The following is a 143,037-nucleotide window of genomic DNA, read 5'->3' as shown; positions in this document are numbered from 1 at the left end:
AAATGATTTTTAGCCTTAATGATTTTTATTCCTATTTCTGTGTGTAAAAAATTAATAAAAATTTGTAAAATTTAGAAACATTCACAACCTTAATTTTGCTTATATAATGAATTTCCTCTTCAAATGATTTATAGCCTTTTATAACCTTAATTTTGCTTATATAATGAATTAGCTCTTCAAATGATTTATAACCTTTTATAGCCTTAATGATTTATAGTCTTAAAGTTAAGTATTAATTTTTTTTTTTCATACACAAGACAGGACTCAAACTCGACACTTTACTTATGCTAGTTGATATAATTTTTTCAGTTCTGGTCCTAGTAACTGGAGTAATTCCAGTAATTTTAACCTGACCCATAAAACAGTTAATAATCAATTAAATTGAAATGTTTTATTTAGCATAACTGTTTGAAAAATTTAGACCGATAAGAACTCTTTTGTTTTCTTTCTATCCTTGTTTCTCAAATTCTTTCATACGTCTCGTTTCAGAAAGTTTGAGATCTTTCTAACCAAGAAGCTGAAAGAAATGGATTCCTTTCTTCTCAGCATGCGGTGAAGGTTAATGTTCATAATTCAGCGTTGAATAGAACAAATTCCTCCCTATAGGGGTCTAATTAGGACCTTATTACCTCTTTTAGTTTACAATTAATTAAGACTAAAAGCCATGTAAATATTACTATAAAATGTAATTCTTGGAAAGCTTTACAGTTAGTTTTAGATAATATAGTTAATAATGCCTCTTGTTCCTTATTGTCCTTATTGCATGCTTAACAAGTTTTATTGAAAATAAAAATTCTAAATTAAGCACTAATAAATCAAGTAAAAACTAAAAAAACTTTATAAAATCAATAAAAACGAAAAATTATGATATATATATATATATATATATATATAATTTGCATAGATATAATTGTCAAATATATATTTTATAAGTCAAATTAACAGCGTGATTTAAAATAAATAAATAAATGAAAATGATATACTATAGTTTTTAACAGAAAATATTTTATAAATATGAACACAAAATTTAAAACCAATTTCAGATAAAATAGTATAATTCACACCATTGTCCTAATTGGAAAATACTCCTTAGTATAACCGAGTCGTTCATAATATGAATAAGGAACAGATCTCGATATTAAATGAACACCAACAACGTTGTAAATTGTATTCCTATTCCTCCTCTCAGATGCATCCATGATTAATCCTTTATAATATCACTAAGTTCCAATTAGATTTAGAACCGAATTCCGAATAACGACGCAGTTCGTGCAAAAATATTCGTACCATAAAGCAGTAGAGTACACTTGTTTATAGAAGTTGATACATTCTCGATCGTCTTTATCATATTCTTTTACATATATTACTAAAAAACACACATTCAAAAGTGGACACCGTAACACATTTACACAACGTAACACCCTACTGCTCGTGTCCCATATACTCCCTCGTATCGATCCTGAATGTCACTAAATAACGCTTCAACCATTCACAACGGTCCCACCTGAAAAGACATGCCCATGTTAATTAGTGAGTTAAAAACATCTAAAAAAGAAGACAAGAGGAGTATATATATTACCATTGGGGTGAAGAACTTGTCCGGTAATATAAGAGGAGCATTGGTTGCAGGCAAGAAAGACAAAAGAGGGAGCAACCTCAATAGGTTGGCCAGCTCTCTTCATTGGAACCTCGCCACCAAATTGTGCAGTTTCTTCCTCCTTGAAAGAAGAGGGTATTAATGGGGTCCATATGGGTCCAGGTGCCACCCCATTCACCCTTATTCCCTTGCTCACTAGCTGAAGCGCAAGACCCCTTGTAAAGGCCACAATTGCTCCCTTCGTCGACGTGTAGTCCAATAGTTTAGCGTTTCCTTTATAAGCATTCACCGATGTCGTGTTGATTATGCTGCTTCCTTCCTTCAAGTACTTTAGGGCATGCCTATATATATAATATATCACTTTCAAGCATGCATATATAACCCATTAATTGTTTAAGTCTATAACCAAAGACTAAATCCGTTGTTGTTGCACTCACCTAGTTAGGAAGAAATATGAGAAGATGTTTGTTCGAAACACCCTCTCAAGCCTTGGCTCATCAATCTCTTCCACGGTTGCACACTCGTATTGTTCGGCTGCATTGTTGATGAGAACGTCGATGTGGCCATAAGCGTTGACGACCTCATCCACCACTCTCTTGCAATTCTCATCAAAACCCAAATCAGCTGGAATGGCCATTGGATCCTTAGCATCCGTAGTCTTGACCTTCTTGATCATTTCGAGTGTGTCTCTTGCGTCCTTGTCCTCATGCCCCTTCACATATGTGAATGCCACTGTAGCACCTTCTAAGGCAAATAAGTTGCACACTGCACGTCCAATCCCAGAGTCACCCCCGCTGATTAATGCTATCTTTCCCTGAAAATAAATTCACCCACACATGCACCACCATAAGTTAAAATATATTTTTAATCTCCATATATTACTTACTTCATTTGAGACCAATATCTAGTATTCTAAACAAAATTAAAACCTAATAGAATAATATTAAAAGAACCAAAAACTGTATCAAGTCGAAAACTTAAATTTATGAAAGTATACAAGCACCATTAAAGACCCAACTTAAATTTACTTAAATTATAAAAACTTAAGAATGTATTTAAATTCCTATGTAAATATGAAAAAAAATAACTATGGGTATAGGAAAATAAACGGGGGTGTATAAATGAATGTATATACTTGAAGTTTATTGGAAGGCTTGTAGTCAGGACTGGTGAATTGGGGTGTTGGGTCCATAGCATGCTCCTTCCCAGGCTGTATCTTTTGTTGTTGTGGAGGAAATTTCTGTTCAGCCGAAGCCATTCTTACAAACAAGCTTTTGGGATCTTTTGAGTTGATGGAAATGTTGTGGGTTTTGGAAGGAAAGCACAATGTATTAGATATATATATATATATATATATATATATATATATATATATATATATGCTTGTTAGAGATCTTGACGATGAACGAAGTGCGAGGCTAAAAATACAGTGGTTAGTGGGGCACCTGAACTTGGCTGCACGTGGAGGATGGTGATGACATCGAGATCAAGGTGTTGTTTCTAAAGCATTTGAATATGCCACGCGGTGCAGAGTGGCAGAAGAAGGTGTTGACGTGTTCTACGGCTCGCATGCAGTGGACCCCTTTGCACAAACTCGTCTTCCCCACCAACGTAGGATTTGGTTTTGAGTGCATCTTCTTTGTATGTTTTTAATCAAATCACTGACGTTATTTCTGTTTCCTTTTTCAATTAAAAATATTATAACTTTAACAAAACAAAATTTAAGAAATAAAATATTAATATTTTTAAAATATAAAATTAATATTTAACCTTATGACCTGAATAAAAAAACATTTTTCCCAAAGCTGTGAAGACTCAAATCTTAACTGAATTAACTCAAATTAGACTCAGTAATTCTTTTTTTCTGCCAATAATTCACTGTATGGTACGAATATTTGGTTGTGCTCATTCTTCCGACCAACACCTCTTGTCGGGTGTGTTTTACACGGAGTATTTGGTGATTTCTTGGCGATTCTTACCCATTCATAATGCCCACCTAAAAACAAAAATTAAATAGTACAAAATGAAAGCATATGAAAATAAAAAATATATATAAATATATATAATTTAATAATTATTTATATTATATAATAAAAAATTTAATAATAATTTTTAAAAAATATATTTTAATTTAATAACCAAATAATTTAATAATGTAAGACGTAGAAATTGAATATTTTACATTATTATAAATTCAACCAAATATAAGATATTAACAAACAATAAACAAATTTATTGTGGTGTATATTTTAGATGAAAGTGTAATTTATATATAAAATATCACGTTAAAAATGTAAATATAAAAAAACACATTATATATATATATATATATATATATATATAATAAATAGAGAATGATAAAAGACATATTAACAATAAAAATAATTTTATTATAATTAATTAAAGAAAAATCCAAGATATAAATATTTTAGAGCAATGTAAATTGTGAAAATAAATCAACTTTTATATTATAAATACAAGTTTACTATTTAAAAATTAAAATATTATCATTAAAATTAGTTAAAAATAATGAGTGTATTGTATTTTCTCTTATTATACTAAATTTACTTTTTACTTGCTTCTTTATTAAATTTATTTTAAGATTTTGAAATCAAAGTTAGTTTTAAATTTTTATTATTATTTTATATAAATTTTTAAATTATTTATAAATATTTATTTTTATATTTATTAAAAACCTTATTACCTTATATAATTTTTCTATAATTATCTATTTTTCTAATTATAAAATATCTTTATTATCTTATATATAACTTTAAATTTCTTATAAATAATTATATATGTATATATATTTATAAAATTTATAATACTTAATTTATTATTTGTAAAATTTATTCAAAATTCATTATTTTCATTTTTTTTATTTTTATTGTTTTCAAATGTTATATTTTATGATTTCTTAGTTAATAATAATTAATTTATTTTTAACATTAATGTATCTTTTATTCTTCTTTAGCTATCATAATATTATATATATATATATATAAAATAAAATAAAATAAAATAAAATAAAACAAATGTGCATGGTACGAATTATTAAATTAATATAAATGAAAGTGATATACTTTATAATTTTAAAAAAAATATTTTTTATATGAAACTAAATATATTTAATTATTAAAAATTTTAACTAAAAATTATTTAATAGATTGTATTATAAATTTTATAAATATAAATATAAATATTTATACAAAGTTTTGAAAGTTTATATGAAATAATAAGTTCTTTATAAATATAAATATTTACATAAAATTTTAAAAGTTTATATAAGATAATAAAAAATAAGTAATATTTTTTTTTATCTTAATTATGTTTTTGGTTCCTATAAAAGTAGTATTTTTATAGAATTAGTCTTTTAAAAAAAAAAGTTGTTCAGATTTAGTCAATGAAATTTTTAAAATATTTGAAATTAATTTTTACTATTAACTATTCCATGTCTTTTATTAAGTGATGAGTTAGATAATAGAGTTTCAACTCATTATCATGTTATTTAATTATTTTTAATATTTATTATTGAAATATCAAACTTTACCAAAGAGTCCTAGAACAAAAAATCATTTTCTCCTTTTCTCTTTCTCTCACTTACCTCAACCTCACACTTAAGTTGAAAGTGTCCTACTGGAGAATAATGCATGGTTGTGTCTAGAGCATATCACACCTCTTATATTTATAGTATATAGAATAATTATAACTAGGAAATACATTAATAGTTAATCAATCTTAATGATAGAGCTAATCAATCTATGATATACCTTAATTAATGCTAATTTACTAAATATAAATATGACATTTCTAGCACTCCTCCTTAAGTTGGAGCATACAAATCATATGCAACAAACTTGTTACAAATGTATTCAATCCTCGACCTTTTGAGGGATTTGGTGAGCGTGTCACCAAGCTGACCATTGGAACAAACAAAGTTAGTTGAAATTTTGCCTACAAGTAGGGATAAAAATAGGTAAGGTTGTCCAACAGAAGCCTATGATCTAGCCTTTTTAAAGCTTAACTTGTCTTAGCCTATTTAAATAATAGACTTAATTTAAACTTTTTAAAAAGTTTAATTAATTAAATAGGTTATGCTTGAGCTTAAAAAAAAAAGCCTATAAAGCCTGTTAGAATGACCTATTTGGTGAAAATGTCTGTTGTTTGATTTGAACTTCAGACTAGCTATAAGTAAGTGATTTCATGTTGCATTTTTTTCTCGAACCACGTGGCAATCGATCTCGATATCTTTTGTGTGTTTGTGAAAAACAGGATTCGCAATTATGTAAAGGGCTGATTGATTATCACAGTAGATCGGGGTGGGTGAAGAAGGTGGAACAGAAAGATCAGCAAGCAGATAATACAACCACTGAACCTCACATGTTGTGGCTGCCAAAGCACAATATTCAGCTTTTGAGCAGGATTTGGCTATAGTGGTTTGCTTCTTGCATTTCCATTAAATGAGAGCTTCTCCACGGAATGTGCAATAACCAGTAATGAATTTTCTGGAGTCAGAGCATCCAGCCCAATCTAATTTAAAAATGCTAATAGTTTCATATTGCTTTTGGGTCGAAAAAGGAGACCTTGAGCGAAAGCATTCTTTACGTACCTTAGAACTTTGAGACCAGCTTCATAGTGAACAGTCATAGGTTTTGACACAAACTGGTTGAGTTTTTGCACATGAAATGCAATATCTACTCTTGAAGTTGTGAGGTAAACAGTCTGTCAACAAGTCTTTGATATGTAGTACGATCATTGAATTCATTTTCCTGTTGTTGTGACAGTCTATAGTAGGATTCATTGGAATGGCTAAAGGTTTGCAAACTAGTAATCCAGAATCACTAAGTAACTCCAATACATATTTGTGCTTGGACAAGTGAATTCCTTCTGAAGATTTGGCAATTTTCATACCGAAGAAGTACTTTAATGTTAGATATTTCTTGCAAATCAGTACCAAATAAAAGAATGACATCCACATAAACTAAAATGATATTAAAAGGTGTACCATTTTGTTTAGTAAGAGAGAATGGTCTGCTGAGTATATCCAAATGAGATGAGAGATGAGGACATCTTGGAGTACCACTGCTTATTGGCCTATTTGAGTCCATAGAGTGATTTAGTGAGCTTACAAACCATGTCTGGAGGTGCTTAGTCTATAGGGAATCTCCATATACACTTCTTCATGAAGATCACCATGTAAGAAGGTTGTTTTTACATTCAATTGGTGGAGATGCCAATTGGATGCAACTGCTATGGTCAATAAAGTTCAAACTGTTGTTATCTTCGCGACAGGGGAAAAGGTGTCCATATAATAAACACCTTCTTATTGAGTGTATCCTTTTACTATCAAACGAGCTTTGTATCTCTCGATTGACCTATCAACTTTGTGTTTAATTCGGTAAACCCACTTGCTTCTTATTGGAGACTTTCCAATAGGTAGTGGAGTGAGAATCCATGTTTTAGTGTCTACAAGAGCTTGTAACTCAGAATTCATGGCTTTAATCAAACATTCTTGAGAGGCAGCTTGATGATAAGTTTTTGGCTCATAGGTGGTTGAGATGGAAAGGGAAAAATGTTTGTGAGCAGAACTGAATTTGTCATAGGACATATAGTTAGATATAGGGTAAAGAACACTTGAAGTGGAGGGACCTATTGAAGTGCTCATGAGAGTACAGTGGTAGTCCTGTAAATATTTAGGCCTTGTTTTATTTTTGGATGATTTTCTTAAAATTGGTGTTGGCTCAATTGAATTTTGGGATTGTTGTGAGTTATGTGGTAATAATTTTTTTATCAATGTGAGACTCAAATGTGGGTTTATGATGAAATGCTAAATCAGAAGTTTGTGAGGATGCAAGAGTAGGAACAAAATCGTGTTTTGAAACATGTGTAGTTGGATGAAAAAGAGAATGCTTAGGAACAGATTTGATAAATACAAAATCAGGTGTTGTGCATTGATAACACAAAGGAACATCATATTCTGTATAAGGCATGACTTGAACAAGTGGTGTTGAAGAGTCATTTGCGGTATTTGTGAAAAATAAAAAGAAATTTATTTTCATAAAAGTGAACATTTCTTGAGAGAAATAACTCTTTGTTATATAAATCAAATAGAAGAAACCCTTTGGTGCCAAGGCTGAAACTTAAGAAAATAGATTTTCGAGCTTTATGATCAAATTTAAGGCTATGAGCTTGAAGTGTGGTTGCATATCATAAGCATCCAAATACTTTCAAGTTTAAGAAATCTGATTATTTTTCAAAAAGAATTTCAAATGGACTTTTGTAGTTTAGTACTTTTGGTGGAAGTCTATTTATCAAATGCACATGCTATGGCAAATGACCAAAAAAGTTTTGGAAGATTTTCTTGAAAAAGAATGGCTCTTGCCACATTCAAAATATGTTGGTGTTTTCTCTCCACAAAGTCATTTTGTTGTGGTGTTTCAACATAACTCGTTTGGTGAATAACTCCTTTTGAATTATAGAAGTCATTGAAATGTAATTTTAAGTCATTATTAGACCTGATGCTTTTGATTTTAATTTTGAATTGAGTTTCAACAAAATTGAAAAATGAAACAATATAATTTCTAGTGTCAGTTTTGTTTTTGAGCAAGTAAATCTATGTATGCCTTGTGAAATCATCAACTATTGTTAAAACATATTTATAACCTTGTAAAGAAGTTACACTAAATGGACCCTAGATATTTACATGTATTAGATCAAAAGGTTGAGGAGTTTTGCCAACATTGTTAGGGAAAGGCAATATTTTCTGTTTTGCAAAATGGCATACATTGCATGCTTTAGTTTTATTGAATAAAATTAAAAAAATTTGCCAATGTAAAAGGCATTGTACATCAGTGGGAATATGTCCTAACCTATGATGCCATAGGTTACAAACAGTGATAGTGTTGTGATTGGCTATGTTATTACAAGAAACTTTAGGCCAAGAAACTGTAGGAGATACCAGGAAATACAGTTCACCAAGCACTTCAGCTTATCCAATCGTCTTCAATGAGTTCTTATCCTAAATTAAACATATATTGTCCTAAAAAATTAGTTTGCAGCATAAGGTTTTGACTAATTTGATAATAGAGATTAAATTGGAACGAAAATTAGGAACATAAAGAATATCAGTTAATATGAATGATGGAGAAAAGTGGATGTTACCTGATTGATTTGAAAAACTAGTGGTGTTATTTGGCATATTAATGGAAACAGGTTCAATTGATTTTAATATGGAAAAGGGGTTTTTGGTCCTGCAAACATGATCAGTGGCTCATGTGTCCAAGATTCACTATTCATTACTTATGCTAAAATTAAGATGATACCTTATTGTTGTTTGGAAGTGGAGATGTAGTTGGTGTGGAATTTAGACAATTGAAGTAAAGCTATTAATTCTTTGTATTACTCTTAAGTGATGATATTTTCTGAGTTCTTACCCATATCCTAAGGTGGTTCCTCTTGAATGCAAGTGGAGTCATACTTAGATTGCATACAATAAGCTGCAACAGCTTTAGGATTCTTGAACTTGAATCCAGGAGAAAAATCATGCTTCTTGTAACACACATCCACTGTGTGGCCCTTCTTGCCACAGTGTATACAAAATTTTCCAGAATTTGAAACTTTGGTGAATCTTTGATCACTTGTTGAGCTTGCAGTTGCCGCCACCTTCTCTTCTTGATTTTTTTGCTGAGCAAGTGCTATTAACTTGAAACTAGCATTAATAGCAATTATTTTTCTTGTTCAATGATCAAAGAAAAGACCTCATTCAGATTGGGAAAAGGTTTCAACATGCAAATATTGATTTCATGTTAAAGAATTGCTCTGTAAAACCTTTCAGGAAACAAAGAATCTTACTCAGCTCGCTTTGTTTCTTAATTGTAGTATAGGTTTTGCAATTGCAAGAAGCTCCAGATGAGCAAGGACAAAGGGGATTGTGTTAATCAAACCCATCCCATAGAACCTTGAATTTATTGAAATACAATATTACCGTGAGATCAACTTGCTTGAGTGAATGGATCTTTTTTTGATATTAAGCAATTCAAAGAACTTCATGTTGAGAAAAGCGGACCTTCAAGTCATTCCACACATCCACAACATGATTTGACATGATCATAATTTCAGCGACATTGCCCTGAAATCCATGAAAAAAGCATGGTGTTGTGTTGTTCTTAGGCCTCATGTGTTGGATCATCTTCGTCAGTCACTAGAATTGTGCCATCAAGAAACTTCATCTTCTTCTTTGAAACAAGTACATTTTGCATTTATCTATTCCATGAATGGTAGTTGTTCTCTGTAAGAAGAGAGAAAACAAGAATCATTGCTGGATTTTCATTAGGGTGGAGGTAGTAGGGGCTTGAGGGATCATTGTTAAGATCCATGAAGAAAGTGCCCCTTGGATCACCTATGGAAGATTCATTACTGGAGTTAATGATTGTGCAGTAGAGCCCTCTAAGAGGACTCTGATGCCATCACAAAGTGATGGTTGAGAGCAAGGAATGGAGCTCAAAACCAAAGAGTGAAAAGTAAGAGAGAAAAAAAAGAGAATTAAAGTAAATTGAATTACTTGTAAAAAAAAAAAAAAGTGGAATAAACAAGCTTAGTTCCTATAAAGAATTTAGAATTGATTATATATAAATAGAAAAAGTGCTATGAAAGCTAATCTATCTAATAAATTGACTAACAAATTAATTGAGCTAACTAACTTTTACAACTAACAATAACTAATAACTGACAGTTATTAATTCATAACTTATATACTTAATACCACCCAAGAAATTATGATCAATGGCACCATTGGAATCCACAACATGTGCAAAGTAAATGAGTTTCAAATCTCTTAAGAAACAATATTTCGACATCTGCGAAGAGATTAAGGAGAGACTTGTGATTGTGTTGTGAGTGTGTGAGGGAGTCCTTGAGTCTAGAGATTCAAAAACCAAAAAGAAGGAAGAAGGAGGTTCGAGAACCAATCTTAATATCGACAACAAAGGTCCAATGTAGTTTGAAAGAAAGTCTTAGAGAATGACAATAACGATAGGACTTTTTAAAAATAAATTAAATATTTTATAAATATTAATTTTTAAATAATAAAATATTATAATTAAATATAACATAAGAGTACTGAGTTACAATTCTCCCGTTTACTTGTCATTTAATACTCCTAAATATTTTAAAATATTAGAAATTAAAATTTAATAAAAAATTTAAAGATTAAATTAAAAATACTATTTTTACATAGACTTAAAAATATTATTGAGCTTAATTTTTACCACTCCTATTATACAACTGATCGCGAGTGTCGCGCTCGGACAAATTAATAAAAACTGAATTACATAAAAATTATGTAGTAAGAGGTGCAATCCGAGTCGTCTCCCAACGATAATAACATTATACGATTATAAAATTAAAGGGGGTTTGATTTATGGAATAACACTAATTAGAATCAAAAGTTAACAAGAATTAAAACTCTAATCCAAGAATTTAGAAGAGCTACGACCACTCTATCACTAGATTCCAAGGAGATGCATTAACTAACAAATTAGTGATTAATATTAAATTCGAATGAAATCTCAATTCAAATTAAGCATTTACACGAGAACCCTCAAGCATTCGATTAACACACAATTCGCTCAAAGTTCAGAAACCTCTAGAACCTAATCGATTTGTGTTAATTTAATTCACCAATGCCATTAATCATAGATCTCAAATCTGAAAATCTAATTCACACTCTTTCAAGAATTAATTACATACATCAATCGAATAATATGTAATCAAACAACTGCACAACTATCAATCCAAACGAAGAACTTCAATTCGAAATCATAATTAGCAAGAGGAGAAAGAAAGAATGGATGAAACCGAATTTGTTGTTGAATAAATTGCAAAACCAATCCTCAAGAGTGTCACGTCCCTTTTAATCCTTGAATTATATGGAAATCTAAGCCTCCATGGATGGAGGGAAACAATTCGTAAAGGGGAGAGAGAGCGAGAGAGAGAAGAGAAGAGAAGAGCCAAAAAATTAAATTCCAAATTCAAAATTCAAAATTCTATTCGTCACTTTGTTCCATTTTTTCATCTATGAAAACGGCCTTTTTTTGGTTTGTGGCTTGAAGGAGAATTGTAGCCTTGGATGTCAGCTTCAAAACGCCACTGGAATGGGCTTAATCAGATGTCTGTGGACTGAGATATGGGCCAAATATTGCACCTTGCTTAGGATCCGTGACTGCAGCGTTCTGACTTTTTCCAGACCCAGTTTCAGCTTCTTATCATTAGAATTGGTTTCTGACCTCTCATAGGAATTGTGCACCTTTCTCTTAGCTTTCCTACAAATCAAGAATCACAATAAAAGGAGTTCTACAACTCAAGATATGGTCCAGAAACCAAAACAGTATCAAAATTTACCAAATACTGGAAAAATTAAATAAAGCCCAAATAAAATTCAAACATCATAAAATGATCCAATTCAACCAATTAGGCACAAAAGAGGATTAATGAGTTAGGAATTAGAGAAAATAATATTATAAAAATCCAATTGATCAACAACGATCTCTCTCTCTCTCTCTAAGTCCACGTGAGTCTCTCTCAAGTCTAGATTGATACCCATCTTTATTTGTTTTACCTTTGGCCCATGGCCCCAACTTTTATTTGGGTTGTGCCATCTAATCTTGAGTTCCTCAAGATTTATAGACTGGAAAACTGACAAGCACGTTCTGGAGAGACGGTACATACAGTTGCCTCTGTCTATAACAAAGCCACAAACTCTTATTTTAACTCAGAGCCTGAAGTCTCTGTTGAAAAGGAGAATAAATGTGATAGTCATCATAAATAAAGTAAGTAAGATTTACCAAATTATGAATACTACCACTATAACCGCCAATTAGTCCTCTACTGAACTTTCTCTCATTTTTCTGAACTCACCCATGTTGTTATCAAAAAACTGTATCATAACAGTTGTAGAAAAGATTGAAAATTTGATTGAATACCTATGTTCCAAAAGATGCCAAAGTAACTGAATCTATAGTTCCTTTGTTGAGCCCTTGTAATGTTTTTAGAAGGAAGAAGTCACTTGCCAATAAGGTGAATATGCTTATACTGAAGAAGCAGTCACCTATTAAAGAGTACGTCCAGTCTTTAAGGATGGACCATTGTGAGCTAAGAGCCACATCCCAAGAACAATACGTTGATCTTGAAATCCCAAAAATGTTTATTGATACATGGAAATAAAAGCGATACACATCCCTACATTTTAGAGCAATAAGGTTAGTTCTATCTCTACATGGTAGAAAAACCTCCCTGTCACTGCCAGAATAGCCTTTTTGGACACTTCATATCTTCATTATGAACATGTTGTGATCGTTACTCTTCTGACCACTTTACATTTTTCTCAACTACAATGTTGCTCTTAAAGACAAAAATCTCTTTACGAGAATGAAACTCCAAATTCAGATTATAGGAGCAGAACAAGTTGAAGAAGCTTTATCTACTACTCTCTACCTCTAGATGATTTATCGATTACAAAATCATGCACATGACCTTCTTATGCAAGGAGCAACACATGATAACATGTTTGTCATAGCCAATAGGATGAAGATAACGTCTCTTCAATTATTCAAATAAATTCCTAGAGAAGAACTCATCAAAATAATTCCTCTAGAATGGACAACCAATTATGAAAATATTTGGCTGAACAACAAGCCTATCCAATCTTCTGAAGTCACTTTTAGAAGATCAGTGGATAGAGCTGTCAAATCAATTTTTAAAAGGCTTAATGCAGAATGCAGCCAATTCACCAATTGTTTCTAGTTGATGATGATCTCACCCGTTAAAGAAGAAGACATGATTCCTATCTATAGCTTCAAAGAGGATGGCACAGTTATCTATTTAGATAAATTTAATGGCCATTTCATATGGCATATAAATCCTTTTATGTGTGATCCTAACTGTAATTATTGGATGCATATTGGAGATACTTCAGAAGAAGAATTTGATTATGATACTGAGGCCAACTCCAAAAATAAGAAAAAGAAGCCTTCAAACCTTCTCCTCAACCAAGAAGGAGAGATCCTTGATTCACTCCCTCGGTAGGGATCAGAGAAAAAAGAGAACCTCTACCCATCTATCATAGGGCTCTTAGAATTTAAAAAAGGAGGGACTTTTATCAGAACCTCTAAATAATCCAGATCTAATCACACCAGATCTAATCATATGACCTCCACCTCTAGAACTTTGTAACGCATTTTCTACTCCACAAACAATTGTCCTTGAATCAACTCCTTGCATGATGTTCTCTAAGTATGATGAAAATTTTCCTTTTCTAGAAAGGAAAGTTAACCTTGTTACTAAAGTCAATACTAGACCTCTAGTGATTCTCACAGAAATTCAACCTGATTGAAAACTGAAATCTTTATCACAAGCTGAAGAAGTTCTTAACTAGAAAACTGAGAACTCTTTAACCCAGAATAAATTGTTACAAACGATCAATGGAAAGATTGATCAAATTACTAATTTTGTCAACAAAATTGATCAAAGACTTCAATATTTATCAGAGAAATTAAGAAAGCATTATAAAGAGTCTCAACAACAGATCTCAAAGCTTGAACTTGATATCTCCAAATTGACAAAAGAAAAAGCAGTTTTTATAAGAGAATACCACAAAAAGGATAAAGAAATTAGAATGCTGAAAGATCAAATCCAAGAGATGGATGAGATAATTGCTGCAAAACAGCAAAATAGAGAGCCTGATACCAACCCTTTCGTTAATTCACTTCTAGTGCCTTCTAATTACTATTCTCCTTTTAACTCATCTCCTTTTTATTTAAGGGAAATCTATGTAGCTCTTTGATACTTCCTTCCTTTCATATATAGGCCTAAACCACAGGCCAAACCAAAAGATTCAAAAGGAAAAGGGAATATGAGCATTTTTTTCTTCTGATACTACCCTTAAAACCAAGCAATTGGGTTCATCCTTAGATGATTCTCCTTCACCTCCAGAAAAAAAAATACCTTTTAAAGGTATTATCACCAAGAAAAGCAAAGCATTAAGTGAATCTGAATACTCTTCAGACTCCCAAGAGGAGTATTCTTCAAATGAAAAACAAGTTGAATCATTTGACATTTCAAAAAAAAAAATGATTATCTAAATCTAGCCAACCTTGTCTCTAATAATACTCTCAGTGAATCAAACTTTTTTAAAAATTCTCTAGAGACAATATCAACAAAAATATCATAGCAGAATTTTGTTGATATTAATAGAATGAGGATGGTTAATACTGCTAAATCAAGTAATTTCAGAGGCTTATTTTATGATTCTTCAGAGGAAGATGATGAAAAAGAAAAGACGGAAAAGAAAGGAACCAAATTAAATGGAGGTCCTTACTTTACCCTTGATGATGTATCTCCTTAACATTGGAGAAAAAAATCACTTGATTTTAGAGCATGGCTAAATACAAAATTCATGAAAGCAAATGCATATCCATATAAAGTTGTCAAAGAGTTTCACTGTCATATGACAGAAACTCTCAAAGAATGGTATCACAATATTAGAGGAGTAAAACAAGATCAATTTCATCAATTATCCAATACTTGTTCTGTCCTTGAAGCAATCCACCAAGAATTTGTTGGAGATATGGATCTTTAAGACAAGAAAGTGAGACAAGATTACTTTGAGATGAGATGTTACTCATTGAAGAAAAGTCATTTAAACAAACATCATAAAAGGATGGTAGAAAGCTTTTATCTCCTTAATGGTTACAATGACACTAGTCTCAAGAATACCTATGTTGCTTCACTTCCTTAAGAACTACAGCCAGAATTCATAAAATGATAACTGCTCAAGGAAAAGGCATAACTGAGATGAGTTTAGGACTAATTCATCAAATAACTCTTGAAGCTCTAGATAAACTTTGCAGACAACATTTATTTTTTATTGATGTGATGAATCAAAGATCTGAGTTTTCTAAGGCTTGTAAGTGTAACACCTTATATTTAATTTTAATAAATCATAATTTCGCAAATTCGGAATAAAATAAATTTCATTTCAAATAAAGTTCTCAACTCTTGGTTTCATCAAATATTTTAAAATAAGGGAAGGGGTTACAATTTCTATCAAGTCACTACTACAGGACCCATTCAAATACATTAGTTTCAAATTAAAATCTTAGTCCTATAGCAGTTTCATCCGCCCCTTTCACTGAGTTCGGTGCTGATCGTCTTGATTACCTGAAAAATGAATGTAAGGGTGAGTACTCTACACTACCCAAAACACACAATTAGCATAGAGTCTCACTTCCAACACATTTCCAATACATTTATACAGATATAACACAAACAACATCATTCATCAGAATATCTCAATACATTAAACAAATACAATCACAGGCAGCATCATCATATCCATAAGCACAATTCATGAACCCGTGCCTACACACACCAGCCACACTCACATTGACAATATGATCACAGATTTACATCATGAATGGTCGCCGGTTACCCTCACCTCACGGATACCACATGGGCAGTCACGGGTCGCTCAACAAAGGTAATGGTCAGAGGTCTAGTCAGGAAGAGAGTGTGTGGCATGTGGTGCACCCGTTCCACAGTCGGTGTCACCACCACTCCTTCTTCCCCAAGGTATTTCTACCGTCCTTATCTCACACACCCTCAGTGTATCGCTGAACCATTCACAGCACATTACAACGGCGTTACACGCCTCAATCACACACATTTCAGTATACGGCACATAGCCCACATTTAACAGTACACGGCACTAGGCCCATATTTGTTCAACTTTACAGCACTAGGCCCACATTTCATTCAAGACACACGACCCCTAGCCTATTTCCATTCATATTACACAGCCCTCGGGCCCACATTTTCACAATGTTCATTCAGATATACACACATGTATAAATGGCACAAGTGTCCACATCACATATCTCAACAATTTCCTACCCTCTACTCAGCCACATCACAATATCATAAAATATCAACAAATCACGCATAAAGAAGTAGGGTAGAGTCCCTCCTTACCATGGATTGAAGACCCACGCCTAAACTCAACCATGGAAATGCTCCCCACACAGCTTTTGGCCTCAACACATGGAAAAATTCCATGAGAACCCCAAAAATTACCAAGAACAGAGAAAGGCAAGAAAAAACCAAAACACTAACCATTTAAAACTCACTTCCAAGCGTTACCCACACAAATCTGAGCTCCAAACTCGCTCCCAAACGGCTTTGGAGGTAATTAATCAGTGGAATAGGGTTTGGGAGTGAGAGAATCGAAGGGATTTCGAAGGGAGAGGGAGAAATTACTCTCCCCGAACCCTAACCCCCTTTAAATCCTTTTCTAGTCGTGACACTCTCGCTACAGTGACACGCCATCTCGCTACAGCAAAAAAACCAAAGAAAACTGCACTCTGGTTTCTGCAGAATCTCGCTACAGCGAGACCCTCTTGCTACAGCAAGACTACACCTAGAAATGCACCTCAAACTTTTGCTACAGTGAGACGTCTCTCGCTACAGTGAGAAGGCGACAGTTCTGGTCCTTCCTCCAAAGGCTCTCTCGCCACAACAAGAATTCTCTCGCTACAGCGAGAATAGCCTAGAATTACTCCCTATACTTAGGCACTTAGCTCATTTTTAGCCTATCCAGTCATACATACACGTATATACACACATCCATGTACTTAATACACATAAAACATCATTTTCAAATAAATCAACACACATATGAATATATATATATATATATATATATATATATATGAATAATAATAATTAATATTACCAAAATTCGGGACGTTACAGTAAGAAAGCCTACTTGGAGATTGGATGCAAAGACAAAAAATGTGTCTATTCATCCAAGAAGAAGGGAAAAATAAAGAGATTCTCCAAGAAGAAAAAGAAGAAGTTGAAGTTCTTTAAGAAGAAGTAGAAGAAGGGAAAGAATAAAAGCATAAGATGTTTCATTTGTGGAAAAAAAGGCCATTTTGCAAAGAAATGTCTGAACAAAAATATCAAAGCCCAGAATCTGATCAGTTCTCTAGATCCAATTGAAGGAGATATTGAATCAGAATACTCAGAACAAGAAAAAGCATATCAGAATCCAGTCTTTGCAATTCAAGACTCTTCTAATGAAGTATCTAACAATGGTGACAAAGAGAATGATTATATTCCTCTTTATTCAGCTCAAGAAATCCAAGGTGTGTATCAAACTCCTTCTCAACCTTGCGTTGAAGTTTAAGTTTTCTCATCAAAATTTGCAACTCCAATAAAAACCATCGCCTATATGAACACTAGAACTCAAAGAATAATGATGAATCCATACATTCTTCCCAAAGAAGTTTAGAAAAAAGATACCTCATTTTTGTAGCTACAGATGGAAAAGTCTTTAAGACTTATTTAATCTCAAAGATGCTCATTGGGATCAAATTCTTCCTAAACTGCACAGTCTGGATGAAAGTTATAGGAAGTTATAAGCATCAAATTCTCATAGGCATTGATGCTTATTGTATTGTTGAAAAACTTCAAATTTTTCCAAAAGGAATCAAATTCAAAAGAGATTTCAAGGCATACATTGATGTTCTAAAACTCTATTCTCTAGATCAATGCTCAAAAGAATACATTCAGATAAAGGAGAAGCTCAAGCAACTATGTGCTAAAGGACACAAAAACTTTACTCATCCTAATCCTCTATGGAAAAATACTGAATTCTTCATCCAACTCTCTTTCAAGCTAAATGAACATATCAATCCAACTAAAGCAACTCACCCAGGAATGAGTTCTAGTGATCTTTAATTAGCTAGACAAGAATGTGCAAAAGTAAAGCAAAACTACTTAAACAAGGATTAATCAAGCCAACCAAGTATGAATGGGCTTGCTAAGTATTTTACGTGGAAAAAAGATCAGAGAAGTTAAGAGAAAAAAAGAGGTTAGTAATTGAAAATTCTTAGAGAAGGACAAAGGATTCTATAGACTAATACCAATGATCATTATTGGGAAGTTGTCTTATTAGAAGAAGTTAATGGAAAAAAGGCCTATTGTAGACATGCAAGTGGATAATTTAAGGAATCTAAGAAGTATTATCATACAACTTATAAGGAAGTTCTAGCAGTTAAAAGTGGAATCCAAAAATTTGATTTTCATTTAAGAGGACATAATTCTGAAGTATGAATGGATAATTCCTCTTTTCTTGGTCTCCTAGAGTTCAAAAATAAAATGTCTCCTAATCCTCAAGTTCTCAGGCTCAAAAACTGGTTCTCCAAGTATGATTTTACTGTTAAGCATATTAAACAAGAAAAAATATTATCCCTGACCTATTATCTAGACCAAAAAAGCCTATTTCCATTATTACCTCCGCCCAAACATATCCATTGATATTTTCTTTTCATCAAGCATAAGCCAGTACTAGCAATCCTTACTACCTCATGTTTCCTCCTGAACTTACTGAATGTAACACCTAGATTTAATTTTTCAAATAAATGAATTTTACAAAATTGAGAATAATAAAATTTTTCATTTAAATGGTTCTCAAATCATAGTTCACAAAAACATTTCAAAATAGAGATAGATTACAATTTGTATCAATCCTTGCTATAAGACTAAAGAATACATCAAATTTTCAAAATAAATTTTTAAGTCATATAGCAGTTTCATCCATCTTTCACTAAGTCTGGTACTGATCGTCTTGGTCACCTGAAAAATAAATATAAGAGTGGGTACTTTACACTATCCAACACACAGAAACATAGAGACTCACCTCGGTCACCCTTCACATAGTTTCTAACACAGTCACACAAGTATAATTAATCACAAGCAACATTTTTAAGGATTTCATTTCAATTCGTGACCAATGCACTCACGGCACCAAAACATTTTACTCGCGTGCACTCACTGCATGCAGTCACGCTCACTATGGTACTGTGATCATAGATTCACACCATGGATGGTCGCCAGTTATCCCTGCCTCAGGGATAGCACGTGGACAATCACAAGTTGCTTGGCAAAAGTAGTGGTCAGAGGTCTAGTCAGAAGGAAAGTGTGTAGCCTGTGGTGCACCCACACTCACTGTTGGTATCACCACCACTCTCTCTTCCCCAAGGTATTTCTACCATCCTCATCTTCCACACCTCCAGTGTATCGCTGAATCATTCATAGCATCATTACAAGGGCATTCAACATGCTTCACTTACACGCATTTCCCTTGCATACAACATTTATTCACAGTACACGGCACAATGTCCATGGTCATTCACATTACACAGCACATAAGCCCACATTCATTTACAACACTCGACACATATGCCCTTATTCCATCAGACATCATTTTCAACAAAATTCACATTTACATTCAACATGTCATCTACACCCATTTCTAACCATTTACGTTATTCAATCATCAATCATTGACATGCTCACACACATTCACTCACATTCTCAATCAAGGGTATGTCAACCCCACAATCAAACCACATTGTATTCAAACACAATAATTTCCATCAATCACACACTTCCTTTCCTCTATCTCAGCCACATTGCAATATTTAGCAAGATAAATGGTAAACAAAATACAATGAGATTGGGTAGAGTCTCCCCTTACCTCCAATCGAAGACCCAACACAAAATAATGGTAGAAAACGTTCTCCACACAAATTTTGTCCCTAAAACACATGGAAAACTCCCTCAGAACTCAAAGAGAACTCAGAAAACAGAAAAGAGGGACAAAAATCGAAACCCTAACCATTAAAACTCACCTCCAAGCGTTTCCAACACGAATCCAACCTTCAATCTAGCTCACGAACGGCTTTGGAGGCAATTTAGTCGGTGCAATAGGGTTTAGGGTCAAGAGAATCGAATGGATTTTGAAGAAAAGAATGGAAAATGAATTTTTCAAGCCCTAACCCACTTCAAATACCCCTCCGATCGCAAGAGACAGCAAGATATTCTTGCTGCAGCGACACCCTCTTTCGCTACAGCAAAAATCTCAGAAGGAATTGCATTTTGGTTTTTGTAAAATCTCGCTATAGCGAGACTGCACCCAGAAATGCACCCCAAACTGTCGCTCTGTCGTTGTAGCAAGAGGACTCTCACTACAACGAGAAAGCAACAGTTTCACCCCTCTATCCTAATGCCTTCTCGTTACAGTGAGAATGACATAGTTTCATGCCTTACGCCTAAGGCTTTCTTGTTACAGCGAGAATGCCCTGCAGCAGCATCCACACTTAGCCTGTACACACACACACACACACACACACACATATATATATATATATATATATATATTCAATCTATTCCAGTCTAGTCACAATTCACATTACATTCCAACCACACTATACAGACTTCTCACAATCATATTCACACATTTATACATGTCTACATCATTACACACATATACACATCATCCTCATGTCAATCAACACACCCCATAGGGCAATCCACACACACACACACACACATATATATATATATATACACATTAATAATTAAACAATATTACAAAATTCGGAGTGTTACACTGAAGAACCAATTACTCCTGCTTTTATCAAAGACTTCACCAGGAATCACATGTTCCAACCTTGGCTCTCTCCTTACACAACCATAATATTAGACTAAAACCAACTGGGTTTCATCCGAATGCACCTTTCTTGAATATTTTTTCCTTACTTATGGAAATTTCCTTCATTGAGGAAGACCTTTAGTACTTATGGTGTGTCTCATTATTGTTTTATTATCCTTTAAACTTCTCCACTTTCAAAATGTTTGAGTTTCTTAATAATTCTCAAAAGGAGTCATCTTTGTTATGGAAATTATTAACTTGGTATCAACCACTATCCACTTGGAAGAAATATCTTCAAACTGAAATGGAAAGAGTTGTTATATGGAAGGAAATAGAAGAAAACCAGCCACCTTCAAAATTCCCAAAAAATATGATTATTGCAATAATCCACAGACCATATTTCCAGCACCAAACATCAAGGTTATTGTACACTCAAAATCAAGTAATGATATGGAATAAATATTCATATTTGAGAATTTTCTCCCAAGATGATGAACCTCCTTTTCATTAATATGATTTGATCATACATCTCCACACAATCAATGGCACAAGAGATGAAATGATTAAAGTAAATTTCACCTACACTAATCTAAAACCATTAGATATCATCTATCCTCTAGTTCTTGATGAAAAATACACATAGAACAAGATTCATAAAGTGATACCACTTGTAACTGCTTTTTCTGACAAAGAAAAAATTCAATGGGATTTACAAGGGCACGTTCTCATGAGTCATCAAGCTAAGTCATCAAGAATAGATGCAACTGATATGATGATAGATTCTCAAGATCCAGACAAATCAGTTTTAGATAATATCGATTGGCAATCAGACGAAGATCCTAATCTCTCTCTTAGTCATGAACCCATCATAAAAAATTGAAAGATTCCTGAAGAATACCTTTATGTATTGTCAATATGCTTTCGGTGTGTTTTCATCACTATATTGTACTAAAAGTTGTTATGGTTTGTTGGTTTGTTTAAAGCACCTTCAGAAAAGTATTAGGTTCTTATCCGATATTGTCTACTTGTAATTATGCTGCTTTCCATCCTCTATATAAGGAGAAATGTTTGCTTGTAATGGACGGATTGAACTGAAATAAAAACCTTATTTCTGTAATATCATGTGTTCTTTCTAGGTTTCTTCTTTGAAAGCTTTATTTATGATAACTATCCTCTAGTCTCTGACTAGAAGTAAGTATGTTCTACACTTGTCTCTTTATGAGGATCATGTGTATTAGAAAATTTCTAGATAATGATTTAGTTGTTACGGTCCTTCTTATTATAACTATGGTAGATTGTATAAGCAAATATACAAGACAAAATGCATAGAGGTTGCTCAAAGTATTAGAGATTGCTTATAATATATATTAAATAAATGAATTTGATACTTCATCTATGCATATTAAAATTAGTATAATAATATATATGATATGAAAAAAAAAATTAAATATGATTATAATTCGATATATAGACACATATTAATTTTAAATTAGAAAAAAAATTGATCTCTAATACTTATTAAATTAAGTAATTTATTTTTAAATTTTTTTAATTATTAATTAATTTGATCTTTAAGTGACGTGCTCCAAAATTAAAGATCAGATTAATTAATAATTTTCAAAATCAAAGATTAATTAATTTATAATTATATAAAATATTTGATTGACTAATAATTATCAAAATTAAAATCTAGATTTTATTTTTCTTGATATTAAAAACAAACTAACCAATAATGAAATCAATTTTATAAATTAAAAAAAAAAGTTTTTCTCTTCCTTATTTGTGAAAAAAATGATTTTTTCTCTAGTCGAATATTCTTACAAATGAATTATAGTTTTACTCTAGAAACTAGAGAAATAATTGAATAAAGTTAGAAAAAGTCCTCCAAACAACCCTAAAAATAAAAGCAAAACATTGGCCAAATAAATCAGGAAAACGGAAACACATAAGATGTTTATTTGTATGAAATGAAACAACTATTCAAATTCACGATGCCTATCTTGTTTATACCACTTTTCCTTAGAAACAAAAAGAATAATGGCGTGGAAGCCCCTCTCTTTACAAGCAAGGTACCAATAAAAGTGAGGAGTATCTCCCTCCCAAGAAAAGCATAAGGAAATAACCAAGAAGGACGCGCGCACCCTTACAAGAGGTATTCACAATATCATTTATATAATACATTTTGACATATTGAAACTGTTTTAAAGATACAATAATTAAAAATCTATGCTTGAGAATTTTTTTCCCAGTAATTTTCAAATTTTAAAAAATATTCATTATTGTTCAGAACAGAAATGTATTATCCTTTTTGCTAGTCATTTTTACTCTTATTCCATTCTCCAAATTCTTTTTAATCCTACAGTTACTGCTTATTTCTCCCACTCTCCCCTCCCCTTGGGGTCTTATATATATCTGTGGCCACGCTCTATCATAACCATATAACATATAGTTTTAAGTACTCCTCTTCCTCTAATTAGTGCTTTCCCCGTTGCAATTCAATAACAAGTTGTGTTTTTTTTACTCTTGTTGAACTCTTTAATTTAAGCATGGCCTCCTTCAAATTGGGTCCCTATCTTCTTATTGTATCTGTCTTTGCCTTCCACCTGCTTCCTAGTCCAGTGGTCTGCGATGGTAATTATCTCTCTTTCCCTGACTCTCATTAAGTCCCAACATTATAAACACCTTTTCTGTGCATTTTTAAATTCAAATATACTTTTGAAGTACTAAAACTTAATACTGTAGGTAATAATTAATGTATATTATTAAGTTTTATCTTTCTTTTTTTGTGTATACATGTTTCTTAAAGACACACTTTTAAATTAAAGACATGTTCAAGTAGTGTCCAAAAAATGTTTTTCTTTAAAATTGTTCGACAATTTATACAGTTTTGTTTATACTTTTTTCTCCCTCGTCATGTAAGACTCTTTTCTTCTAACATTTTTGGTTCTTCACTTCCTTGCTCTCTCTTTAAAAAAAATTGCCTAATTTATTGTATAAATGTAAGCATCATAGCTTAGCAAAGCACTAACATATACATTTTAACGCTGATGTCCTTTAATTGCGTGGTTTTCTTTGTGATGACTTTCTCAGCAGCCGAGAAGAAGAAGAATCTACTTCATGACATAAACGTTTATAGAAAAATTCTGAACCTTCCAGATCTTGAGAAAAGTAGCAAGGCTTCTTGCGTAGCAAGCAAGATCGCAGATGATTTAGAGGACAAGCACTGCGAAGATTTTCGTGACTACTACCCTGCGCCAGGGACCAACCCCAAAATCCCAACCTTCCAAGACAGCGTAAGGAAATGCATGATCAACATCAACACCACAAAAGATGGGGTCGTCATGCCTGTTTGTGTGCCCAATTTGGAACCCGATGCTTTGTTTTCCAATTATACCAAACCTAATCGCTACACTAAGTATCTCAACAATTCCAAGTATACGATAGCTGGGATTGCTTCCGAGGATGATTGGATGGTTCTTATTATAAGCACTAACACTTCTTCTGGTGATTTTTCATCAGCAAATTCTCTTCTTGTTGAGGGTTGGAAGACCCACAGCTTCGTGTTCGCCTTGTTCTCCACCGCACTTATTTTTCTCATCAGCTGAATTTGACTCTTCTAGTTCTCTTATGCTTCGTTTGTTGGAATTTTAATTTGTTTTCCCTTTTATTCTTTTATTTACATTTGTTTGTTATTTGGAACAAAATGTTTTTTTTTTCCTGTAATTTTGTGCATATGGGAGTGTACTATTATTTTGTAAAGTTGTTGATTCAGGGCTTGCATGTGATAACATCACAATGCACGTCCTTGCAAATGTAATTGATCATGTATATTGCGATTTGAGTGTTAATATATTTGAAAAATAAAATTTAAGAAAAATTCAGTTTTGCATGACGAAGGAGTCAACAATGGCCTTGATACTGAAGACATTGTGAAGATGGTTGGTGTAAGAGGAATGTTTTATTACTAGTTAGACTGCTCCTAAATGTAAGTTAAGGATTTATATGACGACAAATTACCAAGGATATAAACAGAGATCAAGGAAAGTAAGAGAAAAAGCATGTTTGCGTTTTGGAATTCTTAAAAACTCCGTTTCAATGACCAGCTGAAACGTAAAATAGTTAATACCAACTACCAACGATAAATATAGATTATAAATTAATTTTGAATATAAACCAAGCAAGCATTAAAATGTTCACAAGCAATAATCTTCTAATCAAGTAATAAGAGCTTCGATTATTTAATTATCAGAACAATTTATATATGTATTTTTATTTTATTTTATAATTAGTATTCATCAATCGTTCACACTAAGATAGCATAAATCCACATCATATGATAGCTGGAGGGGTGCCACTGTCATTGCATTTACACTACACGTGATAGTTAACCCGTACCCTTTTTTTGCAAAATCGAAGGCAAAAACGCGATTGGCAGCGAAAGAAAGAAACGCAATAGTGTCTCTCAGCTATGGCGGAGGAGGAAGACGACGACGAGAGCTTCGGTGACTTTACGTTCGCGTCTTTTCCGAATCAACCATTCCGTTCAACCTCCAACCACACCAATCCCCTCGACGACGACGATTGGGGGGATTTCGTGAACCATTCCAACCAGATCAACGGCGCCGTTTCGAAACCCTTCGACCCGTTCCCCCCTTCCCTGGATCCTACGGACAAACACGTAAACGACAACAACGGCATCGTCGTTCAGCCCAAAAAGAAAGGGGCTATTCCGCTTTCGATCTTTGGCGTGGATGAAGAAGAAGGGGAAGATGAGGAACCTGCTTCTGCCAATGTTTTTGCCGACAAAAGCAACGGTGCTGCTGTGAAATCGAGATCCGATACGAACGGTTCCGTTGGAATTAGTGATTTGATTTCCACTTTGTATAGCCAGCACCCTCAGATGAATTCTCAGAACGGATCGATTTCGATATCTAATGTTGCTGCTCCCAATTCCAAAGCTGATGGATTAACGAACTCGAATGCAAGCAAATTGAATTCGGATTCGGATTCGGATTCGGAGGACGAGGATGGGTGGGAATTCAAGTCTGCAGAATGGGAAACTGGAGTCATGAGCCAGAATGTTAAGGTAATGCATCGAATTTTTTGAAGGTCGTGAATTATTGAACTTAAAGCTAAAGAAAATGCTGGAATGAATAAGTATGCTTGATCTTTGTTTTCTTAACTTCAAAAATCTTTGTGGATCTTTTTTACAGCTTGTTTAGTAGAAACGAGGTTTAGGAAAGATAGGAATTATGTGGATATTTTTTGTAACTTCTCGCGGGAGGAGAAATGGCTGATTGATTTAGTTGCATCGAAATGAGAACAAAAAGGGTAGGAGATAATTACTAGTAGGTATTGATCAGTGGTTAGGACATGTTTAAATCTTGTGCTGGTGTAGTAACATTTCAGTCTTGAAGTCATTCATTGCCCATCAGGATCTGTAATTTAAAGTTCATTAAGAGTCTATGCTATTGGGCAAGAGATTGATTTGGTCACATAAACACATGCCTGCTTAATATGTCATCAAAATTATAAAGATTTATTTTTCATGTAATGAATTTCATTTGCCTGATAATCTGTATTCTATCTTAAAGTCGGAAGTGCCAAAGCATGGTAATGGTTCAATTGGTGTTGGTACTATGATGGATTCATCCACTGGGATATCTGACAAATCTGGCGGATGGCACCTGGAGTTTGAGTTTAGTCCAAGTTCTGCGTTGCAAGATCATATTAGCCCACAACAACTGGGTCCAAAAAGTGAATCGAATGAAATTGGAAACAGGTTCGCTATGTTTCCTCAAAATTTTGAGGAGCTGAATTCAGGGTCAGGATCAAATCGAAGTTTGGTGAGTTGTTATAACATAATTTCATGTTTTGTGTCACAGTGTCCAGATTATTGAGGAATGTCCGTTAACACAATCTGGTTATGGATTTGTGGTATTAGGAACCATTGGAGACAGCTTACATATATCCCACTAATATGGAAGGACACAAATTTGATGGTGCAGCTCCCCACCACACTATTGATTCATCTCTTGCATCAGAATCTCGTCAATCTGATGAATGGGGCTTTGGCTTTAGCTTCAATTCTGGTTTCCTGGGTGAAGACAATCATAGTTCTGAATCATACCTCAATACCAAAAACAACCAGAATGATAACAACAAAAACAATTCTTCCCCAGTCAATATGAATACTGATTCGGATGTCAATTTGTTTGAATCAAAGGATGCTGTTACAGAAATTGGAACAAAACCTGAGGTATTGAATTAGTTTGGTATCATATTTTATAATTCATGTGGTATTTATATAGGTATAATATTTTTCTAATAAAAAGGAGAATCACTCTTGACTTGAGTTCAAAGTTTGGTTTTATGGACCCACAAAAAGATTCACGAGTTTGCCATATGGCACATTGTTTTGTTTAACACTCGACATAGTTTTCATGCTTCTTAAACATCTTGGTGTTACTATTCTTTTTATTTGCAGAAGCCCCTAATAAGCTCAGAGAATCATAGGGAAGCCTTGCCTCTCTCAATTTTTGGAGATGAGATGCCAGATACCGATGAACTTTCTGTGTCTCAAGATTTGTCTCCCTATGCACCAACATCATCAATAAGGAATGGCTTTAATAGCCCTGGTTCCAACTTATCTATCAATGACTTGATATGGAATTTATATAGCCAAGCTGAAAACAATGTTTCTCCAAATGTGACACCAAAAGCTAGTGATAATCAGATTCATGCCTCCCCCAAAGTAGCAGGCTCCAGTTTGGTTACCAGTGGTGATAATTTTGATGATGACTTGGACTTTAAGGATGCTTCACCTGGAACCAGATTTTCCCATGAATCTGCACAGAAAAATCCTTTTAATCATGCACCACTAGTCAATGAGAGTTCTAACACAACAGTTTTAAATTCTGATTTGACCAATCCTGATGGTGATTTTGAGGATGATTCATGGGAATTTAAAGATGCCATCTCCGGAACAAGTCAAGATCAGGCATCTACTCTTGATCACCAAGACTTATCACCAATTCCGTTATCAACAAAATTAGAGCTAATTGATTACGTAGAGTTTTATAGCAAATTGAAGGATGAATTGTGCAATTACGTCATGTTCCATCTACAGAATATCAAGGTAGCTAACTCTTATGATCTTCCTCTGTTAGATAATGCTAATTCTTACTGGCACTGAAATTATCCATAAATTAATATTCTTAGAATGCTCAAAGTGCTGCTGCTCTTTCGGGTGAAGATGCAAAAGCAAAAGCTCTTCAGGAGGAAATTCAGGTCAGTATACAAACTATTTTGTTGTTCTCTCTTTGCCTATCTTGTAGTTCTGAGTACTTATTTTTTCCCGTAAAAAAGTAAGTGTACAGCCTTTGGAAAGGGATATGGGAAATTTTTGAGGTAGTTCTGGCAGGATTTGAGCAACAAGCCAGCAGAACCCCTGGCCTAATGGCTTGGTTGTGACTTGGGTTCATGGAGTCAAATGCCCTGTTAAACATGATTGAGTTGAGTCATTAGTAATATGTTATTGTGAAATTGGTTTTCATCTGCTTGCATATTTGTTTATGGCTATTATTTCATTGTTATTAATCAAATTCACAAGTTATTAATAGTTTCAGCATTGTTTTTACTTTTCCCTTCTTTACAGGAATTGTCAAAGACACTGCATCAGAATAATATGAGTACCCCTAATGAATATCTCTTAGAAGATTATTCCCCTAGAAATGCATGCTTTGTTGAGCTTCTTGAACTTTTGAAAGAACCTAAGTTTCAACCTCTTGAGTCAGAATACCAGCTAGCATCAAGGTTGTCAATGGTATGTCTATTTCTTGAAAATATTGAGTATTGTATTTTTTAAGTTTTATTCTTTCGCATGTGCAAATAGTATTGTAACTACTGAGGGATTTTGATAGTTTCAAACTGAATATATGATCGCATAACTAATTTAGGCACTTTTGTCAATAATGACAATTGCCACAGTTTTCCTTGAAAAATTTGCTGGATAGTAGTTATATTTTCTTGTTTTATTTTATTGATAACCTTCTTTCTCACTAGATCATTCATCTTGACAAAACTTATTAGTTATTATTGCACGATTAGTGATTACATTTGTATTTGAGTAGGTCAACAAGGATATTAAATCTGCTTTGGAACTTTTAGAAAATACGGCATCAACTTTAAGAATTCTCAAGCTGGGATCAAGAGAAGAACAATCTAATTATCTTACCATATGGTCCAAAATAGCCTTTGTTTGTTCTCAAGAGCTGAAACATGGTGCTTATATTTGGAAGCAAGCTGTACAAAATGGTGTCAATAACCAGATCTTATCTAACCCAAAAGGTAAGCTACATTATTACATCATGCCTAATCTATGTGCTGCTGATGTTGGTGAACTTAAGCAGTCTGAAATACCTCTTCCATTTCTTGGGTGTTGGTTGACAGGTGTCCAGTATATCCATGCAATTGGGGAAATTTATAGAGTGGCCGAAATTATTGGAGCTTCAGCCAAACTTCACAAACCCTGGATTTTATCAGGTTCCATAGATCCTAAAAGTTTATTTGCCCCTTTGAATGAGTGTTATAGCATATGGTTGGCTTCAGGACTTGAAGAAGCTCTTTTCAGTATATCAAATCAGAATAATTTTGAGCCAGATGACATTTCAAGGGAATTAGTTGAATCCATTAAGTATATTCATGAGCTTGATGAGCATGCACTTCAGAGCTATGTCATCTCCGGAGAACAAACTACTTGCCAGTTGTCAGCCTTGCCTGCTGGTTTCATACCAGGTATGTGCACAATAACATTGACTGACTGTCTTTGAAACAAAACGATAAAATATGACTTGAATTTTATGTTTTTAATAGATTTTTTTTCTTACTATTAAAATGTCCCACATTAGCTAGAAATAGAGTCAGAATATTTTTTATAAGGATTTGTGTAGTCCTCTTAATAATTAGTTTTTGAGAGTGAGTTAGGACTAAGTTTCTTAACATGGTATCAGAGCTTATTCTGTCCTATTGGACGGCCGCATGTAGATGTCCAATCCTGCAAACTTATGCATTAGATGTCCAGCATTGGGCATGAGAGGGGTGTGTTAAGGTGTCTCATGTTGGCTAGAAATACTCCTTATAAGGGCTTGTGTAGTCCTCCTATGAACTGGTTTTTGAGAGTGAATTAGACTCAAGTTTCTTAACACTTACACTTGCAATTTGTGATAAAGCATTGCACCTAAAAGCTCATTATGAATGATTAGGGGAAAAAGATATTTGAAGCTTGAAAATTTCCCTTCCACATTTTGTCGGTGTATTGATTTTAGGAATTGGGACATGTCATCAACATAGGTCCTATCAAAAAGTGTTGTTTTCAGTTATGTACTAGTAGTTGATATAATTTAAACACCAATTTTTACACTTGCTTTAGTATCGGTTTGCATCCATTAAGTGAAGTGGGAATAGGTGTGATTTCTTTTATTTAAAAATGGAAATCTAAACTACCTGCCATCATGTTCGGCCATGTAATTTATTTTCCACATGATTTTTGCGGATCAGGGTTAAATTTGGTGACATGGAATGGGAAGCATTACTTTGTCAAGCTTGCAAACTTGTGGGTCAATCTAATAAGTTCAGATCCTCCCAAGAAGTGATACGTGCCAGTTCAATTACGTCTCTTATATCAAGCAAACTATTCCATTTGATTTTTCAGCGTGTTGTTTGAGTTCTTATCTCTCTAAAGAAAAATCAGTGTGAGGTTGTGGTAGGTCCATACTTTTGTTAGTGGGGTGAGGCCTCGGGAGCACTGGCAGCAGTGAAAGGAGATTTTGTGTATGGGATGAAAATCATCCTATTGCGTCGGATTAAGCAAAGTCGATTTAGTTCATTCTTTCTTCGATAGGTTAGCATTCTTTCAGGGGAAGCTTTAGAACAATAGCCGGCTGTTGCAGGTGCAAGATGTATTACTAGTGATAACGAAGAACTATACTACTATGTAGAGTAGAATTCTGGATACGATCCAGTTATGCAGAGCGAATGATATTGCGTTGTTATCAAATGATGCTGGTGTTGTAAAGTAACTGGGTTTCTTCCCTTAAATATTACACAACAGTTTTTGGCATGATTTAGATTATGAATAATTTTATTGAAATTTGAAAACTTGGTGTAATACTCGTGTCGTGTATCTCACGTGCACCTTTGACTCAGCTCAATTTGAAAGGCAACCGCAGCTAATAAATTAAAAAACTTAAAATAAGGTGTTAATGAGTGTTTTAAGAATGTTGGTTAAGAAAATAAAATAAAATAAAATTTATTTTATTAAAAATTACTACAAGTATTCGTTGGAAAATAAAGTAAAGATGTATTAGTAATATTTTCTCAAAAAAATTAGCGTTCTAATTTTTAACAACGTTTGAGAGCTTTTAATGGCATTTTAAATAAAATAAAACTGTATTACTGCTTCTCAGCGTTGACAACCACAACTACTTGTCCTCGACAGAAAAAATGCAATCAGTGCTGCATTTGAAGTGACATGGAACTAAGTCATTCATGGATCATATTGAAACTAACTAAAATATTTTTAAATTTTTATAATTTTGTAAGATTTTATTTCAGTCATTTAAACATTTTTCTTTTTCTTGTGATTTTAATTTTAAAATTTCTAAATTTAGTACTTCTACTTCTTACTAATAACAAGATTAATGCTGTCATGTGTTATTTTTTTGTAGCAGTACATCACAAAGAGAAATTAAAAGTGTTAAGTCTTCATAAATTAAAATTAAAAATAGAAATTTTAGGAACTAAAATTTAAAATCTTGCAAAAATATAGAGATTAAAAACACGTTTAAACTTATGAAAGTATTTGGGCTGGTTAGACACAATAGTTGGATGTATTTTCTAAAATAATTTGGTTCACATACAAAATTTTACATAAATAATTTTTTAATATGTACTTAAACACAAAGAATAAAAATTTGTATATTATAAATTTTTATAAGAATATAAAATTTAATATATTAATATTATCAAGTATTATAATTTTTAAAAAAATTTATCATGCATCTTAGACATTAAAAAATAACGGTTAAACGAATAGCAAATTGTGAAGGTTTTAACATTTGTCAAGATAATAGCAGCTGGCACAACCCCTGTGATATAATTAAAAATGAAAAAACATGAAAGCGATGGAATTATCTAAACAAGAGTTCGGATCCACCCGCATTTTATTGAATAATGATTACATATTTATGATTATATTAAATAATATAATAATACATAATATTATTTTAAATATTATTTATATATCAAAACAATACACTAAAATATTGTAACCGTAAGCATGTATAATTTGGTGATTCATTCTCATAATTTTCTAATAAAATTTGTAATTCATTATTAGATGTAACTCTTCGACAATGAAACATGTAATTGACTGTGTTAAAACCGAATGTGAGAGATATAATTCAATTGTAGATTAAGTTTATCCTTAAAAACAACTTGTTGATCCTGTCAAAATAATATCTTGAACATATGGAGTACTTAACATTGAATCAAGTTATTTTCCCACTTTCTAATTGATTAATTTATATTTCTCAACAATATAATTAAAACCTCAACTTTCAATATAAGCTCACAAGGGAGGCTAAAAAAATATTATTTCATTTTAAATGTGAGATATGATAATTTTCACTTGAAAACTTGATTTACCCTCATCTCTGCAAAGTGAGTTTGAACTCAAATATATTGTTTCCGTTGGAATAATTTTTTTGAACTATCTTTTTTTATATAAAAGTACTAATATTATACGATAAAGCAATTTACAAACCTTCTTAATTTTTTTAACTATTCAAATAAATATAATATAAGAGAAAATGAAAGATTTAGATGGTAATTCTAAAATACACATAGTAAGCAATAGTAGTTATAAATTGTCCCCTAGGCAACTCATCTCCCTACACCTTCTGATCTACCTAGAGGAAAATAATTATGCATACCAAGGTATGTCCATTGCATAGTATAGAGAGAATGAGACTTCAACCCTCACCATGTCAGTCATAATCACAAGGGCGATTGAAGGATCATTTATAGTAGTCACGGTATGTATTACATATTGTCTGGTTGACAATATTATGATCCAATCAACCACCCCTATGGAGAATAACGTACATTATTGAAGTACACCCCTATAGTTCATTATGCATCCATAACATTGTTAAATGATATAAAACAAGAAAAGGATAAGTGTAATTATTCATAAACTATTTCACAAGGTAAATATTTAATGCTAATGAATAAAGAGAGTAAGCAATCACAAATCCAGAGTTTCCATATCTTTTAATTATATCTTCTCTATGGAGTAATTAATTATCTATCATTTAAATTTTATGGTTAAAAATTGAGAGTTTTGTGTTTTTATTTCAAATAGTGTCATAAGGTACATTATGCCTCGTTAGGACCATAATTATAGTGCAAAATTATATCAAAATATTGTCACTTCTAGCGGTTCACACTCACACTAATCATGGAATACTCAAACACTAGTTAGGATAGTTCAATATGGTTTCTCTACCTGCAACACAAGTTAGCTAGACTTGGTCCTTATCAATACATAGGTACTATACTATCCTCATTGGTAGATGTGTTAACCAATCACTTTTTGCCCCACACTCATACCTTAGGTTATTCAACCACTTTATTATACAATTAATTCACAATCACAACATCAATCAAAGACAAATCACAACCGTAACTAAGTTCACCTGGTACATATTTGAATATAATACAATTCCCTTGTACAAGAGAAAGATTCATCATCATGGACTTAGGTGATTTCAATTTTTTCCAAATTTCATGCCTCGAAATGCAAAATTCATAACTTGTTCAATACAAGTTTAAAAATTATGAAATCAATGAAGTTATCTTCATTTTAGCAACTATTTTCTTTAAAAAAAAATACAAGCATAAATCATACACTAACAAAATGCAATACAAGTTATAGTTTTCTTCTATAGATCACAACATTATTTTCTAACACTAGTTTAGTAGAAAATTCATAACTAATTCATTACAAATCTAAAAATTATGAAACCGATGAGGTTATTTTTCTCTAAATGTCTATTTTCATATAAAAATATAAGCATGAACTAGACCCTCACAAAATGGACTATGAAATACATATTCTCTCTGCAAGTCACAAAAATCATTTTCTCACTAATTTGTTAGAAAACTCATACCAACATCTATGAGAACTCCAACATCTATAAGGGGTGCACCAAGGTTTTTTATGATAAGCTAATAGGGCATAAAGAGTTCCACATTGGTGACAAAGTCCTTTTATATAATTCTAGACATAAGTTGATGCCCGGTAAATTGAGATCTATGTAGGATGGTCCCTCTCTTATTATTAATGTTCTTCCTTATGGTGTTGTTGGACTTCAGGATATAAGATTGCAAAAGAGCTTCAAGGTTAATGGGCATCGGCTCAAGGTTTTTCATGAGGACTTGCCGAAATAAGTATAAGATGAGGCTACTTTTGAATTAGCCACCTACCCTGATTTATAGGAAGTGTTCTTACCTCTCTCTCACTTATTAGATATTTGAATTGTCCTTATGCTTATTGTGTTTCCATTGAGAAAAATGTTAATTTCAAGTAGGGGGTATTATGTTTTTGGTGTGTACATAATATATTCAAGTGGTTATTTTATGGCTTTGACGGATTGATTGAATCATTCTTCGATTTGATAGATGGACTTTGATATCTTTTGTGTTGGATTATTTATAATAGAATATATACCTTGTGAGGTTTTGAGCCATATAGATGACAATATCATGTTATTTTACTTTCTTTCATTGTGTAATTGTACTCATGGTTGTATGACACTAAAACTTACCTTAAGCCTTTTTGAGACTATATTTCCATATGCTTGCATTAAAATGATAGATGAATCATTTCTTTCTTGCAAACTACTAGCCAAAAGTCAACCTTGCATTATTTTCATTGTTTAAGCCCCCTTTGAGCCTAACTGTCCTATTTCTTATGATCCTAGCTCATTTCAAGCCAAAGGCATAAAAGAATAACATGACCTAACCTTAGGGGATAAAAGAACTTTGAAATTGTTTTGGTAATGATCATAAAAATAAGTATGAGGGAGATTACCTTAGAAAATACAAGAGAAAAAAAAAATCAGCTCCTTAAAAAAAAAAAGAAACAAAGAAATAAAAAAAGTAAGCAATAAAAAGGAAAATGAGCATTGCATGGCCAGCAAAAGTAAAAGAGGATTATTTTTATATTGTATTATATTATATCTTTGTTAAGAGATTTACTTTCATGCTTACTTTCTTTGGATTCATTCTCCATTGTTCTTATATCCTCTTTGGTTTTTAGCTAGATTACCTTTGTAATTTTTTCACCTTTACCATGTCCCTTTATAACCTAGCAAAGTCCTTTTGATTTTTGTGTATATGTGTGAATTCTAGTGGAGAAGTAGATAATGGGAAATCTTATGGTTGATCATGCTTCATGTACTGCATTTTGAGTGATACACTTTACCTTATATACTGATTGATTAAGAGTATGTCATGTGAGGATTCTATCTCTTATGTTTCACTTACTTGATTTCATAAGTTCATTTGTCAATTTGAATTGTGAGGATTGATTTCCATTCTAGACATAATATTTGAACTTGATAAACTTTGTACATAACTTAGTTTATTTTTGGTTCCCCATGGTTTGATTTTGAGATTTGTCCCAAAGGACAAAGTCTTAAGTGTGGGAGAATTTGATGTATCATATTTTATGTTTATATTTATAGTTTTATTTTGATTAATAAACACCATTAATATGCTTTGTTTTTAGAGTTTTTACCATTTTCTACTTATTGGAATAAATTGGGCTTATTACAAATAAATGCTTTAATTTTGTATTTTTTGGTAATTCTGACCTCTGACTACTCTTGCAATCATAACATTTTATATAGATATCATTTTTGCCTAATTCTAGTTGCATTGGATTCTACACATCCAAGACTTCAAAATGCATATATGGATGACTAGATTTGAGGTTGATTTCAAATTTTTATGATTTTTTGAAATTGAGGCAGATTTGCTAAATATTGTTACGAGATTGCATTTAGACCATTTGTTATTAGATAATTGTATTTGAGCTTATAGTTATAATTAAGACCCGAATTTTGGCCATTTAGTTTGCCCTAATAAAAGCTTATAAATGGATTAATAAGGTTTTGATTTAGAGGAGGTGATAAAAACACTTTGAGATTTTGCGACTTCGCCGAAATAAGAATTCTTGTTTTTACCTTCTTTCGAACTCTCTCGTTCTTTTCTCATTTTTGCATGGGTTAAGTGTTTTGATGGAAGGCTAAAACTCTCGTTCAATCCGTGAAATCCAAATGCCGTAATTTTGACTTGAATTCTGGGCTAAATTACTTCGAATTTGTTTTTTTTCCTCTCTAATATCATAATTGTGTATTGCGATTGTAATTAATTTTTTTGTTATTAAAATCTAAATTAGGACTAGATTGATGCTCTGATTTGATAATTAATGCAAATTAGGTTAAATGATTATTTAATTTAATTTGTAACTCTATTCAATTAAGTTATTCGATTAAATTAATAATTGAATTGGGTGATTGTTCAAACGTAGATTTAAATCTTTAGATACTGTGATAGCCAGAGTTATATGCATTTGGTATTTTGTGGATTAATGTTTCTTAATTCATTTTTACTCAATTTTATTATGTTCGTAATTTAATTCAATTTATTTACAATTTTCAAAACCTCAAAAACTTTATTTGTATTTTTGAAAGAAAATCTAAAATTGAATTTGATTGAGAATGTGTCTCCGTGAATCGACTTAGGTTTGGCTCTATATTACAAAATCTTTAATAAAATTAAGTTGTTTTGATAGCACTTCGGCATCGTTTATCAAATATCAAAATTTTCCCTTTACATTTTAATAAGACATGATTGGACGACAACCAATTCATTCTCAGAACAACATCCAGTTGAGATAATGGTAAACAAATCAGATCTACTTCAAAAGTCCTACCATGAATCATTACAGAATAGCCTAAACACATAGAAGAGGTGACTACGGACTTATCCATAAGAGTGGATACAACAACCTCATATAACATTGAAGACAGAGTCAAACCAAGACTTTTCACTCAATCCACAGAAATAAATGAATGTGTAGCACCAGAATCAAACAAAGCATTCAAAAGTCTATCCTTTATTTTATATTTACCTCGGATGAGTTCATCTGACTTTGATGTCTCAGCTCCACTCATAGCAAACACTTTGCCCTGTGTGGTTGGTTTTGCTCCACTACTACCTCTAGATTAGATATGTTACTTCCATTTCTTTGAGGAGCAGACCAGCAAGTATTTGCAAAATGTCCCATCCTCCCACAAATACTACAGGCAAATGGTGGTTGTGGACAGTTCCATACAATATAAGGTCCTCTACATCTAAAATATTTAACTAGACCTCTTAGGACATTGAAACCACCACTGCTGCTTATTCGGGATGCAGTCCCTCTTGATGGGGACTGACTGACTCTAGAGTAAGGTCCCCTTTGGAACCTTGGAAGTCTCCGGTCTTGCCTCATTAGGCCTCCAACCCTTGTATCCATCATCTTTCCTTTAGAATTTGCATCAAAAATTCTACACTTGCTAACTAAAGTTGGCAGGTCAGTTAGTTAAAATACACTAATTGCTGCCCGAATATCAGGTCTCAGTCTATGTTCAAACTAAACACATAAATTCTTGTCTTCATCTTCATGCTGAAAGTGAGGCTAATATTTCATAAGCTCATGAAATTTTGCAGCATATTCTCCTACAGACATACTTCCTTGTTTTAGTTCAAGAAATTTTTTGGCTTCTATTTCTTTAAATCTCTGGAAAAATAATTTCATAGGAAGCTTGCCTTAAATGCTTCCCAAGAAATATTTTTCATCCTCTTGTGGCGGAGTCTAGTTGGAAAACTTCCACCAGTCCTCTGCTTCTTCATTCAACATATAGGTGGCATAGACCATTTTGTGCTCCTCATGACAGCCCATGGCATTGAAAATCTTCTCAATGTCGACTATCCATCTTTGGGCCCCTTCTAGGTTAAATTTCTCTTCAAACTTCGAAGGGTTGTGTTTGATGAATGAGGAAAGCCCTCAATAGTTTTTAAGACTTGAGTCATGCGTGCTAGGTGCTCGTTTGTTGCACCAACATGTCTACCTTTACTAGCTATATCTCTAATCTTGAAAGGAACCAAATAACTTATCAGCGTATTATTCGTATATACAGGAATATACTTAGCTCAAATTAATCACATAATTCACTTTCAACAAATTCTACTAACAAACATTCACTTCACATTCTAGTAAAATAAGAACTTATAAGTACACAACACAAGCGAACTAGTCCCATACCTTAGTCTGGTCTGGATGAACTAATATGATACCAATTAACATCCTACATTTCTTCTTCATAAATATATTAATTTTATAAAATTTTAGAAAGAATAACCAACTTTTCCTTATAGCAATTAGTCAAAATTGCTAGAGATAAAGCCTTTCATAACGATGAATTTAGGCACCAGTTAATATTTACATATCCTTATCCAAAACATATCAAAATTTACAGCTGTTCATACTTCTTTCCACATACTGAGGACCTGAAACTAATCATTTATATCACACCAGCCCTCAATCTCCGCCAAGTCTCCAGCGGTTAATTCATCATCCTCTCCAAAGTAGGCGTCACTAGAGTCTGCCACCAATTCTATACTAGAGAATTTCTCAAATGTGTAGCTATTAAACCTTCATAGCGAATCATAATCATGATAATTAAATACATTATTCATGATCCAAGAGGGCCTTTTTATTCCTTGGTATAGATAAAAACTGAGAGACTGATGAATTTGACCACTGGTTGGAAAATCAAAAGGAACTGCATAATTATAACACTTCCAATATCTCTGTAACTATTTACAGCAATCCATTCAGTATTCATATTCATGCCATAATCCAATCATAAAATTGTGCTTAATAGCACTTTCAGACTAATTCCATATTGCTCATCACTAACTCATGATCTCAATAATTATATCATTCAACAAATCATCGATGACATGTTCATCATTTTCAGACATATCTTAGCAATAAGGTCATATCATATCAAGTACATTCATCAAACTTTTTCAACTATAATATTATGTTCTTTCATCATATATTTTATATTTACACAGTATAATCAGTTAACCAAACCATTAAACATATGCATATTAGCAATCTTTCTTCATTAATACTCATTATTCATACATACCTTATCAAAATTGCTACATTAACATGCTCTCCTGAACTTAACATATAACTTACATCATACAATGATAGAATAAAGCTCTCTTTACCTTATAATAAAGATCTAAACGAAGATTGATGATGATGAATGTCCTAAAATAGCACTTTTACCTAGATAACACAAATTTGTTCCTTAAGAACAAGATTCAAAGAAAACGAACGGTAAAAACACGATTAAACTCAGAGAAACTTAGAATCGTGTAAAATGATTCTACAATCTTAAATTTGAAGAACAATCAAGATTTTGAGGAGTTTTATCTAAAAAGGAGGGGTGAAAGTTGAGAGAATGTGAAATGGTAGGAAAATATAATTTTTCATGCAGAAAAGCCCTTAAATACCCTTAGAATTGCGACATTCTCACTACAACGAGTCATTTCTAGCTACAGCGAGGTGCTTTCTTGCTAAAACAAAAATATCAGACAAAATTAGTTTATTTTCTGCACTTTTCGCTACGAGTCATTTCTCGCTATAGCGAGAGTGCTTCAGAATGTTCCATTTTTACCGCCTTATTCTCGCTACAGCGATAGCGTTACAGTTCTAACACCTTAAACCTCTCACAACATACCCTTACATGTAATTTTAATTAATATAAAAACAGGAATGTTACACTCCAACATTGCAAGACTTCCCTCTTGTCAGGCCTATGCGATTGCTTGCTTGGTAATGCAAGGTGCAGGTTCTGCATCTTGGAATGTACTATCATCCATGTTTTATGAGATTGTGGACTAGTTGTTGCAATTTGGGTTTGAATGATTCTTGCTAATGTGTGTAATGAGTTTTTTTTTTAATGTCTCTTCATGATTGGATGCATAGGTTCCTTTAGAAACCTTGGTTTCCAAATAATTACAGAGACTATGATGCTTAGGAATATTAACTTTATTTTTTTAATAATAAAAAGTTGTCGACCCTGTAAGGAACATTGAAAGTGACATGACAAAAAATACTTTAGAAAGGAGAAATGTTTTGTGGATACCTTATTTTGGTAATTTTTTGTTATTTTTATCATATTTTGGCAAATCCACACCTCCCCTTTTGTTAGATTGCTCCCTCTTGCACGTGTAACATGCTCGTTCACTAAGTTATATATCATAAAAATTCTAGACTTTTATCTCGTCATGAACTTACACAGAAGGGTAAACACTCTAGACTTACTTTGTGTTATTTTCCTTATTTATAAGTAGTTTAGTAACTTGTTTTTTAATTCTTATTTTTGTCCTTTCATATCTAATTATAATCTTATTATATCTTATTTTTTATAATTAAGAATCAAATAATTGTCACTTCTAACTAAATTAAACTATGTTTGCATCTCAAAATCTTTCTTTGATTAGGTTTAGTTTTTTGGCCAATTTTACTAATTTTATTCTAATGTCTAAATTTTTATCTATTTTCTACTTACAATTCAATTTAATTAATACAATTTCTCATCAAATAAAAATAATAGAGATTTAAGATGTTACAGCTAAAATATCTAAAATAATTATATCACGTTATATATAACGTTATTTTTACCACGTAATTAATCATATATGTCACAATCTTTAATTATTGTAATATTAACCGTATATGACTTAAGGAACTAAAATAATAGACAAAGATAAAATTTAAGAACTAACATAATATTTTTAAAATTTTGAACAATAAAATATAAATTATATATATAAATTATACTTTTATTGAAATATATATGGTATTTAATATAGTTTTATTAATATATTATATTTAATTAACTTTATAATCATATAAATTTTTCAACTTGTACATTTTGCAATGTTTTTAATATATTCTAATATTTTGTATCTATAAAATTTATATTCTATTAGATATATATGTATATATTAAAATAAATATATGTATATTACATAACTACTAAACTAGTCATTACGTGAATCATCTAGTAAAAAAATTATTTTAGTTTAACACATGAGCTTGAGTTTAAGTTTCAGTAAATATAATTATATTAAATACATAAAAAATTAAATTGGAGTCTAAACCAAATAAATTAATTATTATAAAAATATTTGTATACGACCGTATAATTTAATTAAGTATTTCATTTTATAATATACCCAGCTGCACAAAAATATAATATTTCACAATTTTCATCTAATTTTTATTTCCAGTAATGGTACTAAATTTTTCTAATTGCTTGAACCAGATAGCCAAGTCAAATTTCATTAACGAAAATAGTTCAGCCGTAAAAATATTTATTTGCCCGTGCTAAAAAAGGAAAAGTCAAAAAAAAAAAAAAAAAACCCTTTTAAATTCCAAAACCCTCTTCTTGCACCTCATTCTTACATTCGTTGATTGTGAGTGTGAGGTTTCCAGGCGGCGTGAGAAGCATGTTGGACATCAATCTATTCAGAGAAGAAAAGGGCCACAACCCTGAAATCATTCGCGAATCTCAACGCCGTCGTTTTGCCAGCGTTGAACTCGTCGACGAGGTCATCAATCTCGACAAAGAATGGCGAAAGCGTACACTCTCTCTCTCCACTGCATGTAACACTGTAATCAACCATTCTCGCTTCATTGCTATCTATTTTGCATGCTTTTTCAGGTCAATTCGAATTGGAGAATCTACGCAAAGAATTTAACAAGATCAATAAGGAAGTCTCCAAACTCAAGCGTGTAAGTGTCTTCATTTTCCCTGTTCTAATATTTTCTCCTAATAAATAAGCAATTTCTGAATCAATTCGTATCTGAATGTTATTTGTGCGTGTTAGGCTGGTGAGGATGCAGCTAAGTTGATTAGTGAATCAGAGGAGACCAAGAAATCGATAGCGGCGAAAGAGGTTGAAGTTAGGGAAACTCAGAAAATATTGAATTCTAAATTGGAAACAATTGGAAACCTTGTCCATGATACCGTTCCAATCAGTGACGATGAGGTTTTTTCTTTTTATTATTATTATTAGTTGTTTTCTTTTACTCTTGCAAATGCTTAATGCTAGTCTTAAAAATCACGGGTTCTTCTATGCATTAGGCTAACAACGCTGTGGTTAGATCGTGGGGAGAGAAAAGAGTGGAGCCTAAACTAAAGAATCATGTGGATCTAGTTGAGCTTCTCGGGATAGCAGATACAAAGAAAGGTCTGAATTTATTCATGTACTATTCAACACGCGATTTATTTATTTCATTTCTTCTTTGGGGTGTGAGAGCTTGGGATCTGACTTTTAATAATTAAAATTTTGTGTTGTGACTTATTTACCGTGTTGTATTCAGGCATTTGATTTGGGTCAGGATGTTGCCATTCTCTTGTTCTTGTAATTAAAATAAAGGCTGTTTTCTTTCACCTAGCATTCTCCTTTCCTCTTCTTCAGCCTGAACCACTTCATATATTGGCACTAGTACATGTTTTGCGTAGTGTCTTTCTGCTGCAAAGTTATCTAGGTTGCAAACAGTGTTGAGTATTTTGATTTGTAATGTCATTTCATGTGTGGCACAAGAATCTAATACTGTGGAATACAAGTTTCTTCTTCCAAGTCATTTTGCATTTTGATTTTCACTGTATTTGTCATCTACCACTCAAGGCCTTTTGTGTTAATCACCAATCAAGTGCGTGGAATGCTGGTAGATTTTAGCTGTGCTAGCCAAGTATTTCAATATTCTCGGCATTTCTGTTACCACCTTCTCTAAATGTATCCTAATCTTTTATGTCAAGTTGCTTGATGCATAATAGGAGCTGATGTAGCTGGAGGTAGAGGTTTCTATCTCAAAGGAGATGGCGTTCGTCTTAATCAAGCTCTAATCAACTTTGGGCTTGATTTTTTGGAGAAAAGGGAATATACTCTATTGCATACTCCTTTCTTCATGAGAAAAGACATAATGTCAAAATGTGCTCAATTAGCCCAATTTGATGAGGAACTTTATAAGGTAAAATTCTTAAAAAGATTCCATGGTTGTCATTGGTTGTTCATATTAGTGATGCTTCTGTATGTAGTTTATATTCTTTCACAAGTAAATATGTGCTTTGCTCATTAATATGTATAAGCTTTTAATGCCAAACTGCCAATAGCATTATTGTAGTGTGTCATTCAAAGCTATTAATGCTCTCAGGTTGTTTGGTCTGTTTGCTCCTGTCATATTCACTTGATATGTTTTCATTTATAATGACAGAAATGCTACCATGTTTTCATTTTAAAGTTTTGTTAAGGAAATGTTGAAAACATTTTTTGTTTTCTCCATTTTTTTCACAAAACTTTGAAAGCAGGAATCACAGGAAAATTACTGTGTTGTTTTTGTAATTATTTTGTTAGGTAAATGAAAAATGAATAACCACTTAAATGCCACCATAGTCTTTTTCTCTGAGCATATCTAAGGGGTTACTATGTTAGGTAACTGGTGAAGGAGATGACAAATATCTGATTGCAACAGCAGAACAGCCACTTTGTGCGTATCATTTAGATGATTGGATCCACCCTACCCAGCTACCACTAAGGTAATATGAATTAGATGATGCATGTATTATTAATGATGGAACATGGAAGCCTATGTTGCCTTTAACTTGGGAAATATGTTTTCTGCAGATATGCTGGATATTCGTCATGCTTTCGTAAAGAAGCTGGATCTCATGGTCGAGATACTCTAGGAATATTCCGAGTTCACCAATTTGAGAAAGTGGAACAGTTTTGCCTCACTAGCCCAAATGACAATGATTCATGGGACATGCACGAGGAAATGCTAAAGAACTCTGAGGAATTTTACAAAGCGGTATGATGCAGTCTCAGTGCCCCACATTAAGCAACTAGAATATGTTTAGAGCCATTCTATGTATGAATTCAAATTTCAAATAAAATATAGAATGTATAATTTAATAAGTTACTGAATCCCAGGGTACCATTAACTACAAGGGATAAGCATAAATATTCTTTGACATGCCAAACAAATATAACCGGGGAAAAGTTTAGTGCATCCCTAAGTCTTTGTAAATTTTTTATATCTACTTCATTGTATGCTTGTGATGATTCTTTGTACTCTATTAGCCAAGTGAGACAATTTGCTGTTACCTCGTTCTATTTTTTGTGGATGTTGCTTGTAGATTGGTTTATTGGTTGTTCCGACCTAAATTGACTGCTTTCTGTCTCATTTTTTCCATATCTCTTGTAACTTTATTTTATTTACTGCAGCTAAACATTCCATATCAAGTTGTTTCCATTGTGTCTGGTGCTTTGAATGATGCTGCAGCAAAGAAGTATGATCTAGAAGCATGGTTTCCAGCCTCTCAAGCATACAGAGAGCTAGTGTCCTGTTCAAACTGTACAGATTACCAAGCTAGAAGATTAGAAATTCGATATGGACAAAAGAAGGTCAGTAATGCCTAATTTCAAAATATTGATGATGGCTTTTATTAGCATTATTCAATAACTTTTTAATGAAGATTTTTTATTTCCAATTTTAAAAATGAGACCTTGCCTCAGTTATGTCAAAATCTCTTTATCTGAATTTATGAAATCAACTCTACATTGAAATTCTAACTTCTTACTTTTCTCATGAGTATAGTATTTCATTGTAATTTTAGTAGGCAGGAGAGTAAATTTTATCATTGTTAAGTATTTTGAGAATAATCATAAATGATGATTGTGGAAACCCTGAGTAAAGGAGGAGAGTTGTATTAGGTCTTTTAAAACTTGTCGAAACCAAAAATATGTATCAATCACAATGATATTTGCCCAAACTCAATGGCATCATATGATGGATATAACCGACCTCACCTAGTGGGATAAGGTTTGATTGGTTGTTGTTGAAACCATAAATGATGATTGTGCTTACTTGTGCTAAGGGCCCCCAAGATATTCCATGATTAAACTTTTAATAGCTCAAAATGTTTTGTTGAGATTTTGAAATGAGTAATATTTTATTTTGGCGTTAATTTATTGTACCCCTATGCTTGAATTACTTTCATAGATTTAACTGGACTGTGCATATTATCAACTGTTGCAGAGCAATGAGCAGATGAAGCAATATGTTCACTTGTTGAACTCTACTCTCACAGCTACTGAGAGGACCATTTGCTGCATACTAGAGAACTACCAGAAAGAAGATGGGGTAGAGATACCAGAAGTCCTCAGGCCATTCATGGGTGGAAAGACTTTCCTGCCTTTCAAGAACCAACCAGCTAGTGAAGCCAAAGGGAAGAAATCAAAGGCCTAATTGCATTTTTTTAAGTCAAATGATATTTATGAAAGTCTGTTCAGAGTTGTAGGTTATGATGACCCATGCTATTCTCCACTTTACCCTGTTTACAATGCCCCCACCCTCACACTTTTATGACTAAATAGTAAAATGATACTGAGGAGCATGCACGATTTTGATTTTTGGGGAAAGGACACACTTCGGCATATTCTGTAATTCATTAATCTAAAAACTGTGTTTTTTTCACTGTTATTTTATTCATTGCAAAAAGGTTAGCACTATGGATCACATGTCCTACTTCTACTTGAAAGGCTAGAACTCAAATCTGTGATATAAAAATGTCGGATTGCGTTTATTTTCGTTGCTTTCCTACTATAGTTGGGTTACTTAGAATAGATGTTATTGTTTGGTTCGATATAATCTGCCCCTTGTTGGGACGTTTAGGGGATACTGGAATAATTTGCTTACTGTTGTCGAATCCTATGAAATATGAATTGCCAAAGTTCAACTTGAGTGCAAATAACAGTGGCAAGGAAAATCTGGGTCATGGGATTAGATTAGAATTCTGAAGTCTGTATTGGTTTGTCTTGCAGGGCATTGAAACATGTTCAATTTAATCGAGCTGCTCATATATTAACCTCAATTACAAATTTCATTGGAAAGAGGAATGCGATCTGGAAAATAGGGACTAGAGTACTCAACCCACTATTGTAGTTGGGAGGGACTGTGTGGGGTTTCACTGGCTGGTTCTTTACAGGGTCCCCTTATAAGCTATGGTGATAGGTTTAACGCTGTTGACTGACTTGCATGTTTTTTCATCTGAATTGTTCTACGGTCGAAACAAATATTTAAATTTTTTTCTTTTGTTCAGAACCTCTTATTGGCCCTTTTTTATTCATTTGTGCTGGCAAGGATTTGCCGTAGCAATTCAAGTTTTCTTGATCATATTCAACCACAAGGATGATATTTTTGCATTGTTAACTATACTGCTTTGATCTTTGATGTTATATAACGACATTCAAAATTACAATTACTTAAAGAAACTCTCTTTGCTGAACAGAATCATTTTCTAAGAAGCATTTCATTGCTAGAGTTTTAATGATCTAAAATCGAAGCATGTTATATGAATCTAATAGCACAATCTTCTGAGGAAGTGTGAAACTTGTGGAGGACGAATATTTCAAATTTTTACAGAATCATAAGGAGAGTGATAGCTTCATATGACTTTTGGTCATAACTCGGTCAATATACGATAATTCTCACAGCCAAGGTAAAAAATTATAGGGTAATGGGAGATTACTAAGAGGAAGACGCTCAAGCCCCTTCATTACTACTATAGCAGGGAAACCACATATGATATTGCAACTTTCAAGCAAGGCAAGTTTACGCATATTCAAGGCTAATTAGCCTTAGTCCGTGTCATTGGGTCAACAATATAAAACGCAAGCCACGTGGATAATTTCCATAACCAGCACACAAAAATTAAACACTTGCGATGCACTTCCACTCTTGTAATTTCCAAGGGTTACTACCTACGGATCAGGCAACTTGACCTCGTTTTCACCTTCACTAGATCAAGAATCTGAAATTTGTTGTACATGGTTACATGAATGCTTAGAACTGTATAAGTATTTTTGCGAGAAAAAGGTGGATGTTTATAGACAAATTTCTTTTCTTTTTAATTTTGTTTTTTTTAATATTGAACTATTCAAACAATAAAATGAAAGTTTTGTTCTATTCCTCCATAATATATTCAAATAAATGGAATGAAATATTTCTTACATTATGTTTCATTTCATTTTAATCTATTTCATTCCACTTAATCTCCTCTCATCAATTTAAACATAGCCAAAAAGGAATACTAGCTTTTAAATTGAACTTCGATATCTATGATTATGTCAAGTTTATCAATCTAGCTTGTCTTATTTCAATATCTTATGATTTTTTGTACTTCCTCACTGTTACATATCTCACAATTTTCAATCTATTATCTTTGAATTTCTTTTTAATTGATTTGACTTAGTATTGCTTTTGTTGAACAAACATACACATATGGATGAGATAAATTTTGTTGAGTATTTTTAATATATTAGTTGAAGAATTTTAAAAAATAAAAATATCTTATAAATTATATATATAATATTTTAAGTACTCATTAGCTAGTATGTTTAAGCTATATAACTTAATTTTTCTTGATATAATTTGAACTGCATGCAAATGTTAACAAGCGAAGAATATCCAAAATTAAAGTTTTGTTTTGTTTTGCTTTTTGGGGGAGGGTTTCAAATAGGCATGGGAAGAGAACCAAGACGAAGAGAATAGAGAAAGGGAGGACTAATAGATACAACACTTTAGCGAGACGAAATTAATGAAGGTGTGTCTCTAAGCACAACATACCATCTAAAGAGCAATACGTATAAAAGAAAGGAGTGCCGTCAGATGAAGTCATATACATTGTGAAGGCTGAGTAATGAGGTAGGTTCTTGCCCATGCATCAGTTTTCTCTTCTGTTTTTACTCTGGTCACTCCGTATTCCATCACTCTGTCCCCTTTCTCAATTAATCCAACCATCACAGCTGAACTAGTATTTTAAGAATATAGTTGTTTGTTTTGATTATGAGAATTATGAGACAATAGACATCTTCAATATCCAGATTTATTCCAAAAACCTGCTCGGAGACATTTGAGCATCATAAGCAATTTACAATGGTCACTTAAGTCAAGTAAATGTAATTTACTTGACTCAATCTCCATGAATTCATTTTATACTAAATCGAGAAATGGACTATGCTTATTAAAGACTGAAGGTCCAAACACAGGTTTCCATCCATGCTAGATGTTTATATTGTACAAGTTATTCAGCTTCATTACTTGGGCAGATTGAATATATGAAAGAAGATCTGATGCAGATATCTTGTGGCCAATCATCATATTTCACCGCCAACTAGTTTGATTTTTGCTTAAGCCACTTATTCAGCCAAAATGCAGCCTATGTTTTCTTGTAGTAAGTTAGTTTCTCATGTCAGCCCCTTATACACATTGGTCAGCGTGTATCTAAATCCATATTAACTTTGTTTCTACATTGCTGACTAGGTCGATGGCCTTGCGTTCTTATTTTTTTAATCATATTTCGTGTCTATAATGTAAAATAAGTTTGACCTAAGTAGCAGAACCTTGGTGTAAAGAATGGAGAAGTCTCTTTTCGGTCCACTTTCAAAACATGTGGAATTCACAATGCAATTCATTACAGAATACTTTATGCTACTACTTTGATATACAAATTTTTCTCGGTAGGCTTGTATCCACATTTATACCCTGAAGGGTTCTTTCATGATCAGCATGTTAGAGATATAATATAACAAACAACTGAAATAATTGTAATTAGTTATTTATCAACCAAACAATTTTTATTCTCCTCTATATTGCCATGAATGAATAAATGACAATTTAATCTGATAATAACATTTCAGCTACAAATTATGTCACTGGAAAATTTAAAACAAAAAGGCTCTCTCTTCGTTATCTACATTTCACTGATGCTGAATTATGATAATACCACTTTCCTCTCATACTGATACTGTGAAGAGGTAGATCTTTAGTGCAAGAGCTAGAGCCAGCTGCAATAGAAAAATGCCGGCAACAATCAATACCCACCTTTCACCTGCTGACATAATATGTGCTCGGAGGTTAAGTGCCACAAATGTTGCTGACATGAACCCAGCCACACCTGCAACCAACCATCTGACTATCTCCCATGGCACAACAGACATACACTGCACCAAACAAAGAGTTTGGATGATACCAAGAAAAATGTTAAATTCTATACTTTCTTGAAAAAGAGAGAATTTTAAGAGCAGTAACTTACCAGAGCAGGAATAAAGACAAACAGGGAATATCCATAGAGACAAAATAGTTGAACAAGACCCGATGGTACAGAGAAGTATTTCAAGATTACATATAAACAAAGAGGAACAATGGTGACATAACCGTAGAACAAGCCAGCAGACCAAGTCACCATGTTTATGTCATAGTTCCATTCCTGATTCTTCAGCTTGTGAGCTATATATGTCACAAAAGTGCCAATAGATGCTGCTACAAATATTAAGGTAGTGCAAATCCAGAATGGTCCATACCTATGCACATTTAAAGTGAAATATAAATTATGCGCTGCCACACAAAAAAATACCTTTTATGGCAAAATAATAAGTACTTTCTGATAAAATTCAAAAACAAGCAGATTCCTCTACATGGGACACTGGTACTTGGGTAATATGAAAATCAAGCCACCGAAGATACTGCAACGAAGTAACATGTGAAATGAAACAAAACCAGCACACAATTAAGTGGAGCACAAACTATTACAAAGGAAACAACATCAACCAAGTAGGATAAAAGGGGGTGAACTAGAATCATTGTGTAAAGACTTTGGGAGACAAAATATTGAGGATATTTGCTTCAATAAATTCAAAGAAGAAACCACAAGGAGATCTGATTCATGAAACTTAGAGAGGAAACCACAATGTAGAGTTGACATCATGTCTTAACCTAAATCCTTAAAGCTATATTTGGATAGATGGAATACAAAGGAATGAAATGAAATGGTACTAGAAGTTTGGATTGCTTAAAATAGGATGAGATGGAATGCATTCCACACCATGAGTCATTCCTTTATAAAGTCATCACTTTGTCCATTCCTGTGCAATGTCATGCTTCTTTTATCCACATATTCACTCGGAACTCACATTTGAATTCCCACAATTTTGCATGTAGACCAATTTTCTCAACAAAAAATGGTTGACGTAGTAGCGCTAAGGTATAGGAGACTAATCTCTTTAAAAACAGATATATTACCAAAATAAATATGACCTCCCATATAGTAGAAAATATCTTAAGCTATCGGAGACTAATCTCTTTTAAAACAGATATATTACCAAAATAAATGACTTCTGTCAGAAATAAATTAAGTACACCGCAAATTAATTGGCATGTTAAAGCACTGAATTCTTATTAGCGTTTCTCAAAGGCAACAACATTATAATTATAGGTGCCTACAAAGCCATATTGTTGCACATAATTTTACAAACCTAGAAATATTGGAAATTATAGTCCACAAATTGTAATGGTCAAAAGGAAAAGGCTGCACGTTGACAAAGCAACAAATTGCTAAACTACTTTCTCTTCCTTCATATATGGGTTTCTTAAATATAATATTATATTAGTTTATAAAGCCTATAAAAAGACCTCTTCTTGTACCATGTAATATGGAATCGAAGTTAATGAAATATTGAGAGAAAGTTTTAATTCTCTTTCTCTTAGTTTCTTTTACATGAATTTTTCTTTGTATTATTATGTCTATTTGATTACAACCTCCCATACAGTAGATATGATTAAAGAACCTAACTCTCTACTATTTGTGTTGGCCCTATAAATATGCATAATTATATTATTAAATTGTATAATTACAAATATTTTTTATAATAAAAAAAATCTAAACATCTACACTGTAAAAAAATATTTTTCCCCCCTGGATCTATCCCTAAGTAGCACAAATCCAGTATCAGCTAGGTATGAAAACATGAAACTCCTATTCAAACTCTGACCAGGGAGTGCCCCTCTACATCACAAATCACAAGCAAATATAATTGACCACTGCCAATCCTAAACATTAAGTTCACTCCTTCTATTAGTAGACAAAGGCTACTGGTTATACAAAGTCATCTCATTCATACACGAAACAAAAGCAGTACCAAGATGATGCAATGCAAGCAACTATAGAATCAGTAGCATAAATGAGCAACAATTAGAGAGAATGAAGTGTACTTACAAATCAGGGTTGGAAGCAGTTTTTTCTTTGAAAGTTCCTCTGAATGGATAGAGGGAGTCTTTAATCCTCTCTAGAACATCCGAAGTGTCAACATCAAAATATGGCTTGTAAGTAGCAGGTGAGAAAGCACTAAACCAACCACTCTGCTGGGGTTCATCTGAAGCAGATAAGGACGATCTTGAAAATGTTTCTACATCAACCAAACAAAACAATTACACAATTCTTACAACGCTATTCAAACTTGCAATGCACGTAATTACTAATTAAAGCATAACAAAAAGGGACAATAGTAATATAGATAAGAAATCAACGCGATCATCACATTCACGTACCATCAACATCACGTGGAGGCCTCGAACCTCCAATAATCTTGGCCTGTGTTCCAGACGGAGGAAATGTCTGAAGATTTGAATCTACACAGATTAAAACAAATAGAATCAATTCTTAACACCAAAAATAAAAGAAACATTGAAAATAGAAATTAATGAGAATGAATAATTGGACCTGCAAATTTGACGGTGACAGTTGGGGGATCTGGAACTGCCTGCAGCAAAATCAGAATGAAAATGAAAACGAAAATGAAAATGAAAATGAAATGAGAGAGAGATTAATGACTCACGGGTACAGATCCTGAAACCTTTTGGTTATCGAGAGAGGTGTAATTTCCTGACATCATTTTTATCGATTTTCAATACCTTCCCTTTCTTCCTTTGCTTCCTTTAAATCTTTAACTCATCGTCAAATCACCACATCCACGTTCATTCTTTCTCATATCATCGTATCATAATTTGTAGTATTACTAGTTCTCAAGTCCCGTGCTTTACACGGAAACATAGTTTGCATACTTACGTAAATATAAACATCACATAATCTAACAGTCTATACTTAAACAATATATTCTTAATATTTAATTCATTTTATTTAAAATATATTCTATCAACATGTAAACTTTAAAAAAAATAATTATATATTCTTTTTTCTTTTGACCAACTATTTATAGATAAAAAATTTAGTAGTGCTTACGTTTTTTACGTTAAATATTAAGAGGATTATAATAATTTATAAAACTAATATAGTAAAAGATCAAGCATGTATATTTAATCTTAAACATAATTTACTAATATTTTAAATATGATATATAATAAAATTTTAAATAAATCTCACATTTTTATAAAAAAAAAATAACTACAAATATTTTTTCTAAATTAGCATGAATAATCATTCATTAACAGAAGTTGTTGAAACAACTGTCTAAGACAATTAAAATAAATTTGACAATGTAGCGTAAGAAAACTCTAGTAACATGAAAGTAGTTTTGATGAGTTCAAATACTAAAAAGAACAAAAGCAAATATAATAAGAGAATAACGAAGGAAAGATAAATAGTAAAAGATAAAAGGAAAGGAGATCAAGTTAATAAAAAGAGAACAAAACATTTTTCAATCAAAAAACTATGATATATGAATAAGAAGCTCCACAAATTAAATATAAAAGTCATCCTAGATGATTAAAAAAAAAAAAGTCCACACTTGAGGAGAGGGAATGAGAGAGTTAGAGTTATAACATATTTTTGTTTCCATTTTTAAAAAGATTTTTTTCTTTTTAATTTTTTTTTAAATGGAAACAAACATACTTTTAGTAGTTTTTTTTTTCAAAGATAAAACTAGTAAAATTAAAAGACGGTGAGAGAAAAAAATAAAAAAAATAAGAGATTTTTGTAGCTAGTTGCTAATTATTTTTAAAAAAATGTAAATATAAGGTTTTGTTTTGCATGTATTTTGAGTAAATATACAATATTTTGTGATATTTATTTATTGAAGTTGAATTGGTCGTTTGGAAACAATTGTTTTTAACCATTACATCGATGTAAGTGTCATTTTACTATCTCTTGAACCATAATCCAATTATTGTTAAAGAAAAAGGACATTAAAAGTTATTTAGCCATAAAGACAAATCTTCTTCTCCCTTACGGTTAGTTGCATGCCTGTGGAAGATAAAGCAAATACAAAAAATAGATTCTAATTCTTAGATAAGAATAATGTATTTTCTTCAACCTCGTTAAACTTATTTCAAGTTAGCTAAACTACTAATATCGTCCACTTTAATTACAAATTGGTATTTCTAATGTTAATCTCCCGTGATTAGTAACGGAAAAACACTACAAACTAATAATAATAGACATAATTAAGGTGCATAAACTTACTTTTTAACAAGTTTTTTCGACAAACTTAACACTTCGCATTTTTGTTTATGTTTGTAATTGTCATAGGTTGTATTTGTTGTGTTGCAATCATATTGGTGTGACTTTAATCATAAGTTTTTTCTTAAAGTCTGTGCTATGTAAATTGATTGTGTTTAAGCCGTAAGTTTTCTTATTACTAAAAAAAATCATATTATTAAATTAATTTGCTTAGCGTTAATCACATTTGGGAATTTGCTTATTAATTAAGTAGTGTTACATGTATCTTTTTAACACTTCAAATTATTTTTAAAGGTAGGTAAACCGACTATCAATTGCATAGTATGGTATATTCATAAACAGAAACAAAATATTATATTATTTATATAGTTTTTTCTTACATAATAAATATATATTTTATGAATAAATTTTTCAAGATCATTTTATATTTTTAATTAATATCCATAAAATATTGTTTAATTTTTAATTTAATTTATCACATAGGTTGTAATTACTGATAAGAAACTGGCCCAATGAAAATGATTAAATCTTACAAAGTAGCAACTCAAATATCCATATTTAATACTCGACCATGAATCAAGCAAAGTAAATATTTTTAAACTGCTTATAAAAAACTAAAATAAATAAATAATTTATGACTATAGTTAGTTAATAGTTTGTACAATGCACATGTATTTTATTTTAAAATAAATATTAAATATTAAAATATATTATAAAAATTGAAAACATAAAAAATAAAATTTTACATAATTATAAAACTAATAAAACGTAATAAATTAATAAAAATTAGACCAATTATGATATATATTTCAACCAAAATATAATTTACATATATAATATTATATTAAAAACATATAAATATCAAAAAGTATATACATTAGTAGCAAACAAAAAAAGAAGAAGTACATACGTTATAGTTATATATATGATATTGTGATGGATAGAAAAAGATTAAAAGACGTTTTAAAATTAAAAATAAATTTATCATAATTAATTAAATAAATAATTGTGAGAGAGTATTTAAAAACAATAAATTTTTTTATAAAAATAAATAAATAAAAGTAATAGACTCTACACTTTTTAATACATAGAAATATGATTTTAGCTCTATTAAGTGACAAATCTGTTTAAGTTGAGTATAATTATTGTGAATTGAAATGATAAGTTAAGTTGCAACAACTCTCTTTACCAATTAATCTATGTAGTTGATAGTTAATAATAGACTTTTAATTATTAATAATAAACATTTTATTATATTAATAAGAGTAAATTATGGGGATAAAATTTTGAAATTGAAAAAAATTCTAAAATAAATTATGTAAATCAAGGCATATTATGATACAATGTGTTAGATTTTAAAAATAAATAAATAAAGTTTAAAATAATAATAAATTCTATTTTATATAAAATTTAAATTTGATATAATGTATCAAGATTTAAAATTTAAATTAAAAAAAGGAAAATATTGTTTTTGAAACATTTTTAAATGAATGACATATAGTTTAATAGAAAAGAAGTTCTTATTAAAAAAATAAATATATTATACATAAATCAATAAATTTACAAGGTATATATCACTTACAGCATAATAATAAGGTAACAAAATCATAAGACATATATAGGGAAATGGGCGAAATCAATTTAAATTAAATGTTATAAATTTGTATAAATATAAGGTTATAAGTTGTGAATAACATCACTTGATTTTTGTGTGTGTAATTTTTTGGGTTTTAGGAAAAATGAAGTATTTTATTTTGGGTATGGAAATAGATGATTTCACACTTACTTTTTAAACGAGTGAAAAAATGAGACATAATAAATAATATAATAAAAATAGTTAAGAAACATGATAAAAGATTAATCTAATTCAATGTACGAAAAAAAAAGAATGAATTTAAGAGTAGCTGAGTATGTAGATATAATAATAATATATGTATATATTAATTTTAAAAAATTAAAGTTAAATTATTAAAAGTAATAAAATTTTATTAAAAAATTATTTATTTGTATTAAAAATAAAAATTAATAAATATTTTATTTTTAATAAAATTTTACTATTTTTAAATATTTAAAATTAATTTTAAGAGTTGAACTTATCAATATTAGTGTATACTCGTACATGTATATAATACCTGTAGATTGAGTTCTTTTATAAATATGTAAACTGATAAAATAAATTTTATCTACTTTTAATTTAAATGAAAGTAATTTATAAATATAATGAACTTAAAATTAATAATAAATAAATTATTATTATTTATTTTACATGTGTTTTTTAGTTTGCAGAAGCCTGTAATCGAGAAGGTAAAGAGGGAGGGCAGAGAGAGTTAGCGTAGAAACAACTAAAAGCTTATGGTCCTTAGACGACAGTCGTTTATTGGAAGGGCGAATTGTGTGAGGTGCAAGACAAGTAACGGTGCTACAAATATTAACCGCGGAAGTGAAAGTCACTGACGGCCACCGTCTAAGGTACACCGCTATAGTTAGGGTTTTTACTCTTCGTTCTTCTTCCTACCTTTTCGCCACACACCTACTTTCACTCCAACGCAATCTCACCTCACTCGCTCCATTCAAATTCCAATTTTCACTTTTACACTTTTCGCTTTCACTTCTAGTTTCCATGGCTAAAGCTTCTTCTGGAACCGTCAATCCTCACGGCCGCACCGGAGTTCGTATTGTCGTCGCCGGACACCAGGGCACCGGAAAATCAAGCCTCATTATTACTGCCGCCGCTGATAACTTTCCGGTGAATGTTCCGCCGGTGTTACCTCCCACGAGGTTGCCTGAAGATCTATATCCCGAGCGCGTGCCTATCACGATCATCGACACCTCTTCCCGGTAATGAATTTTTAACGTTCTGATCTTTTCTTTCACGAGATATTCGCAAGTAAAGTTCTGTCGTTTTGAATTTGAATAAGGGACGTACGATTCGTTCCAGTCACGCTAGTGCTTTTTCCTTTTCAAGTTAAGATTCGCAGGCCTTAAAATAGGGAATTCAAGTGGAAAGTTTTGGATAGCGGTACTGGATTTTGTTATTGCTGTGATTGTTTTTTTTCCAACTAAATCTTCCAAAACCTTTTGTGTTTCGGAGTTGAATTTTTACTACTTCGGAGCTAGGCTAAGCGTTATATTGTTTCTGAATGTTTTTCCTTTGATTCTTTGGTTTCTGAGATGTTTACTGATCATGGTCATTTATTCATGTTAATAAGTTGTTTTGACATTTTATTTATTTTGTCCTGTTCACTAAATTAAAGTGTATGCACATACGTTTTGGATGGCATGACCTTTAGTCCGGGAAAAAACAGTAGAGGAAATTTCGAAGAACTTTAGAGGAAATTATTAATAGAGATCTAAGTAATAAATAACGTTGCTATGAATTTGTCTTTTTGACTGAGGTCAATGGCGTTGTGTGATTTGTGTAGCCGACTTTGGCGTTGTGTGATTCGTGTATCCGACTTTGGCATTGTGTGATTCGCGTAGCCGATTTTGGTATGGTGTGATTCATGTATCCGACTTCTCCTAACGGAGAATTTTGAGAAAATGTTTATTTCTCATAATTAATCTCCAGCTTAATGTGCAAAAGTTATTTATTGCTAGGGAAATGTTTACCCCAGAATCCCAATGTCTTTATCAATCCAAACTATTATTTACTATTAGTTTTATTGTTGTTGTATCACAGTCCTGAGGATAGTGATAAAGTTGCTGAAGAATTGCAGCGGGCAGACACAGTTGTTCTTACTTATGCATGCGATCGGCCTGAGACACTGGAAAATCTGAGCATATTTTGGCTTCCACATCTTCGCAAATTAGAGGTTCTCATGTTTTTATTCTTCTTCTTTGTCTCTCCAAGGACTACTTGTGCAATTGCAGCTCCTTTCATTTAGAAGTGAAGATGAAAAGGAGACAAAAATAAACATTTGTAAAGAATGGAAGGAGAGGATCCAAAAAAATTATTGCTCTATTAAACCATTTCTTCTGTTTAATCTTGTAAAAGCATATATTCTTGTGCACATGCATGCATAGTTCTGTTCGTCTCATAGCATAATCAGATTTACATAATATATTTACCTTTTCATTTGAGTGTATAGGTGAATGATATAGATATTTGAACTTTATGAACAGGTGAAAGTACCAGTTATAGTGGTTGGTTGTAAGCTTGATTTGAGAGATGAAAATCAGCAGGTGAGCCTAGAACAGGTGATGTCACCAATAATGCAACAATTCCGAGAGATTGAAACTTGCATTGAGTGTTCAGCATCTAGGCATATACAGGTATCTTTTATGCTAAGCCTTGCAATCATGCTCCTTGTTTTGATGACCTTATTTTAAAGGAGTTGGTCAATTACATTTGGATTTTGTTTCATACAATTTGCAATTAAAATTTCTTATTGTAGGTCCCTGAGGTTTTCTACTATGCACAAAAGGCTGTTCTTCATCCAACAGCTCCATTATTTGATCAAGAGTCACAGACTCTAAAACCTCGATGTGTGCGGGCCTTGAAGCGAATTTTTATCCTGTGTGATCATGACAGAGATGGTGCCCTTAGCGATGCTGAGCTGAATGATTTTCAGGTTGTATCTTTCCCTTACAAGATGACTGCATTACACATCAAAATTGAGGCTTATTTAGTACCTTAGAGCTTGATTTCTGATTATGTTATAATAAGGCAGTTTGTGTATAGTATTTGTGATAAATCTAACCAAAAATTCAACAGGTTAAATGTTTCAATGCTCCATTGCAACCATCTGAAATTGTGGGTGTGAAGAAGGTTGTACAAGAAAAATTGCCTGAAGGTGTGAATGAACGTGGACTTACTTTGACTGGATTCCTATTTCTTCATGCACTTTTCATTGAAAAAGGGCGTCTCGAGACAACGTGGACTGTGCTCAGGAAGTTTGGATATAATGATGATATCAAGCTTGCTGATGATCTAATTCCACCTATAAAACGCGCTCCTGATCAGGTATTCATTTTTAGTTGAATTATGATAATTGTGTATGACATCAATTTGTTTGATGTATCTGTCTGAAATCAATTTCTGGATGATAGGGAGTTTTTACCTTGTTCTGATCAAGATTTACTTTAATGTTCGCAGAGTGTGGAGCTGACAAATGAAGCAATGGATTTTTTGAAGGCAATCTTTGATGCTTTTGATGGTGATGGGGTATGTCAGTTTTGCTCAGACCTTTTACTTTTTCATGCTACTAGCACATTATGTTATTTCGAGACATTTTCTCAGATTACTTACTTTACTGTATTGTAAGTTACAAATAGTCACTGGTCTAGCTGTTCTTCATGTTGGACAATATCTTTTTCTTCCTCCAGGATGGGATGTTGCGACCTCGTGAACTTGAAGAATTGTTTTCTACTGCCCCAGAAAGGTAGATTGCTTTCTCACATTTTCTGTTAGATAAGCTTATGTTATTATCATGTATTGGTTTCTTTATTTGGTAATGGGGCAGTGTCAGGTGGAGTTTATCATATTTTGTTATTTTTCAAACCTACACAAGCTATAAGGGTCTGGTATATATTGATCAATCAACAAAGAGTAAGGGTTAGGAGATAATTACTCAGAAGATTCACCTAGTTCAATTAATCTGTGTCCAGTCCTGACCTTCCAATTGGGATTTAGCTACCTTCAATAATTCTTTTACAATGTAGGCAGTCTCTCTAGACTTGTTACAACAGTATTCTTTGTTCAAAGTAGCTTCTTCTGGCCTCTCCAGGCTTATCATCTTCCCCACCCTCAACCCTCTATGGACTTCCAAGTATTTCTGATGCATTTTTCTGTTGGCCTAATGGTTATAGTTTGATCTAAACATTTTCTCCATAAAGTGTTATTCATTCTTGTGAATTTTGATATTGAAACTTGCTTTTTGCTTACAATACCTTAAAAAACTCAACAGTCAGGTTAGATCATTTCACATCATAGTTGTCAATAGCGTGCGATAGCAGCGGTGCGTGGCGAAGCAGCCTGCAGCTGCTACAGATCTGGCATAGCAGTGCATTTTTTCTGTCGCCATCATGACCAATCACAGCTGTATTTGCGGCCCAAAACGCGGCCATTTGCGGCGCAATAGCGCCATCACAGGAAAAGATATTAACTTTCCTTTTCTACCTTCAAAATGAAGGAATTTTAGAATTTTTTAAGGGTAAAAAAGACTTTTAATATCTAAGAAATAAGCTGATTTTCCCTTTTTGCCCTTATGATGACCCAATCTTTTGGCTTTTATAAGGGCAAAATAGTCTTCTCAGTTTTCAGACCTAACCTCACTTTTCCCTGCGTTTTTTTCTTCCTTTCTCTCTTCAACACCCCTTTCTCTCATCTCTATTGCTGTTTTGCTTTGCAACTACTTGACGAAACCCCACTTTTTCTACACTTTTTTTCTTCTCCCCTTCTCTGTTTGATGCTCCGTCCTCCCATCTTTGACTCTGTTATGCTTCGCAACAATCTCCAATCCAGCAGTCACTCATCTTGGATGACTTCTCTGGCAAAAGCCAGTTCCTTTCTTCTCTCTATTCTATGATTCTACAGTTCTGCCTCTGTTATGTTATGCTATTTATGCATATTTGCTTAGCATTATTATATACATAATTATCTACATATGTATATATTTTATATCCATATAAAAACTTTAAAATAGTGGTAATCCCACTGTGCTATCCCATGATAGCATTTTGAGGGTCGTTTGCTATATGCCGCTAACCAAGATTAACAACTATGATTCACAGTAATAAAAATTGGCTCATAATAGCTTTACTAATCATTTTCTATGTATGCCTTTCCTGTGTCTTGATGTCAATAATAGGAATTATTTGATATTTTATGGTTTTGAATTGCAGTCCTTGGACTGGAACACTGTACGAGGATGCTGCAGAAAAAAATGCATTTGGAGGACTATCACTAGATGCATTTTTGTCGGAGGTGCACTAGTCTTTTATCTTTGTTTTCTCATCCCTTCATTTTGTCAAATGTTATTTTTAGAAGATTGCTGAGCTTCTCTTTGAAGTTTTATCACTCAATTAATTTATGAGAATCAATATTTCTTAAGTTACAGGAGCTCCATTATTGTTATTTATTCCCTTAATTTATGTATGACTAATATATCTGGTGTATGTACCTTTAAATTGCATATAGCATTCTATTTTCGTTGATGTTAATTGTCATTTTTATGATATATATTTTATTTTTCCTGGACAGTGGGCACTTATGACACTTCTAAACCCAACTTTTAGTGTGGAGAATCTGATATACATTGGTTACCCTGGTGATCCATCATCTGCTATACGTGTGACTAGGAGGCGGCGTTTAGATCGCAAGAAGCAACATTCGGAAAGAAATGTTTTGCAGTGCTTTGTTTTTGGGCCTAGGAAGGCTGGAAAATCTGCATTATTGAATTCATTTATCGGAAGGTATTTTCATTTTATATGCTACCTTGAAGAGTCTTGGCAATATAACATCATCATTAACCTTATTGTTGTTAAATCAATAATGCAGGCCATATTCTGAAAGTTACAGTCCAACCACTGGGGACCGTTATGCTGTAAATGTTGTTGATATTTCTATGGTAAATAATGATTGCCATTTGACAATAGCTACTACTTACTGAGCAAAACATTTTGTCTCTTTCACCTGTTCCTGCAGTAGCTTCTTTTATTGAATTCATTTTATCATAGTTATCAAAGCGGAGCGGTGCAGTTCCGCTATGGCAACCCTGTAGCATCGCGGTTCAGTATCACGGCTGTCGCACAGCAAATAGCGGCCGCTATTCTGTTCTGTTTAAAAATTCTGAATCTGCTCTTTGTTTTTTTAACATCTGGGGCTTGGGGGGGGGGGGGGGGGAATATTGGGATTTCAGCCCCCTTTCACAGACCCTAGCCCCTCAACTCACATTTCAACTCTTTCCTCAACTCTCCTGTCAGCTCTCCTCTCATTTCTCCTTTCATTTCTTCTCTTTTCTCTCTGTTTTTTCCATTTTTTTCTCTGTTTTGATTCCCCTACTTTGTTCTGTTTCAAATTTCAAAGCTTCAAGTAGAAGCAATGGTTGCTCCTCCTGCACCTCTTACTTTTTGTTATTTATTTCCTTCTCTAATTTGAGTTTTCCTTTTTTGTTTTGTTCCAAATTTGTATATTAATTTTATATTTTTCAGCATGTATGTGTGTGCATTAAAACTTCAGAATAGCGGTCATATCACTACCGCTATCCCCGTTATAGCGTTTTTGAGGTTAGCCGCCCCGCGCCGCTATCCGGGATTGACTACTATGCATTTTATATATCTTAGCATTTCTGTCTTCTCTAAGTATACGTTTTATCATTTTTTCTTTTTTTGCAGGAAAACAAAAAATATCTTGTAGTAAGAGAGATTCCTGAAGATGGAGTCAGAAAGCTGCTGTCCAATAAGGAGTCTTTGGCCTCATGTGACATTGCAGTTTTTGTTCATGACAGGTGACTGCTGATATTAAAGATCATTATACCATAGAAGTTATGGGTTACCTTTGTACTTGAGTAGTACTTCTTATGTTTCCAATAATGGACATCTATCCTTTTTGTTTTCTTTTAATATGTGCATCAATATAGGATAATTTTCACATTAGATAACTTATTTAAAGGAGATGCTTATAAACGCTTCCAGACATTACTACTAGTTTCAGTGAGTCAAGTATTGGTTTTTTGCAGTCTGTTTGATGTCCTTAGCTTATAAGCAATATTTCAATTTCATAATTCATAAGCAGTTAGAAAAACTTTGTTGTGCAGTTGGATGAACTTCCTAAAAATTGATTATAGGCTGAAAGAAGCTAGTTCTGGGTTGATTTTGTAAATTAACATTTGTTACTTACAAATATTAGTTAACAGCAACATAAAAATAAGATGTTTATATCATTTTGAATTTGCATGCTATGTATTTAAAAGTCTGATTAAATTGACAGCTCATCAATGAGCTTTTAATTTTAAGTTGGTTATCATTTCATGATCCTGTGGTCGTATATAGCTGACAAGATGTTCATTTCAGGTCTGATGAGTCCTCATGGAGGACATCATCAGAACTCCTGGTAGAAATCGCTAGTCATGGAGAAGATACTGGCTTTGAGGTGCCTTGCCTTATAGTTGCAGCTAAAGATGATCTGGATTCATTTCCAATGGCTATACAAGAGTCAACTAGGGTATTCTTTTTCTTTTTGATTTATTCATTTGCATGATTGTATACATAATTGACTGTGCGTATAGCTGTCATAATTATTGGATTGTTGATTAAAAAGCTATTAATGTGGTGATGCATATGGCATGTTTTGAAATTATGATTTTATTCGCTCTTTATAGCAAAAATATAGCTAGTGGTCTGTGCAAATGTAATCTTTGATCTTCGGGATGAATTATTGAATTTTGATTAAGCAATTGGAAGCCAGTTTGATTTTCCTTATTTCATTTTACATTTTAGGGGGCTTTTGGAAGGGCTTCTTCAAAGTTTATTTGGGCTTATCTTTTAGTCACTTAAGCCAAAAATTGAAAGTGTTTGATTAAGCTGATGGAAGTGGCTCATGATCCATCCATAAACTCTTTTTAACTTATTTTTATAATATTTATAAGGCAATGACTATTGAAAGATTTTAATTTATAAGGCAATGTCTAGCTGGTATACTATAGAATTAAAAAACAAAAAGTAATAAGACTAACTTACTAACAAGATAGTCAATTCCAAAGAGAAGTTTTTTTATTCCCCACATTTTATATATTATCTTTGATTGGTTTAGCTGTGATAGGTCAGTTGAGCTTTATCATTATACAGTTTCCACTCTTCTGTTACAACACTTTAATTGTCATGCACGTTTTAATTGAGGAGCTAGTTTTGACGTGTGTTCAATTAATCTGTTACTTGCAGACTTGTAGCAAGAAACTTGATATTGTTGGAGTTTCATCATATGGCTTTGTCTGCATTTAATCCAATTTTATTTGAAAAGTTATATTTGTCACTTTTTCTTCTGGCTTGCAAGCAAGAGTGAAGACTGAAGAAATATTGTTAGCTTTTCAATTTAGGGGTAACTTTTGCATGAATAAACTTTGTGGAATTTTATTTTGGACTGATTATCAGGAAGATAGTGTATTCTGACGTCTTCCTTAGCTCGTAAAATTGAGACAAGCGTGATTGATACTGAGAAGTTTTCAAGCAATTGATTTACCCTGGATCAACTCCAATGACTCTTTTTACATGCCAATGTGTTTTGTAGGTTAGTCAAGATATGGGAGTGGAGGCTCCTATACCAATCAGTGTGAAGCTAGGGGATTTCAACAGTCTGTTTCGTCGAATTGTAACTGCTGCTGAGCACCCTCATTTAAGCATTCCAGAGACTGAAGCTGGAAGAAGCCGCAAGCAGTACCACAGGCTCATAAATCGTTCTCTGATGTGTGTTTCAGGTATGCCGGTTTTTAGATTGACCGTTGACTCATTCATTCCATACATTGTGTGTCTCGTCTCTTGTGGTTGTTTGAACTTTGATCTCATATGCTAACTAAAATGAGCCTACATTATTTTGGGTGATGTGATTTATCTTGGTTTGGGTGTTCAGTTTATTTTGGTTGTATAGTTCATTTTGATTTTCCATTTGTTGTCTCTTTACCTTGAGGTGTTGTCCAACTGGGGTCCGTAGCGGTTCTCCATTAAACTTCTAGCTGCAGTTTTTTATTATTATTATTATTATATTTTGCTTTTATCTTTATTTTGTCATTTCTCATCGAGTTGTTCTGTTCCATGGTCTTGTGATTTCTTGTTGGGTAGATGTTGCTTTGGAACTTGGTGATTTGTAGCGAATGAATATCAGTAAAATCAAATGGAAACAAATGCATAAATAAATGGGAGTTAACTAGACCATACATTAGGTGTCCTCTGTGGAGCCATCTTTCAGATTACTGCATAGAGTTAGGAGCCGAAAGATAGCGTAACTGCATGAAACAGCCGCCCTTGTTTGGGCCTCCTATTTATTGTACATTAACTTTGACTTTTGGCCAATTTTGCTTTGGAGTTTCAATGATAAGTTTCTTGGTATAGTTTATCAAAATAAGCTGTTTTTAGCTTATTCCAAAAAGTTTCAGCATTAAATTTATGGCATTAGTCAGTTTTAAAAAGTAACTTATTTAAGTATTTAAATAAACAGTTATTTAAACACACTTTTAAGTCTTATTTGGCATAGACTTGTGAAGAATTAATAAACAGTCATCTTTTTATATTATGCTTCTGGCATTTTTTTTTATGCTTAATGATCTTATTATCTCGTCATTTTGCAGTTGGAGCTGCAGTGGTCGTAGTTGGGCTAGCAGCTTACAGGGTATATTCTGCAAGGAAGAATGCGTCTGGTTAGAAGACGAAGATTTTGTGAATGGATTAAGGTCCATTACCTTGATCTGAATGCAGCCCGCTCCTGGCTAGCTATGTTAACTTCAACTTAAGTTGGCTTTTGTATGCCATCTGTTGTAGAGTTTGCAATTTTTTAAATCACAATCTCTAAATTTTTCTTTGTCAAGGTTGCATTAAGTTGGCATAAATTTTATTTTCAAATTACCGCATGTTTCTTCTGCTAGTTAAGGGCTTCGTGAAGATATACAATAATGAGATATACTGTCAGGTCCAGTTAATTGCTGGAAACTTTGAAAGAATGAAAGCGTCCTCTCTGTATTGAAAATTGCAATGGAGATCCTTTACCGCGCGCGAAGTTGACGTTTAAATGGCTAGGAAAAAACAAATCTAGAAATGTTAAAAGGGTTTGTCAATTACATTCCCAGCTTTGAAAACGTCAATTTTTATTTAAATAAATGTGCTATGAACCAGAATGTGGGCAAATTTACTATAATATTGTAAATTAAAAAATAATTTATTATTTTATAGCAAATCTGAAACAATTTTTTAATCTGCGGTTTTTATGCCACGTGGATCAATTTTTTGCCATAACTGCTGGCGAAAGTAATTAATTTTTAAATTTTTTAATATCTATTTAGCAATAAAAAGTACGAAATATGATTTCTTAGAACGGTTAGTTTAAAACCGCTTTCATAACTTTATTTTAGAGAGTGGTTCTTTATGAACCGCTTTTAGTAGTAATTTTAGAGAGCGATTCCATTTGAACTGCTCTCAAAAGTCATGTTAGTGAGCGGTTCCATATGAACCGCTCTCAGAAGAATATGTTAGTGAATAATATCGTAGTATTTTCCGCAAAACATTTTTATCCTTCTACTCTTATTTTATGTTAACAACAACAAATTGGTATCAAGAGCCTTTATCTTTGAGGGATCTGTGAGTTGAGAGAAACACCAATGGAGGATAATACATACACAGTAGGTTCACTGCCAATTTTTTATGGTGAGAAATATGAGTTATGGGCTGCAAGGATGATTTGTCATCTTGAAGCATTGGATCTTTGGAAGGTAGTAGAAGAAGATTATGATGTTCCTATATTGCCTGACAATCCAACTGTGGCTCAAATGAAGTACCACAAGGAGAGAAAGACAAAAAAGGCAAAGGCAAAAAATTGCCTTTTTTCTGCTGTGTCAAAAATCATTTTTACAAGAATTATGAATTTCAAATCTGCCAAAGAGATTTGGGATTATCTCAAGAAACAATATTCTGGTTGTGAAAGAACCAAAGGCATGCAAGTGCTTAACTTAGCTAGAGAATTCGAGATGCAGAGCATGAAGGAGACAGAAACAATTAAAAATTATGTTGATCGACTGATGAATATAGCAAATAAAGTGCAGCTTCTCGGGAAAGACTTTCCTGATGAAAAAATAGTTCAAAAAATTCTGGTTACTGTACCAGAAAAATATGAATCAAAGATATCAGTATTGGAGGAGTCAAAAGACATGTCAACCATCACCTTGGGAGAATTGGTAAATGCTTTACAGGCCCAGGAGCAAAGAAGAATGATGAGACAAGATGAGACGGTACAAGGTGCTTTTCATGTAAAAGCACAAAATTCAAAAGGTGGCAAAAACAACAACAAATGGAAGAACAAAAAGCTAGAAGGTTTCAACGAACAGCAAGGTGAGAACTTTTCCCCTTGTCCACATTGCAAAAAGACAAATCATCCAAAAGAAAGATGTTGGTGGAGGCCAGATATCAAGTGTAGAAAATGTGGTGATTTGGGACATGTAGAGCGAGTCTGCAAGTCTAAATCAAAAGCGGCAAATGTCACCTTGGAGGAGCAAGAAGATGAGCAACTCTTTGTTGCAACATGTTTCACTACAATCAACTGTTCTAGTGACTCATGGTTAATAGACAGCGGCTGCACAAACCACATGACGCACGACGAAAAGCTGTTTAAAGAGTTTGACAAAACCACCATTTCCAAAGTAAAAATTGGAAATGGTGATTTCATCTCAGTTAAAGGGAAAGGGACCATCGCTATTGAAAGCTTGACAGGTTTGAAGTATATCTCTGATGTTTTATATGTGCCTAACATTGACCAAAATTTGCTTAGTGTTGCACAACTTGTGGAAAAGGGCTTCAAAGTCATATTTGAAAATAACTGGTGCTTGATCAAAGACACAAAAGGCAAAGATGTATTTAGAGTGAAAATGAGATCTAAGAGCTATGCTCTAAATCTGATGGAGGAGGAGCAAATAGCTTTTTCGAGCATAACCACCGATGCTGATCTATGGCACAAAAGACTTGGACATTTTCATCTTGCAGGACTGTTATACATGCAGAAACATGCCTTGGTGAAAGGTGTCTCGATGCTTGAAGATAAGTTGGTAGATTGTGTGGCTTGCCAACTTGGTAAACTAGTCAGAAAACCATTTCCTCAAACCACTTGGAGAGCAACTCAAAGGCTACAACTTGTTCATACAGATGTTGGGGGACCTCAGAGAGTATTGTCTTTAAATGCATTTGTGGAAAATCAAAGTGGTTGCAGATTACAAATAATAAGGTCTGACAATGGAAAAGAATATACAAATGACGTTTTTGATAAATTTTGTGAAGAAGCTGGCATTGAGCACCAACTTACAGTACCATACAACCCACAACAAAATGGTGTAAGTGAGAGGAAAAATAGAAGCATCATGGAGATGACAAGGTGCATGTTACAAGAGAAAGATTTGCCAAAGAAGCTGTGGGCAGAGGCAGCAAGCACTGCTGTATTTTTGCTGAATAGGCTGCCAAGTAGAGTTTTGAACAAAAGAACTCCATTTGAAGGCTGGTTTGGGTACAAACCAGATTTACAAAATTTGAGAATTTTTGGTTGTGTTTGTTTTTCTTATGTTCCACAGGTTAAAAGGGACAAACTTGACAAAAAGGCTGAACCCGGAGTTTTCATCGGATATAGTAGCACGGCTAAAGCTTACAGAATTTTCCAACCACAAAATGGAAAAATTCTTGTGAGTAGAGATGTAAAGTTCATGGAAGATCAACAGTGGAGTTGGGAGAAGCCAGTAAGAAAGCAACTTCTAGAAACTCCACAACTCCTTGATGATGAAGTTGATGAAATTCCTGTCAGAGGTACAAGATCTTTATCCGAGATTTATCAAAAGTGTAATGTGGCTGTCTTAGAACCTGCTGAATTTGAAGAAGCTGAAAAGGATGAGAAGTGGATTAATGCTATGAAGGAAGAACTTAAGATGATTGAAAAAAATGACACTTGGGAGCTAGTAGATCGACCTCAACACAAACAATCCATAGGAGTCAAATGGGTTTATAGAACTAAACTAAATGCAGATGGTTCTATAAATAAACACAAGGCCAGGTTGGTGGTAAAAGGTTATGCTCAAGTGTTTGGAGTGGATTTTTCAGAAACGTTTGCTCCCGTTGCACGTCTCGATACAATCAGAATGCTGCTTGCTTTGGCTGCACACAAAGGTTGGAAAATTTACCATTTAGATGTAAAATCTGCATTTTTAAATGGTTATTTGCAAGAGGAGATATTTGTGGAGCAGCCAGAGGGATTTCAAGTTAAGGAACAAGAAGATAAGGTTTACAAGCTAAAGAAAGCCTTGTATGGTCTTAAACAAGCTCCAAGGGCTTGGTATGGAAGAATTGATGATTATCTTAAAAAACTTGGATTTATTAAAAGTCCAAATGAAGCTACATTATATGTGAAAATGGCAGGAGGTGATTTAATTATAGTTTCTATTTATGTTGATGACCTCTTTGTGACAGGCACTAATGAAAAACTAATGATGGAGTTCAAAGCTAAAATGCTTCAAATGTTTGAGATGACAGATCTTGGTTTAATGTCCTTTTTTTTGGGAATGGAGGTGAAGCAAGAAAAAGATGGAGTTTTTCTATGTCAAAAAAAATATGCAAAAGAAATACTGAAGAAGTTCTGCATGGAGGACTGCAAAAGCATTGATACACCAATGAACCAGAAAGAAAAATTCAGCAAAGATGATGGAGCCGATAAGGTAGATGAATATCATTATAGAAGTATAATTGGTTGCCTAATGTATCTTAATGCAACTAGACCTGATATCATGTTTGCAGTAAGTGTCCTTTCAAGATTTATGCATTGTGCTAGTGAGGTCCATCTTCAAGCTGCCAAACGGATTGTGAGATATGTCAAGGGAACTATAAATTATGGCATCAAGTTCACTCACTCTCAAAATTTTCAGTTTCAAGGATATTCTGATAGTGATTGGGCTGGTTCAAATGATGACATGAAAAGTACAGCAGGTTACTGTTTCAGCTTTGGTTCGGGTATGTTTTCATGGAGTTCCAAAAAACAAGATATAGTGGCTCAAAGCACAGCTGAGACAGAATATGTGGCAGCCACTGCAGCTGTGAATCAAGCTATTTGGCTAAGGCATATACTTGTTGATCTACATATGGAGCAAAAAGAGCCAACACAGATTTTTGTTGATAATCAAGCAACTATTTCTATTTCAAATAATCCTGTTTTTCATTGCAAGACTAAGCATTTTAAGATTAAGCTATTTTTCTTAAGAGAAGTACAAAGAGAAGGTGAAGTCAAACTTCTTTATTGCAGAACTGAAGATCAAAGTGCAGATGTTTTAACAAAAGCCCTTCCAAAATCTAGATTTGAAGCTTTGAAAAACAAATTAGGTGTTTGCAGCTATTGAGGCAAGGAGGAGATTTGTTGAAAATATGCCTGCAACAACTGCACACGTGGCTGTTTTATCCAATTTTTAAATTTTAATTTTCTGTTATTTAAGACCTAGTCATTAGGAGTTTTTGTTTCTGTTTATCAGATTGAATTATTGTTAGTCGTGCCTAAAAATAAGGGATATTTTATTTTGTATGTTTGACTCTAGCTCTATTTAAAACGAGCAAGTGAATAATATCGTAGTATTCTCCGCAAAACATTTTTATCCTTCTACTCTTATTTTATGTTAACAACAACAAATGAACCGCTCTTAGAAGAATATATTAGAGAGCGGTCCTGCCGGAACCACTCTCTTAGATTTAAAATGGACGGCTGGAGAGATTTTGATACACGTGGCAATATCTGAGATGATTCGCGCTGCTACTGGCGAAAGTTTATTTCGCCCTGCAGTTAGCGAAACCGTTCAGGCATTGTAATTATATAAAACTAAATATAGTTTACTTGAGTTAAATAAAATTATATAAAACTAAAAATTAAGTTAAATAAAATAATTATATAAAACTAAATATAATAATTTATACTTAGTTTGATTATAATAAATAATTTTTACACCTATAATGAAGTAAAATTTTAAAATTGTAAAATTTTAAATGTAGTAATCATAATTTATATAAAATGTATGTATAAAATTTGTATGTAAATAATAAAATTTTTTACTTTTAAAAATGTAATATTATTTATATGATTATAAACTAAATGTAATATATGTAAATTTAAATTAGAAAAATGAAAAAATAAAAATATAATTAAATTTTATGCTAATAATTAGAGTTTTGTATTTATATAAAATTTATGTAGATTTAAATTAGAAATATAAAAAAATAAAAATGTAATTTAATTTTATGCAGTAAGTAAAGTTTTGTATTTAAATAAAATTTGTATGTAAATAATAATATTTTTTACTTTAAAAAAAGTAATAGTATTTATATAATTATAAATTAAATGTAATTTATGTAGATTTAAATTGAACATATGAAAAAATTAAAATGTAATTTAATTTTATGCTAGTAATTAGAGTTTTGTATTTATATAAAATTTGTATGTAAAATTTATGTAGATTTGTATTTAGAATAATTAAAAATTCATATATCTTTAGTTATAATATGTATAGAATATAGGTTAGTATATTTAAAAAGAATTTATTTATTTAATTTTGTTTATATACACCTAATTTTTATATTTATAATATATTATAATGAATATAATATGATATCATTACAATATGATAATGATTTGTTAGAAAATTTGTTTGACCTTTATAAAATATATATTATTAATATGTTAGTAAAATATAAATTATTATTATTATTGAATGAAATTTTTTTACTAATATTTTTTATTATTGTATAGATGGCATCATCTTCTTAACAAAATAAAGTTATTAATCTCAAACAAGAAGATACATCAAAACTTAACAGGACTTTTGAACCGCTCTTTATGAGAGCGGTTCCTAAATATATTGACCTGGGGGTGAACTGAAAATAATTTAGTGAGGTGACGGTAATGGGGATGTGTGTGTAGGGTTTAGGGATTTTTGGTGTTGTGAAACGATGGCGTCGAGACCAGAGGTGGTTGCGCCGCCTGAGATTTTCTACGACGATGCTGAAGCACGCAAATACACTTCTTCTTCTCGTATCGTTCAAATTCAGGTTCTTCTTCTTCTTCTTCATTTAATTTTCTTTTCTTTCTCTTCGAAAACAATTAATTCGATTTGGTGTGCGAAAAAGGCCACGCTGTCAGAGAGAGCGTTGGAGCTACTTGGTTTGCCCGATGACGGCGTTCCTAAATTGCTCCTTGATATCGGTAATTTTAATTAAATTTAATTATTCGCTGTCGCTTTCGTCAAATTTCTAGGGTTGATGAATGATCGAATGCTTTGTGTAGGTTGTGGATCGGGACTTAGCGGTGAGACACTCTCGGAGAGTGGACACCATTGGATTGGTCTCGACATTTCACCATCGATGCTCAGTATGCTATGTTATCCAATTTTTTGAATATTGTTATTCTATCTGTTTAGCATTTTGTTTACTAATTTTTATTTTATTTTTTTGTTTATTCTTTAGATATTGCGTTGGAGCGAGAGGTTGAGGGTGACATTTTACTTGGTGATATGGGTCAGGTATGCTATTTAATTAATTTCTGCTTAATCATCATCATCATTATTGTTGTTATTATTAATATTTCCAGTTTAATGTTATTATGCTCTAATTCCGTGTTATTGTTAATACTCTGTGGTTTTTTCCCCTCTTGTCACCTGCTTGAGGTTTGTGTGCGGTGAAATATTTTGTTCTCTTAAAATAGAGAAGAACATGTCTGCTCTGCATCTTGCCTTACCGAATTTCTAATGCTTTATGTTTGGTTTCAGGGTTTAGGGCTTCGTCCAGGAGTTATTGATGGGGCCATCAGTATCTCTGCTGTTCAGGTGTGCTTTCAATATAAATGAGAAAATTAAACTGAAGTCTGAAAAAGATTTTTACAGAATGAGCTCTTTGTTAAATTAAAAATGTACAGTTTTTGGACTGTGTTTGAGTCAAGCTCTTAAAGACCGTGGAGTGAAAGAAATGATACTTAGTTATAACGTGTCACTGTCTACTGTAAAGTTACATATTTTGAATGCATAGCTCTTGTGTGTTCCATTTTGATTTGTTTTTTTCCCCATGTGAACAAGTCTTGCTTCTCTACCAAGTTTGATTGGGGGTATCTCATTTTCATTCTTAATTCTGTGGACTTCTATATGATCATGCAGTGGTTATGCAATGCTGATAAATCCTCACACAACCCGCGTTTACGATTAAAGTATGTTCATTTACTTTTTAATTGTGCTACTTCTTATATCTATACTTTTTACAATTAGGGTCTCTTTAAACTCTTAGGCATTTGGAAACTTGCACAGTTCTGCTTTTCCTTGGGTCTCACGGTCTATAGTGAGATTGGGTTATGCTGGAATCTATCACCTTTCTCTGTTGCTCTAAGAATATATGAACTCAACTTTTTGTGCAGGGCTTTTTTTACTTCTCTATACAAATGCTTAGCAAATGGAGCTAGAGCAGTATTTCAAGTGTATCCTGAAAATCTAGACCAGCGTGAATTGATTTTAAATGCTGCTATGCATGCTGGATTTGCTGGTGGTATAGTGGTGGATTTTCCACACAGGTAAGAATACATAAACCTTATAACAGTTTTTCTAACATGTTTATTGAAAATCACAAAATCCAATGCATTGATAACATTTAATGTTACAATTTCTGATAAAATCTTACTTTGTTGATTTCTTATTGTGTATCTTTAGGCACATGTTAGAAAAACTGACCTTACACCACTATAGCTCATTTGTTTCATAAAAAATAATGTGCTGGAAAAATATTATCTGCATTTTTGTGTTTATTCTATCATCAGCACAGTTGCTTTTGTCTTCCACTGATTGGTTGGTGATGTAATCATTAGTTTCTGGTCAGTGGAGTCACGTTAATGGACTGAGATAAAATGCGTAAAACCTTTTACTGAGATTAAGTGAAAATATATTATGAAACTCAAATTTTGTCTATAATCCCTTCCTTCCTCTATTCTCATGTCACTGCTTGTTTTTCTTAGCATTATTTGTGAGAACCAGCAGAAATTAATTAAATATCTTAAAATGAATCATCTTAAGATGTATATTTTCCAAGCATGAAAAGTGCAACACCCCTAGTTGAGGGTGGAGCCATCATTTTTTATTGAATTTGAGGCAGCTAAATATTAGATTAATTCAAGTCCAAAACAATTGAGACAAAACAATATTAAAGAAAAGTCTGATTTGTCAACATTTCACATTCACAATAAAAAATAACAAGTAAACACAAAATGATAGGCAAATACAAAAAAGAAAAATGTCTGAACATTTTATCAAACAAATTTTGGGTAGCCAGTGTATTTTTTGGGTGTAGCCAATCATATTTATCTTAGCTACTTTGGGAGGCTTAAATAAAATTTGCTACCCCTGGACTGCCCCCATCATACGCTATTGGTAAGGAATAGACAAGGATGATCACAAATGAGTTTATTATCTGGAAATACATGCATGCATTGTTGTTTCACTCCTTTCTTTATATTCTTATAGATTTATTACTGATGGCCAACACTCCTAATATTGCATCTGAATGTAAATGTGTAATGTTTTGTTTGATGGGGTATTTAGCTATGATTTCTTTTGGAAATCATCTGCATCACAGTTTAGCCTTTTTGAGCATGGTGTTTCACTAACTGGAGAACAATTGTTTTATGATAGCACCAAGAGAAGAAAAGAGTTTCTTGTTCTCACATGTGGTCAACGATCAATAAATGCATCCGTATCCAAGGGTAAAAATGAAGGTGGGGAAATTTGCTCTGACGATGACAGTGAAGATGAAGAAAATCAGACAGTGAGTCTTGCCTCTTGTGAATTCAATTCATATAATGAACTCTTTAAAGAATAATCCTAAAAAAGTGAGTTTCCTTAGAAGGCACCTGATGTTGACTTATGTCTTATTTGATTATTAGTTGGCTTTCATTTCAAAGCATCTTTGCTTTGTTTGATTAGTCGGTTTCTCGGTTGTCTTCATAGAAATGCACCTAATCTTAAATTTATTTCAGACTTTGGAAATGCAAATGATGTTCACAAGTTATGTATGCCTTTTTGTACCCGTCCTTATTCACAAGCTGATGACTAGTTTATTAAACAAAAAAAAAATGCTGCAGGTATGTATCTCAGACAGGCATAGACCACGGAAAAAGCAGAAAAAGAATAATAAGAGCGGCAAGGGAAAGGAGTGGATACTAAGGAAGAAGGAGCAGATGAGAAGAAGAGGAAATGCTGTTCCCCCAGATACCAAATACACAGGTCGAAAACGGAAGGATCGATTCTGACTTTGTTTGGCATTTGCTTCAGAGTGTTGCATATTCCTAGTCACATTTATTATTTGATTATGGGGATTACGAATTGTATATTGATTATGGGCTTCAGAATCCCGTCCTGAAGGATCTTTCACGCTCGTTCCTGGCAGTCAAATCTGTTCGATCATGAGCGGCCTTGGAGATTTTTGTAAACTAATTATGCGGTATGTTGGATATTATTTTTTGCCCGGGATCCTGACCCATTTTGCCAATGATTTTGTACGTCCTTTACTCCTTTTAAAATACAGATGAAAAAATGTCACTTTTGCTTTAGTTGGTATTTGGCAAACTTTATGCATTTATTATTATTTTTTTGGAGTGTTATTGCATGCCATTGCGCGGCAGATACACACTGGAGATGTTATTTTCTTAATATAACATTTATGATTATATTAACACGGTCATTTGAATTGATTGGCAAATAAGAGAAACATTTTCCACTAAACATGACAAGATAATATGGTTTTTTAGCTAAATATTTTTTGGTCAACAATTTATCAAGTAAGCTTAACCGAAAAAATCGAAAACTTTGATCATATTGAGCTCAGAAAAAGTCTTCGGGTTCTTCTCGTTCGAAAACCATCGTTTTTCCCGGTCGTTTCCATACAAATAATTAGAGAAAACTAAATCCTAAGCAGTACTTGAGTTGATTGTTTGCAAAGACAATCAAAAGCTTTAACACCCTATTAAAATAACCTCACAACGAACTTTATCATAGGTTCTCCAATAATTTTAATTTTATTTACAGATACTGTACTTAAGAAGCACTACATCTATAAATAAAATTAAAACAATAATAAAATTTACCATGAAGTCATCCCCACCCAGTCATAACTTAGTTATTGTTATATGTCGTGCTCATGCATAACTTACAAAATTCCTTTTAATTTTGAACATAGCGCCATGCTTTTTGACCTTGAGCTCAAGCTTGCCAAAGATCAGCACCACACTCCAATATCTGGCTTCTTCCTCCGGACAAATAGAGTATTTTCAAAACGCCAATCATTTCACTTAATCATGCCCAATTAAATCAACATGTAACCACTCCACCAGGACGAGAAGCAGATATTGAGAAACAAGAATCCTTGACTGTACCTAGCCCTTTTCTAGAAAACCACAGTAAGCAGAGATCTTCCAGTAAATTTACATGTGGAAGGATTTCCTTCCAAATAATTGCACTCAAACCATAATACAAACCAATTACTTAAATGACATACTTACATCAAGTTTCACATGTATGCATACACCAATATTTATCGAAGCCACGAATGTTGAAACTACCAAGGCGCAGGAGATATGAAGCCTCGGGAGTAGTAGGTTTATTAGGAGGCCCAAAGATCAGTTGTCTAATCTATCTCCCGTTATACAGAATCCATGTTAGTTGCGGTGCCACGGAAGCATCGTACATGATCCTCTCTCTATTGCCATCATGATCCAGGTGTTTGGTTCTCTGCATTCAAAATATATAGGATAAGCATAAAAGGTGGACTACCGGGGTTGCCCCTCTATATTTTCTATTCGCTTTATATATTTAATTTCTCATTTGGCAGTGGGTTGACAAGTGAAAAAAGCAAATCCAGCTTCCTAATTTCACAAATTTAAGCAAATGGCTTGTTTGATTTTGAAGCTTCTACAAAAAATCAACATAATATGTCGAAAGAAAAGAGGTAAGTCAGAAGAAGGAAACCTTGTTCTGTTAGGTGAATGATTATCTAGATTTTAGTTTGTTCATGTACCCCTAAAGGTTCTTTTTTTTTTAGTTTACGTGCAATTTGTCAAATTGCTTGCATTTAGATTTCATAATTTCCCAATTGTCCAAATTAAGTTCCTCATCCAATGTTTTATCCAATAATTAACAGGAATATAATGATGATTGACAAAGGAAAATGAATAATTTTTAAAATGAACTCAAAAAGCTTCCATTACAATGAATACATTCTGTTTTTTCTTTTTTTTAAAAAAAAAAACTATTCACATTTTTTATGCATTTTTTATCTGTAAATCTTATACAAATCAATGCAATCACAATTCTGTTCCATTTCCATTAAGTATGTTATAAATAGAATAGGAAAGAACAAGTACTATTTTTAGTCAAACTCTCTTCAATATACCAAAAATGAGCCAATGCACATGGACAGAGCTCAAGCATATTTATCATAATCACCGTACCTACCCCATTATATATTACTAGAAGAATGCAATTGTGCTTTATATGTAAAAGAACCAGGATTTCTGTATTGTTAACCAAAGTAAACCGAAGTACTAGGGTGTACATACCTTCTCCAAGTAGCTGTTCAAACCGAGCCACAATGTGCTTTCCGTAAGTGTATTTCTTCAAAGCATGAGCATGAAGTCTTACGCGAGAAAGTAACATTGCTCGCTGATTTTCAGAACAGATCTCAAGAACTTTCTGGACCACATAATTTGCAAATTGGTCTTTCATCATTGTCTACAGTGAAATTAAGAGTGGTGTAGTAAGCAAGAGTAAAAACCACGAAGTCATGGGTTACACCAGTTATAAATGAACCAATTAGTTATAGCATAATCACATAATATGTAATGCTCAAGGACTTCCTGCCATTGTAATAATTTGGAAGACCTTAACAATACCAAGTAAGGTGTAATAATCATCATAAATTGAAGGAAAGAATCTTAGGGTAGTTTTAGAGTCTCAAAACCAACTACAAAACGAACCTTTTAAGACTTTAGATCAGTCACATAAAGCAGCAAATCAATAGCCATAAAAGCTCTCTGACGTAGTTATTCTGTCAGTCCTAGATACCACATAATAAACTAGTAATGGGAACCTATGTACCACTTTATACCCTAACTCTTGCTGACATGGAGACAGGCATTTTAAGCAGCAGCATATATGTGGACAAAATAAAATGGAAGTGCACTGATTACTCATGAATGAGCTAAATTTGGATGATACTATGATTATACTTATTTTAAAATTTGAGAAATAAACAATAAGATGGCCCATTTACCTGAAAGAAAAAGGAATAATCACAGGACAAAAAAAGGATTACAAGGAGACTTACATTTATGGGTATAAGTGTTTCCAGGAAGACATTTGCAATGTTTAAGTTGAGATACATCTATTGACAATGCTAACTAGCAAAAGATTTGGGTAATTACAATTGAATATTCAATTCAAACTATCCAGGCATAGGGATGAATTAATCAAGTGGATCTTGAAAATAAAATGCTTGATAATTCAGTTCAACAATTTCCCTCACCTTTTGAGGATAATGTATTATTTCTGTACAATGGAACAACTAAGGTGTGTGCTGGGTATAAGGTTAGAAAACAATAAATCACGTGCAGCCTCTACTTAAAAAGTTGTGCAATTTCTACCCCTGCCTAATAGCTTTACGCAATTTATTTTTTAATTTGGTATAGCCTTTGAACAAACTCAAAACTAGATCCGATATTGCACGACATATATTGTTTATGTCGCCACCACCAGATAATCTATATCGACCATTACTAATAAACTCTCACCTTTAATAGTTCATCAAAGGAGGAGGAGGAGGAGCACACACCTGTCCAACAGCAGGAAGTGGATGATCAAAACATGCATCAGCATGAGGAGGAACGTGTATACCAAAAACCTGTACGACAGGTTATATATCGTCGTTGTGTAACAGAGAATTACCTTGCTAGACTCAGACGCAACAAACGTAGCTCATAGTCACATATGATGGATAGTGATCTACTTTACAATTTTAATTTCTTATACTTTAGAATTTTAATTTCATGTATTTTAAAATTTAAATTTTATGTAGTTTATAATTTAAATTATTTATCTTTTAAAATATTATTTTTACATTGATATTATTTAATTATTATATAAAAATATTAATAAATTTAATTAAAATTATATTTTTTTTCAAATAAAGATATGCGTCGCAGAAGTCGATTATAATTGAATTCAATTTAATAGAGAAGTAGATTATAATAGACTTCTATATATTTCAATTCAGGATATTTAAGTATAATTTAAAAAAAAAACATATATGTAATTTATTATTTAAAATATTTTATTTTTATAAAAAACCTGACAAATAGAGACTTTACGAGGATAGAATAAAATATCTATTAAAATAGATATCGTGATAAATAATTAGGGCAAATTTATTATAATATTGTAAATTAAAAAATAATTTATTATTTTATAGCAAATCTGAAACAATTTCTCAATTTGTGATTTTTTTGCCACGTAGATCAATTTTTCGCTATAACGGCTGGCGAAAGTAATTAATTTTTGAATTTTTTAATATCTATTTCGTCACAAAAAATACAAAATATGACTTCTTAGAGCGGTTAGTTTAAAACCGCTCTCATAACTCTATTTTAGAGAGCGATTCCTTATGAACTGCTCTGAAATTTCAATATTAGAGAGCTGTTTTATTTGAACCGTTCTCAAAAGTCATGTTAGTCATGTTAGTTTTGATGGATCTTCTGGCCCGGGATTAATAACCCTACTTTGTTGTGAAGATGATGCCATCTATACAATAATAAAAAATATTAGTAAAAAAATTTCATTCAATAATAATAATAATAATAATAATAATAATAATAATTTATATTTTACTAACATATTAATAATACATATTTTATAAAGGTCAAACAAATTTTCTAACAAATCATTATCACATTGTAATGACATCATATTATATTCATTACAATATATTATAAATGCAAAAATCAGGTGTATATAAACAAAATTAAATAAATAAATTCTTTTTAAATATACTAACCTATATTCTATACATATTATAACTAAAGATATATAAATTTTTAATTATTCTAAATACAAATCTACATAAATTTTACATATAAATTTTATATAAATACAAAACTCTAATTATTAGCATAAAATTAAATTACATTTTAATTTTTTCATATTTCCAATTTAAATCTACATAAATTACATTTAATTTATAATTATATAAATACTATTACGTTTTTTAAAGTAAAAAATATTATTATTCACATACAAATTTTATTTAAATACAAAACTCTACTTACTGCATAAAATTAAATTACATTTTTATTTTTTTATATTTCTAATTTAAATCTACATAAATTTTATATAAATACAAAACTCTAATTACTAGCAAAAAGTTTAATTATATTTTTATTTTTTCATTTTTCTAATTTAAATTTACATATATTACATTTAGTTTATAATCATATAAATAATATTACATTTTTAAAAGTAAAAAATTTTATTATTTACATACAAATTTTATACATACATTTCATATAAATTATGATTACTGCATTTAAAATTTTACAATTTTAAAATTTTACTTCATTATAGGTGTAAAAATTATTTATTACAATCAAACTAAGTATAAATTATTATATTTAGTTTTATATAATTATTTTATTTAACTCAATTTTTAGTTTTATATAATTTTATTTAACTCAAGTAAACTATATTTAGTTTTATATAATTACAATGTCTGAACGGTTTCGCTAACTGCAGGGCGAAATAAACTTTCGCCAGTAGCAATACGAATCATCTCAGATATTGCCATGTGTATCAAAATCTCCTCAGCCGTCCATTTTAAATCTAAGAGAGCGGTTCCGGCAGGACCGCTCTCTAATATGTACTTCGGAGAGCGGTTCATATGGAACCGCTTACTAACATGACTTTTGAGAGTAGTTCAAATGGAACTGCTCTTTAATATTGAAATTTCAGAGCGGTTCATAAGGAACCACTCTCTAAAATTAATACTAAAAGCAGTTCATAAGGAACCGCTCTAAGAAGTCATATTTCGTACTTTTTGTGGCGAAATAGATATTAAAAATTCAAAAATTAATTACTTTCGCCAGCTGTTATGGCAAAAAATTGATCCACGTGGCAAAAAAACCCAGATTAAGAAATTGTTTCAGATTTACTATAAAATAATAAATTATTTTTTAATTTATAATATTATAATAAATTTGCCCAGAATGTGTGTGGAGCAATAATTAGTGGTTATATTAAGAATCATATATTCAGTGTAATCGTACATGAATTGATTATAATAAAGAGCAGTGATAATACAAGTCAATACAATCCTTTTTATCGAATGCCATCAACTAGTGTCAATATTTGCGGTTATGCATGTATTGCGAGATTGGATTGTTGGGTTTCACAACGTGCAGGTCCAGAAGGGAATAGTGCAACTTATCGCTTAGCAAGTTGTATTCAACAGTTTATTGTTCAGTCCTCACGATATTTTAAGTCCTAATAAAGATTAGTTGATACTTAAGAATAGTTATGCATATTGAAACAACTGCTTCACCTGTTTGCATTATTTTTCAGCTATAGTATATGTATTAAGCTGGATATATATATAACTCTAAAAATTCTTATATTAAATTTAAATTTTTTATTTAATTTATATTTGATAAATTATAATTTATTATTTCATTAACTGTCATTAAATATAAGTTAAATAAAAAATTTATATTTAATGTAAAAATTTTTAGACTTACGTTAATATAATAACATCCTTCCCATATATTATGCAATATTGCACCACGTCAAAAAAAGAAAAGGACCAAATATTTAGTTGGCCATTGGGTCGAATTGATTAAATCCATAGCATAGTTCTTGTTCGCTCGGCATGGAGAATTTCCTACAGAAGTTGGCAGAGACTTGGGGAAATTTTCTTATCCATGATTACTGCTCAACGATACTACAGTAATTTATTGCTCAAGTCGAGCAGATGAAAGTTCGACTCTGGGATATGGATTGGTTTAAATGGAAATTTTGTCGGAGTTGTTAAACAATTTTTTGAAAGGATAATGATGACCGTACACCTTATTTTTAAGGTGTAAGACGGAAAAAAGAGAAAAATAGAAAGAAAAGGAAAAGAAAAAGCTAGTCTTCAAAGCTCCTTCCTAAGGGTTTTTTTTTTCTTTCTTTCATTAACTAATTATGTGAGCACGTGCGGATCATGAGCGCGACAAAAGGATGCCTCCAAGTCCAATATACCGTCATGCAAAACTTGGAGTTAGAACCTGACAAATATAAATACGCATGTCTATTACAAAACTTCACAAATGCAAAACTTGGAGCTAAATGGCTTCTAAGTCTTCTTCCTCTTCTCATTTGTCTTCAAAGCAAAAGACTCTTCTCATTCTCTTACTCTTCTCCACAAGCCTCACGCTCTTAGAACATACGGTGAAGCACAAAAGAGTCCCCATCTACACCAGCATGTTTGAGGTGGATAAAAGAAAGCCTGTTTGGTTTGATGTCATAGAAAAAAACATTGGTGGCAAGAGCATTAAAGTAGGTGTAGTTAATATTGATACAAGAGTGGACGGTGTTCTATATGAACAACTACATGCACTGCACCCACAAGTAGAGACGATATATTCCGTTGATTTTGATCATGCTGATGACAACTTGAAATGGAAAGACTTTTTCCCTGTGTGGATTGATGAAGATGAGAAATGGGGTCATCCAAAGTGCCATGATTTACCAATGCCAACGTGGGAGGAGTATCGAGATCTCAATGTGGTGGTGGCAAGAGTTCCATGTGGGATAAGGGATGTGTTCAGGTTGCAAGTTAATTTGGTGGTGGCTAATTTGGCTGTGGAGAGTGGATGGGTGAAGAAGTTGCATTCTTATGAAGCTGTGTATGTTGTGTTTATTGGGTCGTGTGGTCCCATGGTAGACATTTTCAAATGTGATGACCTTTTGTTGTATCAGCCAGGAGAGTTTTGGGTGTACAAGCCTGATTTAGTGAGCCTCAGACACAAAATGCTTATGCCAGTTGGTTCGTGCCAGATTGCTCCAGCCTATGCAGAAACGGGTACATTTTTTCTTTCCAATTAAGGAACGATATGATATCTAATTAAATTATTCTCGGTAATTATTTGATTTTATCACATTACAAAGAGGTGTAACTTTTCATTAAACAATTATTTAACTTTCAACGACATAATTTCACTCATTTTCTCGTCATTTGACCATAATGTAGGAGATAAAAGTATAATTAAAGGAATAAAGATACTCTTCTAGCAGGAAAGGATTGTGCTTCCTTTCATTTTCTCTATTATATATATTGTAAAGGTTGGTTTAATTCAAACATGGACCTAAATCAGAAATTATTTGTCACAAAAGCAACCAGTGAAGTGACATTTGGTCTGGTGTGCCCAAATAAATAAGAGGAATAAAAGAAATAAAAAAATTACCTATTTTGGTTATTATCGGTGCAGGTAAGAAGGTATGGAGTGCCTATATGTCACAATCACCAGCGACAATGAATTACAATTACACCATGCGGGTCCCAAGGTTAGCCTATGTGACTATTCTCCACTCTTCAGAAGCTTATGTGTGTGGTGCAATAGCTCTAGCACAAAGCATTCTTCAAACCTACAAAAGCATCCTTCAACATAACAACTACACCAGAGACCTACTCCTTCTTGCTGATGAATCAATTGGTCCCAAATCCACAAGAGGTCTAAAAGCTGCAGGGTGGAGGATCAAACGCATTAAACGTATCTTAAACCCCTTTGCCACAAAAGGTTCATATAACGAGTGGAACTATAGCAAGCTTCGAATATGGCAACTCACCATGTATGACAAAATCATCTTTATAGATGCTGATCTTCTAGTCCTAAAGAGCATTGATGATTTCTTCACTTACCCTCAATTATCTGCCGCACCTAATGACTTCACCTTGTTCAACTCTGGCTTGATGGTCATTGAGCCATCCATGTGCATGTTCGAGGACTTGATGAAGGAAACTTTAAAGGTGAAACCATATAATGGTGGTGACCAAGGTTTGGTCAACGAGGTATTCACATGGTGGCATAGGTTGCCAACAAAGCTGAACTACCTAAAGAGTTTTCAAGAGAGGCCAGAGAATGAGAAGGAGGAGGTTCCAGAGGACTTGTATGCTATACATTACTTGGGTTTGAAACCATGGATGTGTTATAGAGATTATGACTGCAATTGGGACATGCAAGAACTTCATGTTTTTGCTAGTGACTTGGTTCACCACAAATGGTGGCAGGTTCATGACACCATGCCCAAAGAGTTGCAATCCTATTGTGGGCTTACAAAAAGATTGGATAAAAGGATAATGCAACAGAGAAGAAAGGCAAAAAATGCTAATTTGTCTGATGGGCATTGGAAGATTGAGGTTAAGGATCCTAGAAGGAAACATTATGAGGATTTGAATTTCAATAGTGTATAACTAGAGGTTTCTTGCCAGAGGTTTGGCAATAGTACGTGGAGGGTGCATTTGAAAATAGCTTAATTAAGTATTTATTAATAAATTTTTATATAAAGGCTTGTATTATATAATTAATTATAAAATTTATTAAAATAAATTGAAAATTTTCATTAAAATTATGATAAGTTGTAGAGCTCTGGTCTGTCTATGAGATGTGATCTGTGATGACAGCACAATCAACAAATGGAATATATGTAATGTTAAACTGTGCATCAATTTTTTTTTCAATTTAAAATCAGTGCCCTTCCACCCAATGTTCAGGAAACCGGACCTAGTTTAAGTTTCAGTAGGTTCAACTGTTTGAATGAAATAATATTTTAAATAAATTATAAGTAATATATTAAATATTTTTTTAAATATAATACTATAACTACATAATACTCAAAGATAAAAGTTACGTACTATTTTTAAGTTTTAATATCAAAGTTATATATAAAAAATCTAAATATAATAAAATTTACCAAAATAACTCATTGCTAGCCATCACATCTAAAAAATAATAATTAAATATCATCAAAAGTTTAAGAAATTATAATATTTATTAATGTTGAATCCATCAAATGTCAATCGTCCACTCATGAATAGTAAAGTACTTGACTGAGAGATATATAGGATCGGGCTAAATTAACAACTCTCAATTTTTACTGATTTCAATAGTTTTGGACCAATTTTTAGAACATCCAATTTAATTGAACATTGGATTGGTTCACTGGTCCGACCGTACAGTCAAGTTTTTTGTGAACTATGCTTTCGCAGAGAAAGATATCAAAATATAACTGAAATAGGTAGAAGCAAATTGGATCTCTCTTGGTGTAGAAATAACTTGATTCCTTTGAATGTTTGAATCATTCTTAGAGCAACTTTAATTACCGATTCTTGATTCCTTGAAGAACAATACAATCGAATAATAAAATTCAAAGAAAAAAGTGAAAGAAGAATGAGATGGAAATTGACGCCACTCTCAAAAGAAGATAAGCCACATAATTTTCACTATGATGGAAGGATCTACTAATAAGAAGTAAACTCAAGTTCTCTACTTAGATCACTTGAAAGAAAAAGGAGTTTAACAAAACTCACTAGATTTCATAAAATCTGAAAAATAAACCAAAGTTACCAAAATACAAAAGGAGAGTGTCTTATATAGGCAACAAACTACGCTAGCTATTGGACTAAGCCTAACTATACAAGAAGGTAAAAGCCCAAAGGTACAAAATACACTATAAGACCTAAGAATCATGAATGATACAAGAGAAATGAGAATAAGTCTTCAAAGTGTGCCTTCTATGGGCTTGGGACCAAGGTGACTTCTTAGACCCACAAGCTTGCTTAGGGCTTCTTTGATCTTCTTAACCTTTGACCTAGTCATAAGGCTTTAAAGTCCCTCCAAAGCATCCTCCACTTGGCTCATGCTCTCTAAGCTAGTGAGACCCTCCCTCTTCTAAAGGATTTGCCCTCAAATCGAAATCATCATCATCCTCACGGTTACCTACAAAATAAGAAGAAATATCACATATATTGAAAGTATCATTCACTTCATACTCATCAGGTAAGTCTAGCTTTAAAAAGTTTGGAAAATCTAGGAGATGAGCTTGTGTGTGCCAATCTTTTAGATCTTGAAAGGCTTTTTATTACCTCAGTCCCCATGAGAAAATAACATTCTTTTTAACCAATTTATTTAGGAGATATGTCAAGGTGAAAAACTCTTTAAGTTCTATGAAAGGTTTTTCTTGCTTGGGCTCCAATTAAAAAACACATTCTTTTTCACCAAATCATTTAAAGGTGAGGCCAAAGTAGAAAAATCTTTCACAAACCTCCTATAGAAGCTAGCAAGCCTGTGGAAGCTTCTAATCTCTCCAACATTCTTAGGGATTGGCCAATCCTTGATAGCCTTCAACTTAGACTCATTCACATGTACCACTTTTAAGATGAATATTTGAGAATATAGTGGAACCACTAAGCTCATCTAACATATAATCTAGTTTAGGTATGGGGTGTCTATACTTAATGGTAATGTTATTGATGGCTCTACAATTAGTGCACATACGCTATGATCCATCCTAGGAACTAACAACACCGGAACAACACAAGGACTAAGACTTTCTCTAACCCACCCTTTGCTTAACAAGTCTATTAGTTGTTTCTCTATTTTCTTGCTTTCTTGAGGGTTACACTTATATGCAGGCCTATTGAGTAAGCTAGCACTTGGAATTAAGTCAATTTGGTGCTCTATCCCTTTTAAGGGTGGTATGCTGTGGGGGATGTACTTAGGGAATAAGTCCCTAAATTCCTCAAGTATAGAGTCTACCTCATTAATATAGGTGGAAACCTTATTAGTTAATGCATGAGAATTAAATGAACCTTTGCAATACAAAATGTATAAATGTTGTTTAAAAAACAAGGCTCTCTTAATTTCATGTTTTCTAGCCAACAAGCTTTCACCCTTAGATTCTTCCTTGGCCTTTTTAGTTTCATTTTTAGTGTGTTTTTCCTTAACCTTCATTTTAATTTGATCTTCTAGGGATCCTATGGGTTTAGATTATTTATCCCTCTTAACCTTCATTTTAATTTGATCTTCTACTACTTGCCTATGTGTTAATAAGTGTAGAAGATGCTTCTTACTATTATCAGTAAAAGAAAGGATGTTGGTAGAGCTATCATGATGGACCTTCCTATCAAATTATCATGGCCTACCTAAGAGAATATGACCCACTTCCATGGGAACTACATTACATAAAACCTCATTTTCATATTTCTCAATGGAAAAAGTTACCCTAACTTGTTTATCAACTAAGAGTTCACCCTCTTGGTGTAGCTATTGAAGCTTATATGGTTTAGGGTGAGAAATAGTGGCAAGGTTAAACTTACTCACTAACCTTTAGGAGGCACAATTGGTACAAGAACCTCCATCAACTATTAGGGAACACAAATTTTCTAAGACATAGCATCTAAAATTAAAAAATATTTTCTCTTTATGAGTCATCTAACTCACGGCTATGGCTCTCTAATAACCTCTTAACTACTAATAAGTCACCCTTATTACCCCTAAGGTCTTCATTAGAACTAGAGTGTTCACTTTTACTTGAGGAGGAGGAAGAGGATGAAGAATCCTTACTAGTACTAGTATAACAATCCCTACCTTTTAGTATCGTAGTTTTCTTTGTAAGGCATTGGGATGCAATGTGACCCCGTCCCAAACACTTAAAACATTTGATTGAACTACTCTTTTCCTTTTCTTGTTTTTGAGTGTTCCTAGCGGTTTGAGGATTGTTTGTATTAAAACCTTTTTTTTTGTTTTTCTTGAGGATTTTGTGTAAGTTCTTTCCTAGCCTTGTAGGACATATTCCCCTCTTATTTTTATCCTTCCACCTTTGGTTGGAAAATTCTCCTTTAGAGGAATATTTCTTACTTCTTCTTTCTTGGAGTTGTGCCTCAACCCTAATGGCTAAATGCACTAACTCATCTAAATCCACATGGGGAAATAACTCAACCTCTCTTTCTATATCTCTATTTAGGTCATTCACAAATCTCATCATAGTTATTTCATTATCCTCTTGTACATTAGTCCTAATTAGAGAAAATTCTAAGTCTTTATAGTAGTCATCTATACTTTTCAACCTTTGGTTTAGTCTTTGGAGTTTAGCAAGTAACTCACTCCTAGTATGTAGAGTCATATCTTTTTCTAAGTAAGACCTTGAACTCATCCCAATCATCAATGGGAGGTAAGCCTAACCTATCTCTTTCTTTACAAAAATTGGTCCACCACACTAGGACATAGTTTTGAAATGATAAGGTAGCTATCCTAACCTTCTTTTCCCTAGTAATCCTATGGCTATTAAACACTTGTTCAAGCCTCATCACCCATTCAAGATAGGCTTCTACATCACTTTTGCCATGGAAAGGTGACACTTCCATTTTAATTTCCTATAGTCTAAATTCATTTTCTCTATCTCTTTTTGGTCTTCTTTCTTCTCTATGGTTTCTTCTCCTATGACCTTCACTTCTCTCAGTCCTCTCTTCCCATCTATCCCTCTCTTGTCTTCTATTTCTCTCTTCTCTATGCTTATCATTTCTATCACAACCACTTAATGAGACATCTCCTAAATTTTGCCTCTCTAATCTAGCTCTCATTTCTTCCCTTTCTTTTCTCACGTCATCCCTTATTTTAACAATTTCAGTCGTAAACCTTGCAATTTTAGGAGATGGTGGAGGACTAACTTCCCACTATGCATATCTATGACTTTTTGATTTTAGTAGAGGTTAATTCTAGCGCAAGCTACACCCTAAAAATGAATCACTAATCTTTTTAACCTAGATCGTGACACTAAACTATTACCAATTAAGAGAAAGCAATAAAAGAAAGCTAAGCTATCATGCTAGTTAGTTTCTAGAAAGAAATAAAACAAATAGAAGGAAGAAGAAGAAAGTGTGAAATCTTACTTCACAATCCAAAAATACAAGCTAAGCTAGCATGCATACTCTATATGGTCTTATAAGTAAGTAAAACAATTTATGCAATATAAAATCCTAACTAAGCATACTAGTCGGTGTGCAAAAAATAAACTAGCAACCTATGCGTGATTACCCTAAATAACTAGGCCAAATAGGGCCAAAAGTCCAATGTTCGATGTCTAATTATAAAAAATTCAAAACCTACTACAAAGTTTTACAAAAAATTGAAAATTGAAAATTTTCAGCCCCAACAAATAAAAGAAAAGTCTCCAAATACAAAGAGATTTGAAATACACAAAATGAAAACCCCAAGCTAATGTATTACAAGGCTTTGCTCTCCAATACAAAAGCTTTCCAAGAAGTGTAGCTTTAAGTCACCAAGTATCAAAAGACAAGAAATGGTTAGGGAAAACAACAATTAATATGTGAATCTTGGACCAAGGACCTCACAACTCTTCTCACGTGTTTCACTAAAACTCAACTTGTGTTTACTCTCTTTTTTGACCTTTTCAAAAGTGTGCACACTTGTCTTTTCCCTCTCTACTCCTTAACTAACAAAGAAATCAAGGTAGAAAGTCAAGTTACTCTTAATTTGATCACTTAATATGCTACCATCATAATCAGTCTTATGTTTATCTCAAAAAAGCCAAAAAAAAAAAAATGAGACTCTACCACAAAACTAAAGAAGTTTTACTACTAGAAAAACTTGAATTACAGACGGATTTACAAACAAAAAAAAAATTAAAAAACTAGTTTTTTTAAATTTTTGGATAAATCCATCTGTATTACAAACAGAAAAAATTCGTCTTTAAATATAGATAATTTTGTTTTTTCTTTTTATATTATAAACGGATTACAAAATGAAAAATTTGTCTGTAATTTTATAGATAGATTTATAGACCAAAAAATCAGTCTGTAATTTTATAGACAGCTTTTATAGACTTATTTTTTTTCGTTTATATTATAGATAGATTTACAAACTGATTTTTCTGTCTGTAATTTGAAACTAAGGTGAAAAATATTAGGCGCAAATTACAAACAGTAAAATCCATCTTGACTTATAGACAAAAAAATCCATCTGTAATATGCAAAATAGTATAAAAGCGTGTCTCCTCCTTTTTCTTCCTCAATTTTCTATTTTCCTTTCTCTCTGATCTCTCTCTAGCATCTTCACTTCCCTGCACATTGCTACTAGTTTGAGCCTCCATTTTGCAAACAAATTGCGCTATTGTGTTTCTGGTATTATATTCTAACTTTTAATCAATTTTATTTTTCTATTTTTGGTGCAGGGTATAACCTTATTTGTTATAAATTATTTATTACAGATGACTCACATGAAAGAATGTATTAATTTTGAACATCTTACAGTTCAAGAGGAGGTTGAAATTCATAGTGGACTTAGCAACAATGAAGGAGGGAGAGTCACCGTGAATGTATCAAATTAAAGAAAGGTGCAGTTGTGGAGAGACGATGAGGTTGGAGCTCAAAGAGAAGAAGTGTTGGAGTGTGCGGGAAATAAAGTGTTTGAGAATGGGAAGTGTTGTTTCGGAGAAGTGATGAATGAGATGAGAAAATTGATCAAAGATACGTTTAATGAGGTAATATAAGAATTATGAACGAAATAATTGTTATAAATTAATTTATTACATACAGAAAAATCTATATGTAATTTTACAGATAGTAAAATCTGTCTGTAATAAATATATTTATTATAGACAAAAAAATCTGTTTGTAACTTACAGAGTGATTTAAAAAATTTGTCTGTATGAATTACCGACACCAAAATTACAGACAGATTTTATCTGTCTATAATCATTTAAAATCCGTCTATATTTGTAGGTTTTGTAGTAGTGTTTGAAAGACAAATTAGAAAAGCACAATTAGAATTAAACACACTTAAAGAGAATAGTATATGTATGACAAACTTGAATAAGAAAGAGACAAACTAGAATTAAGAACTTTTGAAAGCTAGCACTCAAAAGAAACCTAGAACTCTAGATTATACAAACTAGATTCATGTTAAACACAAAATTAGCCTTTGGTTTCACTTTAAAAGACTTAATTCATGCATTCCTACTTCAACAAAACATTTGCACATCTCATGATATCCAAATTCTCTTTTTAACCTTTGTTTTCTTGATTGTTTTTGCTACTTTTTCTTTTACAACTTTTTTTTTCAGTAAGTCTTTTTCTCTTGTATTTGCTCTTTTCTTTCTATTTTTTATTTTTTTGTTGTTTTGACTTTTTCTATATCACTAATTTTCAAGATTTTCAATGGATCTTTAATTTTACGCAAGTATCCACCTACTAATAATACTAGTTTCAACAATAACACATTTAGTTCATTCTTGCAACTTATCACAATTAACAAAAACAACAACTATAACAAGATGATAGAATAGTAAAATAAGAAAAATACAAGTAGAAAGAAGTTGTATAAACAAGCAAATCACCACATAATGAAACTAGAAAGCAAAAAAATAATGTAAAAGTGCTAAAAGAATTCATGGATTAACACCAAGAACATAAACACAAAATTGTCCAGTACATGTAATTGACAATGTTTAATGATCTAATAAGATTGACAAACAAGTGTATAGTAATAATTTTGCCTTTACAATTGCAAAACATATGGATCTAACCAAAAAATTTCAGCAAGAACATAAAGAACATAAGATGAAATGGTGCAAAGACTTACAATACAAGAACTAAAGATTAGAGCAATCTAATAATGAATTATGAATTCTAAACCAATTAAAACAGTCATCTAATACTAGGAAACAATATACTCGGATCAGATTTGGCAAAGAAGTAAGAACACAAAATTTGAATTTGAATGAATGAATTTGACTACAAAAATTGAAACTCAACTGATCCAAAATTTGATGGCAAAGTTTTAATCGAAATTGAATGTAGATTAAGGATCTACAATCAAATTTTTAAAATTCAAAATTGATTTAAGTTTTAAGTTTTAATGCCAAAATTGAAATTAAATAAAAAATGATCAACATTTATATGAAAAAGAAGGTGTAGATGAAGAATATGAATTCAGATTTCAAAAAAGATCAAGAAAACCAAATAGATTTAGAACTTTTTTTACCTCTAGAAGCAAGCTCTAGATGTCAAATGATGTAGGAATGACTTGATTTCTTTGAATGTACGAATCATTTATAGAGCAACTTCAATCACCAATCCTTGATTCCTTGAAGAACAATGCAATTGGAAAAGAAAATTCAAAGAAAAAATTAGAAGAAAAAGGAGACAGGCCACATGATCTTCACAATGATGGAAGAATATACTAATAAGAAGTAAACTCATGTTCTGTACCTAGATCACTTGAGAGAAAAAGAGTTTCACAAAACTCACTAGATTTCATAAAATCTGAAAAATGAACCAAAGTTACCAAAATACAAAGAGAGAGTGTTTTATATAGGCAATAAACTACACTAGCTATTGGGCTAGTCTCAACTATACAAAAAGGGAAAAGCTCAAAAGTACAAAATACACTATGAGACCTAAGAATCATGAATGATACAAGAGAAATAAGAATAAGTCTTCAAAGTGTGGCCTTCTGTGGACTTAGGCCCAAGGTGACTCATTAGACCCACAAGCTTGCCTAGGACTTCTTTGGTCTTCTTAACCTTTGACCTAGTTATAGGGCCTTGAAGTCCCTTCAAAGCATCATCCACTTGGCTCATGCTCTCAAAGCTAGTGAGGCCCTCATCATCTCTTTTCCTACTATGAAATTAAAATAAGCTTACACAATTTTCAAGCAACTAGTAATAAATATAGAACAGAGAGAGTAAATCAGGAACATCAAAATATTAATGTGAGAAAACCTTGAATGAAAGGTAAAATCCACGGGATCTAATCCAATAAAATTCTCCACTAATAAATTTAATAGGTACACCACAAGTCCTCTTGGAACTACAAGGGATCAGCAGAAAATAAAAACTTCACCAATAAAGTGGATAACAACAAAATAAACCCTTGATAGGTATTCAGCCATAGCAACAAGAAAGAAAACTACTGCAAAATATTGATATCAAAATAATGCTCACAATACCAGGATCTTAATGCTGAAATTTGCATAAAGATCACGCATATATACTATACGAACTATCTAATACAGTAACTTTTTTTTCACTACTATTTTTTGTCTTCTTCTCGAGATGCTTTTTTAGATGTTTTTCTCTCTCTTGTAGTCATACATACGCACATTTGCATGCATGCTACATGGTTATTTTTTTTCTCCCTCTTAACTACTCACACCATATATATCTTTTTTCTTTTATTTATAAAGTTAGTATGGACCCACTTGATAATGACCCACCTAACAACTTCTACCAACATTTGCATTTCAATGAAAATATGACATCACAAATCAATATAGAGTTAAGAACAATTTTGTGCGAAAACAAATGCAAACTATATTGAACTACTAACACTCACCAGTTTTGATTACCCAAAATATTGGTTTGTTTCTAGGTTAACTATTAAACCATAGTCAAAGTGAGAAAAGACCATAGTGGGAGAAAGAAAAGTGTCTTACAAATGGATTTATCCAAACAAAGAAGTTAGGTGCTTTTATGTAGATTATGATTGCAACGGGTACAAAACAAAACGAGCTTCTGTAATAATGATCTTGTTGCTAAATTTTAGATAAGAACTATATAACATTTTTTTAATTGAAAATGTTACAGATGACACTTACTCACAAAATATATATATACACCTAAATGTTACAATGCTATTGAAAATTTGAAATCAACAAAAGTTTCATATTCTTTCAAAATCAAAGTAATACAAGAATTGAGTCTATAAAATTTTCTCTGATTTTCTTCCATCTAAAGCCCCTTGAGAACTTTTTCTCGCCTCTCTTTGTGCTTGACTTTTGTTTCTTATATATTTGTCTTTTTCTCTCAATGGTACAATGACCATTAATGGTGATATGAAAGTTTCATTCTTTTTTTTTCTAATGTCTTATTTAGAATTGTTGGTAATCCAACTTTACTTTCCATAGGAATTATAGCCATAGGTGGGGGGTTGAAGTAACATTCCCTTAGCTTAAGAAAGACATTCTCTATCTTCATCTTTTGTATAGAAATTATTTCCAGACATTGCTAGACATTACTAGTCTGTATTTAGCAGTCAAAGATTCGTTGTGTCAAAAGGCATTCTAGTTGTGCTAGTTCCTTATGCATTTGTTGTCTGAATGAGTGTTCCTTTGCCTTACTTTCTCATCATGGAAGGCTTTGGGTGTTTTCTCTTAGCTTACACTCCCTTTGTATTTTTAATACATGACTCTCTTTGCCATATCTTTCTTCTTCCTATTTTACCTATGGCAATTTCTGCAATCCCTAACAATAGCCCCCTTGCACTTAAGGGATATTTACTTCCTTAAGTGCATAAACTTTGTTTGTTTTGCTCTTTGCTTTATAATGAATTAGAATTGAAGCACTGCTTCTTTCTTTCAATTTTGTCACTATAGTTGACTTGCTAACAAGGTGTTTTAGGAGTGACAATATTATAAGGGAATGGAGACTTATGGACACTCAACTTGTATAGGTGGACCAAGTGAGTGTAAAAGATGCTTTTCTGGAAAAAGGAATTTACCTCTATTTCTCAACATGTCTCCTACTTGTAAGAGGTTGATTGATGCCTCAGGATGCAATTTATGCTTAGGGACAATTGTTGCCTTCTATAAGGCGTTGAATGTCCATACTAGGGTAAAACACATCTGAAAGCCTTTCAATACCTCTCTCTCTCTAATTTATGTTCATAAGTAATATGCTTCCTATGGAATTCTTCCACACTTTACTTTTACTCTCTAGGGAGTGCCATGGAACTTGTGAAGTACCAAAACATGAAGGAGAGAAAATATCTCCTATTTTCTATCCTTTATTCCTTATATAGTTCCTTATCCTTTGGTTCCCAAGTAGCACAACGACTAATAATGATGACCCATATAACCATCATTTCCTATCTAATACCTTTAACCATTTTTAGATATTTCTTTTTATAGCTTGATTTCTTTCTTCCCACTTATGGACACCATAGTTGTAGAATCAGGGAACTGAAGCGACATATCTTTGCTCTTGAAATAGTGTTCCTACACATTTTGTCTATACATGAGTTGCTTTTTGATACTGGTAGTTCATATGGATTTGACATTTCAGTCTTTACTCAAATGGTTTAAGGGTTTGCTCTAGTATAATGGCTCCTTCAATTTCTGACATCTTGTTCTTGTAGAGTCGATTTCTTGAGTACTCGTGGTTTGCTCCATGGTCACTGCCCTTGCTACGTGATCCCTCTTTTTCCCACTCATGTCTCATTTCAAATCTTTTGTTCAGACTATTAATTAGCTATATTTCTCTTGATTCCTATTTTTACCTCTAGTATTTTATTCTATTCCCAACAATAACCCCTTGTACTTAAACATGGAAACTATGCCCAAGTGCATTAACCTTATAACTCCCTTTAAGATGGATATTTTATTTGTTGCTTGGTTTTCTCATCATTAGAGAATGTGCATTTTGGGTTCCCACAATCATAATGGGCCATAACGGCTTCTTCTTTTTCTTCTCCTTTTGTTTTTTTCCTTCTTCTCACCCTTTTCTTTCATTATTATTGTCGTAGCCACCATCTTATGTTTCTTATGCTCTTTGCTGTCATTTTGGATGAACTAGTTTACATTGATACATTGCAGTCAAAGCTTTATTCAACACCTACTATTCATGTCATCGTAACCTTTATTGTCAAGAACTCTATTACAACATCAATTGTCGAAATACATGACAACCTAAATCTTAGTGCTGCTACTAGTTTGTTGCTTGTTTCTAGGCCTTTACTTTTCTTGATTCTTTTATCATGTCAGCCATTTTCCCTTTCAATTTCTCCGCTTATGATGCTTAAATCTTGAGAAACTTCATGGCTTACCACCTTGATTTTGTTGTTTTATAAAGTTGATGACCAACGACTGTTAGAGAATTTTGCTGCCCGCTATTCTTATTTCACTATCCAATTGTCATTGCCACTTCTTCTTTGCTGGATGACTTATAATCAGTTCATTTTTTTCTTTGCACACTTCAAACCCACTCTGGTTTAAATGGATTATTGCCTTCAGGGATGAACTTGTCAATTGCGTAGAAATTTTTTGCAAGCTTGATTTTAGCAATTTATGACTTGATCGCTTGTCTCTACAACTCGCTTGACTCATTTCATCCGAAGACATTGTACGTATTACTACTAAAAAAGATATACTATTATGTTCTTCTTTCACAACTATGGGTTCTACTACTTCTTGGCATGAGCTTTTCATTTCATTTGTTTTTCACAATCATTCATGAGATCTCTCTTTTTTAGAAATTAGTTTGCTCCCTCAATTCTAGTATACTTCTTGGATAGTGTCCTATCACATATCAATTTACTCTGTTGACAACACTTTACTAATTCTAGTGATTAGGAGACATTTGCTCCCTTTTCGTAAAGTGCGGCTAGATTTGTCGTGGGCGTGATCAATTGGATTTTTATAACATTATTTCCTCTAATTCCTAGCTCATTAATCCTCTTTTGTGCCTAATTGGTTGAATTGGATCATTTTATGATGTTTGAATTTTATTTGGGCTTTATTTAATTTTTTCAGTATTTGGTAAATTCTAATACTGTTTTGGTTTCTGAACCATATCTTGAGTTGTAGAACTCTTTTCATTGTGATTCTTGATTTGTAGGAAAGCTAAGAGAAAGGTGTACAATTCCTATGAAAAGGTCAGAAACCAATTCTGATGATAAGAAGCTGAAACTAGGCTTGAAAAAAGTCAGAACGCTGTAGGGTGCATGAGATATATCTTCCCTTATTTGAAGCACCATTGTCTTAAAAAAGCACATCTGCATTATATGTTTAATGAGTACTTATACAAACCCACTTCTAGTCTAACGTAACAAAGCTATGAATTGATATAAAATAGTGCAAAAATGAGGGAAGAAGTGAATGAATACAAGGGGCTTTGATTTTAGCATTATTAATTTTTAATAACAATTAAAGTAATCTCCCATTATAGTCTTAGGACACTTAAATTAATTACTTTTTGACCATTTGTAACAACGTTGATACCTATCAACGTCTTACAAAATGTTAATATGTTTCTATATCATATTTAAAATGCTTTACTCCAACTTTTACTTTGTTGGACAATTTTGTATATAGCAAAATTCTTAAGCCTATTTTATTATCATGATTGAGGCATGACATGTGTACACTTTATGCTTAATAGTGAATGAGATTTTTTTGGAAGAACCCAGAGGAAAAAATATTTGAGGCCCAAAATTGTAGAGAGTAAACCTTGTTTTTATGTGTCTATTCCCAACACATTCAATTTTTTTATTATTTTATTTTATTCGTGACCTCGTTCTTGTGACCCACTTTACAAGGCAATAGATATGATTGGTATACAACATTTCATGTAGCTGTTGTTGCTGCTGTGAATCAAGTTTTTTGGATCGAAAAGCTCATGATAGACTTGCATATAGAACAAACAAAAAGCACACAGATATTTGTGGACAACCAAGCTGCCATTTCAATTGCAAATTATCCAATGTTCCATGACAAAACAAATGATGGAGAAGTGTAGCTTGTCTATTGTAGAATTGAACATCAAAGTGTTGACCTCCTAACAAAGACACTTCCTAAAACCATATTTGAGTTCTTAAGGAAAAGACTTGGAGTATGCAACTTCAGTGTTAAGGAGGAGTGTTGATTAGAATGACCCGTGAAGTTGCCAAGTCAATTTTCAGTTTTCCAAATTTTTAGGCAATAAAGAGTCAAATATATGTTATAATCAGAATATTTGATTTGCTATTTTTTTTAGGCATTTTTCTCTTTCATTATCTTTAACAACTAACAATAAGCTATAGTGACATATAATAGTTCCTTTTTCCTTGCTCTCTAAATAGCATAGTGACCTATAATAGTGACCACTATCTCCATCATTTTTCATACGATATCTTTAATTATTTTTTAGTATTTTTTCTTTTTGTACTTGTTTCATTTTCTCCACTTTTGGATATCATAGTTGTAGAGCTAAGACTTCATGTTTCCATTCTTGGAAAGGTGCTATTGTATACCTGACGATTTAAGGCTTTGCTTTGTTTTCTTTCACCTTCATGTAAAAGTTTCTTTAATTGTTTTGACTTTATGCTTCCAACCGCTAATGCCATGAGTGCTTGTTGCTTGAGTCGCTTCCTCAAAATCGCCTACTCTTTAGTGTAAACGTCCACTAGATTCTTGCCTCACTGCCAAATCTTTCATTTCTCTTTTAGCTTTTTCTCCATCTGAGTCTTTGTTTGAGTTATTCAAATATCTTATTTTACTCATTTTTACTTTTGTCCCTAATATTCTATTTGGTTCCCAGTAGACATAAACCTTGCTAAGGACATAAGCACCTATAATTATCTCTACTTTCAATTTTAAAAGTCCTTGTAAAGATGAGTATGGCATGTAAGACAAAATACTATTAATATAGCATTTGCAATTTTCTTTAACATATATGTTAAAAATACAAAATCTCTTATAGTTAATTCTAGCTGACTTGGTATGCGTATAACTTAAGAATAATGATGTGCACATTTAAATAAATCAACATGATGTGACATCAACAATAATCAATAGACAAGTTCATAAATATATTCTTTTAAAAAATTGATCTCGTCCATGTCTATAACTTTGAAAATATAAATTGATAGACCTCCACTAGTTAATGATAACTATTAAGTACTATAATGTTTAATTAATTAATTTCCTGTCGTTTTTTAGTTAGCAACTAATGCAAAGCAAGCAATTCAGATAAAAAAAAGGATAAAATAAAATTTATTTTGTGTGCAATGTAATGTGATGCTAAGAGGTTAATTAGTTATCTCAGTCCCTCACAACAAGTCAAGTATAATACAAATAAAAAAAGTTACAAATATACTATGTATGTTTTGTGTGTAACTGTCACCATTGTATAACTTGAAGAGTTTCCTGATGCTAGAGAAGATTACAAGTGCCACTTCGATATCAAGAGAATGAACAACTCACAAACGTTCTTCGTCAATCCATTGCACTTCTTTCAAAACATTACTTGGTTAATGCTTTCCATCTTTTTAATTTTTTATAGTGTTCATAAGATTTTAAGTGGATTCTAAACATGTTGACCTTAAGTCTTGTACACTTTTGCATTATGCCTTCTCGAAGATAAGCAGCTTTGAGATTACTATTACTATTTCTATACATATTCTTACATTGAGGCACACGTACCACAAAGTTTCTTTCCAAATCTTGTTGCAAAGTCTTCTTCTATACATTGTTAGAAAATGTTCACTCTATCAACAATGCTTTTTTCACTACAACTTAATTATCAAGAAGGTGTCTTTTATATACTTGAAGGAACACTTGCTTTGTTAACATCAGAAAGGTGGCGGTCTCCTTAGAAATAGGGATATGTAGGACTCATCCTTAACATTCTTTATACATTTGTACACCGAGTTTTCTTTTGGTAACATCTCTCTGAATGGCTTTATCCCTATATCTTTTGATAAAGTCTAGCATACTTTCATTATTCTTTGACTTGACACAACCAAAGTTTGTTATACGAAATACTCTTTCCTTTCTAAGAACTTTTCACAAAACTCATTGACCAACTCCTCCAACGTCGCTATGAAGTTTGACTTTAACTTAGCATACCATGTGAATATATCCTCTTTACTATCTCATAATTGTTCTGCTGGCTCCATTTCCATGTCACACTCTGATGAATCCATATTTTTACTGATATTTTAGCATAATTCTAGCTCATTTAATAAGGAAAATATATGAAGAAAGCAGAAAAACTCAGAAAAAGAGAATGATTGAAAGTTTTATTTCAATTTGTAGTTATTTTCGCATTTGTAGAATTTATGCTTAGTTCTTAAGGAATTTATCTTGTTTTTGAAGGAATAATCTGAGCAAAAGTCATGGAAATGAATTATCAATGGAAAGGAAAAGGAAGAATGGCAATGTTGGACTCCAAAATATAAGAATTATGGGATGCAGCCTGGGCGTGATCACTATTGTTAGTGAAAGTGATCATTCCAGAGCCTAAAAGAGAAGAAGAGCCTGTGCGTAATCACTTTTATTTACAAGAGTGAACGTTGCCAGTGTGCGTTATCACTTTCGCCAACGAAAGTGAGCGTTCCAGAGGCACTTGTATCAGGACAGCTTGCGCGTGGTTACTATTACTCACGAAAGTGATCACGTGCAGCCCTTGACCTCCTGCGTTGCCACTATTATGAATAAAAGTGAATGTTCCAGAGAAGCCTTCAACTCTGCAAGTTGCGCGTGGTTACTCTTGCTCTTGAAAGTGAACACGCGTACTACATAAAACTTCTGCGTGGTTACTCTTGTGAAGAAAAGTGACAACGCCCAGAACTGGGGTTTCTTTATATACATGATTGAAGTGCAAAAACTGGGATCTTTTGCTCATTTTTTGTTTTGTTAGTTAGATTCTCGTTGAGAGAGAGTGGAGAGAAGATTGGGGTCGAAGCTTGAAGCTCCAAGAAGAGGGATCGGATTGGAGCTCGTGGCCATGGCTGCTCTGCATTCTTCTTCATCTTCTTCTTCTTCTTTCTCTGTTTTTGTTGCAATGTGTGCTTAATTTCCCATAGTTAGGGGTTTATGGAACTCGAATTGATGTATTGATTCGACTTTATCTTCTAAACTTTAAGTTCTTGGATTAATTGAGTTGTTAATTATGCTTTTCATGCAATCTTTGAATGGAAATTCATTTGATTAATCAAGAGGAATCTTTACCAATGAGAATTGGATTGTTTGCTCCGATCTGAATTGGCAACCAGAGTTTAGGGATTTCTTAGGGATAAGGAGACCTAATTCTGCAATCTTATAGTTCTAATTCTTAATGCAACCTGAAATTGAATCTCACCTAAGGGATTAGGGAGGTTTAGTGGATTGTTAGGGTCAATGAGTTAAGGAATTAACCTTTGGCTAGGTATATGTGAAACTGATTGTCAATTATTCAATTGCTTGAATGTTTAGAGGATTTAATTGGATTGATATTGATATTCTTGTGAAGTAAATTCCTAACTATCCTTCATTGCTATTTCATTTCATCACAAATCTTATACTCTGTTTTTCTGCAAGTTCTTTACTTTTGATTGCTCTGATTATTGCTTTTAGATGATACAATTCTCTTCCCAAATTCGTATGGCTCAAATGGTTATTTTTCTGTGAAGTGATAATTGAGTTCCTAATTCCCTGTGGAGATGATACTCAGATTTTAAAATTACTCATTATTTGCTGCAATCCTAGTGCACTTGCTAGTGTTTAGATTGCAAACAACACACTCCTTTTCCCTTATCTCTTTCACGAGCCAGTGACATATCTCCTTACGTGTATTTGGAGAATTGATTCCCACATGTGTTTCATTATTTTAATGGTGTAGAGTGTTACTGTTGTTTTGGCCTAAATGTTCGTGCTTGCAATCTCATTATAACTTCATTAAGCTTTGTTGGCTAGTAATAAGGGAGTTAAGAACGACTAGTGGTACGTTTACTATGGGAATACCTTCTAATGGCTCTTTAAGCAGTGAGACAAACCTTTTTTTTAGCATCTCTTTATGAGGAAACTTTTGTGGCTGACTCGTTATAATGAAGGTCTGCATCGATATTCTTTTTTCGTGGAAGAAGTTGCAAATTGGGGCAGAGACTTGACTTGCTTGAAATGAATGGTTATTAACCAAATAAAAACAAAGTATCCTTTCTTTCTACAATTACGAAAACATCCTTTGAATGGAAAATGTCATGATCAAATTAGGCCTTAATTTACATATAAAATAAAAAGTTTTGTTTAGACTCAGTTATTAGGGCTGAGTTTAAACAATCACAAATAAACACGTGAATTAACATATAATGTAAGAAGTTATTTCAATTTAACATTTAATCATTAAGTTTGTTGAAGAATCAACCAAACTCAAACAAGATTTTTTGATTTGAGGCAGTGTATTGAACCAATAAACTGGTTAAAAGAAACGGTAAACAGAAAGCTAAACGAGGAGGGAACCCTAAAATCTAGCAAGCAAATATAGGTAATTGAATTGCAGCAGTGTAAAAATTTTGCTGTTGGGTAACAGCTAGCTAGCCTTGAAGAGTATTTTGGTAATATACACCCAAGCTAAGGCACTTGTGTGGATCTTAACATAAGAAGTTGCGAAGACAAATTCCACGTGCCTCACAGATATCATAAATACACCTCTGTCTCCTGTGCTTACCGACATTAGTATTACTCACTCATCTACCTGTCTCTGAGTCATGGCTCATTAGAAAGTGAAAACAAAATACTCACAGAAGAAAAAGAAGAAGAAGAAGAAGAAGATAAGGGTGAACTGAGGTCAGTGAATACAACTATTCAAGTTTGGTGTTGTCGTTCATTTCCCATTCTAAGCAGCGCAATGGGCAAAACGACGCTGGATTCGGGATGGCTTGCAGCTAGGTTCACTGAGGTTCATCTCACTGGCACTCAACTCACCACCACTCACCCTCCCTCTGCCTCCACCTCACCGTGGATGGAAGCTCTCGTTCCTGGAACGTAATGTCTCTCTTTCTCTGTCTCTGTAGCTGCAATGCTGCATCCTACATGCACTGTTTACTTTCATTTTTTATTGGTTGTGTTATGCTAATGTTTCTTGTGAAAGTGACTGCTTTGAAGTAACCTTAGTTAATGAAGTGTTTTTTTGTTGATTCAGTGTTCTGGCGACCTTGGTGAAGAACAAAATGGTGCCTGATCCTTTTTATGGACTCGGAAATGAGGCAATCTTTGATATTGCTGATTCTGGAAGAGACTATTATACCTTCTGGTTCTTTACAACTTTTCAGTGTAAGCTGGTACGGATTCTACTCTCTCTCTGTCTCTTTAAACAATTTTAGATTTTTAATGTAATGTGATTTAATTTTGATTTGGTTTCTGGTTTGATGGACATTGCTAAGTGCTGACTACTTGACCCTTTGCAGGCAAGCAATCAGCATTGTGATTTGAACTTCCGTGGAATCAATTACTCTGCTGAGGTTTATTTAAATGGCCACAAAATGGTCCTTCCAAAAGGAATGTTTCGGAGGCATTCTCTTGATGTTACTAATATTGTTCATTCTGAGGGTAGTAATCTGCTTGCTGTTCTTGTTTACCCTCCGGATCATCCTGGGAGCATTCCTCCTGAGGGGGGACAAGGCGGTGATCACGAGGTCCGAAATTCAATTAATAAATCCAACTTGTTAATTTTGTTCATTTTTATTATTTTATTTCATGTTGTGTGGACGTGTCAATTATCTATTCAAGTGGTCGATGACTTCTATAAACTGTTGAGTTTTAAGAGTTAGAAACAAGGAGCGAGGAAGAGTGAGTGATGCTTGTAGAATATATAAGTCATGTTTTTTGTTCTTTTGTGTAGATAGGAAAGGATGTGGCCACACAATATGTTCAAGGTTGGGATTGGATAGCTCCTATAAGGTGAAATTGTTTTTACTTGTGTGGTAACTAATTTTATTTTTGGTATATATATCGTTGCATGGTAACAAACTAGTGATCTCCTTGTCATTCTAACATCAATTAAGAATCAATGAATTTGATGTTTTTATGTGATTAAATAATTGGAATATATATTCCCATGACAACGTGGAGACCATTTTACTCTGTCATTAAGTTTCACTCACATTAAAAGAGACCTTTTGATTAGCTGGATTTCTGAAAATTTAATTTTTGACTGAGTTCAATAGTGTCATATCTTGTGCGATATATGTAGCCGACCTTACCTAGTAGGATAAAGCTTAGTTGTTGTTGTATTAAGTTTCACTCACCATAAAAGTTGATGTAAAGGACATAATGTTGACCTGAAAAGGAAAAATAAGACATCAAATAAGTAGAAGCAATGAAGCATACATTATGTGACATATGGCACTAAATTTCATTTGGATATGTTATTCAAAATTTCCTTTGATGACTTTGTGATGACCTCTATGCACAAAAAAGGGAAAATAAAATATAGAGCATTTTGGGCATTGCTTGTAGACTGAGTTTTGTAGAGTTTCTGAACCATGAAGAAGCATTATAAAGTAAACTGTATCAATAACTATTGTAAGTATTTAATTTGTTTGCAGAGATAGGAATACTGGAATATGGGATGAGGTTTCCATTTCTATTACTGGGGTGAGTTGTATTAGATGCTTTTTTAGTTCCTTTCAAAGCCTCTATTATTTGTTTATCATGCAGTTAAAATTTACCATTGAGACCAATTATTAAAGCTTGTTTTTCCTACTCTTCATGTTTCTCTTTTCAATGTACTGTCTTTGCCCTTTGCTATTTACTATTTACCCCCAAAGAAAAAGAGCTTTAGATTTTCATTTATATATATTCTTCAATTCATATTAAATATTACTGAACTCCTCTAGATCCAACCATATATTGCAACGATGATATACAACTTGAGGAGTCACTAAGATGTCTGGAAAACAAAATCAGAATATTGCAGAGACACGAGCTAAACATCATAACTGCTTTCTTGATTTTTCTTTTCATGCATTCTATACATTTTCTCAATCTGAGCAAGCATTTTTTGAGAGTTGATTTGTAGTTGATTCTAGCAGTTCTTTGTTAGGATGATTCTGGTGTATGTGTTTGGGTGCAGCCAGTAAAAATAATTGATCCCCACTTGGTGTCATCATTTTTTGACAATTATAAGAGAGTATATCTACATGCCACAACTGAGTTGGAAAACAGGAGCTCCTGGACTGCGGAGTGCTCTATGAGCATCCATGTGACAACGGAAATTGAGGGGAGCATTCACTTAGTAGAGCAGCTTCAAACTCAGAATCTTTCAGTTCCTGCAAGGTCACGGGTGCAATATACATTTCCTGAGGTCAGTGACAGCATTTGTTCTGCTTAAGACAAAGTTTAATAAACTGTATGTATGTACCTGTATAGACTTTTAAAACATTTGAAGAACTTAATTATTAATTCAAGATATCTTTATAAAAAAAAGATTGTACTTTAAATTTTTCTTATTTCATACATTATTGTCTTGGTATATGACATGTATCATTTGTTGGTATTGCTATGTTTCTAGGGCTGCATTTGTGCAAACTTGTTTCTATGGCTTATGTCACATTTCTTTCTTTCTTTCTTTTCTTTTGCAAGTTGTCAAAGTATGCGATCCTGGATTGATAAGCTTTTATAGCCTCATTAATCATTATACTATTGATCCTGTGGACTTGTGTAATTTGAGGTTTATCACAACTTTTCAAGTGCTAATGATCTGCATTGGCAGCTCTTCTTCTACAAGCCAAATTTATGGTGGCCCAATGGAATGGGGAAGCAATCTCTGTACAATGTTATTATTAACGTTGATGTTAAAGGATTTGGTGAGTCTGATTCATGGGGCCATTACTTTGGATTCCGCAACATTGAGAGCCATATTGATGATGCTACTGGTGGAAGGTATTATGATTTCTTATACTTCTTCAATATAGTAATACTTTACCTTTTCCTTAGTAGAATTAATTCAAACTTTAAACTGTTTTGATAGATGTTTTTCTCCATGTTTTCATAGGTTGTTCAAAGTCAATGGAGAACCAATATTTATACGAGGGGGTAACTGGATATTGTCTGATGGGCTACTGCGACTGTCTAAGAAGCGATACAATACAGACATTAAGTTTCATGCAGATATGAATTTTAACATGCTTCGATGCTGGGGTGGTGGACTCTCTGAAAGGCCTGAGTTTTATCATTATTGTGACTATTATGGTCTTCTGGTAAGATGTACTACACCCTCATTCTTGCTTACATGTGCACCTTAATATTCTTTTTTCCTTTGTTATATTTTTTTATGCATTTATTGCATTAGTACTGCTGTGCAGTGTGCCTATGTGGTTTATTAATCTTCCTTTCCTTTTTGAGTACCTTTGCATAGATCATAGATGTAGCAGTTTGTATGAAGCTTGAATAGCTCCATCATTGTTATTAAAGCTGGTTAGATTTATGAGATCAGATGATTTTCAATACTGGGATATCCAGAGCCTGTGCTTAAATCTCAACATGTCATTTTATGAAAAAAAAAGAAGTAGAAAAAACTCTTATAAGTGCTGCAGCAGCTAGACCAAATTATCACCGTTGATTTACTAGTTTAGAATTAATACATCATCATCAGATCACCTTGGTCCCACCCATTATTTTAGGTATGTTACATTAGTGGAAGTTTTGATTTTGATAATTGATCATATTACTGGTAAATCTTGTAGGTATGGCAAGAATTCTGGATTACTGGGGATGTTGATGGACGTGGTATCCCAGTATCGAATCCAAATGGTCCACTGGACCATGATCTTTTCTTGTTTTGTGCTAGGGACACGGTCAAGCTTCTTAGAAATCATCCTAGTCTTGCCCTGTGGGTGGGAGGAAATGAACAAATTCCACCAAATGATATAAATGCTGCTCTGAAAAATGATCTGAAACTTCATCCTTATTTTGAACAAGTACGAGAGAAAGGAAAACCCCTAGGTGACTTGTCCCCAAGGTTGGGGGATCCTAGCCAGTATCTTGATGGCACGCGGATTTACATAGAAGGATCATTATGGGATGGGTTTGCAGATGGGAAGGGGAACTTCACTGATGGACCTTATGTAATTCAAAATCCTGAAGATTTCTTCAAGGGTAGCTTTTACAAGTATGGATTCAACCCTGAGGTTGGTTCTGTAGGAATGCCAGTTGCTGCTACAATAAGAGCAACAATGCCTTCAGAGGGATGGCAGATACCATTGTTTAAGAAACTTTCCAATGGTTATATAGAAGAAGTTCCAAATCCCATATGGAAATACCACAAATACGTTCCATATTCAAACCCAACCAAGGTTCATGATCAAATTCAGCTTTATGGAGCTGTAAAAGATCTTGATGATTTTTGTTTGAAGGTAAGAGATAACTTCATCCAGGTGGTCATTTATGATGCATTTTCAATCCTCCGGTTATGTTCTGTTTTTCATTTTTATTTTTTATGGTATAATCTTCTCAGGCTCAACTAGCTAACTATATACAATATAGAGCTCTTCTGGAAGGATGGACTTCTCACATGTGGACAAAATATACAGGAGTATTAATTTGGAAGACACAAAATCCTTGGACTGGTCTGAGAGGTCAATTTTATGATCATCTACTTGACCAAACAGCAGGTTTTTATGGTTGTCGATGCGCTGCAGAGCCAATTCATGTACAGCTTAATCTGGCTACATACTTTATAGAGGTAAGGAACTGAATTAAACTTCTATTTTTATGTGTTGGGAATGAAACTGAAACATCATCTAACAATTTGAAACACTTTTTTTACTTTATAAATTGAAAATTGAGAGCAAGTGAAAAAGATTACAAGAGTTCTAAACCGGTGAAAATTGGAATAATCACCACAACTTCCTATGCCAATTTTTTGATGGTCCAGTGATGAACAGTTTCTTAGATTTTTTCTTTCATTTTACTTCTTAAAACAGGTTGTTAATACTACATCAGAAGAATTGTCTAGTGTAGCTATTGAAGCTTCAGTGTGGGACCTTGAAGGCACATGTCCATACTACAAAGTTCATGAAAATCTCACTATGCTGCCAAAAAAAGTAACTCCTATTGTTGAGATGAAGTATCCGAAGTCAAAAAATCCTAAGCCAGTCTACTTTCTTCTTCTTAAATTGTACAGCATGTCAGATAATAAAATTTTGTCACGAAACTTTTATTGGCTGCATCTTCCGGGTGGAGATTACAAGCTGTTAGAGCCGTATAGGAAGAAGAAAATACCTCTCAAGATAACTTCCGAGGTTTTCATTGAAGGATCCACTTATGAACTTCAAATGCATGTGCAAAACGCATCTAAGAGACCAGACTCTAAAAGTTTAACATTTGAGCACAGTTCAACAGCTAAACAAAGCAATAGTTGTTTAGTTACAGACTCAATGGAAACTGTACGTAGTGGGGCTGGAAATGAACACGAAGTTGGTTGGTTTAGGAGGATACACGAATGCTTTGCTGGGAAAAGTGATGGTTTAAAGGTTTCTGAAGTTAATGGACAAGACACAGGTGTTGCTTTCTTCCTTCATTTCTCTATTCATGCTGCAAGTAGGGAACACAAGGAAGGGGAAGACACAAGAATTCTCCCAGTTCATTACTCAGATAACTATTTTTCACTGGTGCCAGGAGAGACCATGACTATTAAAATATCTTTTGAGGTTCCCCCGGGTGTTAGTCCTCGAGTTACTCTGCATGGATGGAATTACCACGGACAAACCATACATGGAGCTCTTTAATGACGTTACAGTCAATCTTGTGAACTAATCAACTCTCTGTACTTAAAGTGCATCATGAGAGAACTTCATGAGTTTTTTTTTTTTTTGTTTCCAATGACTTACAAAAAAGTCAACATCGGCAGACAACATTCGAGGATTCATATTTCCCATTGTATGTCACAGATAAGACCATGATAGGTTGATATTTCCAGTGCGTTGTTTTTCAGTCTGTGCAATAAAAAGGAAGGGCGAGATTCTTAAACCATTGTAGAAAGAAGTGCAATTTTTAAACATTCTATACAATTTTAATGGTTTGATCGTTCCTTTTAAATGAACTTTCTTTGCTAAAAAGAAGTGTTGCTCACTTGGCTTTCTTCGTCTATGGTGCCCTTTTAAGTTTGGTAATTTTCTCTGTTTTTAGTAGGGATTCTTGCATAGTTGCTGTCGTTTTTTTTTAACTAAACGCTCGTCCTTTTTTTTTTGGTTTCAATTTAGCTTGGAGCCGTTTACAGGATCAAGCTGTCTCAACGAGACTGAGTATCTTTTGAGTGCTAAGGCTCTTGGGAATGGAGTGAAGGTTATGATATTCCTCAATCATTTTTTGACTTGTAACTTGATAATGAGTTAATTTTATCTGTGATTGAAAATTTCATTATTCTTCTAGCCGATTGTTAGCGTTTGGCAAAATAAAAGCATTTTCCTATACAAAGTAGGGATAAACACTTAACAAAACTTGGCAGTTGGCATAAAGTCAAATACAACATAATATGTATACATGCATTATAGTATATGATAAAAGCTGTATGACTTCTAAAACTAATTTGGAGAAGTAAACATAGAATTGACATGAATGGGGGCAGGATGCACTATTGATGAGAACGAGTATGGAAGACCATCATCATCAATCATCAAATAGCCTTCATGAACCGGCTAATTGAAGAGAAGATGCCTGCCGCTTTGTCAAGCAAGCCTTGCCCTTGCTCTGACTTCTGTTCTTCATTGCCAAATAGAAGCTGCACCATATTGATAAGGATACCCAAGAGATTTTAATAAATTATCATATTAATTTTAAGGATGTAAGCATATCAAGGTCAGTGACCCTTTTCCTTTTTCTTTTTCCTTAGGTTGGGTTAAGGGTCTTTTCACTGTAAGGTATTCATTCACCAACAAATTTGTTGTCTTACCTCACTCTATAATGATGTTTTTCCTTCTATTTAAAAGTTTTTTTAGAAAAGCCGGCAAAAGGAATAATGGCTTTCTCAACTATGTAGATACAAAATGGGTGTATTGTATCTTTACTATCCGGCAAGGTAGTTTAGAATTGAAGCTACTGACCTCAATATCTTCAGAATCAGGACGGTTGACAAATTCCTTGGCAAGCAAATATCTATCTGGTCTATCCTTGTCATCACTGAACACTTTCCACATTCTGAGTGTGATCAACAAAACAGGAACCACACAACAAATCATAAATAGATTATGCTTTACAATTAATATTTGGCGCCAGCAATTATGGCGGGCCAAAATCTTTCACATAGGGTTAACAGTGCAAAATTCACAATTTTTATCTTCACGGAAGCAGAATACAATATTGAATCATGCCCAGATTGCACTCAAACATGTAGAAATAAAGTGAATCAAACTATCCACTTTTAAATCCAAAATTAATTTTTTGTGACTAGTTTTGGTTGGACTAGGCTAAGAGTTAACTATGGATGTAGACTATTTGAAAATTGAGTTATAGAAATCAAAACAGGATGCCAATATGATCGATATTTATATATAATAACCTCAAGGTAGGAAAAGAAAGACCATACCCTGGATAACACCTAAAGATTGCACCAAATGGCATAGGTCGCATGAAATAGACAGTTGTAAAGGTGCTGTACAACAAAAGATCAGAATTTAGTAGTCTGATGTAATCAGAATAAACCAATTCTGCAAAATAAATTGCATTGAAAATAAGAAAGCGCTAGAAAGGAACTTAATACAGATAGTACTAGAAAAATAACGAAAACAAAAATCCAGCTCCAGTTTATGTAGATAATATATTCATTCAGTTGAAGCTAAAGAAGTAAACCATTAATACAGATAGCTCAGAAATTGCACCTTAGGAAGTAGCGCCTTAACTTCCGGACATTAACTCCAACCCCAACATCTTCACTAACCAAACGTGGATTCCACATGATAAGGGGCTTAGGCTGCCAATATATACATAGTTTGAAGGAAAATTATAAATATTATAATCAAACAGAGTGAGGCTGCTATCTTGCAGTCTTGATATGAGAAGTATTATTAGTTCATAATCCCTTGCCATTAGTTCAGAACTCTGATGCACATATAAGCAGCTTTCACTTATTGCTTTCTCTCTTGATGAGGAAAGTTTATTGCATTGTTCAGTAGATGGATGTTTAGATTTCAATCAATTTAGAAGAGGAGAGTTTGGGGATTTACTGGATCATTTGAGAGATTGGATGCAATTCTCTCTACATATTCTAACATCTGATAATCAGGAACAATCATAACCACCATCTCATCGTCACTTTCTACAGGCTTTCGGTCACTTAAGCTGGATAAACAGCAAAAGGAACTGATCATAATATAGCTATATCATGACTATAAATACAGAGGGAAAAAAAAAAATTCTGGACCAAATTGCAACAGCATAGCCATCAAGCACATACATGCAAAAGTCAGAATCAAATATTTGATCGTATATCCTACAACTATTTTGCCAACAGAATAAAACATGAAGCATTAATCAATGTGTTGGAAATCACCTTGCAAATCTAAATTGAGCATCTTTCCACCGATATTTTAGAAGTGCTGCTGCACCAGCATCTGGAAATATGGCTTTAACTCTCTAGCAATCAAACTCATGAAACTTAGAAACTGAACAACTTAAAAAATGCATCAATGCACATTGTATTGAATTCATCATGAAGCACCATAATCATAGAAGATAATATGCAGAAAAACCAGTATTTGTACAATTAGCATCCAGTTAGTGAATACTTATGTGCAGAAAAGTCAGTAATCGGCACAACCATCTCTTTTGTGATCCCAAATGAATTTTGGAGGATGCTAATACTGTCCTCTAAAATTTTCAAGTTCTATTTCTGACCTCTTGATAGCGAATTACTAAACAATTCATGATACCACGTAAACTGATATACTAGCTGCCTACTGCGCTACAAAGGAGACTATTGAAGTAGGACGCTAAAAATGGCATAAACATGCTTGTACATCCAGTGGTAGAGAAGTTCAAAAGAAACCAATTCAACTTAAATGAACATAACACATGGAATGACATCATGGAGAAATATACTAGTAGGTATAAGTTAGGAAATGGAGAAATCATTTTGAATTAAGAAAACCCTTCATATACTTCATGCACTAAAAGTTTATAACTCTTAGAAACATTCCACTAACCTGGAATTTTGTTTCATCAATGAGTGTATCCAAAAAAATCCTTGACAATTCCCAGAGTTCCACCTGTGCCCCTTCGTCATCCAAAAATTGCAGTTGGGGGATTAAAAGTTCAACCTGTCATAGACGGATAAAAAAAATTAGCGTATGAAGCATGTGGTACCATGCACCTGAAAGAACAATTTCTAATTTTGACTGACAAATTAATCCGCCAATTAAACTGCATTCTAGAAAGCAACATTTTCTAAGACTTAACTGCCTTTGCTAATCATTTAGTTACATCATACATGAGATACAAAATAATGAAAAATTTAATTTTGATCTTACTTTTGGTCACCTCAAACAAGTTGAATTTACAAAGTTGTTGATCTTAAAAAGGTTAAGATAATTGGGCTTCTTAGAAGGATTGCAATACTTTGAAAGTCTTCAACGCAGGGTTTAATAAGTCAAAAATAAAAAAATCTGAAGTCACTCAAACTAACTTCAACTTGGAATGTGTGAAATAAATAAAGAGGCTTGAAATTTTGGTACATACTATGGCTCTCATCCCCCCTGAAATTATAAAAGAAGCTGCGGCCTCACTTGATTGCCGCACTGCACCCTCCAAGTCTGAAGGCAAACAACTGAAACAGAAAGCAAAAAAGTCAAAATTTTTTTATACTCATTGGAATGTATATCTGACTCCTGCATTCTACCAACTTTGAACTTCCTATTCACATATGACTTCAAAACATGGTGTGACTAAATTGATGAACAGACTAGACCACAAAACGGCACAAACATTCTGAAGAAGAATGATGTTTGAGTTTCTAGAACACAACTCAAAGCAAAACAGCCAACGCAAAACAAAGCTTGTATATTTAATCCTGAAGATAAGATTGCTATGCTATTTATGGAAAATATAACTCTGTCTATCCACTGTGGTCTGAGACTTGCAACACCTAAATTGAAAAAAGAACATAATTTACAAAGCTCAAATTGTGAAGTAGCCATACCTGTCATCTTCCTCATCATCCTCAACAGAATTTTCTGTATTTTCTAATGAGAACGAAGGCTCAGCCTCTTGGGAAGGTTCGCTTTGGAATTTCTCAAACTTGGCAAAAACTCTGGAGCTTGAGCTTGCAGGGTGAAGGGAAAGGCCATTGTAAAGTAGAGGGTGTGAGAAGGATAAGGAAAAACGAGTGGCTGAGGTTGGAAGGGATATTGAAGGATGGTAGTTAAAGTGGAAGTTGCTGGTTATGCTTGAAGAAGCCATTCAACTTGTTCCTGTTAATCTGTTCCTTCGCCAAAGGCCATGGATATTGATGAATATTGCAAATTAATGCCTACTTGGTATGATCAAGTGCAGAGTCTAAGGTATAAACTGCTCTTCCTCGCTGGCTTTTAATTTAATTTAATTAGTTCTACACGTTTTACGTTTTAGCATCCAGTTAAGGTACAAATTTAACGCAGTTCCAAATACCCAATAATCGTTTCTGAAATACAAGCCATATATTTTTATTGGTTGGCTAATTTCTTTAGATTTGAACCTGATTTTCAAATGTGCAAGTTTGGTGTTTAAAAACTATATAATTTTAACCATATAATTACCGGTTCATTTGCGGTCGAACCATTAAATCTACCAACACCTTTACCGTTTCGGTTTTAAAAACCATGGGTATTACTCTCTCTTTTTTTTTATTCACACTACTATATATGTATTTTTTAAATAATAATTTTTAAAGTGTGTTTAATATATTTTAAAAGTTCAATTTTGAAAGGCATTTGTAAATCACATATAGAATTTAATCTTTGAAAGATATAAAATCATTTCCAAAAATTTATTTTTAAAAGTAATTTGTATATAATTTCTTAAATTTAATTTTTAAAACATATTCAATGTTTTAAAAAAAATTAATTTGTATATTAAATGTTTAGAACAGGTGATCTCTTTATTTTGTTGGGATTACTTTTCGTTTTTTCTTTTTTTCTATTTTGCCTGGTAGTTTTTTAGTTTGGGTTGCCCATCAACCATGGAGGCCCATCGTCGGGCCCAAAACTAACGTCGGTGTTATATACGCTCCGGTGAATTTTATATAGCCGTTGTAATTTCAAACATTGAAATCTCATGAACAAAAGAACCCGATACCCATTTCATCAGCATACACACACCCTCTTTCTCTCGCGCTCTGAAAGATCTTGCAATTGTTTATCTTTCTTCTCCCAGAAGCCATGAACGGTACTCTCTCTCTTTCTTTCCCCTCACGAATCTATTGAATTGCTTCGTTCTATAATGCGACTCAACTGTTTTTGCAGATCGAACCATTCAAATTCAAATGCTTGCTGAAAAATTCCATCGCTTCGTTCTTGACTGCGAACTCCAGCAGCCGTCAATCGCTGACCACTCAGGTTCCCATGCTATTTTCTATTCAATTTTCCGTTGGCATTTGGAAGCATGCAAAACAAAATAAATATTAATTGGAGTATTGGACCATTTCCTTCAATAGTCTCAGCCAAAATTAAGTTATTAGTCGTTTATTGATTTTTGGAATATCATCAGATATTGTATCGAAGCAAGAAAAGGAGAACGCTGACTGCATGGATGAACACAGTTTGTCCAGTGGAATCCATGAAGTTTCTCCTGATAAAGGTCATACACTTCCCATATTGAAGAAAATCATTGATACGAGTACAAAAATTCAGGTAAATCGTTATTATTGGTTTAAAACCACGTTGAATCTTATCTCTTTCTTTTCCCTTAAAGTTATGGATTCTCAGTTCTTGTTCTTTTTTCGCATAAAGCTTACCTGAATTTTATTATTCGTGCAACAGGATTTGAAGAAGCAGCATGTGGTCTTGTCTGATGAAGTGAAACTAACTATCGAATCTTTTCCGGGACCTGATGTTTTGAAGTCTGTTCAGCTTCTAGGTATGGCTCTGGTAGAAAACTAAGAAAAGTTGAATATACTCTCGTTCTTTTATTTTAGTTATATGATTAATACAATAGATTATGGGATTTTTATTTGGTACTAGGTTCTGAATATGAACTCTTGAAAAGAAAGTACCTGGAGGAGTCTTCTGAGCGTAGGCGGCTTTACAATGAAGTGATTGAACTCAGGGGAAATATCAGAGTTTTCTGCAGATGCAGACCATTAAATGAGAGTGAAATGGCAAACGGGTCCGCGTCTGTTGTCAATTTTGAGTCTTCTTCTGAGAATGAACTTCAAGTCATTTGCTCAGATTCTTCTAAGAAGCAATTTAAGTTTGATCACGTATTTAGGCCTGAAGATAATCAAGGTACAAGAGAAGTTACAACTTTTGTTAGGCTTGCAATGAAGAATTTTTTTTCCGGAAAATGATTAAACGTGAATGTATTATTTTATCCTGCAGAGGCCGTTTTTCAGCAAACCAAACCCATTGTTATATCAGTATTGGATGGCTATAATGTCTGCATATTTGCCTATGGGCAAACTGGAACTGGTAAAACATTTACAATGGAGGGAACACCAGAACACAGAGGAGTTAACTACAGAACCCTAGAAGAATTATTTCGGATAACAGAAGAGAGACAAAGGGTAATTAAGTATGATTTGTCTGTTAGCATGTTGGAGGTATACAATGAGAAGATAAAAGATCTCTTGGTGGAAAATTCTACCCAACCTATGAAGAAGTGAGTTCTCAGATCTCTTGGAGGACTTGGCATTGTAGCTTTTAGTTCTTTTCTTTTATATTTAAACAGCCATTTTCATGTTATGTTAATAAAAACAAGATCTGAGAATTCCTGTGACGTGTTGATTTACTTGGATAGTCTAAAATGAAACATGACATTATAGGTTTATTTGTTCTAAACATGACATTCTTATGAGCTGCATGGTTTTTAATCATTTCTGCATTACAAGTAGATTTCCTTGAAGCGGTTATATTTCTTAACTAAGCCACCAGTTTTTCTTCCCTCTACCACACCTACATGTATGAAAATTTCATGTATAAAACGTTCCCAAGAGTGTGTCACTGATGAAGAAAAAAATTTTTAAATTTCAGATTGGAGATAAAGCAAGCTGCAGAAGGAACCCAAGAAGTCCCTGGACTTGTTGAAGCTCGTGTTTATGGAACCGAAGATGTGTGGAAAATGCTTAAGACTGGAAACCGAGTCAGATCTGTTGGATCCACCTGTGCTAATGAGCTTAGCAGCCGTTCTCATTGGTATATCTTAATTCTTACGGATAAACTTAATTCATGTCTGTACTTCATATTTACTTGTGAACTTAAGTGTTTGTATTTTATATTTTTGAAGATCGTAATTTTCAATTTCTTAAATATTTTTATCATATTAAATGATTGTTATTTTCCTGGAATGTCATTTTTGAAACCGAGGCAGTAGCTTCTTTGTGTCAGTAGATATAATGAAATTATCTCGATGAAACTATTGGTCTTGGTACAGAAGTTATTTCACATTATTGATTTTTGATAATGAGAAAGAAGTGGTTTTACATGTACTCATGCAGCTTGTTGCGAGTAACTGTAATGGGGGAGAATTTAATCAATGGCCAGCGAACAAGAAGTCACCTTTGGCTAGTAGACTTAGCTGGTAGTGAGCGCATAGGAAAAACTGAAGCTGAAGGAGAAAGACTGAAGGAATCTCAATTCATAAATAAGTCTCTTTCAGCGCTCGGTGATGTCATCTCTGCCCTTGCTTCTAAATCATCCCACATCCCTTACAGGCAAAATCTCGTTTACTCTCTTAAACACATTCGCACAGAATGATCCTTTATCTCACTAATATTTGTGTTTTCTGTTTGAGACAGGAACTCGAAACTCACTCATATACTGCAAAGCTCTTTAGGTGAGATTTCACTTCATCATTATGAATTTATGATCCTTTGAAAATGACGCCTTTGTGATTTGATTTCACTAATACATCTTTGATCCGGGGCTGAAATGCAGGAGGAGACTGTAAAACATTGATGTTTGTCCAGGTAAGTCCAAGTGCAGCAGACTTAGGAGAGACACTCTGCTCTCTTAATTTTGCTACCCGGGTTCGCGGAATCGAGAGTGGCGCAGCTCGCAAGCAAGTAGATCACAGTGAGGTGTTCAAGTACAAGCAAATGGTAAGCTAAAGTAAAATTGTTCTTTTAATAAGAATAAGTAATAACCGTGATTTTTTCAATTCCTGAAAATAAGAATTTTTTTCATAATTGAAGGCAGAAAAGCTCAAACAAGACGAGAAGGAAACTAAGAAATTACAGGATAACTTGCAAATGTTGCAACTCAGGCTTGCTGCAAGAGAACACCATTGTAGAACCCTTCAGGAAAAGGTATAATCTTCATGCAAGTAACCCATACAAGATGTCTTTTTTTCAAAGTGATATTTTGTAAATACATTCACAATTTCATGTCACATGATAGGTTCGGGACCTTGAGAACCAGATAGCAGAAGAGAGAAAAACCAGACTAAAGCAAGAAAGTAGATCGCTTGCTGCTATTTCAGCTCAACCTCCATCATTACAGCAGACAAATGCTCATAAAACCATGACAGATAAGAAGCCACCACTGAATCCTTCAAAACTGAGACTGCCACTGAGAAGAATAGCTAATTCGTTGCCTCCACCGTCTCCTCTTACTTCAAAGAGTTATACCGCATTCATGAATGGAAAGGAAAACTCTGCCAGAAGGAACTCAATGGCAACAAACAGAGAAGGCTTTGCAAAACCAAGACGCAGGGCATCCATTGCCGAGAGACCATCACCTTTACCATCATCATCACAGATCTTTCAGGCAAGGAGGCGGGTCTCCATTGCCATGAGACCACCTGTGTCTGTGCCATCAACAACACAGGTCCTTCAGCCAAGGAGAAGGGTCTCCATAGCTACACTGCGTCATGACACAACTTCTGACATGACAACTCCACTTCGTACCTCGGCCCTCAGATACACCGGTGGAAACAGTGTTGGGGGTCACCAATCACTGATAAGGAGCCAAAGGAAAGATAGGTATTCATGTTTGTTTGCTCCATTGCCGGAGTTGAGAGCATCAGTTGAGACAACACCGATGTGTGTTAGAAGTAGCAGCAAGTTCATGGGCAGTCCCACACAGCCAGTGTCAAGGCTGGGTTCCAGGCATCCAGCTATCGTTGCACTTCAACGGAAACCTTTAATCTGGAGTCCTCTCAAGCTGAGAGGGAAGAACAACAGAAAGCCATCACTCTTGCCATCTCGGCCAATCCAAATGTAGTAAACCTGTTTTCTCATAGTGACAAATACTCGAGTTTTGGAATTAATTCCAATGTGTACAATATGTTTATGTTTGGTTTAGAGAGGAAGGTGGGCAGGACATTTTTTAAAATGTTTTAACACACTTTTTATGTAAGTATTGTTAAAGTAATTTTTAAAAATTGATGGATCTATGAAATAAGTGTTTTTAATATATTGTTAGCATTTTCTTGGTTTATAGATCAACTTAGATCTATTTTTTTTCAAAGAATAACAAATACTCAGTCTTGATGATGATCAACCATACTTTTTTTATGGGCTTCAAGTTTTTAATCTTTTAAAAATTCATGAGGTCAAAAACTCTTTTGCATTCTATTTTTTTATTAGTGTTTCATGATTTTTTTAATTATTCATTTATGCAACATATAATTTGGCTCGTGAAATATAATATGAAGTAATTTTAGATGATGATGATGTAACGATATTTGCACCTTTTCATTTCTCTTTCACACTTGTAACTTGAATTCTGTTCAAAAATATTAAAATGTTGTTCATAGTATCTACAAAAGTAATACAAGTTAATAAATTTTAAAGAAACTTTATACGAATGTAGAACAGGTTTTGAAAAGATTAACTTGAATAAATAAATAAAAATCAAATAAAAATAGAAATTTTTTGAAAGATCAAAATTTTATTTTAATTTATTTCATGTCATAAATGTGAAGTTTTTTTTTTTTTTACTTTATTGACTTATTCTAAATTTTAAAAGTTGCAATAATTTCAAATTATAGGTGCTTGTTAGTATTGATCAATTCAATTGCTTCTTTCATTTCCGTGATTTTTCCCTCCCTTTTTTTTTTCTCTCTGTTTAATGTTTTCTCTATTTGTGAGTTTTATTTGGTAATTTCTTATCTTAAGTCATTTTTTTAGATTCTACTGTAATAGTTGTAATTACATAAATAATTTTGGAAAATAAAATTTGAAATCCTAAACTCAGGTGCCTATAAAATTTTGTTTTTTTATTTTTAAAAAGTATATATTAAAGTTTTATGTATAAATCTAGATTCTAATAATTATTTCAAGCTTCATTAAATATTTATTAATATTCCAATTTGCCAACTAAAACATTTTTTTTATCGTCCCAAAATAATCATGAGAGCAATTTAGTAGTTCTCTTAAATAAGTAACCATAACAACCCATTTTTTTATTTTTATGATTATTACTATAATTATATTATTTTGATATTATTATTTAAAATTTATTATTTGAGAAACATAATTTTTATTACAATTTTTTTAACACGTCTAAGGACACCAATATATCACATAATATAATGTATTGAAAATATTAAATACTATAATTTTTAATAGTTCTTTTTATTAATTTTGTTTATTATGTATCATTCAAGACATGTTAAAAAATCATAAAATATAATATACAGGATTAGTATTAAAAAAATTATTCAAACATCAAAACTCTTTTTAAGTAGATGAAAAATCCATCCAACATTGAAACAATTAAATATTTTAAAAAATATTTGTATTAATGGTTGAGATAATCTGACGTGCTTATTTTCAAAATATTTCAAAGATAATTAATTAGCATGTGATTTGTTTTGCTCTATTTTTATCAAAAGAAAAGCAACTTTTCAACTAAAAGTCTGCTTTATTAAAAAAAGAAACTTTGACTAATGAAACATGCCTGCATAATCAAGCTGGGGCCCAAGGAAAAGAAAAACGAATACAAAAATGAATTCCATATAGCCGTTGGCTTCCTGAGGATAGACAAAGATTTACTCGACCGTTGCAAAACAAGCCGTTGCTCAAGAGTTCATGGTTGTTTGACAAATTGACATCAACACTTAGGTGCCAAACTCTGAAACAAAAAGCAAGAGCTTTGGGGTCAGAGAGAGAGAGAGATAGAGAGAATTCAGATCCAATCTTTGGTTGGTTGGGTGGGCACTGGGTACTACAAGTTGGAGAGATCGTTCGAGTTACTGAAATTCCTGAGACCCACTTCGTGTTTGTTTTCATACCTCGGATATTCCAAAGATGGTTGCCAGAACCCCACCAAAGCAGAAGAGAGTGTTAGCCACTCTCAATCCAGTTCTCATTAAGGAAACACTTAACAAGGTAATCTTCTCTAATTATACTGCACTAGATAAATTTTGAATTTTGAATTTTAGTTGATTACCTGATCAATGAATTGTTGTGGGTCTTTGAAGGTGGATCAGTGCGTGGCTCGGCTGCAGGAACTTCAATACACGGTGACTGGTGGAACCAAGGTGGTGTCAGGTGTAAGTCTAAGCCCTCGCAGCACCAGAGGTTATCTCAGAACCAGTCTCAGGTGCAAGCAAGAATCAGCTAGGTACATTTACTTTTTGTTCACTTCAGGTTCTATTTGAATTTTACCAGATTTTTGCTTCAAACTTCTACTAGTTAGTTTTACTCAAATGGTGTGTGTATTCTTGCCATTTTGAAGGATCAAGAATGGTGCTCCAAGGAGATCTCCAGTGGGAAAGTTTCCAGCAAACACAGGTATTTTTGCTCTCTCTCTCTCTCTCTCTCAAAATCAAAGTCATTTTTACTTCTAATGAAATCTTTACTAGGACTTGCATGATCAAGACAACATGGGTAATAATCTGATACTTTCCCTTCACTTGTAAACCTCTATACAGGTGAATGGAGGAGAATGTCATTGCCTGCAATGCTTGTAGGCGAAACTGTCAGAGAAATATTGCAGGCAAGTCAATTTGCCAGAGAAATAGTTTCAGCAGTTGATAAGAAAACAGTTTCTGAGGACCCAAAAACTCCAATGTCTCAACGTACAAACCAACAAGTAAACCTTGAAAACACACAACTCAAGGCCAGAAGGAAGAAAGAGAAGCAAACCAAACACCAGAATGATGGGTCCCCATCACTTCAAAGGGCTCGTTCCAAAATTAATTTTAAGGTTTCTCCTCCAAAAGTAAGAGAATTTGACAAAGAAAATAACAGATATCTGGCAAATAGGGTATCTCCCAGGAATAGGCCATGGGCTAGAAAGGCTGTACTATTCCCCAACCCTTTGTTCTTGTCCACTCAATCTTCACAGTCACAACAGCAAGTGCAAAAGTTTTGCAAGACAAGGTCCCCTATCATATCAGGAAATAGAGGAACATCATCATCACACAAGTTTTTGGTAAAGTCTCCACCTTCACACTCACGTCAGCAACAGTTTTGCAAGACAAGGTCCCCTATCATATCAAGAAATAGAGGAACACCACACAAGTTTTTGATCAAGTCTCCAACTTCAACCTCCAAATTTCAAGTTCAGATCAAAAGCTCTATTTCACCCACAAGACCTGCAAGTTTGAGTAGAAGTTCTCCAAAGAGATCGGTATCGGCTGCGTCTAAATTCCGTCGATCTTTCTCTCCTTCAAGAATAGCATCCAGATTAGTTTCACTTTCACCATTGAAGACCAAGAAAACTGTACAGAAAAATGATGGGTTTGTTGTAAGTGGACTGAAACAGCGCCCACCATCAACACTGCAATTCCCTGTTCGAAGAATTTGAGAACAACGTCATTAGTGCAATGCTCTCTGGCTACTTGTTTTCGGGATTTTTTTTTTCTTTTTACGTCTCAATGTCAATTCATTATGTCCATAATTGATTTTTCTTCTATGTCCATAGCATTTTTTTCCTCCAATTCAGTCAATGCCAATCATTCAATTCATCCTCTTGTCCATTTAGAGGATGAAGGTGACCTTATATTGAAATCAATATTATATATTAATGAGTAAATTCACATGTTTGTTACTGAGATTATAAATGTTTAATGATTTTGATTTTAGTTCCACATTATAAAATTCTCTATTAATCTTTGTCTTTACAAAAAATCATTCACTTTTTCATATTTTCAATTACTTTTTCTTTTACTATAGTTGAGGACCAAAATAATGATTTTGTAAAGTCTTAAATTATACCGATTAACGCTGTCCGAACTGCAATTAAGTAGAAACATAGCAGACCAAAAGCCACAAATTCTGATTATTTCTATATTCAGCGATACAAAATTAAGCACAATTTGAGACATGACACATGCCCATCCCCGCCCAGTACAATATATAACAAACACCCCCAACAAAACTGTAGTAACATTTGTATTTGCAATACCAGTTGCTACTAAAGCTTGATCTTTTGGTGATGATGTCATTCCCTCTCTACCAGGTTGGCACATTATTTCTGAATAGTTGCCATAAGCTGTATGTAAAAGACAAACAAATAAAAATAACACTTTTACAATGAGGTGTGGGAGATGCAAGATTTCTTAATGTAACGAGATATGTCTCGTTGTAGCAAGAAACAGTTCGTTGTAGCAAGAATGTTGCGAGTTGAGGAGTATTTCAAGGATTTCAACTTAGAAAACTTGGATTACAATCCAAGTTTTAAGCTTCTCCACTCCCTTCCCTTGGAAAAACCTCCCCAAAATCCTGACTTTTCTTCAAATCCAAACTCAAAAGTTCACTTGATCAACTCCAAGTAAGTTCCTAGAGTTTAGTTCTCCAATCTTTATTTATTTTCTCTATTTCCTACTTCTTAAAATGCTCTCTTTTATGATATTTAGGAAAAACTCAATTCTCTAAGAAAGATCATTCACAAATCCCTTTCTAAACTTTCATCTCAAAGTAAAGAGAGTTCTATTTTTCTATTACTAGTAACATGATGTATTTTGTGCTCTGTGGTATTATTATTTGTTCTTTATTTGTAAACATATGTTTGAGTGAAACTATTGATTTACTTGATGACTTGAGTTATATGTATTATCGAATGTGTACGTTTTGGACTGAGTCCAGGGGTGTCTAACCTTCGGCATGATTGATTGATATATGATGTAAAAGTTGAATTGAATAAAATAGAAATAGAAAATGATAAAAAATATGTTACCATAAAAGTGATAAATTTATAATATGATGAGAAATAAAGAGAGAGAGAGAGAGAAACTATAATGAGAAATATGAAAGAGTGAAATGATGATGAGAAAGAAAAGATCATAAGGATAAGTGTGGATAGTTTAGAGATACACTAAGAGTGTAGAAGATGGAGACGATTTTAAAAATATTGAGGAAATGAGAGTGGTAGATATTTTTCTTGATTGCGTATAACTGATGAAAGTAAAAACACCACAAGTCTCACACTCATTTCCTGACCTAAACTCCTGATATGTTTTTGCTAAAAGGGGTCGGGTCAGCACAGGTTATATCTGTGTTGCTGCGACTAACCAGTAACTATCTATACTAAAGAAGACCTCAAAGGATCCCAGGAACAGTGAACGATTAAGATAGACTTGGAAATATTATTAATAACAATAGAAAGAAATCATAGTATTAAGGAATGTTATGTGTATATGAAATTGTTGTGGAATATACTTGTTATTTCTGATTTGTTGATGTGTTATTTATTCATGTAAGACTTGAAAGTAATATTGATTATGTGTAGTAATGTGAAAATAGGCCCATTCTTACTAAAATCTTTCAAGAAAGCAGGATGATCACTTCCCAGAGACCAATTAGGTTATCAGAGTGGTTGGTTAGTAGTAGATTAAATCATGATTTTAGGGAATGACAGCGTATATATTTTTGTAAATTTATTGTGGACTGTAATAATAAAGTGGGGAACGTTTTCACCTTAGAAATGACGATGGGGTACAATATTCTTTTTGATTACACTGTCAATAATAGGATCCACCACACTTTGAGTGTGTGTGTGTGTGTGTATAAACCCTAGTAACTTCAAATTTTGTATATACCTTCCAATGATCATGACTACTTTGGAATACCAACTAGGTTTACCTTAGAGCAGTTGGTACTGAGGTGTGACTAATACAGGTGATCTTGGCGAGGATGATGATCTTACTCCAGAGGAGTTAGCAGAGATTGAGGACTGGTTTGGGAATGATGACTAGTATCATCCTCAGCATTCTAGTATAGAGATAACTACTCATTAGGACTTAAGCTATTTTGTTTCTTTTATAAATTGTGTATATGAGTTCTAATGTATTTTGGAATTATGATTTATGGTTGTCTAACTTTTGTACGTTAATAAAGGTTAACATATGTATATTTTAGTTCAGCCTTGACTTAAGCTTATTCATAAGCTGTGATAAAATGCCATATGTATACTCATCTTCTATCATTTTAATACTTATACATTTTATAAACTAAGTAACAAAGATGAAAGTTTTAAATTTTATTAGATTTTGCACTATGAATATAAGTAAATCAATTTTATTTCCTTTTTTCAACATAAATTATTTTACAAATTGTATAAATAAAATAAGGATATTACATTAAGCATATATGTGCTTCATGTCTTCAATTTTAAGTAATTGTGGCAAAACATTCTTAATAATACATTGGTAACCTTTATGTTTAACTACAACAAACAATAAATAATTCAGTGCAAAACTCTCATCAAATAATGACCAAACATTTAAAAATAATCTATAAAAATACTATAAAATATAAGCTTATCAATAAGATTGATCACAGTGAAAGTAAGTATAAATACTAGTTTTTTTTCTTTTCTTTTAAATGCAAAATGTTCCCACGTACAATCACTTTTCCCATGAAATGTAATAAACCATTTGGTGGATTGTTTTTCTGATGATTGTGTATTACTATTACTATTTATATTTAAAGCATTAGAACTGATGTCTTGAGTTGCATTCATGTTTCCTGCTTCCTACAATAAACATGATTACTAAGAATTAGTATTAAAATCAACATATCATTGATTAATCACATATTGGTTAGTCTATCTAATATTTACATGCCTAATATAAATTTATATTGCCAAAAATATAGATGTCTATTTACATTGCCAAAATACATTTTATTATAACTTTTGTGTAATGTAAAATTTATTGACAAAGTGTTTATTTCAGCATATGAGTTTCTAAAATGGTTGAGTACCATTTATGATATGATGAAATGCAAACGAAATTTCATATTACATAAACAACTTCTTGTAAAATGGAGATTGGAAACATATAAAAGCTCATGTAAACCAACACTTGAGGTTTGTAATTTTTAGGCATCATCTTCATTGGAGAAACTTCAACCCAACAAATTGGAAAGGTTTTCATTGAAGAAGCTTTTGGTTAGTGAATTATTAATGCTTTGTTGGAGCAGTATCATGCAAAGGAGAGCAACAACGTCACACAAAGGCAAAACAATAATGTCATGTTAGGGCAAAGCATGATATCACAATGCAAGGATTCTATAACTCTTCTGGTTTAAGAATGATACTTTAGTGTTTGGAGTGAAATAGTTTTTTGTAATTCAAAATACAGAAATCACAAGGAAATAGAAGATATTTGAGAATGATACCTTGATTATTTAGTTTTCTTCAATATTGTTCTACTTTGGAATGACCCATTTCTTCACCTTTATTGGTTTGTTGTACACTTTAATGTTGTTTAGGAATAGAAAAAGGAACCATGTGACCAAATTGAACTGCTAATTCTCAAATTTTTCAATTCTTAAAATTGGTTTTAACAATCTTTTTTCCAATTTTTTTATGTAATAAGTTGCTCTGGATAAGTGCAGTCTAGTTTTGATTATATAGGTAAAAACATCCAAAGTGTCTAAAAATGATTTTCTCTTCTAAACCAAAGTGGAGTTTGAAAAAGAACTAAGATAAAGGAGGAAGGAAGAAGAATAGTGACAAAAAATGGCAACTAAACAGAGGAGAAATTAGCGTTCAAAAGTAAAGTAAAGGAGAAAAACTTCCAAAAGTAAAAGAGCCTAGTTTTTTATGGTTTTGTAAGGTAGAATGAGAACACAAATAAAGTTTTAAATGGCCAATCAAGAAGAGAAATTTCATCCAAGGAAAAGAAAGAAGGAAGCAAAAGTAAAATGTACTTTTGTGAGAAAAAGCTGATGATCTAAGGATCAAGATTAAAACTTTCTAACTTAGATGAAGGCTAGGATTTTAAAAATAAGTTAATCACCTTAACAGAATTAATAAGATTCAAGGGCTAGAATTTAATCATTACCAAGGAGATCAATAACAACGTTTTAAAAAAGGTCTAAAAAAAGGTATTGATGTGATACCATGTCATGGATTTGTCAGCGATGACTAGTTATACAAGCAATTTCATCGACTCTTAGTCCATTCTTAACTTAAAAATTCCTACAGTATTAGAACATAAATGATTTTACAGTAAAAATTTTCTTTGTCATTATATTCTTGCATCGTGTTGATTTACAAAACTAATGAAATAAATTTCACAAATTAAAATCACATTTTGAAAATAATTGTATAAACTCAATTTTTATCTCTAAAATATTTTAATAACTAAATAAATTAAACAGATACTGACAATTTTCAATTTGTTAGATTACATTATTTTTCTTGATAAATATTGGGACAATTATCATATAGTCCTAAATTAGGTCAAATTTTCCTCAAAACAAGTCTAAATAGTTGTTATAGATTTAATTCATCATCATAAATATTTTTTTTAGGGTAACATTTTTTTCTGTGTAATTGATTAATTAAAGTTGACTTTATACTTATTAAAAATTAGAAACCAAGTTTAGAAAAGATAGGGTGTTACAAAGAATCATTAGTGTCAATAGCATTTATCTAAGAAAGAATTAATGGTTAATTTGGTTTCACACAAAAAAGCATTGAAGGCAAAAGAAGAAAAACAAATCTATTAAGTGCATTTGGTAACTGGGATGAATCATGTGTTACATAACTAAAATAATTGAAGTACGTGTAATCTCATGATCTTAGGTGTTTATAAAATTAAAACAAATTATGTCATTGGTCATCAAGTCGATAACATATGTAAAGTATTCATTAGTTGTTTCGATCCTTTAAATTTCAACTTTTGTAAACCTATAATACATGTAGATGGTATATATTTGTATGGTAAGTACCAATAAGAATTGTTGATTGTCAGATCAGTGTATTTTCATATATGTATTATTTTCTTTGAATGGTGTTGTATATGCTTCAAATGTATGGATTTTCATATATTGAAATATGAACGCAAAAGCTGTATGATTATTGATTTAAGAGCTGAATAATTGCAATGTGGAGTGGTGGTTGTGTTTAGTATCATTGAGTGTATTAGATATATAATAACCTAAGGATTGTAGCTGAGAACTTGTATTGCCTCATTTTAAGAAGAATTAAGAGTTCTGGATGCAGAGTGTCTTGCTCAGGTAAGGTAGTTCTTGCTCAAGCGAGACTGAGTCATGCAGAATTGTGCATTCTGAAGTGTTCTCACTCAGGCGAGGTAATTCTCACTCAAGTGAGACAAGATAAGACTGATGAATCCACATTTTATTGAATTTTTACTTGTCATTTTGATGTTTCTTAATAGAAAAAGTAAACTTAGAAAGTGTAAATAACATAAAAACATCATTTTGGTCAAATATCATAAGTTTCTTAATTTTTGGTTAATTTACATTGATTTACATAGATATAGTTTGCAATTTTGATCATTTGAATAATTGTGTAGGAATTTATAGATTTTTTTCCATGGATTTTTAGCATTTGAGAAAGTTTGAGATGAAAGTGATCACTTTGGATCCCATAGTGAACACTACAGCAAGCTAAGTCCAGAAGGGCAAACTAAAGTGATCACTATGAACCCATAGTGACAACTACAGAGACCCATTTTGAAGAAGTGCTACGCGTGCTTACTTTGGGACCATAGTAGACACTCTGGAGCAGCCAAAGTTATCACTCTGATACCAAAGTGACAACTCTAGAGAGGCCAAAAACATAGGACTTGCGCGTAAACACTATGGAGCGAGAGTAACCACTATGGAGTGCTGTGTGTTATCACTATGAAGCCAAAGTGATAACTCCAGAGAGGTCCAAATCACAGGACTTGCGCGTAAACACTATGGAGCGAAATTAACTACTATGGAGCGCTGCGCGTCATCAATATGAAACCATAGTAGTTACTTTGGATGAAAATTTCTGCATTATAAATAGGATTTGAGAAATGAGGCTACGAAGCTTTTTCATAACTTTTAGATTCTTTTGCCACTTTGGAAGCATTTTGCAGAGCTTAGGATCCTTGGGTGACAGCCAAGGCCAATTTTAGGGTTTGATTTGCAATTTCTCTTTATTTTCCTTCAATTCCTGCATTAATGATATTGATTTCCCTTTGTTTTCATCTTGAATTTGTAAGACCCATCCTTATGGAGGGCTAAACTTTCTTGTAGTCCTTAGTGAGTTCATGGATTCTTGAATTCCTGGGTATGAATGTCAATGTAATTCCTTTTTTTTCATGAATTTACATTTCCCAACTCTTTGAATTGAATTAATGGTTGAATGAGGGGGACATTGCTTAATTAACCCTAATTCGTTTTAATGAAATTCTTAACTTGGTTTGCTTAATCCTAAGTTAATTTCTAAGGTTGCGTAATCTTAGGGAAAAGAGTTAGAGCCCATGTAAATTGCTTAATTCGTATGGGACTTTTAGGTTAATTCTTACTTTTTGAGTTACCCTAATTTAGAGGAAGAAGAAAAGTATTGAATCTTGAGAGGAATAGGGATAGAATTACATGAACAAACTAAGGATTGCACATTTCATTGACTGGACTCATTAATTTCATCACTTGCCTTACATTAAAATTGGAATCACACAAAACCCCCTTGTTTTAATTGCTTTTATAGTGAATGTTTACAACATGTTCAATGTATGTTACAAACCAAAGTCATTGGAGACAACCTAGGCTTGCATCCTAGACTACATAAATTTTTCTGCATATTTGATGAAGGTTGACGACAAATCTTTTTGCAAACGAAAGAAAAAATAATCGTTCATCAAATTGGCACTGTTGTCGGGAACTTTGGTGTTAATTTTGCATTGAACTTGTTAGTTGCTCTGTTTTAGTGTTCTATTTTCATTTTTTCTGCACTATTGTTCTGTCTTTGCTGCATAATTCTGCAGAATTTGTGCTTGTGTGTTGCATATTTTTGTGTCATAGTTTGCAACTTCTTTTTGTTTTTGCTATTTAGTGTTAATGCTTCATTTTTCTACACTTAGATATTGGTTTTTCTGCATAATTGTTAGCTGAATTGTTCTGCATTTTTGCTGTTTCATTTAGCTTACTTCTTTTCATTTCTCATAGTTAATTTTTAGTTTATGACCAGATCAAATCTTGGAGACTTGTATCCACTTGACCCAGAGATTGATAGGACATTTCATAGTAGAATTAGATTACATAGACATAATTCTGAACATTTTGAGAAACTTTCATCTCCTTCATCTATCTATTCATCACCTCATTCTTTAGAATCTGAATTTGAACAAATGGCTAACAATGAAAGAACATTAAAGGAACTAGCTGCACCCGATTTAACATATCAAACTTTATGCATACAATATCCTGACATTGATGCTCCTTTTGTACTAAAGGTTGGACTAATACACTTGTTGCCAAGATTTCATGGCCTTGCAAGTGAAGATCCACACAAGCACCTCAAGGAGTTCCATATTATTTGTTCAACCATGAGGCCACAAGGTGTGCTCGAGAAGCATGTTAAATTAAAGGCTTTCCCATTCTCTCTGATGGATGCAGCCAAGGATTGGCTTTACTATCTTCCTCCAGGATCTATTACTAGTTGGGATAACTTGAAAAGGCTTTTCCTGGAGAAATTTTTCCTAGCATCAAGAGCTGCATCCATAAGAAAAGAAATCTGTGGGATAAGGTAGCTTGAAAGAGAAACCCTTTATGAATACTAGGAAAGGTTCAAGAGACTATGTGCTAGCTGCCCCCATCACCAAATTACTGATCAATTGTTGATACAATACTTTTATGAGGGACTGCACCCTATGGACCGAAGCATGATAGATGCCGCAAGTGGAGAAGCGTTGGTTGACAAAACTCCGATTGCAGCCCGCAACTTGATTGAGAACATGGCTGCCAACTCCCAACAATTTGCAACAAGGAAAAATTCTTATGTTACCACAAATGTGAGTGAAGTACAAGTTGCTGAATCTAGTAAGCTGGAACACAAGCTAAATGAATTTGCATCCATGGTGAAGCAATTGGCTTCCATGCAAAAGAGTGCTGCTGCATCTTCAACTCCTCCACCATCCGTTCTAGCCATGTTGTGTGGTGTTTGCTCAGCTACCGACCATTACACTAATAGCTGCCCCACATTACAAGAGTCTGACACTCTAAAAGTTAATCCTCAGGCTTATGCTGCAAACATTTACACTAATAAATTTTCTTTTCCAAATCCGCAGTAGTAGCTCAACTAGGATCTATCTTCGAATAGATACAACCCAGGTTAGAGGAACCATCCAAATCTAAGATGGGGGAATAATTCTCAATAGCAAAACCAGCAGCACGGTAATCAATACCATGTACATCAAAGTGGCCCAAATAGATCTCATCAACCCCAACATCAACTACAACAAGCCCAGCAACATCACTAACCAGCTTCCTCGCAACCAAGTGCACCACAGAAAAATGAACCATCACTAGAGGAGCTCATGAAGCAATTAACCATGAATAACATCTCCTTCTAGCAAAGAACCAAGGCTAGTATTAAGATTTTAGAGAACCAAATGGGACAACTAGCCTCATCTCTGAACCAGATGCAATCTCAAGGTTCAGGAAACCTCCCTTCACAAACTATAGTGAATCCTAAAAGTATGAGTACAATCTCCCTGAGGTCTAGAAAAGTGATGCAAGAACCCATATTGCCTAAGGAGAAAAAAGACTCAAGCTGTACTTCAACTACAGTTGATTCGAGTGGAGGGGAAAAGACTCAAGAACAGTCAAGACCTGTACCTACTCAGCAAAAGGTAGCAGAAAATATTGAAAGAGTAATTCATCTTCCTTTTCCTCAAAGAGTCATCCAGCTAAGCAAGAAATATGAAGAGATCGACAAGAAGATCTTAGACACCTTCAGGAAGGTATAGGTGAATATACCTTTGCTGGATGTAATCAAGCAAATACCCAAATACGCCAAGTTCTTGAAATATTTATGCACCCATAAAAAGCGTCTTAAGGGTAATGAATGGATAAATATGGGTAGGAATGTTTCTGCACATTTTGAGAAACAAAGAGCTACAATGCCTGAGAAGTGCAAAGATCCAGGAACATTTACTATTTCATGTGCCATTGGTAATAACAAGATTGATAATGCCATGCTAGATCTAGGAGCATCCATTAATGTTATGCCATTGCCATCTTTACTTCACTATCTCTTGGCCCTCTGCAGCCTACAGGTGTGATTATTTAGTTGGCCAACAGGAGCACAACACATCCAATTGGACTTGTGGAGGATGTGTTAGTGAGGGTGAATGACCTTATCTTTCCAACTGATTTTTACATCCTTGACATGAAAGAGTAAATGAATAGTGTTGCACCAATCATTTTGGGAAGACCGTTCTTGAAGACTGCAAGAACGAAGATTGATGTGCATGCTAGGTCACTTACTATGGAGTTGGAGATAGTGTTGTCCGCTTTAACATACTGGATGCTATGAAGCACCCAAATAAAGAACACTTTGTTTTCTACATTGACCTTCTTGATGAATTAGTAGAGGATAGTTTGTCTGAATTTCTAGGAGGAGACTCTTTTCTTAATTTTTCTGATTGTGTAGATACTTCCATTTGTGAATCATGTAATAGTTCTTTGTGTGACATTTGTGATGAGAATTCTGATTATTTGAATGCAAACTTTACTACTTTAAATGTTGATGATACTGAAAATTCCATAGGGTTAGAATGTGATGTATTGAATACAACAAGTATAGTTGAATCTAACACCTTTGATTTGAATATTGCAGAGATTTTGTCAAATAAAAGTTCCAAATCACTTCCTTCTATGGAGTAACCTCCCACATTGGAGTTAAAGCCCCTACCGGAACATTTGAAATATACTTATTTAGAAGCCAATGAGAAGCTCCCGGTCATTATTTCCACAAAGCATGAAGGCGATCAAGAGGAGATATTGTTCGAAGTAATTAAAAGGCACAAGAGAGCTATTGGATGGACTGTTGGCACGGGGTCGTACATGTGTCAAAAATAAACCTAATTACTATAGCACGAGACAAGCAACCAGGATCGTTTCCCAAAGGATCATAGAGACGAATTAATCTATTTGGAGAGTATGTAGGACAGGGGGTGATATAGAATCAATAAAACAGAGTCAAAGTTGAGAGGATTGATTAAATCAATTGGAAAAACACCTAATTCAAGAATCAATAAGGAATAAGCAAACATTCAATCACGGAATCCCAAAATACATATTATTCAAATTCGGTGGTTAAAGACTAGATTCAATTGAGACCTCAAATTAAATCAAGCGATCACACGAAAAAATTCATGCGTTTGATTAACACAAATTCAATTAATACTTAGAAACCTCTAAAAATCTAATCGAACGTGTTAACTTTTTGAACCACTTAATTAACCTTAATTTCTGAAAACCAATTCATGCACTTCAACCGAAACAAAACAATGAATTGAATTGCCTCTCAAAAATAAATTGAACGAAAACCTTCAGTTCATGATATTACTCAGAATGGACAGAAATGAGATATCAGGAAACCCGAATTCAAATATAAAATCTATAAACCGATTCTCATGAATGTTGCATTCTGTTGATCCTTGAACTAGATAAACGAAACTACTCCTCCATGGATGGAAGCTCACGAAAAGAAAATCTCTCAAAAAAAACAAGTCCCAAAAAAAAAAAACCTTTCTAAAAAGAAAAACTCCCCATCTTTTATTCAAATCTGACTTTTCAAATCTCCAGCAATAAACTGTAACTTCCTCCTTCAAATTCACCCAGGAAGCGCATCTTTTATGAATTTTTATTGATTTTCCATTCAAGCCACGGATGTTAGCTTTCAAATTCCACTGGAATGAGTCGAATCAGACATCTGTGGGCCGAGATATGACCCAAACACTGCACTAAGGTCCAGAATCTGTGAATTGCGTCTTCCAGCCCAGTTTTGGTCCAATTCTGTTTTTGGATGCTATGATTTAGCCTTTAAATCTCCATGATTGTAGGCCCATCTCTTAGCTTTCAAATGCAATTGGAATCACTCAAATTTGATAACTATAGCCCGAGATATTACCTACATAATAAGCAAAGGTCAAAAGGCTCTAAAATTCAAAAATTAACAAAGTTTCACAATTAGGCCCAATAATATAAAACTCAGCCAAAACAATACAATTAAACACAATTAACAACTAATTAGGCCTATTACAAAGCTATCACAAGTGTATAAAAATTCATTGATCAACTGTAACTGACATTCTTGGTATTAGCCCCCTCCTGTGCATGCACAAAATTCTGTTGAAAGAGGGGACTAAACTAGTAAGGCAGCTTTAGAGGAAAAGGAAGAGAACGAGAAAGAGGAAAAGGAAGCCACAACTTCAAGAACTAGAAGAGCTGCACTTAGGAGCATATGAAAACTCAAGAATCTACAAGGAGAGAACCAAACAGTATCATGATAAATTGATAGGTAGAAGAGTTTGTAGGTCAAAAGATGCATCTATTCAACTCATGACTCAAGTTCATACCTGGAAAGCTGCATTCCAGGTGGATTGGTCCATTCGCAATTACACAAGTATTCCCTAATAGTGCAGTGGAAAGCAAGAGTGATTCCACTAGCAAAAGCTTCATGGTGAATGGACATAGCTTGAAACATTTTCTGCAAAATTCAATTCCCTTGGAAGAAGTTGAGGAGATTGACCTGCAATCACCATGCACCAACCTCCATCCCAACCCTTGGCCTGCATAACTCACTTCGTTCGTCAAGCTAGTGACGTTAAAGAAGCGCTGTGTGAGAGGCAACTCACAAGTTGTTAAGAATTTTAGTTGTTCTTTACATTCAGTAAGCATTTTCATATTTGAGCTGAGATATGTGATGAATTAGACATGATTTTCCTGCATATTCTCATATCTTTACAGTGGACAATTGTAAATCTTGGACTGGATTCAAGCATAAATCAAAGGAAGTTCAAGTGCAGAGACATGGTCACCCCGGCCTCATAACAATGACCTTTAGGGGAAGAAGTTTCAATTTCACCATCAGGGGTAACCACTTTCATTTCATAGTAGTCACTTTCAAGCTAAGGTAAGTGATTCCACTCTCTCTAGTTTTCACTTTCATTCCATAGTAATCACTTTCAAAAGCTTTTGGGACTAATGAGTCTGCGTGTAATTAATTTCATTTCTTAGTAACCACGCGCAAAGGCACTGGGAATTAAAGGGGTTCTCTGTAGTTGTCACTTTGGTTTCATAGTAACAACTATAGAGACACCCCCTGGGGCACACATGCTGCGCGTAGTTACTCCCATTTCATAGTAACTACGCGCACCTTACTCTGGAATTATGTAAAAAATGCCTTCTCTGTAGTTGTCACTTTCGCCCCATAGTAGTTACGTGCAACATTCAACTTGAATAATATAAACGCGCGTGTCTACTATGGTTTGAAAGTGATGACGCCCCCAGCCTATATAAACAGAAAATGATTACTCCAGTCCTCACCCTCACTCTCACTCAACCTCTGAATGCCCTTACCTCTGTCTCCACTCTTCCTGGAAAAAATTCCCTTACATTCACACTGGTCTATGCTAAGACTCATTCATTTCCATAATTCTGTACTTATTTCAGGTTTCCATCCAGGTAAAATTTTCAATTCCTTTTCTTTTTACATTAGGGTTCTTCGTTCAAATATTTAGGACTTTTAATTCTGGGTTTATAAGTTAAAATTGCTTGGGGAAACTGGTATTTTGTTTGCTAAAGTATATATTGCATGATTAAAAGGGACTGGGGGTGTTTATTTGGGACAATTTGTACATTTCACCATTACTCAAACCATAGAGTGCTCATCGTTCCTTGTGCAGTTCTCACTATTGTTTGGGAATTCCAAATTGGGGTTTTGTTAATTGTAATTACTAGGTCTAAACTTCCATTTGGAGTGTGATTGTCCAATTGAGAACAATTGCAAGTGTTCATGTTGGTACATGTGCTGTATTCTGTCATCGTCGATCCTAGGGTAGTCACTCCCATTCGAAATTATGAATGCTTGTGTGTTCTGATGTGGTAGCAACCATCCTAGGCTTGTATTTACAGACTTTGAGTATACTGGCATGATTGCAAAGGGGTTTAGAATGTCATCTTAGTTTAACTCAATGCATTGTGGATGAATTAACCCTAGCGTGATCACTGTCAGTTGGGACTTTTGCTTCAAAGCCTTTGCACTGCAATTGTTGTGTACGTTCTATAGTTTAAAGTACGGTTGTCTGATTGGAAAGAATTAAGAATGCTAAAGTACCACTGCTATCATTTTACAGTGTTTTGCATGTTTTGCTTTGAGAATGTTTCTTTCTGCATAGTCTATTTTGGTTCCCTTAATCCCACTGTGTTTTGCATGTTTTATATGTTCTGCACCCTAGGGTAACCACTTTGCACTACCTTTTTTACCATGTCCTCACAACAATAGCATCATTTTGCTATCTGTTATTGTGAACCCTGATTGCAAACATTTACTTTTGGACTCTAATACTTCCCTAAACCATTAGGCTACTCTACCCTTGCATCTCTGCACTTGGCTGCACATTGTTTAATATGCCTAATTCTTGATGAATTCTGTTGCACACACACACTTTTTAGTTACTACCCTACTTGTGTGTGAACACTTTATGTTTCAACCTCTGATTGCATAATGCTTATTTTGAAGGTATGATAATACTTTGGGGATGACTACTGCACAGCTTTATGATGCCCCCACCTTCAGTGCCCCCTACCTACGAGCAGCAGTCCAGAGTGACCTTCCACCCTTTCCTCCCACTGCCCCTGCCAGAGTTGAAGCAGATGAAAGCAGCTTCAGTGCCTCAGATGAAGACCTCCCAGCAGCAGCAGAAGATGATAATGATGATGATGACTCTACTTTTTCCAGCTCTGATGAAGATGCTATTTAGCCTTAGTTTCTTTTTCACCACACCCACTTTTCACTTATTTTCTTCTATTTCCTTGTATTTATTGCTAACCACCATTTCCTTGTAAATATCGCTCATTACTGTTTCCATCTTTAATGCTTTAGTTTCGTATTATCACTCTTAATCTGAACATTTCTAACATTTTCACTTATATATGTCTATTCCATTTTCTGGTTTCATATTTGCTCCCTATACTGAATTCTGTGTATATTTGTGCAGAAAATGCCCTCAGTCCCATCAAGAGAAGCATGAATTTGACCCCTGAGTTGTGATTCTACTTTCTATGAAAGAGGGGTGATCTCTTTGCCTCTGTTTCCATTGTTCTTAATCTAATTTTCTTGCACAGTGTTAAACGAAAATCCAAAAATATTTTCCTCATCTCTCTTTTACTTTAGTCCAATTTTGTAATTCCATAGTTATATTCTGATTGCACTTCCCATTCAACTCATGATCATTCTCTGTTTTTGAATATTATCATTCCTACCATGCTGCGCATATTTTCTTGTAATGTGAACTGTGATTACATGTTATTAAGTAATTATCGCCTTTTACCATGGTAGAGAATTGAGCCTCGACATTCTTTTCTGTGTGCATTATAACATGTATATTTGCATTCATCTTCTAGAACTTGTCCTGCTTCTTAATTGAATATGCATTGTGCAATTTTTCATCTAGATGATTGAGGCCTTCTTCGCACACACTCATCCACTCTAGAAGACCCTTGCACCTAATTTTCCTTGTTCAACATTTTTCTTTTTGCCAAACTTAGTCTGCAAAATTATCTTCTTACCTTAAGAAAGGTATTTCTTTTGAGTTGCATCAAGAGTGAATGCAAGAAACTAAGTTTGGGGTGCTGATTATGATTGTAATTGCTTGATGACAAGCAAACTCTTACGTTTGGGGTGGTGAGCATTATATACATGTAAAAAATAAATGCTTGAATTTGAAGAAGAGAATGATTATCAAAGTCCATAAAAAAATGATGATGATGATGAATGAATGAAAAAGAAAAAGAAAAAGAAGAATACAACAAGTCATTTTGATAGAAAGAAGATTCTCTACATAAGGCTAAGTAAATGAAAAATATGGTGAAAGAGTGCTTGAATCTCACTTGCTGCATCATTTAATACATTCTACTCTTAGTTGTTGTACTCACTCACTCAAAGGAATTCCCTCCTCTTAAAAACCCACCTGAGCTTTTGACCCTCCTTGATCAAAATTGAACCTAACTTAATCCATTTGCGACCAACAAAGTCCTCTTGATATGTGATTCATTGTATCTAGGCAAAGGAGATTGAGAATATGGCCAAGCATATGATAGGGTGAGGGAAAATGCATGAATTGAGGGAAAACACTTAGCCTGAAACATTGATGAGTGAATAGTGAAATACCATTCTGTGAGCCAGATAATTTCTTTGCACTGTGTGGATTGTATGAAACCTTGCTAGATTTTTGCTCCAATTTAGTGGGACTTTGCTTGAAAATAATTGATTTGGGCATGATTTCTTTGTTGAATGAATCCATGATTTTGGAAACATTGGAAGTGTCAATTAGAGTCTGATCTTGTAATGAAAATTTTGAAAGAAAATTTTTGGATAAATTCAACCCTCTTACAAGTGACTGTATTGAATTTTGATTTGCTTGAGGACAAGCAAAAGTTTAAGTATGGGGTTGTGATGAATCCACATTTTATAGGATTTTTACTTGTCATTTTGATGTTTCTTAATAGAAAAAGTAAACTTAGGAAGTGTAAATAACATAAAAACATCATTTTGGTCAAATATCATAAGTTTCTTAATTTTTGGTTAATTTACATTGATTTACATAGATATAGTTTGCAATTTTGATCATTTGAATAATTGTGCAGGAATTTCTAGATTTTTTTCCATGGATTTTTTAGCGTTTGAGAAAGTTTGAGATGAAAGTGACCACTTTGGATCCTATAGTGAACACTACAGCAAGCTAAGTCCAAAAGGGCAAACTAAAGTGATCACTATGAACCCATAGTGACAACTACAAAGACCCATTTTGAGGAAGTGTTGTGCATGCTTACTTTGGGACCATAGTAGACACTCTGGAGCAGCCAAAGTTATCACTCTGATACCAAAGTGACAACTTCAGAGAGGCCAAAAACACAGGACTTGCATGTAAACACTATAGAGCGAGAGTAACCACTACGGAGCGCTGCACGTTATCATTATAAAGCCAAAGTGTTTATCTCTAGAGAGGCCCAAATCACAGGACTTTCGCGTAAACACTATGGAGCGAAAGTAACTACTATGGAGCGCTGCGCGTCATCACTATGAAACCATAGTAGTTACTTTGGATGAAAATTTCTGCATTATAAATAGGATTTGAGAAATGAGGCTACGGAGTTTTTTCATAACTTTTAGATTCTTTTGCCACTTTGGGAGCATTTTGCAGAGCTTAGGATCCTTGGGTGATAGCCAAGGCCAATTTTAGGGTTTGATTTACAATTTCTCTTCATTTTCCTTTAATTCTTGCATTAATGATATTGATTTCCCTTTGTTTTTATCTTGAATTTGTAAGACCCATCCTTATGGAGGGCTAAACTTTCTTGTAATCCTTAGTGAGTTCATGGATTCTTGAATTCTTGGGTATGAATGTCAATGTAATTCCTTTTTCTTCATGAATTTACATTTCCCAACTCTATGAATTGAATTAATGGTTGCATGAGGGGAAATTGCTTAATTAATCATAATTCATTTTAATGAAATTCTTAACTTGGTTTGCTTAATCCTAAGTTAATTTCTAAGGTTGCGTAATCTTAGGGAAAAGAGTTGGAGCCCAAGTAAATTGCTTAATTCGTATGGGACTTTTAGGTTAATTCTTGCTTTTTGAGTTACCCTAATTTAGAGGAAGAGGAAAAGTATTGAATCTTGAGAGGGATAGGGATAGAATTACATGAACAAACTAAGGATTGGACATTTCATTGACTGGACTCATTAATTTCATCACTTGCCTTTACATTAAAATTGGAATCGCACAAAACCCCCTTATTTTAATTGCTTTTATAGTGAATGTTTACAACATGTTCAATGTATATTACAAACTAAAGTCATTGGAGACAACCTAGGCTTGCATCCTAGACTACATAAATTTTTCTGCATATTTAATGAAGGTTGACGACAAATCTTTTTGCAAACGAAAGAAAAAATAATCGTTCATCAAAGACCTCCCTAACTATCCCCTGGCCCAGGCAAGAAAGGATCTCGTTCAAGCAAGAGGCGACCTAGCTCAAGCGAGGAGTCGCAGAAAAAATAGGTAGCTCTCTGGACCCAATCTCACTCAAGCGAGAACGTTGCTCACTCAAGTGAAACATTCCTCGCTCAAGTGAGAATAACAGAAATTTAGGGAGTTTCACTGTCTGGTTTTCTCGCCCAAGCAAGGATAAGCTCACCTAGGCGAGAACAAGGCTCGCTCAAGTGAGGATTAACTTGTTTAAGCGAGAGCATGCGAGCCTGGAGGGATATTTAAGGAACCCCAACATAGAAAAATATTTATTTTCTCACCAAATAGCCTTTCCCTCTTGTTTTCTCTCTATTCTTTCACCTTCATCCTTTACAGAAAATCTTTCCGAAGCCGAACTTCCTCTATATCCAAGTGCAAACATCCATTATGTACGGATCTAGGTGAGTTATTAGGAATTGGTTCTCCTACTTTACTCCTTGTTTCTCGATTTTCTTCCTCAAAAGTCTTTTATTTTGTGATATTAAGGAGACCTGAGACCCTTGAACCATGTTTTTCTAGTTGAAACTCATGAAGATTCAAAACTAAGGAAACCTATTTCAGGTAAGGTGAGCTTACCTGAGTCAGCTTTGTTCACTCAATAGATGCTAAGATTTTTACATAGATAACTTTGTTTTAGCTGAGAATGTTTTGTTATATGCGCAAACCTTAGGTTAGAGCCCAAAGCATGTATAACTGAAGAGATTTCTCTGTTGTTTGATGATTGTTTGAATTCTCATAAAGATTTAACAATTAGTTGAACAAAACAATTCATTTGAGAAGTTGTAACATGTAAAAGTAAGAAATAAAAACAATAAAAGGTAATAAATTTGCTGTACAAACAAAGTACAAATTTTGTATTAAGAATGCTATATGGAAAATAGTTAGGAATCACTTCACCAGATTTTCAATTGCAATGTAATCATGTTCTGAACTCTTGAGAATTTTAATTGATTGATAATCAATTTCACTTCTTTAACCAAAGGACAATTCCTTGGCCCATTGATCCTAATACCTAATTAAACCTCCCTAATCCCTTAGGTGCAATTTAATCAAATACTGCATTAAGTTTTGGAAATTATAGGATTACTAGATCATGATACTTATTCCTAAAATCTCAATAACCTAGGCATATGATTTAGATCTGAGAAATAAACTCAATTTTTATTGATAAAAATTCCTTTAAATTTAATTGAATGAAGGATTAGTCCACAACTGCTTTAAGAACAAAATCATATACTCCATTCAATTAAAATCTCAAGATTCAATCCACAATTACATCACAACATCAAATCTGGATCCATAGATCCCTAACCAAAAAAGTTTAGAACAACATTACAATGAAAAAAGGAGAAGTAAGAGAAGAAGAAGACAAGAAGTAGAAGAACATCTTCCAAGACCTAATCTTCACACTGATTCCTCTAGCAATGAAGCTTGAAAGTCGCTCCCCATCTCTCTCTCTGACTTCCTTTGGAAGTTAAAACAGTTACAAAGTGAAAAATAACAAAAATGAACCAAAGTCCTATTTTCTGAACCTCTAACTTCTATTTATAAGGTTTTTCCCGCCTTTTTCCTTTCTACACATTAACCTCTGAGAATTCTAGTATCAAAGGTCTTCTAGAAGCTTCTAAAACTGAATTAAGAACTCAAATCGTCTAAAGTGGATACTTAGAAGTGATATTTAAAATTCTGTTACTTTTACGTAGACACTTTAAGTGGTTGAAGTGTCTACGCACAAGTGTTCTACATGGGAAGATCATCACACATAGCTACTCTAAGCACTTGAAGTGGCTACACGCTTACTACGTAGCTACTCTAAGCACTTGAAGTGGCTACACGCTCAATTGCGTAGCTACTTTGAGCTTGAAGTAGCTACGCGCACTGTCCAATTTTGGATTGGCCTTAGGCGTAGCTACTCTGAACACTTGAGGCTACGCGCTCAATTGCATAGCTACTCTGAACACTTGAAGTAGCTACTCTTTTGATCTTCATGAATTTTCTTCTTCAATGTGTTCACTCTATGTACTCAGAGTGATTAGGCCCTACACATAACAATTGATTCTTCATCTTTTAAGCTCAATTCCTCTACTTTCTTCACTTCAATCTTCAACTCAAATTCTCAGCTGAAGATTCTGCACAGGGATTAAGTCATTTTAAGTCAAATTGTTCAGAATTAGACTAAAAATCTAAAAATCAAAACTATTTACACAATTATGAATATTAATGCAATTTTTATGATATTTTCAAGTTTATTTAGTATTTAACTCCTTATTTACTAACAAAAACTAGGCTAAAAATATAGTAAAATATGGATTTATCATTAATTTCCCTTATTCTAGAGCCGAGTTATATGTTTATGTGGTTAGACATGTAACAGTAGATATGCTGAGCTGTGCTGTGTCTAGATCCAGATACTAGGATGGATCGCTCCCAGACCAAAAACAATTCCTCTAGATTATTTAGGCTGTGAAATTAGTTGGCACTGAAATGTTGCATTTGTTTTAGATAGGCTGGGAATAGGCTGAACAATTAATAGTGATTGTTCCAAAGAGCTTTCCAACAAAACAGGCTGCGCGTGACTCCTATTGTGTATAAAAGTGAACACACACATGTTACTTGAGGCAATCCATCCCTACGTTGCTATTATTATAAACAAAAGTGATTGTTTCAGTCATGAAGGTTGCCAGAAAGGCTTCTGCATGGTTACTTTATTTTATAAAAGTAACCCTGCCAGAAAGGCAAAAAATTATATAAACATGAATTAGCTTTGAATTTTTGTATCTTTTGTTCATTTTTCAGTTTCATTTCATTTTTTTTATCTTGAGAGAGTCTGAGAAAGAGATTAGGGACAAACACCGAGCTTCACATCTTGAGGAATCAAATTGAAGATTGGATTGAAGATGATTCTTTACTCATCTCCTTCTTCTATTTTTTTTCTCTTTTCACTTTGTAATGGCTGTCTAAACTCTTTGTAGTTAGGGATTTATGGATCTGAAATGAAAGTGTTGATTTGATTTTGAATATGAACTTGGAGTATTTGATTGGATTGAGTAGTTAATTCTATTAATCAAAAAGTTGTTGGATAGAAATTTAATTTACTAAACAGAGAGAAGCTTTTATCAATAAAAGTTGAATTTGTTTCTCAAATTTGAATTAACTACCAAGATTATTGATTTCATAGGGATAAGTCATATTAATCTTGCAATCTTGTGGTTTCTAACTCTTAATGCAACGTTTAATTGAATCAGATATAAGGAATTAGGATGATTGAATTGAATGCTAGGGTCATTGAGTTAAAGAACTAATGTTTGACTAATAATTTGTGAAACTGATTGTCAATCAATTCAAATGTTTGGATGTTCAGAACATGATTGAGTTAATACTGAAGTTTTGGTGAAGTAAACCCCTAACTATGCTTCTTACATCTGTTTTAATCCAAAAATTCGTAACTCTAATTTTGTTACATTTTTTAAATTCTACACTTATTGATTTGCTTCTAAATGTCAAACTCCAATTGAATTGCATTAGACTCAATTAATTGTTGAATTGTGAAGTGATACTTGAGAAAACTATTCCCTGAGGATGATACTTGGGATTCAAACTTGATTCAAAGATTTTATAACCTGCTTCAATTATACTAGTACACTTGCTAGTTAATTTCACTTTTAGTGCAACTGTTGAGAAAGTGACAAGTTTTTGGCACCGTTACCGGGGAGTAGTTATTTTCAATATCATTAGTAACAAGAAGATAACTAGATTGAACAACTGTTTTCTTATTTTTTTTCTGCAATATTAGAATTATATTTGAAATTTTTCTGTTTTACATTCAAAGTAGTGTTCAATTTTGTAATTTCATAGTTTTAATTTCTAATAGACTTTTGTACATTCTTAAGTAGTTTCATTGCTTGCATATAGAAATAGTGTAGTTCTATATTAGTGTCTACTTCTTAATTGTGTACAAATAATTTGAAAGTTCTTTTCTATTACATAGTTTGTCTAATAATAATTCTGCATTGCTATTTTGTAGATTTTTCAATCTTTAATTCTTCTTACTTTTACCTCATCTTGGCTGTATATGCGTGGCAAAAATAAAAATAAGGCTACTCTTGTCTTTGGGATTTATATAGATAAAACCTTAAGAAGATTAAGAAAAGAGGCTAGAATATAAAGTTCTTTAATAGGTGATAGTGACTTAGAAACTACACATTCTCTAGAGTTTCAGTATACTCCTCTTCCACAGAAAACACATTCACCTTTAGAACAAACACCTCCAGAAATTAGGATGGTAGAACAAAATAGAATGAGAACATTAGGAGATTATAAAATACCACATATGCATGCTTATAACTCTTCAATAGTTAGACCCACCATCCAAGCTAATCATTTTGAAATTAAACCAGCCTTGCTTCATTTAGTACAACAGAACCAATTTTTTTGGTGAAATTTCTAATAATCCTAACTTGCT

General features: G+C 33.1%; 12 protein-coding genes across 22 annotated transcripts; 9 read left to right on the top strand and 3 right to left on the bottom strand.

Moving 5' to 3' along the window:
- Nucleotides 1-1,481: 1,481 nt before the first annotated feature.
- Nucleotides 1,482-2,855, bottom strand: LOC113871971 (NADPH-dependent aldehyde reductase 1, chloroplastic-like). Its single transcript, XM_027509075.1, has 4 exons — nt 2,733-2,855; nt 2,035-2,411; nt 1,580-1,938; nt 1,482-1,504 (listed from the first exon to the last, which is right to left on the bottom strand). Exons 1-4 carry the CDS (start codon nt 2,853-2,855, stop codon nt 1,482-1,484), a joined length of 882 nt encoding a protein of 293 aa, XP_027364876.1.
- A 20,808-nt stretch (nt 2,856-23,663) lies between these two features.
- On the top strand, nt 23,664-24,760 carry LOC113873586 (uncharacterized GPI-anchored protein At3g06035-like). Of its 2 annotated transcripts, none has more exons than XM_027511768.1 (2): nt 23,664-23,780; nt 24,240-24,760. In XM_027511768.1, exons 1-2 carry the CDS (start codon nt 23,696-23,698, stop codon nt 24,752-24,754), a joined length of 600 nt encoding a protein of 199 aa, XP_027367569.1. In that variant the 5' UTR covers nt 23,664-23,695; the 3' UTR covers nt 24,755-24,760. The 2 variants fall into 2 exon arrangements, with proteins under 2 accessions (XP_027367569.1, XP_027367570.1); XM_027511769.1 differs by having other exon boundaries at nt 23,667-23,780; nt 24,243-24,760.
- A 728-nt stretch (nt 24,761-25,488) lies between these two features.
- On the top strand, nt 25,489-31,302 carry LOC113872048 (dentin sialophosphoprotein). Of its 4 annotated transcripts, none has more exons than XM_027509252.1 (9): nt 25,489-26,235; nt 26,744-26,995; nt 27,094-27,408; nt 27,637-28,287; nt 28,371-28,439; nt 28,807-28,974; nt 29,282-29,498; nt 29,601-29,945; nt 30,708-31,302. In XM_027509252.1, exons 1-9 carry the CDS (start codon nt 25,618-25,620, stop codon nt 30,800-30,802), a joined length of 2,730 nt encoding a protein of 909 aa, XP_027365053.1. In that variant the 5' UTR covers nt 25,489-25,617; the 3' UTR covers nt 30,803-31,302. The 4 variants fall into 4 exon arrangements, with proteins under 4 accessions (XP_027365053.1, XP_027365055.1, XP_027365054.1 ...); XM_027509254.1 differs by having other exon boundaries at nt 26,744-26,917; nt 27,640-28,287; nt 30,708-31,301; XM_027509253.1 differs by having other exon boundaries at nt 26,744-26,917; nt 30,708-31,301.
- A 10,510-nt stretch (nt 31,303-41,812) lies between these two features.
- Nucleotides 41,813-46,598, top strand: LOC113871343 (serine--tRNA ligase). The gene is made up of 9 exons (XM_027508406.1): nt 41,813-41,991; nt 42,074-42,144; nt 42,240-42,401; nt 42,497-42,602; nt 43,193-43,386; nt 43,848-43,951; nt 44,040-44,223; nt 44,640-44,819; nt 45,454-46,598. Exons 1-9 carry the CDS (start codon nt 41,859-41,861, stop codon nt 45,661-45,663), a joined length of 1,344 nt encoding a protein of 447 aa, XP_027364207.1. The 5' UTR covers nt 41,813-41,858; the 3' UTR covers nt 45,664-46,598.
- Nucleotides 46,599-49,211: 2,613 nt separating this feature from the next.
- On the bottom strand, nt 49,212-52,145 carry LOC113873277 (protein YIPF1 homolog). The gene is made up of 6 exons (XM_027511328.1): nt 52,089-52,145; nt 51,974-52,013; nt 51,802-51,882; nt 51,470-51,659; nt 49,511-49,778; nt 49,212-49,418 (listed from the first exon to the last, which is right to left on the bottom strand). The coding sequence occupies exons 1-6, from the start codon at nt 52,143-52,145 to the stop codon at nt 49,212-49,214; spliced, it is 843 nt and encodes a 280-aa protein (XP_027367129.1).
- Nucleotides 52,146-55,954: 3,809 nt separating this feature from the next.
- On the top strand, nt 55,955-65,346 carry LOC113870898 (mitochondrial Rho GTPase 1). Of its 4 annotated transcripts, none has more exons than XM_027507435.1 (15): nt 55,955-56,137; nt 56,284-56,506; nt 57,348-57,480; nt 57,791-57,940; nt 58,063-58,239; nt 58,383-58,631; nt 58,764-58,832; nt 58,994-59,049; nt 60,512-60,593; nt 60,870-61,081; nt 61,167-61,236; nt 62,003-62,115; nt 62,681-62,831; nt 63,894-64,080; nt 64,948-65,346. In XM_027507435.1, exons 2-15 carry the CDS (start codon nt 56,289-56,291, stop codon nt 65,019-65,021), a joined length of 1,941 nt encoding a protein of 646 aa, XP_027363236.1. In that variant the 5' UTR covers nt 55,955-56,137; nt 56,284-56,288; the 3' UTR covers nt 65,022-65,346. The 4 variants fall into 4 exon arrangements, with proteins under 4 accessions (XP_027363236.1, XP_027363237.1, XP_027363235.1 ...); XM_027507436.1 differs by having other exon boundaries at nt 56,029-56,150; XM_027507434.1 differs by having other exon boundaries at nt 56,045-56,506.
- A 5,894-nt stretch (nt 65,347-71,240) lies between these two features.
- On the top strand, nt 71,241-74,965 carry LOC113873045 (18S rRNA (guanine-N(7))-methyltransferase RID2-like). Of its 2 annotated transcripts, XM_027511005.1 has the most exons (9): nt 71,241-71,422; nt 71,501-71,576; nt 71,658-71,741; nt 71,837-71,892; nt 72,139-72,195; nt 72,520-72,569; nt 72,774-72,926; nt 74,038-74,170; nt 74,487-74,965. In XM_027511005.1, exons 1-9 carry the CDS (start codon nt 71,324-71,326, stop codon nt 74,652-74,654), a joined length of 876 nt encoding a protein of 291 aa, XP_027366806.1. In that variant the 5' UTR covers nt 71,241-71,323; the 3' UTR covers nt 74,655-74,965. The 2 variants fall into 2 exon arrangements, with proteins under 2 accessions (XP_027366806.1, XP_027366805.1); XM_027511004.1 differs by having other exon boundaries at nt 71,268-71,576; nt 74,487-74,925.
- Nucleotides 74,966-81,768: 6,803 nt separating this feature from the next.
- LOC113871644 (putative UDP-glucuronate:xylan alpha-glucuronosyltransferase 4) lies at nt 81,769-83,893 on the top strand. Its single transcript, XM_027508743.1, has 2 exons — nt 81,769-82,504; nt 82,911-83,893. Exons 1-2 carry the CDS (start codon nt 81,769-81,771, stop codon nt 83,891-83,893), a joined length of 1,719 nt encoding a protein of 572 aa, XP_027364544.1.
- Nucleotides 83,894-101,630: 17,737 nt separating this feature from the next.
- Nucleotides 101,631-108,454, top strand: LOC113872132 (mannosylglycoprotein endo-beta-mannosidase-like). 2 transcript variants are annotated; one of them, XM_027509427.1, is made up of 12 exons: nt 101,631-101,996; nt 102,154-102,292; nt 102,419-102,646; nt 102,853-102,911; nt 103,559-103,607; nt 104,086-104,316; nt 104,725-104,894; nt 105,007-105,211; nt 105,698-106,366; nt 106,468-106,695; nt 106,937-107,327; nt 107,385-108,454. In XM_027509427.1, exons 1-12 carry the CDS (start codon nt 101,860-101,862, stop codon nt 107,738-107,740), a joined length of 2,862 nt encoding a protein of 953 aa, XP_027365228.1. In that variant the 5' UTR covers nt 101,631-101,859; the 3' UTR covers nt 107,741-108,454. The 2 variants fall into 2 exon arrangements, with proteins under 2 accessions (XP_027365228.1, XP_027365227.1); XM_027509426.1 differs by having other exon boundaries at nt 106,937-108,454.
- LOC113872133 lies at nt 108,403-112,680 on the bottom strand. Of its 2 annotated transcripts, XM_027509429.1 has the most exons (9): nt 112,144-112,677; nt 111,684-111,771; nt 111,152-111,265; nt 110,500-110,582; nt 110,174-110,288; nt 109,829-109,920; nt 109,537-109,602; nt 109,055-109,148; nt 108,403-108,732 (listed from the first exon to the last, which is right to left on the bottom strand). In XM_027509429.1, the coding sequence occupies exons 1-9, from the start codon at nt 112,401-112,403 to the stop codon at nt 108,628-108,630; spliced, it is 1,017 nt and encodes a 338-aa protein (XP_027365230.1). In that variant the 5' UTR covers nt 112,404-112,677; the 3' UTR covers nt 108,403-108,627. The 2 variants fall into 2 exon arrangements, with proteins under 2 accessions (XP_027365230.1, XP_027365231.1); XM_027509430.1 differs by lacking the exon at nt 109,537-109,602 and having other exon boundaries at nt 108,490-108,732; nt 112,144-112,680.
- Nucleotides 112,681-113,359: 679 nt separating this feature from the next.
- Nucleotides 113,360-117,358, top strand: LOC113871643 (kinesin-like protein KIN-14S). Its single transcript, XM_027508742.1, has 12 exons — nt 113,360-113,366; nt 113,444-113,536; nt 113,688-113,830; nt 113,960-114,056; nt 114,161-114,424; nt 114,518-114,797; nt 115,169-115,330; nt 115,633-115,848; nt 115,933-115,970; nt 116,072-116,235; nt 116,329-116,442; nt 116,534-117,358. Exons 1-12 carry the CDS (start codon nt 113,360-113,362, stop codon nt 117,356-117,358), a joined length of 2,403 nt encoding a protein of 800 aa, XP_027364543.1.
- A 2,030-nt stretch (nt 117,359-119,388) lies between these two features.
- On the top strand, nt 119,389-120,892 carry LOC113873701 (probable microtubule-binding protein TANGLED). Its single transcript, XM_027511959.1, has 5 exons — nt 119,389-119,469; nt 119,562-119,704; nt 119,819-119,874; nt 120,015-120,442; nt 120,554-120,892. The coding sequence occupies exons 1-5, from the start codon at nt 119,389-119,391 to the stop codon at nt 120,890-120,892; spliced, it is 1,047 nt and encodes a 348-aa protein (XP_027367760.1).
- Nucleotides 120,893-143,037: the final 22,145 nt, after the last annotated feature.

This window comes from Abrus precatorius, unplaced genomic scaffold (genome assembly GCF_003935025.1).
Source record: "Abrus precatorius isolate BTA unplaced genomic scaffold, Abrus_2018 Scaffold7, whole genome shotgun sequence".
In the NCBI taxonomy this organism is placed as follows: domain Eukaryota; kingdom Viridiplantae; phylum Streptophyta; class Magnoliopsida; order Fabales; family Fabaceae; genus Abrus; species Abrus precatorius.
This window is presented reverse-complemented; position numbering and strand designations above follow the sequence as displayed.

What these genes read in the sequence shown, in the direction of transcription:
- LOC113871971 (XM_027509075.1), bottom strand. Translation starts at nt 2,855, where the DNA reads ATGGCTTCGGCTGAACAGAAATTTCCTCCACAACAACAAAAGATACAG. An exon ending in AGCCTTCCAATAAACTTCAA is followed by an intron (nt 2,412 to 2,732) that starts GTATATACATTC and finishes ATTTATTTTCAG; the next exon opens with GGAAAGATAGCATTAATCAG. An exon ending in ACAAGTTCTTCACCCCAATG is followed by an intron (nt 1,505 to 1,579) that starts GTAATATATATA and finishes ATGTCTTTTCAG; the next exon opens with GTGGGACCGTTGTGAATGGT.
- LOC113873045 (XM_027511004.1), top strand. Translation starts at nt 71,324, where the DNA reads ATGGCGTCGAGACCAGAGGTGGTTGCGCCGCCTGAGATTTTCTACGAC. An exon ending in CATTTCACCATCGATGCTCA is followed by an intron (nt 71,742 to 71,836) that starts GTATGCTATGTT and finishes TTTATTCTTTAG; the next exon opens with ATATTGCGTTGGAGCGAGAG. An exon ending in AAGATGAAGAAAATCAGACA is followed by an intron (nt 74,171 to 74,486) that starts GTGAGTCTTGCC and finishes AAAATGCTGCAG; the next exon opens with GTATGTATCTCAGACAGGCA.
- LOC113873277 (XM_027511328.1), bottom strand. Translation starts at nt 52,145, where the DNA reads ATGATGTCAGGAAATTACACCTCTCTCGATAACCAAAAGGTTTCAGGA. An exon ending in TGTCACCGTCAAATTTGCAG is followed by an intron (nt 51,883 to 51,973) that starts GTCCAATTATTC and finishes TAATCTGTGTAG; the next exon opens with ATTCAAATCTTCAGACATTT. An exon ending in TTGTCTTTATTCCTGCTCTG is followed by an intron (nt 49,419 to 49,510) that starts GTAAGTTACTGC and finishes TGTTTGGTGCAG; the next exon opens with TGTATGTCTGTTGTGCCATG.
- LOC113873701 (XM_027511959.1), top strand. Translation starts at nt 119,389, where the DNA reads ATGGTTGCCAGAACCCCACCAAAGCAGAAGAGAGTGTTAGCCACTCTC. An exon ending in TTAAGGAAACACTTAACAAG is followed by an intron (nt 119,470 to 119,561) that starts GTAATCTTCTCT and finishes GGGTCTTTGAAG; the next exon opens with GTGGATCAGTGCGTGGCTCG. An exon ending in AAAGTTTCCAGCAAACACAG is followed by an intron (nt 119,875 to 120,014) that starts GTATTTTTGCTC and finishes ACCTCTATACAG; the next exon opens with GTGAATGGAGGAGAATGTCA.
- LOC113871643 (XM_027508742.1), top strand. An exon ending in ATACGAGTACAAAAATTCAG is followed by an intron (nt 113,831 to 113,959) that starts GTAAATCGTTAT and finishes TTCGTGCAACAG; the next exon opens with GATTTGAAGAAGCAGCATGT. An exon ending in GTAGAACCCTTCAGGAAAAG is followed by an intron (nt 116,443 to 116,533) that starts GTATAATCTTCA and finishes GTCACATGATAG; the next exon opens with GTTCGGGACCTTGAGAACCA.
- LOC113870898 (XM_027507433.1), top strand. Translation starts at nt 56,289, where the DNA reads ATGGCTAAAGCTTCTTCTGGAACCGTCAATCCTCACGGCCGCACCGGA. An exon ending in CAGCATCTAGGCATATACAG is followed by an intron (nt 57,941 to 58,062) that starts GTATCTTTTATG and finishes TTCTTATTGTAG; the next exon opens with GTCCCTGAGGTTTTCTACTA. An exon ending in GCAGTTTTTGTTCATGACAG is followed by an intron (nt 62,116 to 62,680) that starts GTGACTGCTGAT and finishes TGTTCATTTCAG; the next exon opens with GTCTGATGAGTCCTCATGGA.
- LOC113871644 (XM_027508743.1), top strand. Translation starts at nt 81,769, where the DNA reads ATGGCTTCTAAGTCTTCTTCCTCTTCTCATTTGTCTTCAAAGCAAAAG. An exon ending in TCCAGCCTATGCAGAAACGG is followed by an intron (nt 82,505 to 82,910) that starts GTACATTTTTTC and finishes TTATCGGTGCAG; the next exon opens with GTAAGAAGGTATGGAGTGCC.
- LOC113872048 (XM_027509251.1), top strand. Translation starts at nt 25,618, where the DNA reads ATGGCGGAGGAGGAAGACGACGACGAGAGCTTCGGTGACTTTACGTTC. An exon ending in AAATTGGAACAAAACCTGAG is followed by an intron (nt 27,409 to 27,636) that starts GTATTGAATTAG and finishes TTTTATTTGCAG; the next exon opens with AAGCCCCTAATAAGCTCAGA. An exon ending in TAGCATCAAGGTTGTCAATG is followed by an intron (nt 28,975 to 29,281) that starts GTATGTCTATTT and finishes GTATTTGAGTAG; the next exon opens with GTCAACAAGGATATTAAATC.
- LOC113871343 (XM_027508406.1), top strand. Translation starts at nt 41,859, where the DNA reads ATGTTGGACATCAATCTATTCAGAGAAGAAAAGGGCCACAACCCTGAA. An exon ending in CGACAAAGAATGGCGAAAGC is followed by an intron (nt 41,992 to 42,073) that starts GTACACTCTCTC and finishes ATGCTTTTTCAG; the next exon opens with GTCAATTCGAATTGGAGAAT. An exon ending in TTCCAATCAGTGACGATGAG is followed by an intron (nt 42,402 to 42,496) that starts GTTTTTTCTTTT and finishes TCTATGCATTAG; the next exon opens with GCTAACAACGCTGTGGTTAG.
- LOC113873586 (XM_027511768.1), top strand. Translation starts at nt 23,696, where the DNA reads ATGGCCTCCTTCAAATTGGGTCCCTATCTTCTTATTGTATCTGTCTTT. An exon ending in TAGTCCAGTGGTCTGCGATG is followed by an intron (nt 23,781 to 24,239) that starts GTAATTATCTCT and finishes TGACTTTCTCAG; the next exon opens with CAGCCGAGAAGAAGAAGAAT.
- LOC113872133 (XM_027509429.1), bottom strand. Translation starts at nt 112,403, where the DNA reads ATGGCTTCTTCAAGCATAACCAGCAACTTCCACTTTAACTACCATCCT. An exon ending in TTGATGAAACAAAATTCCAG is followed by an intron (nt 110,583 to 111,151) that starts GTTAGTGGAATG and finishes TTTGATTGCTAG; the next exon opens with AGAGTTAAAGCCATATTTCC. An exon ending in TTAAGGCGCTACTTCCTAAG is followed by an intron (nt 109,603 to 109,828) that starts GTGCAATTTCTG and finishes TTTGTTGTACAG; the next exon opens with CACCTTTACAACTGTCTATT.
- LOC113872132 (XM_027509426.1), top strand. Translation starts at nt 101,860, where the DNA reads ATGGGCAAAACGACGCTGGATTCGGGATGGCTTGCAGCTAGGTTCACT. An exon ending in GTGACTATTATGGTCTTCTG is followed by an intron (nt 105,212 to 105,697) that starts GTAAGATGTACT and finishes TAAATCTTGTAG; the next exon opens with GTATGGCAAGAATTCTGGAT. An exon ending in TGGCTACATACTTTATAGAG is followed by an intron (nt 106,696 to 106,936) that starts GTAAGGAACTGA and finishes TTCTTAAAACAG; the next exon opens with GTTGTTAATACTACATCAGA.